The sequence below is a fragment of the Haliotis rufescens genome, unplaced genomic scaffold (assembly GCF_023055435.1).
Source record: "Haliotis rufescens isolate VD_foot unplaced genomic scaffold, xgHalRufe1.0.p SCAF_38, whole genome shotgun sequence".
Taxonomy (NCBI): Eukaryota; Metazoa; Mollusca; class Gastropoda; order Lepetellida; family Haliotidae; genus Haliotis; species Haliotis rufescens.
In genome coordinates this window covers 1,215,465-1,359,643 of record NW_025964090.1, presented here as the reverse complement: position 1 = coordinate 1,359,643, position 144,179 = coordinate 1,215,465, and the positions used below count along the sequence as shown (strand labels likewise).

Sequence of the window (144,179 nt, the reverse complement as noted above, 5' to 3'; positions counted from 1 at the left end):
TATTTTTCCGTGTAATGTTTTTGTAATTTAAGAGTTTCACTGTTATCCTCATAAGTGTATTATATATATTATTTTCTTCAGTCAATTTTCGATTAAATACAAATTACCCTATAAACATGTTACATGGATTATATAAAGTTGTTACAGACCCATGGACTAACTAGGTTTATTACATGTCACAAAATTGAACTCCTGATAACTATTGAAGTGGCAATAAATTCGGTGTCGTGCCTGGTTAGCGAAAATCCAATTTTCCCTAGTATCAGTAAAGCGAAAACCCAAGTTGGGGTATTTGTCCTACGAAAGCGAGAAATGAGTAATTGCTATAAAAACACCGGATTACCGTAGCTTAGATTAGCGCCCGTGCTGTTCAAACAGAGGAGAGGAGAGGAGAGGATTGTATCAGTGTGTAGATTAATGATGTCATTCACGTCCCTGTCATTTTTAATGTAAAATGTAAAATACGCCAAGTTTACTCGGGTTCTGCCATTTCCAGACTACTCCACCGCTATCTTCCCAAAAGATCCTACATTGAAAACAGTGAGCAACATTTATTGTACATATCTTTAAGTAGCTCAGAAATACTTAATCTTTGCATCGAAACTGCCATCTTGATGTATTATTCCGTATTGTATGACATTGGATATGTGCTCCTGTACCGCCGCTGGTAGTTTAACTTTTGAGAAATAAATTAAATTTGGTTTGCACCCAATCATGCACGTTATTACACAGCGCCAAGTGATCAGAGCGGAACGTATTACATGCTATTTACGCACCCGGATGCTCAAAATCACAATACAATGCTAGTATCCAATATTTGTGTTCCAGGGAGTGAATACAAAATAGACGAGGGCCAAGCAAGCTCTACAGACACTGGTTTTCTTTGATCTAAAAGAGGAGGGCATTCAGCTGTCGGGGGTATCTATAGGTCAGTGGGTGATTGACAGCTTGTAATTTGTGATTAATTGTTACCAGCTGGGATAGACACGACACACTTTCCAACTATGGGGAACAGTAAATAAATAGCTAAAGAATATGAGCAGGCTGGTTATCATCGAACTTAGCGGGGCTAGTAGACGACTCAGCAGTCTAAGATGTATTGTTTTATTTGTATGGTATGTTGTTTAACGCCACACTCAGCAATATTCCAGCTATTTGACGACGGTCTAAGATGTATTGAAAAAAACACAGTTAATTCTCAAGCTTATCTAATGCTAATTAAACAATTTATCATATATTCCATTGTGAATTTTTATATGCACCTGTCTCATTCTTTGCAGGTAATATAATGCAGGAACGGCCTGTCATGTAGCACTCAATCTTAAGTTAACGATCTCACTTTCTTATTAAAGGCTACAGTGTGGAATGTTAATTTATTGTGACTAAGGCTAATCCCTTACTTCTAAATTTCAAGATCTAAATTACTAGTTTTTTAAGGTGATGTACTATATGTGAGTGGGTTAGTGACTGTGAATGTGTATATATGCGGATGTCTCTGGTGTGTGTGTGTTCGTGGTTTGTCTATGGATGTACATACACATGTTTATCATATAATGGGTAGGTTTCTCGGCAGGATAAAGCCAACGGATAAAAACGATATCCGTTGGGGTCATATGCGGATAAAGATGCAAATATCAAAGGTCAAGTAGGGACTACTTTTACTGTTTATAAACAAACATGGCGTCGCCCTTGTCATTCGGCGATCGAGTCAGAATTAACCATCGGGAATATGGATAAACTACAGGGATAATTGCTATCATTATCAAAAGAACAGTCTAATATCCTGAAAATATGTGTCTAACTGTGACGTGGCTAAGGCATTTTATAAATTTCGAAACAATTTGGCGAGGGCACGAGGCCTAGCCAAGCGGGATCAGTAGCCATATCTGTGCTTGTAGACCTCTGCGGCTTGAAACCTCCTCCACAAATTAAAATAGTTGGATTTGGCGGAAATATGTTTGAATTGTTACCTTGTTTCGTTTTGTCGCTGTGTGTACATCTGACTACACTTCTTATTGTAATGACAGGACAGACCGACTGTCAACAACGTCTGACCGTGGCCGTGACGTCTCATAGACTAGGGTTAGAGTAGCTTCCCTTTGACAAAGGGCAGTTACTCTAGCGGACAGACCGATGGATTGCCGCGAAAGGCAATTAAAAACAATTGTTGTTTGCGTATATGCTGCTTCGCCACTGTATAAAAAACAGATTTCAGTTGGAACTATATTGGCTACTGTCACTGTCCGACTGACACATCACTTACCCTGTGACGTAATAAATATTAATGCGCGCATTCCAGGAAAACTCGCAATGTTTTGGTAATGTTTGTGAGAGACGGAAAGCGATTTTGAAGCACAGAATTAATGGGAATAAACACTATGTATTTAGCTCGCCAAGGCTCGCTAAATACAATGTTTATTCCTAATGCAGGATATTTACCATCCCCAAACACACTCGCGTGATAACCTCTATATATATATGTGACAGTGTGTGAATATGTATTTTGTTCATTTGGTACTTCTACTTGTGGTAGATACTTGTTTGTAAATTTGTCTGTGTTATGTGTTCATAGTGACACATAACTTCCTAAACTGCTAACATATGTAATTTGTGAATTCTGGTGGGACGATAAATTAATATCTAATTTAGTAAACATTAAATAAATGCATTTTCCCACACGCAAGAAAAACATAGAATTCTCCGTTCGTTTTCGATATTTGAGTTTGCATAAAAGAGGCGAGTAATACAATACCAAACGAGCCTCTGTGTAATACCATGTTTTATGAACCTCGAGAAACATTGAGTTGATACCAAACTGTTCACTCGTTTCCTAAAAATGGTACGACACGGGAGGTCATTTACTATTCTATATATGCACGAAATGAGCGATAATGTTGTTCTCTCATCTATTGTAATCACATACAATATATCTCATTCAATATCGTGAAGACCCGTGAAGATCCGGGGTAGACTAGGTCTTCAGCAACCCATGCTTGCCGTAAAAGGCGACTATGCTTGTCGCAAGAGGCGACTAACGGGATCGGGTGGTCAGGCTCGCTGACTTGGTGGATGCATGTCATCGTATCCCCATTGACTGGGTCGATGCTCATGACATCAATCACTGGGTTGTCTGGTCCAGACTCGATTTTTTACAGACCGCCGTCATATAGCTGGAATATTGCTGAGTGTGGAGTTAAACAACAAACAAACAATATCTTGAAACTGCCAATGCAAGCATGAACTCAATTACTGTGCAAATACAACAGTTCATTTTGAATGAGTAAGTTATCATTCCAATACCATGATGTGCCCACTGATATCCTCATTATGTTGACAAACAGTCTGATTTTTAACAACTATCAGTTGCGACGTATTATATGATTACTTTGTATAACATTGGGTCAGTGTTAATGTTTTGGGTTGCATACTGTTCACTTTGATTGTTACTGGATTCTTCTTTGCGCAATAACCAGAGTATCGCACTATAGTGATTGAATATTTGTTGTAAATTTAAGCAAGTTTTGTGAAACTGTAGATAAGGAAACACAAAACAACAATTTGCATTTACTGAAGTAAAAAAAAATATCAACAACATCTTAATCTATGTACAGGTATTAGTATTCATATTCCCCTTGTTAATAATTTGTATTTGTAACATTTTATTTATTTTCTTGCGTCTGTTGTACAATACATTAACAGACGTGGTTTGTTGACTTTGCAATCACCTTCGACTGCTAATCCGCTGTGTGCATTTGACCATAATGTCAACTCACATTCCAAGGAAGGCGCCAGGAAAACTACCAGACGTCTCAATCGCTTACCTGTCAATATCATTGCAAGGAGAGCACGTACCTCAGCTAACAGTGCGGAGTACTAATTAAACATTCACGTAATGTTACACGCCACTATATCAGGGTTTTTTTAAACTGTATATATAGTCAGACTAGTGTAAACAGCATAAATATTCACGTGAATACATTATCAGGTACATATGTATATCCGACCAGGGCTGATAGCTTGCAAGGGTCCAATAATGAACCTGCCTTTCCTTGAATGAGGATGATAACATTATGGGACACTAGGTCACGAGAAGGTTGTATCGCAGTTGTACATGGGAGAGTACAGATGGTACTTTGTTGTCAAAGTATGAATGGATCACGTTCTGATCACGCTGTGATACATGTAGTTCCAAGACACGTGAACAGCCAGTGATAGTGAAGGTCATAGTATCCCATAATAGAAACGATAAAACCTCGTGACCATTTTTATAATAGTATTAATGTTGCTTGTATTATTATAATTAAGTGATTAATATAGGAATCAATCAAGCTGGACCACATCAAAGTAATCTCCTAACGACTGTAGTTGGGACATGGGTGGCCCAGTCGTCTAGGGTGCTGCAATTCGCTGTGCAGAGTTACGGCCCTTTGGTGTTACAGGAACCTATGATCAGAATTCGAATCCCGGAGTATATTTCTGGATTTGTCAGCACTAACCTGGTAAACGTCCAACAGCGTAGAGGTCAAAGACCTGCATCATTTCGGGCTTTCCTCCTACATAAAGCCGACATCCTTAAATGGTGACACATAAATAGGGTGCTTAAATAGTGCCATATAAATAGGGTGCTTAAATAGTGCCACATAAATAGGGTGCTTAAATAGTAACACATAACTAGGGTGCTTAAATAGTGACACATAAATAGGTTGCTTAAATAGTGACACATAAATAGGGTGCTTAAATAGTGACACATAAATAGGGTGCTTAAATGGTGACATATAAATGAACCATTCTTCTTGTTCTTTTTGTTCATTTTCAAGATGCAGTGTATAACTTCCTAAACTGCTAACATATGTAATTTGTGAATTCTGGTGGGACGATAAATTAATATCTAATTTAGTAAACATTAAATAAATGCATTTTCCCACACGCAAGAAAAACATAGAATTCTCCGTTCGTTTTCGATATTTGAGTTTGCATAAAAGAGGCGAGTAATACAATACCAAACGAGCCTCTGTGTAATACCATGTTTTATGAACCTCGCGAAACATTGAGTTGATACCAAACTGTTCACTCGTTTCCTAAAAATGGTACGACACGGGAGGTCATTTACTATTCTATATATGCACGAAATGAGCGATAATGTTGTTCTCTCATCTATTGTAATCACATACAATATATCTCATTCAATATCGTGAAGACCCGTGAAGATCCGGGGTAGACTAGGTCTTCAGCAACCCATGCTTGCCGTAAAAGGCGACTATGCTTGTCGCAAGAGGCGACTAACGGGATCGGGTGGTCAGGCTCGCTGACTTGGTGGATGCATGTCATCGTATCCCCATTGACTGGGTCGATGCTCATGACATCAATCACTGGGTTGTCTGGTCCAGACTCGATTTTTTACAGACCGCCGTCATATAGCTGGAATATTGCTGAGTGTGGAGTTAAACAACAAACAAACAATATCTTGAAACTGCCAATGCAAGCATGAACTCAATTACTGTGCAAATACAACAGTTCATTTTGAATGAGTAAGTTATCATTCCAATACCATGATGTGCCCACTGATATCCTCATTATGTTGACAAACAGTCTGATTTTTAACAACTATCAGTTGCGACGTATTATATGATTACTTTGTATAACATTGGGTCAGTGTTAATGTTTTGGGTTGCATACTGTTCACTTTGATTGTTACTGGATTCTTCTTTGCGCAATAACCAGAGTATCGCACTATAGTGATTGAATATTTGTTGTAAATTTAAGCAAGTTTTGTGAAACTGTAGATAAGGAAACACAAAACAACAATTTGCATTTACTGAAGTAAAAAAAAATATCAACAACATCTTAATCTATGTACAGGTATTAGTATTCATATTCCCCTTGTTAATAATTTGTATTTGTAACATTTTATTTATTTTCTTGCGTCTGTTGTACAATACATTAACAGACGTGGTTTGTTGACTTTGCAATCACCTTCGACTGCTAATCCGCTGTGTGCATTTGACCATAATGTCAACTCACATTCCAAGGAAGGCGCCAGGAAAACTACCAGACGTCTCAATCGCTTACCTGTCAATATCATTGCAAGGAGAGCACGTACCTCAGCTAACAGTGCGGAGTACTAATTAAACATTCACGTAATGTTACACGCCACTATATCAGGGTTTTTTTAAACTGTATATATAGTCAGACTAGTGTAAACAGCATAAATATTCACGTGAATACATTATCAGGTACATATGTATATCCGACCAGGGCTGATAGCTTGCAAGGGTCCAATAATGAACCTGCCTTTCCTTGAATGAGGATGATAACATTATGGGACACTAGGTCACGAGAAGGTTGTATCGCAGTTGTAAATGGGAGAGTACAGATGGTACTTTGTTGTCAAAGTATGAATGGATCACGTTCTGATCACGCTGTGATACATGTAGTTCCAAGACACGTGAACAGCCAGTGATAGTGAAGGTCATAGTATCCCATAATAGAAACGATAAAACCTCGTGACCATTTTTATAATAGTATTAATGTTGCTTGTATTATTATAATTAAGTGATTAATATAGGAATCAATCAAGCTGGACCACATCAAAGTAATCTCCTAACGACTGTAGTTGGGACATGGGTGGCCCAGTCGTCTAGGGTGCTGCAATTCGCTGTGCAGAGTTACGGCCCTTTGGTGTTACAGGAACCTATGATCAGAATTCGAATCCCGGAGTATATTTCTGGATTTGTCAGCACTAACCTGGTAAACGTCCAACAGCGTAGAGGTCAAAGACCTGCATCATTTCGGGCTTTCCTCCTACATAAAGCCGACATCCTTAAATGGTGACACATAAATAGGGTGCTTAAATAGTGCCATATAAATAGGGTGCTTAAATAGTGCCACATAAATAGGGTGCTTAAATAGTAACACATAACTAGGGTGCTTAAATAGTGACACATAAATAGGTTGCTTAAATAGTGACACATAAATAGGGTGCTTAAATAGTGACACATAAATAGGGTGCTTAAATGGTGACATATAAATGAACCATTCTTCTTGTTCTTTTTGTTCATTTTCAAGATGCAGTGTATAACTTCCTAAACTGCTAACATATGTAATTTGTGAATTCTGGTGGGACGATAAATTAATATCTAATTTAGTAAACATTAAATAAATGCATTTTCCCACACGCAAGAAAAACATAGAATTCTCCGTTCGTTTTCGATATTTGAGTTTGCATAAAAGAGGCGAGTAATACAATACCAAACGAGCCTCTGTGTAATACCATGTTTTATGAACCTCGCGAAACATTGAGTTGATACCAAACTGTTCACTCGTTTCCTAAAAATGGTACGACACGGGAGGTCATTTACTATTCTATATATGCACGAAATGAGCGATAATGTTGTTCTCTCATCTATTGTAATCACATACAATATATCTCATTCAATATCGTGAAGACCCGTGAAGATCCGGGGTAGACTAGGTCTTCAGCAACCCATGCTTGCCGTAAAAGGCGACTATGCTTGTCGCAAGAGGCGACTAACGGGATCGGGTGGTCAGGCTCGCTGACTTGGTGGATGCATGTCATCGTATCCCCATTGACTGGGTCGATGCTCATGACATCAATCACTGGGTTGTCTGGTCCAGACTCGATTTTTTACAGACCGCCGTCATATAGCTGGAATATTGCTGAGTGTGGAGTTAAACAACAAACAAACAATATCTTGAAACTGCCAATGCAAGCATGAACTCAATTACTGTGCAAATACAACAGTTCATTTTGAATGAGTAAGTTATCATTCCAATACCATGATGTGCCCACTGATATCCTCATTATGTTGACAAACAGTCTGATTTTTAACAACTATCAGTTGCGACGTATTATATGATTACTTTGTATAACATTGGGTCAGTGTTAATGTTTTGGGTTGCATACTGTTCACTTTGATTGTTACTGGATTCTTCTTTGCGCAATAACCAGAGTATCGCACTATAGTGATTGAATATTTGTTGTAAATTTAAGCAAGTTTTGTGAAACTGTAGATAAGGAAACACAAAACAACAATTTGCATTTACTGAAGTAAAAAAAAATATCAACAACATCTTAATCTATGTACAGGTATTAGTATTCATATTCCCCTTGTTAATAATTTGTATTTGTAACATTTTATTTATTTTCTTGCGTCTGTTGTACAATACATTAACAGACGTGGTTTGTTGACTTTGCAATCACCTTCGACTGCTAATCCGCTGTGTGCATTTGACCATAATGTCAACTCACATTCCAAGGAAGGCGCCAGGAAAACTACCAGACGTCTCAATCGCTTACCTGTCAATATCATTGCAAGGAGAGCACGTACCTCAGCTAACAGTGCGGAGTACTAATTAAACATTCACGTAATGTTACACGCCACTATATCAGGGTTTTTTTAAACTGTATATATAGTCAGACTAGTGTAAACAGCATAAATATTCACGTGAATACATTATCAGGTACATATGTATATCCGACCAGGGCTGATAGCTTGCAAGGGTCCAATAATGAACCTGCCTTTCCTTGAATGAGGATGATAACATTATGGGACACTAGGTCACGAGAAGGTTGTATCGCAGTTGTACATGGGAGAGTACAGATGGTACTTTGTTGTCAAAGTATGAATGGATCACGTTCTGATCACGCTGTGATACATGTAGTTCCAAGACACGTGAACAGCCAGTGATAGTGAAGGTCATAGTATCCCATAATAGAAACGATAAAACCTCGTGACCATTTTTATAATAGTATTAATGTTGCTTGTATTATTATAATTAAGTGATTAATATAGGAATCAATCAAGCTGGACCACATCAAAGTAATCTCCTAACGACTGTAGTTGGGACATGGGTGGCCCAGTCGTCTAGGGTGCTGCAATTCGCTGTGCAGAGTTACGGCCCTTTGGTGTTACAGGAACCTATGATCAGAATTCGAATCCCGGAGTATATTTCTGGATTTGTCAGCACTAACCTGGTAAACGTCCAACAGCGTAGAGGTCAAAGACCTGCATCATTTCGGGCTTTCCTCCTACATAAAGCCGACATCCTTAAATGGTGACACATAAATAGGGTGCTTAAATAGTGCCATATAAATAGGGTGCTTAAATAGTGCCACATAAATAGGGTGCTTAAATAGTAACACATAACTAGGGTGCTTAAATAGTGACACATAAATAGGTTGCTTAAATAGTGACACATAAATAGGGTGCTTAAATAGTGACACATAAATAGGGTGCTTAAATGGTGACATATAAATGAACCATTCTTCTTGTTCTTTTTGTTCATTTTCAAGATGCAGTGTATAACTTCCTAAACTGCTAACATATGTAATTTGTGAATTCTGGTGGGACGATAAATTAATATCTAATTTAGTAAACATTAAATAAATGCATTTTCCCACACGCAAGAAAAACATAGAATTCTCCGTTCGTTTTCGATATTTGAGTTTGCATAAAAGAGGCGAGTAATACAATACCAAACGAGCCTCTGTGTAATACCATGTTTTATGAACCTCGCGAAACATTGAGTTGATACCAAACTGTTCACTCGTTTCCTAAAAATGGTACGACACGGGAGGTCATTTACTATTCTATATATGCACGAAATGAGCGATAATGTTGTTCTCTCATCTATTGTAATCACATACAATATATCTCATTCAATATCGTGAAGACCCGTGAAGATCCGGGGTAGACTAGGTCTTCAGCAACCCACGCTTGCCATAAAAGGCGACTATGCATGTCGCAAAAGGCGACTAACGGGATCGGGTGGTCAGGCTCGCTGACTTGGTGAATGCATGTCATCGTATCCCCATTGACTGGGTCGATGCTCGTGACATCAATCACTGGGTTGTCTGGTCCAGACTCGATTTTTTACAGACCGCCGTCATATAGCTGGAATATTGCTGAGTGTGGAGTTAAACAACAAACAAACAATATCTTGAAACTGCCAATGCAAGCATGAACTCAATTACTGTGCAAATACAACAGTTCATTTTGAATGAGTGAGTTATCATTCCAATACCATGATGTGCCCACTGATATCCTCATTATGTTGACAAACAGTCTGATTTTTAACAACTATCAGTTGCGACGTATTATATGATTACTTTGTATAACATTGGGTCAGTGTTAATGTTTTGGGTTGCATACTGTTCACTTTGATTGTTACTGGATTCTTCTTTGCGCAATAACCAGAGTATCGCACTATAGTGATTAAATATTTGTTGTAAATGTTTTGTGAAACTGTAGATAGGGAAACACAAAACAACAACTTGCATTTACATAAGTCAAAAAAATATCAACAACATCTTAATCTATGTACAGGTATTAGTATTCATATTCCCCTTGTTAATAATTTGTATTTGTAACATTTTATTTATTTTCTTGCGTCTGTTGTACAATACATTTACAGACGTGGTTTGTTGACTTTGCAATCACCTTCGACTGCTAATCCGCTGTGTGCATTTGACCATAATGTCAACTCACATTCCAAGGAAGGCGCCAGGAAAACTACCAGACGTCTCAATCGCTTACCTGTCAATATCATTGCAAGGAGAGCACGTACCTCAGCTAACAGTGCGGAGTACTAATTAAACATTCAAGTAATGTTACACGCCACTATATCATTTTTTTTTGAAACTGTATATATAGTCAGACTAGTGCAAACAGCATAAATATTCACGTGAGTACGTTATCAGGTACATATGTATATCCGACCAGGGCTGATAGCTTGCAAGGGTCCAATAATGAACCTGCCTTTCCTTGAATGATGATGATAACATCATGGGTCACTAGGTCACGAGAAGGTTGTATCGCAGTTGTACATGGGAGAGTACAGATGGTACTTTGTTGTCAAAGTATGAATGGATCACGTTCTGATCACGCTGTGATACATGTAGTTCCAAGACACGTGAACAGCCAGTGATAGTGAAGGTCATAGTATCCCATAATAGAAACGATAAAACCTCGTGACCATTTTTATAATAGTATTAATGTTGCTTGTATTATTATAATTAAGTGATTAATATAGGAATCAATCAAGCTGGACCACATCAAAGTAATCTCCTAACGACTGTAGTTGGGACATGGGTGGCCCAGTCGTCTAGGGTGCTGCAATTCGCTGTGCAGAGTTACGGCCCTTTGGTGTTACAGGAACCTATGATCAGAATTCGAATCCCGGAGTATATTTCTGGATTTGTCAGCACTAACCTGGTAAACGTCCAACAGCGTAGAGGTCAAAGACCTGCATCATTTCGGGCTTTCCTCCTACATAAAGCCGACATCCCTCCATATAACTGAATTATTGTTCAAACCAGCCTTAAATTCAACTCGCTCTCTCGCTCACTCATTCGCTGCATTCACCCAACCACTCACTCAGTCACTCACCCAATCCACTCACTCACTCTTACGTAAACAACCATTACAACTATTTGGTGCTAGAGTGTGGTGTCTAGCCGGGAGAGCCACATTTCAGAAATGGCTATTGCCGGTAGAGCCACATTATACAATCACGCAACCATAACCATTGCCGCGAGAGCCACAATTTGGGCTATCTATTTTCGAAATGTGGCTTTGCCGGCCTGTAACCTAGAGTGTGGTCCGCGTTTATTATTTCTTGTTTATTGCGTTTTCCTTCATCGGACGCAATGAGAGATCAATTCATAAACTGGTTCCCTGATCTAAGCGTTGTGATGCGAAACGACGGAACTCAGCTTAGATCAGTTCATAAATTACTGCATCCAGTTAATGTGATGTTTAATTACCCTTGACGTCATGCCTGTATTAGCATATGAGTGAGTGATCATGCATACTAATGATGCACCGAGTGTAGTTGATGGGATGCTTACTCTAGCGTACAACCAATGGTGAATTACCCATGTACATCCAAACATCATTCCCTTTTTCGATGTGGGCCTTGGGGTTTGATTATCTGCTAGTTAAATTTTATGATATATCAGTCTATTAATTAAAATTTTAATTTACCACATAATGGTTAATCTTTACAAAACAAATAGCCCCACAGAAGTAATGTCTCAGTTGTATATTTCGCGCTAATTACAATGTCTAGAACTAGGCAGAAATTGGGCGTTTGGATGTTGAGGTGAGGTGAGGTGAAATGGGGTTTAACGTCGCATCCAAGATTATTGCACTTATATAGCGACGTGCATGTACGTGTGTGTGTTTGTGTGGCTGCTTGTACTAGTCCGGACTGATGCCGATTTATAGTGCTAGCTCACTGAGATACCATGCCGCAGTTTAACATGAATACCCCACTCAGACACAGTATACTGACTCCGAGCCGACCAGTCCTTGTTTTAGCCCCTTAATGCTGAGCGCTTGACAGGGTAAAAACAAGTACCATCTTTAAACGTCTTTTGGTATGACGCGGCCGCGGATCGAACCCCGGACCTTCCGCTCTCCGGGCGGACGCTCTACCACTAGACCACGGAGGCGGTCGTTTGGAAGTTGAGTAAGCCCCACCCACCCATTCCCTTAAAGATAGCCATAGAGTCGTTACACAACTCTTGAACTTCTAAATACAGTAAAGTACGGTTATAACGAACTCAAAGGGACTACTAATTTTAGTTCGTTATAACCGTTGTTCGTTATAAGCATATATACAATATAACAACAGCATATAGTCGGGACCAAAAATGTCAGTTCGTTATATCCGTCAGTTCGTTATAAGCGTGTTCGTTATAACCGTAGTTTACTGTACACTACAATGGAATTCTGTATCTGCACACGTCACTGGTACAACATCTTGACTGAATATTTCTGACAAAACAAACAATATATCTAGCTGTTTTTTTATTTGTTTGTATTAAGTATTTGAAAGTCATTTAGAAGTGATACACATAAGGAAGAGAATTTATAAATGTCACCTTTATTATGAGGAACACAACGTTTCGGAGTATATACTTACTCCATCCTCAGATGAATAACCATTATTCGTTTATTTGTTTGTATTGATTAGGAATGTAATGATCAAAACAATATTTCTGAAAAAGCTTGCTTTGAACGAGTAACACACGACAGCCACCATTTAATACTTACTTTACCGATGTGTCCCTTGCACAAGGGAAAATTAAAATACATTCAAATTTTGTATATTTGGTATTTCCAAAAATACACAATTTTGTATATTTGGTATGTCCAAAAATATACAATTTTGTATATTTGATATATCCAAAAATATACAATTTTGTATATTTGGTATTTTCAATAATATACGATTTTATATATTCGATATGTCCAAAAATTTACAATTTTGTATATTTGGTATTTCCAAAAATACACAATTTTGTATATTTGGTATGTCCAAAAATATACAATTTTGTATATTTGATATATCCAAAAATAAACAATTTTGTATATTTGGTATTTCCAATAATATACAACTTTATATATTTGATATGTCCAAAAATATATAATTTTGTATATTTGGTATTTCCAAAAATGTACAGTTTTGTATATTTGGTATATCCAAAGGATATCCAAGGGTTGTATGTATGGATAGATTTTACCATTGCTGTATTCAGTTTCTTTTTACTTCAGTAAGGATTTCTTTTGTTTCATACAGTATGTGGTTGATATTGAAAATATCCCATATGGTTATGTACCGGACAGTATTCTTGTGTATGTGACAGTAATATTTAGTACTATTTTCATTATTACAACTATGTTTGGAGGGTTATTAAATAATTTGTTTTAATTTATGTTGACAGCATTTTACAGAATGATGAAATAGAGCATTTGAGATGCCTTTTGTAACAGAAAGATCAATAATAATAATAATATATATAATATGTACATCAGCTATTTTTTCACAAATAAGATGTATGCATACAATTAGTTCAGAGTACTTTTGTACAATGACGATAAAATAAATATAATAACATGAATACCGTTTTTTTCACAAATATGAATATATACAATCTATGAATATTTCACATTTTTAAAATTAAGCAATATATAATGTAAAATCAAACAGAGGCAATTTCATTTAAAGCATCACATACATGTATCCGTCCCTGGGCAACAAATATCACATCTTTCTTTTCACATATTCCGAGTACATGTATCTTTATGAATTTACACTTGATACGTCATTGTCAGTATACATTGTCGTATGCCAGGCTTCAACTGCTTTACCAGTTTTCAGTGGAACTTCAATTAATAACAAATGACCGCATCCACAACAACAATGCGCGACTACGAAGAAAGAAACAATTTAAAACCCTTTTCTTATTTTCTACCTTTCTGAATTTTTTATTTGTCTTTTTTGTTACCTAATGTGTCATTTATCAAGTTATCTAACTCCCGTATTACAAATGCAACATGAATATCAACATTTTGAATAAATTTTGGCTGTTTTATGAACCCATGTAAATTATTCTTTGTATGGTGTTTAATGTTACTTCAAAATTATTCTTTCTTTTATATACCTTTTCACTATCACCTTGTTTCATAAGTAACCCTGGGCCCCGTTGGCAGACGCTTACCTCCCAACCATCTTTATCAGTACGGGATAACAAGAGAATAGCTTTTTCAGAGTTACGACACGATGATTGCAAAAATAAATAAAAAATCCATAAATTAAAATTATACAAGGAAACATATATGGGAAACGCTTTGTTTGATTAAATACCTATTTTATTATAAAATGTGGTGTTCTGGAGAGGAGGCGAGCAACTCAATGTGACTGGATGAACGTGTGGAACTTGAATGGATAAACGTTTGTTTCTGGAGCGGTATTTACCTATCCAGATTCATTTACTGAATAAAAATATGTTTAAATCATGAACAATTCCCCACTCACAGCAGGACATCTCCTAACATTTTTGTTTTGTTTTTGTAAGAATTAATAAGATGAAGTGTGGTTGGGGACTTTGGGGATATTAGAAATGAATATAGACCGCCATGTTGTCTGACTGTAGATTTTAACAATTACCGGGTGTGACCATGTTGAGAGGTCTTCATTCGGGTTTCTGATTTTGACAATTACTCAAACGGATTACTGAGTATTGGGGATATGTGTTACAGTTTGTTATCAGAGGAGATTTGTAGTGAACACTAATACAATGTAGATATGATATCTATATATTTCTTACCCTTTCTTTCTCTGGAACTGTTATCCTCATAAATGTATTATATGTATTATTTTTTCAGTCAGTTTTCGATGAAATGCGAATTACCTTAAAATATGTTACATGGATTATATAAAGTTGTTACAGACCCATGGACTGACTAGGTTTATTAAATGTCATAAAATTGAACTCCTGATAACTATTGAAGTGGCAATACATTCTCCAACTAAGACCCGTCACAAAGGTAAAGCTACAGTAATCATGAGTCATTATTATTATTACTGCATAATGTAAATATCAGCTATTAAACAATGTATGAAGCTTCAAGATTGTCTTGTCTGTTTAACCTTCTTTTGGGTCAGTTTATTATTTTAGAGGTAACACAGCACTTGACTTATGTGCAGTCAGCTGTAAATTTGTTTTGATAAGGGTGTAGGCGAAATGAGGTGTAGGCGAAATGAGGACAGGCCGTCACAAAGGAACGGGCCGTTTGGGTTTGTGCTCAGGAACGGTGTTACACAATTTGTGTATTCACGAAATAACAACAAACTATTCGCGTAGTCCTTTGACATAAATGTACCTGTAAAAAGATAATAGGTTATCCTGTCCAAACGCTGTAGGATTGATGCATGCGTACTTGGTATAAATCTGAACTACAATTCGTTCTTACATAAATCACAACTCATCATTTACAATTGCATCAGTGTGTAGATTAATGATGTAATTCACGTCCCTGTCATTTTTAAAGTAAAATGTAAAATACGCCAAGTTTACTCGGGTTCTGCCATTTCCAGACTACTCCACCGCTATCTTCCCAAAAGATCCTACATTGAAAACAGTCAGCAACATTTATTGTACATATCTTTAAGTAGCTCAGAAATACTTAATCTTTGCATCGAAACTGCCATCTTGATGTATTATTCCGTATTGTATGACATTGGATATGTGCTCCTGTACCACCGCTGGTAGTTTAATTTCTGAGAAATAAATTGAATTGGGTTTGCACCCAATCATGCACGTTATTACACAGCGTCAAGTGATCAGAGCGGAACGTATTACATGCTATTTACGCACCCGGATGCTCAAAATCACAATACAATGCTAGTATCCAATATTTATGTTCCAGGGAGTGAATACAAAATAGACGAGGGCCAAGCAAGCTCTACAGACACTGGTTTTCTTTGATCTAAAAGAGGAGGGCATTCAGCTGTCGGGGGTATCTATAGGTCAGTGGGTGATTGGCAGCTTGTAATTTGTGATTAATTGTTACCAGCTGGGATAGACACGACACACTTTCCAACAATGGGGAACAGTAAATAAATAGCTAAAGAATATGAGCAGGCTGGTTATCATCGAACTTTGCATCGAAACTGCCATCTTGATGTATTATTCCGTATTGTATGACATTGGATATGTGCTCCTGTACCGCCGCTGGTAGTTTAATGTGTGAGAAATAAATTGAATTGGGTTGCACCCAATCATGCGCGTTATTACACAGCTTCAAGTGTTCAGAGCGGAACGTATTACATGCTATTTACGCACCCGGCTGCTCAAAATCACAATACAATGCCAGTATCCAATATTTGTGTTCCAGGGAATGAATACCAAATAGACGAGGACCAAGCCAGTATATCAAGGTGTGTCAGCTTAACGTGGGAGGAAAGTGATGCAGGTCTCAGACGTTTACCACTTCGGTGAAACCCACGAGCACGGGTATGGTCCTGACAAACCTAGAATCATAATCGGGGCGAACCGGGATTCGAACCCACAATCATAGGTTTCTGGCGTGCCCAAGGGACGCAACTCTACACAGCGAATCGCGGCGCCTTAGCCGAGTGAGACATCTCCTGTCCGTTGTTTCTTTGCACTGTTAATCTTGACATGTTGTTGAACTGTCACTGTTCGATTGACGCAGATGCCAGGCAATGAAAAACCCTGCACTTTAATACCGTTCATATTGCTGCTGCACGTGCAGTACGTGCAGCTCCATGCCCCTTTGTTAATGCACTTTGTGCGGGGGGGTTTCCGAATCGTACGTGTTTCCCGACTAATGGCTTGCATGTCCTTGTTGTGATCATTTTGATCAGGGAAATTTGTCACTGACACTATAACACATTAAACCTCTTCGTTTTGCACCTCTTGGTCCGCTAACTTTGCTTGTATGACCAAATATATCCGTTTTGTGTTTCTTTGTTTTGAAGAGTATAAAATCCCTTTTAAGTTTCGAGAAAGTGCAAAGGTGTGGGATGGTGTTTCTGAAAACATTAACAAAATCGAATCGCAGTTGGTTAATCAAGGCTATATAAATGCTACCATTGATTTATTTTAAACACGCTTGTACTCTAAACTTGAAACTTCTGGTTGCTCAGCGAGTAGCAGGGGTAATAAGTCTAAAGGTAATCGTTTTTTAAACCCTACCGGTCCGACTCTGTCACTGATCCCGAGAAGGGTTGGCTGTGCTGTAAATCTCCATTTAAAAAAGAATATTTGAAACAAAAGTATCTGGCGGAACGTAAAGCATTTGACAAGTTGTACCGTCAATGTAAACATTCATACCGCTTATCTAATCAGCAACATTTGTCAGATAAGCATAGCAACATCAATAGCCGTGAATTTTGGAAATTCATTGGCAAAATTGGTATGGCCATCGACCTTCGTGATCCAATCCCATGTGAGCTAACTCAGAATGGAGTCGTTTTCACGGACAAAGTCAGTGTTAATAAGTGGAATTCTGACTATAGTTCTTCATATAATGTTGACACAATGGGGTCGTTTGATGTATAATAAACAGAAGATAACTGCTGACATGGATAATGGTTGAATCTCTTCCCTTAGATACATACAGTATCAATTTACCAGGTTCGCGTGTTGAAGTAATGTACTCAATTAAGAGCGCAAAAAAAGGTAAGGCCGTCCGTTTACATTTTATCCCAGCCGAAATCCTTGAAAATAATTTCTGTACAGATAGTTTGTTAATAAATCTAACATGTGTCCTCAAATCTGGAGACGGAGTGTTATTTCCCCAGGATCTGGTCCACGTGACCCCTTGGGATTAGGTGGTATTTCACTGATATCGATATCTTGATATATTGAACCTCAGGTTTACTAAATGGCTTGATTCTGGTGATATTTTAAATGATGAGCAGAATGCTTTCCGAAGGAAACGTAGCACCGTAGAACATATTTATAATTTATATTCATTTATCAATAACAGAAAATTGCAGAAGCGTTCAACCTGTTAAATGTATGTTAAATCGACGTTATGAAAGCTTCGATAAGGTTAATCGATATTGTCTCTGGTATAAACTCATGAGACTTGCCATAAATGGACTTTTTGTTATCCTGCAGTTCACTCATCGTATGAGAACAAGTCCTGTATTTCTGTAAATGTAAGCTTCAATTTCCCCATCTCTAGTGGTGTAAAGCAAGGTGGTGTCTTATCACCCGCATTGTTTTCTCTATTTATCAATGAATTGGGTCATGAAATATATCGCTGTGGTATCGATTTTGTTGGAACCATGCTTAGTTAACTTCTGCACGCTGATGGCATAGCTCTAATCGCAGAGGACGAACACTGCCTTCGAAAATGCTAAACTGTGTTGCCAAAACGGTGTGCTTGGTGACGATTTCAAAATATTGTCGAACTTTTAAAAAAAATGCATTATAGCCTACCTTCTGTTGCCAAAATCGACTTTATATTCAGGTGTGGTGGTGATAATCTAGAGTTTGCTTCATCTTATAAAACCTTGGGATTTGAGTACAGGAACACTGAGATTTGAAATTCACGGCAAAAGAAATAGTTAAATCGGTTGGGAGTGCTCTCAGTAAATTTACATCTCTCGGTGGAGAATTATTTTGGTTGTCTCCTCAACTAAAGGAAGGACTGAAATTATCCGTTTTTTGGATAACTTTAAATATTGTTTCAAACAACAGAATCATAAGTATTGTCCGATCTTGGTCATTACGTATCCAAAAGTCATGAGAAAACTTTGTCGTCAAAACATTTCATCTACTACATTTCATCAGTCCATGACGTTTATAACATTTCAGACGAGCAGACACCTCCGCTGTCACAGGCCACACCGAGGACCCATTCTGACACAAGGACCGTCTTCAGTGGGCAACACAACACCAGCATTGGCGCCACCAGCAATGGAGAAGGGTCCTCTTCTCAGACGAGAGCCGTTACTGTATCTCAACAGCAGATGGCAGAGAGGGAGTCTGGCGACGCCGTGGGATACGTTGTTCGGATGCTTGTGTTTTTGAGAGAGACTCGTGGGGTGGTCCGAGCAGCATGGTGTGGGGTGGAATTGGTCTTGAACAGAGTGTCGGCCCTGTGGTCTTCCAGAACATCGGTCCAGGGAGAGGCAATGGTGTCACAGCAGCTCGGTACATTGATCAAGTCTTGAGACCACACGTCATACCTCATTTGGCACGTCGCCACAACCACGAGTTTCAGCATGATAACGCCCATGCCCTCACTGCGAGAGCACCAAGAGACTTTCTCCAGCAGAATGGCATCAGAACCATGCAGTGGCCTGCCCTCAGTTCCGATTTAAATCCCATTGAGCACCTGTGGGACGAGATTCAAAGACGGCTGAATGACGTCCGACCAAGGCCGACAACTGCAGCTGAACTGCGTCAGGCGTTCCTCAGAGTGGGGCTCAAGTGCCTATGGCCTTCATCAACTGCCTCATCCATTCCATGTATCGACGTTGCACGGCAGTCATCAATGACATGTGATGCCATTTTCTCAGAGACTAGTGTTGTGTTTCACTTTAAGTACATTTGACACTTTAATTTCAACCTTTTTTTATCTCTTTAATATGTCTCAAAGTATGTTTACAGTGTTTGGACAAATAAGGTTTCTCATATATCTATCCATGGTGACGTTTCTTTTGCGGTTCAGTATATTTTCCTACCTCACACAAATCTGGCTTTGCTGAGTATATTTTTTTATAACGTCTTGGTGATGGTCGTGAATTCCCATTATAATGTTTATCACACGTGTTGTGCCTACCAGGTGTAGGAATACCACACTTAGGAACTGAGTGGTCAGGCACAGAGTCCGGTGTATCTGAACCATTAACAAGGGTTGACGCTGTAACAACTTTGAAGTCAGTGAAACTGTGAAGGTTTTCGTGTGTTGTTATAATATAATCAACCACGGATCGTCCAATTTTAACGTAAGTAAAATCTTGATCACCAATCCGCGCGTTCAACATAGTTACCATGGCTACGGTCAACAAGGTTATCCACAAGACGGCCACCATATCTGTTTTCAGCAGAAAGGTCAATCACCTCGCGGTCAACTCCTTCAGTGTGGTCTCTCTCAGTTTTGTTTGTTTGTTTGTTTGTTGGTTGGTTGTTTGTTTAACGCCGCACTCAGCAATATTCCAGCTATATGACGGCGGTCTGTAAATAATCGACTCTGGACCAGACAATCCAGTGATTGACAACATGAGCATCGATCCACCCAATTGGGATCGATGACATGCATCAACCAAGTCAGCGAGCCTGACCACCCAAAGCCGTTAGTCGCCTCTTACGACAAGCATAGTCGCCTTTTACGGCAAGCATGGGATCTTCACGGGATCTCTCTCAGTACCAACACGGGCGCTAAAGTCCCAGCATATGCACGTAATTCCATAGCGACGTTTCGGTATAGATCTTGATACCGCTGCCGAGAAAGGTATAAGGATCTATACCGAAACGTCGTCTTTACAGTAATTAAAGAAGTTGTAATGATCCATAAATTGTGTCAACTTTGTCATCCGTCAGCTTCTAAATAATGCCTAAGGCGCCGCGATTCGCTATGTAGAGTTGCGTCCCTTTGGCGCGCCAGAAACCTATGATTGTGGGTTCGAATCCCGGTTCGCCCCGATTATGTTACTAGGTTTGTCAGCACCATACCCGTGCTCTAGGGTTTCACCGAAGTGGTAAACGTCTGATACCTGCATCACTTGGGGCTTTCCTCCCACATTAAGCTGACACGCCGTGATATAACTGGAATACTGTTAAAAGCGGCGTTAAACCCAACTCACTCACTCACTCACTCACTCTAAAATGTCAACACAAAACTGTTTTATAAAAGAGTTCTTAAAAAAAGAACCTACTCCACCAGAGCCACGTTTGCCCTCGGATCGACATGGAATTCCTTATTTGGTGAGGTGAGGTGAAATTGGGTTTAACGTCGCGTCCAAGATTATTGCACTTATATAGCGACGTGCATGCACGTGTATGTGTGTGTGTGGCTGCTTGTACTAGTCCGGACTGATGCCGATTTATAGTGCTAGCTCACTGAGATACCATGCCGCAGTTTAACATGAATACCCCACTCAGACACAGTATACTGACTCCGAGCCGACCAGTCCTTGTTTTAGCCCCTTAATGCCGAGCGCCAGACCGGGTAACAACAAGTACCATCTTTTAACGTCTTTTTGTATGACGCGGCCCGGGATCGAACCCTTGACCTTCCGCTCTCCGGGCGGACGCTCTACCACTAGACCACGGAGGCGGTCTCCTTATTTGACTTGTACCGGGTGAACTATTGACTTGCCTTGGGACATGTGCCATCGGTGGGACAGGACACGCTCACTTTTTCGCGAATACCTGGTATAATCACTATATGAGAGTGATTCATAAATTGTTATCGTACTGTACATTGGACACTGCTTTAAGGAGAGTATTCGTAATGATCATAAGAAGAATTTGTCGCTACTGCTTTATAAGGCTGGGACGGGTAACTCGGGTACTCGTGTCGGGTGGGTCCTGAGTAGGACCCGGATACCCATAGGACTACCCGGACCCGTGGTTAGTCACGTGATATATTCTTAATGACAAAAATTATCTAAAATTCTATGGTTACACTATAAGTCACTAATGTTCCCATTTCTTTCTGACAATGCACCCATTCTATCTTACTTTTATATGTTTAAGTAAAGATAAAACTTCATGCAGTAAACTTCAGTGTATGCATGACCAGATCGTTTTACACGTATATATAAATACATTTTGCCAGGGCTAAGGTCAAACGTTTCCAAATCGGACAGCTTGTACCTATCTCTAAATATATACAGACCGCCTCCGTGGTCTTGTGGTAGAGCGTCCGCCCGGAGAGCGGAAGGTCCGGGGTTCGATCCCGGGCCGCGTCATACAAAAAGACGTTAAAAGATGGTACTTGTTGTTACCCTGTCTGGCGCTCGGCATTAAGGGGCTAAAACAAGGACTGGTCGGCTCGGAGTCAGTATACTGTGTCTGAGTGGGGTATTCATGTTAAACTGTGGCATGGTATCTCAGTGAGCTAGCACTATAAATCGGCATCAGTCCGGACTAGTACAAGCAGCCACACACACACATACACGTGCATGCACGTCGCTATATAAGTGCAATAATCTTGGACGCGACGTTAAACCCAATTTCACCTCACCTCACCTCACATATATACAGCGGGTACCCGGGTAGGGTCGGGTAATAGGGTGGTGGGTACCCGGGTAGAGTCGGGTAGTAGGGTGGAAATAGGTAGTAGATTTGGACTCGTACCAGCCGTACTACTTTATACATAGTTTGGGCTTAATCTGTATCAGGTCATGTACAATTTTTTATTGTGACATCTTATATTACAGTCTTGTCATGTATGTCAACAATGTGCAGCTTTGTTTATTTGGTTTGCATGTTTGCTTGCTCGTCTGTTTCTCATAAACAAGTGGCGGAGTTTTATGTCAAGGTTTATCTGCTTCGCATGACCTGCATACAGACGTGGATTTCCCCCACGTTCCTATCACTGCGTATAGTGTAAGTGATAAGATAAGACAACATTTTATATACTAGAGGAACAATGACTGGTCGACTCGGAGTGCACTAGCACTTTAAAACTGGTCTAAGACTGAAACGTAAAAGTAGCCATACACACACGTGCATGCATGCACGTCGCTATGCGAGGGAAATAACGTTAGATCATTTCATTGGACAAGAGCGTCCACTTGTTTTTAAATACCTCTCGGAAGACCCATCTACGAGGGGTGTCACAAAAGTTTTAAGGCTAGCATACTTAGAACTGAAATATTGTCCTGAGCTTCGCTATGTAAGCGCAATAATCTCGAATCCCACGCTTTACCTCATTTCACCTGATCTCGCCTCAACCCACCTCACCTCACCTCCATGTCTACGGTGGCCCGGTATGATTTATCACATATTTGTTGGACAAATCGTGTTAATTTGCAAAAGGTTACGATAACAGGAAGTGAAATATCAAAATATTGAAAAACAGACTCCATGTCCCTTATGGGCCACCGTACATGTCAGTTATACTTCTGATACAAGGTCAAATCCTGGCCAGTATACCTGCCCTCCACATCAGCAACCAAACATTGCAACATGACTGGTTTGAACCAGAACTTTGTCCTGATGGACTAGATCACCACGTCGATGTTCGCGCGGGCTTCTCTTTGATTAACGCCTGTAATCTTTTGTTTGTTCGGATGTTCAATATTCCATTTGACGGCGGCCTGAAACAGTGGAGCCTGGATCTGACTGACCAGTGATCGATAATATCAGTGTGGGCAACGATCAACGCAGTCGGACTACGATGAGAGGAAAAAAACAAGTCACGGATTGGTTGGTTAGTTGGTAGTTTAACTCAGCAATATTCCAGCTCTATGACGGTGGTCTGTAAATAATCGAGTCTGGACCAAACAATCCAGTGATTGATATCATGCGCATCGATCCACGCAATTGGGATCGATGACATGTATCAACCAAGCCAGCGAGCCTGACTGCCCGATCCCGTTAGTCGCCTTTTACGACAAGCAAAGTCACCTTTTACGGCAAGCATGGGTTGCTGAAGACCTATTCTAACCCGGATCTTCACGGGTCCCAAGTCACGGAGCCCCCTGACAACCCAATCCAGTAAGTCGCCTCTTATGACCGGCTCAGGTTGCCGGAGAACAAGTCTCATCCTGGATCCCAGCGGAGCCCAATCTTTTCAAAAAGATGACAAGGTCGTCACCATTCATAGTTGTTCTGTGGTGGTCGGGTAGCCTAGTGGTTAAAGCGTTCGCTCGTCACGCCGAAGATCCGGGTTCGATTCCCTGGAATATTGCTAAAAGCGGCGTAAAACCTCACTCACTCATAGTTGTTCCCCATCGTAAATAATCGATGAGTACTGTAGTACGCCTTTGCTGTCCAAAGAGAAGAGAAGGAGGCCATTCATCGTTCTTAGTGGACTTGGTTGCTTTAACGTCTTGTTTTGGGGAAACCCTTAGTTGTTTGTTGGTTTGTTGTTTAACGCCGCATTCAGCAATATTCCAGCTATATGACGGCGGTGTGTAAATAATCGTCTGGCCCATACAACCCAGTGATTAATGTCATGAGCATTAATCCACGCAATTGGGATCGATGACATGCATTAACCAGTTCAGCGAGCCTGACCACCCGATCCCTTTACCCTTAGTGTTTCAATTCAATGGATTCATGTTTCCTCTTGAGATCGTAGTGATGGACCCAGATCCCCCCTCCTGTCATCACCCTAAAACGAAATCTTCAGGGTTGCGATTATATCTGGTCGATAGGTAGTGATCAGTGTAGCCATAGGGCACAAACCTTTGACATATGGACATGTTCATGGAAGGTTCTTTCGATTCACCCATACTAGAAGTCCGTGGTCTCCTGGGGTATAAGGCGCCTATTGTTCAATACCCGGTTGTTGACGGCATCAATGTTTTCGTTTTATGACGCTAGTGGTGGGTCGACCAAAGCGGGGCCATCTTCCAAACTCACTCTCTCACGCTGAAACTTCTTCATTGTGGCATTGTGCATTAATAGTGTGGGTGATTGACTGTCTAAGGTAAACGTGATCTGTACTCACTTTGTCCATTTCAATGCTAAGGAGTAGTGAACCTCGGAGTCAATTATCAGAAAGTCACGGGACTGAAGTACGCAAAATTGTGACAGATGCTACCACAGACACAGGTCAAAGCTAAAATATGTCACAAGTAAGTATAACAACCCAGATAAACCGGGCTAAAAACATTCTGATTTCTGATAAACGGAAGATCAATAGGAGGTCACATTCCAACACATTACATTACAAGCACCGAACACCTTCTGGTTCAATACGCAAGGGGCTATACTGGTTTCTAGTGCCTATTCTGTCTGGGAACTGCTACAGAGTGTCTGTCTCAATATGTAGATTTAATAACCATACAAGGCTTTCGAAAATACATGTATGTTCATATTCGTAACATATGAGAGACAAAGTGCTTTCTTTACCCGAAAATCCTAAATCAAGAAGAATCAGTGGGACATGCTTGTGTATTTCCGGGGTAGAATAGGTCTTCAGAACCAATGCTTGTCGTAAAAGACGACTAACGGGATCGGGTCAGGCTCGCTGACTTGGTTGATGCATGTCCCAATTGCGTGGATCGATGCGCATGATATTAATCACCTGATTGTCTAGTCCAGACTCGATTACTTACAGACCGCCGTCATATAGCTGGAATATTGCTGAGTGCGGCGTTAAACACAAACGAACAATAGAACGCCTTGAGTGCGGCGTTAAACAACAAACCAGCCAACCAAGAGAGATCGATTATTCTTTTTGTATAATTTTTCCACTCTTATGAAGATGTTATAACCATGAGAATACTCCAGCTGGTGTACTTAATCTACGTGCAATAAACTACAGCCACTAAGCAATATACAGTTGCTATTTTATTTATGTTTAATATTAATGATTCAGATGATTGATGAACACATACCTGTGATGTAGAATGTATAGATTTATAGATTTGTCCTGAACGATTATGATTACTGTCTGTCAAAAATATTTACGTGTTGATAAGTTTGCTCAGGTGAATTCGATCGCCTTTACGGAGGCTCATTGATTATCTTATAGGCCAAGAAACAATTTTTAAAGCTAACTGTACGATCTTTGAAAAAATTGATTGATAAATATGTTTTCAGAGATCAAGCAGTAGTCAACAAACTTAGTTCAAACGTCTTTTAAACTAAAACTTTTCTAAAATATAGTTACCAAGCAATTGTGCCCCCCTTCTTCACTGTTGTACTTTACACATGGAGTGAGTGAGTGAGTGAGTTGGGTTTAACGCCGCTTTTAACATCATTCCAGTTATATCACGGCGTGTCAGCTTAATGTGGTAGGAAAACCCGAAGTGATGCAGGTATCGGACGTTTACCACTTCGGTGAAACCCACGAGCACGGTGCTGAGAAACCTAGAAACATAATCGGGGCGAACCCACAATCATAGGTTTCTGGCGTGCCCAAGGGACGCAACTCTGCACAGCGACTAGCGGCGCCTTAGACGACAGGGCAACCCCCTGGCCCCCTTTAAACACGGAAATACCGACTGTAAATGTTCGGTCCCAGAAGGGGGCGCTTATAAAGACTGTACTTACAAACTGGTCTAGGAATTGGCCAGGGGGCTCCTTGTGGAGCTTAATGGGGCGCTTAATATGTACGAGATTCAACTCAAAAATGTGCTTAGCATATTCTACACTGTAAAGACAATAACACCGCATTATTTTCATAATATATATTATAACAGTAAAATTCTCATACATTCCTTGTTTAAACAACAAAGCCATTGTCAAGGCAGTCAGCTGACAGTGGGTTCTCAGGTTAACATATGCAAAAGAACTAAAAAGGTACTCCGGCCTCTCCTTAAATTCACCTGTCACCAAAAACACAATCCAGCATACCAGCTCCAACAGGTTTTATCTCGTAAATTCAAGCACAGACCGTCTCCAACAGGACACAAGCATCAACCGGGGAAATCCAGTTTAGACCAGCTCCAGTAGGCCATCACATGATTCAATCCAGTTTATACCCAATCTCATTCAAATCAGATCTATTACTCCGATACGATACCACTCTGTGACCGCCGTCATATAGCTGGAATATTGCTAAATGCGGCGTTGAACAACCTCTTTGTAAGCAGATTTGTGGAGACCTTCAGAGGACGTCGCGTCGTGTAAACTTTCTAATCAGCGACGAGGCTTTTAAATTATCGGTACGAGTGCACGAAGCAATGAGACAAGCATATCTGATTTCTGTATCAAGAAATTGAGATAGAAACCAATCGGAGTACCTTCGGCATACTTGTGTCTTGTATGGGTTTTCTGTTATTAAAATCTATATGACCGAAACGAGGTGGTAGAGAAATGAAACCAAATCGTTTAAGAAAGCTGACCTCTGATTGTCTCAAGAACCCACGCATCCTTCATGTAGATTGGGCAGTCCAAGTTCGCTCAGGGTTCATACGACTTCGATAGAGGTGTCGTCAGATCATGAGGCAGAGAAGTATCGTTTTGGAGTAAAAGAACTGACTTCAATTAGATTGGCTTACATCAGCGCGAACAAGAAACAAATCAGAAGGTCTTGACTGACTGAGTTGGGTTTTTAACGCCGCTTTTAACAGTATTCCAGTTATATCACGGCGTGTCAGCTTAATGTGGGAGGAAAGCCCGAAGTGATGCAGGTCTCAGACCTTTACCACTTCGGTGAAACCCACGAGCACGGGTATGGTGCTGACAAACCTAGAAACATAATCGGGGCGAACCGGGATTCGAACCCACAATCATAGGTTTCTGGCGTGCCCAAGGGACGCAACTCTGCACAGCGAATCTCGGCGCCTTAGACGACTGGGCCACCCATGCCCCCTTCAGAAGGTCTTGACTGAACTAGTTCTCTTGCTTGTTGCATTAGAACGTGGGCCCCATCAGTGAGGGTAAATTCCATTTTTGCCAGAGAAAACTAGATTACAGTACTAGCCTGAAGGTTGGAGTCTATTATTTCCCGTCGGAACAAGCTTAATATTTAACCTTCATACTGCATTTTACAAACTTCATGAATTCAAAACATGTCGGAATGGAAGTAAAAACATTGTGTGAACGTTTGGTACATGAAAACGTTTCAAGAAGTAATAATCTTGAAACAAATTGGAATAAGCTGATCACAATGTCGCACTTATGACATGGATCGTAGTTCATTCGGGATATTGAAAGGTTTCTCTCTAAATGAAAAAATGAAAATCAGGTCTTATTCCAAACTGACGGATTTGTTTTTGTAGCCTTACGTGATTGCATACTGGCAATCAGTCAACAAACCAGACATAACCAAAGGTTTGTTCAACAATTTGCTTTTTGGAAGCAGCTACAAACGGTGTAAAACATACCCATCACATTTAATCGGTTTCCTTTCGTATGTTTGGGAAAAATCAATTCAAGGGCAGGTATTTCCTCCCTCTTGATTACCCTGGCATAACATATTTAAAGAGAATCCACAGTAAAACTAATTGCATGCATGGAAAACAGTGGCAGTATGTTAACAAGATGATCCGATGTAAGGAAGGGAAATACCATGATGTCCACTTCCAATGTAAGTGAAGAGAAGCGACAGTTTCACATTGACCTTATGAGCATAATAATGCCTAGCTACCAAATCGTAGCTCTGTACTACTCCACTCTTAATCTTCCAACATCCACTGCTCGCTAATACATAGCTACGATTCACGCCTTCATAACGTTGACATCGGCCTTCACATGTTCCGTTAGAGTGCAACTTACATAATATCGTATATACAGTTCATACCCCCTTGTTCCCAAACATTTACCTTAACCATAATTTCCATGACATTACATAACTTGCACTTTAACAGAGTTAATGAAGACCTTTGCAAAATCAGCATCGGACCTTACTATAGCGTTAGGGAGGCGTGAATCGTAATTATGTATCAGCGACCAGTGGAAGTCAAATAGCAAAACCAGAACAGTACATAGCTATGAATTGGCAGCTAGCATAATGCAAAGATGGCGTATGTATTGTCTATGTTTCAACCACTGCTGTCCCTCAAGTCATGGTGACCTAGTCTGATGTCTGTCAAGTCTTTGGTGACCTAGTCTGAATGTCTGTCAAGTCATGGGTGACCAAGTCTGATGTCCGTCAAGTCATGGGAAGCCAAGTCTGATGTCTGTCAAGTCATGGGCGATCTACTCTGATGTCTGTCAAGTCATGAGTGACCTAGTCTGATGTCCATAAAGTCTTGGGTGACCTTGTCTGATGTCCGTCAAGTCACGGGTTACCAAGTCTGATGTCCGTCAAGTTATGAGTGACCTAGTCTGATGTCTCTCAAGTCTTGGGCGATCTAGTCTGATGTCCGTCAAGTCACAGGTAACAGAGTCTGATGTCGGTCAAGTCATGGGCGATCTAGTCTGATGTCCGTCAAGTCACGGGTTACAGAATCTGATGTCCCTCAAGTGACGGATTACCGACTCTGATGTCCGTCAAGTCACTGGTTACCGAGTCTGATGTCCGTCGAGTCACGGGTTACCAAGTCTGATGTCTGTCAAGTTATGGGTGACCTAGTCTGCTGTCTCTCAGGTCTTGGATGACCAAGTCAGAGGTCCGTCAAGCCTTGGGTAACCGAGTCTGCTGTCCCTCAGGTCTTGGGTGACCAAGTCAGAAGTCCTTCAGGTCATGGTTGACCTAGTCTGATGTCCCTCAGGTCATAGGTGAAAAGTCTGATGTCCCTCAAGTCTTAAGTGATCTAGTCTTATGTCCATAAGGTCACAGGTGACTGACTGATGTCCGTCAAGTAATGGATGAACTGATCTGATGTCCCTCATGTCTTTGGTTACCGAGTCTAATGTCCATCAAGTTATGGGTGACCAAGTCTGATGTCTGTCAAGTCATGGGTTACCGAGTCTGATGTCTGTCAAGTTATGGATGACCAAGTCTGATGTTCCTCATGTCTTGGGTGACCAAGTCTGATGTCCGTCAAGTCTCGGGTGACCAAGTCTGATGTCTGTCAAGTTATGGGTGACTGACTGATGTCTGTAAAGTCATGGGTTACCGAGTCTGATGTCGGTCAAGTTATGGGTGACCAAGTCTGATGTCCCTCATGTCTTGGGTAACCAAGTCTGATGTCCGTCAAGTCTCGGGTGACCAAGTCTGATGTCTGTCAAGTTATAGGTGACTCACTGATGTCCATCAAGTATTGGGTGACCGAGTCTGATGTCCACCAAGTCATGGGTCACCGAGTCTGATGTCTGTCAGGCCTTGGGTTACCGAGTCTGATGTCCATCAAGTCATGGGTGACCAAGTCTGATGTCTGTCAAGTCTTGGGCGATCTAGTCTGATGTCCGTCAAGCCTTGGGTTACTGAGTCTGATGTCCGTCAAGTTGTGGGTCACCGAGTCTGATGTCTGTCAAGTCATGGTTGACTGACTGATGTCTGTCAAGTCATGGGTGACCAGGTCTGATGACCCTTAGTTATGGGGGACTGAACTGTTCTATCATCAAATGTCATTTATGAAGGCTAGATAATAAGCAATTGTAATTTTGAAAGTTTGCCCCCTTCCTTTTCATTGAGATTGATAATACCCTTTTATATTTCTGAATACTCAACTTTATTGTGTTAATTGTACTGAGCATTATGGGTGTTCACATACAAAATTATATAGTCATATCTACCTTCAAACAGAATATGCCACAGATCTGAGAATCTGACATGAACCAGAGTCCTACCATGTAGCTGATTTCATGCATATATCAAAGGGTTTATGAAAATTATTAGAAGCTCTCTCCACCTTCCCATCACCATCCAGAGAAAATCCAATGAAGTACAGAGATGTCTTGGTAAGATAACACTTTTATCATCATAGAAAAATAGGTCATTCATGTAACTGATCAGTAAGAAAGCACATCACCAAGAAACTTACAGAAAAGAAAATGGGACAAAGGATATGTCTTGCTCTTAAAAATGGATGTTACCACAAATGACTTTTTGGTATCCGCAAAGGAGGTAGGATAAGGGCCTGTTTGGTACACAAGAAATGTCAAATTTAAAGTTGTTTAATACTTTGAAGTATTGGCATGAAAAATATCAGACAATTCAAACAACTGACCACTAGCCTTTCTTCCTTATTGCACTTGCAAATTTTGGACTTCTGACATGGTCCAATACACCATTATAGCCAAAATGAGTGAAAAAGGCACTTCAAATGTATGAACAAGTCCTTGACCCAAAACCTTTTACCATATGTTTGTAATGTTTTCATGTACATCTATGAAAATCAACTAGGGTCAAAGACTTGCTCATTTGTAAACATTAGAAAAACGCTTCATTAAAACCTCTGAAATCAGACTTTTTAACACATTTTATCCTTACTTATGCAATTAGTGTTGTCGTAAGTCTCTAACATGCAATTGTTGAAATGTACAAAGTTTAGGTCTCATCCATTAAAAACTTTCTGAAAACATTAATCACATTTTACAAACTGTTGTTCAATTCTTAAATTATGCATACACTGTGGGTCAAAGAGGGTCTCATCCTGCCTTTGTCCTTTGACACATGATAAATCGCTACACATGCCATTTATTACACCCCTTTTAACACCAAGGGGCATCGTTGAACGCATATTGGTACCATAATGACAAAAGACCTGTGAAGATCCGTGGTAGAATAGGTCTTCAGCAACCCATGCTTGCCGTAAAAGGCAACTATGCTTGTCGTAAGAGGCGATAACGGGGTCGGGTGGTCAGGCTTGCTGACTTGGTTAATGCAGGTCATCGATCCCAATTGCGTGGATCGATACTCATGCTATCAATCACTGGATTGTCTGGTCCAGACTCGATTATTTACAGACCGCCGTCACATAGCTGCAATATTGCTGAGTGCGGCGTTAAACAACAAACCAACCAACCATAATGAAAAAGAATGGAAATTGATTTTAACTCACAGAAACACCAGAACAGAAAAAAGCTTGACAGATCAGGCACATCTATGTACAGTATGAGTAAGGGAATACGGCTTTTATGCCACTTCTACCAATAATCAAGCCATATCAGATTGCAAGGGACATCGGATGGACTGCATACATTGTATCCAGCTGGGGAACCAAACCTGGGTTTTAAGTGTGATGAGCCAGCACCTTATCCACTTGGCTACCCGACATTCCTTCATGTGCAAGGCTGCATTAATACTTGTGTAACAAATGGCATGTGTATCTACTTGGAAACAACCCGTTCAGAGCATGAACTAGTCTGTCATACAGACCCTGAAATAAAAATATCAAAGATTCCCATGCTAGTCTATTATGGTTTGGCAAGTCTAGATTATTTTCAGTTAACATAATTCTCAGTGCTCTTTTCAGTTATATATTAAAACACAATGTAACACAATTTATGTTTAATGTTTCCATTTCAAAGACTTAATGTTGCTCGAAGCATGAGGAAACATATTTATCGTTTACTTGACACTACTGGAATCCTCTCATCGATAACCTCCACCAACAGATTCTTCTGCCAAGGTGATACTGGGTATAGCCAATACTGTCCATTAATCCAAAGATTTGGATAATTTCTTCTATTTAATAATAATAATCAATTTTCATTTTCTAAGACAAAACAAATGATACATTTGTGTATTAAAACTTGCAAGACAGAAAATTTGACCAAGTATACTTTAAGAAGGTTGAGCACTTTGTAGACATTTACCCAAGCATTAATATTATGAGAAGTTTCAGTCATAATTTCTTCCTCCTAAGTTTCAAAGTAGGATGAAAAGCAAGTGCATGTTCAGCGTAAGATTACACATGTCAAAATTAGGGGAAATGATTATGAAATATTTTGCAGTGAGATGCTGCCTTTCATTGCTGATTCCTTGAGCAACAACAACGAGGATGCTGATTGGCTGTTTCTTTACTTGCTGTCTGCATGCCCATTGGTTGTTCCCAAAATCACTGAGAGAGAGGATCTGAAAATATATATCATATCTTATAGAATATAATAGTAACTGTGTCATGAATTCATTACCTATACAATAGCTAGCAGAATAGTTCTTGCAATAAATAAATAAATAAATAATTAAACAAACAAACAAATAAATAAATACATAAACATTACCATACAAAGAGTTAAAATCATTCAGGGAAAAGTATATACCAAAGTATATATCTCTAGTAAACTATCCTTAGTAGCTCTGTTCTTAGCATCTGTTACCTCAACCAAATATTAATATGACCAATGAGATTATGTTTCGAGGATCACCTCATCTGTGTTTTGATTGGTTGATACTTGTTAAATGACCAATTAGAATGTGTAATGCGCTTATAATTAGGAGATAAATATTATTTGTTGTTTAAAGGAGAGCTCCTGATATCCTCCATTATCCAGTGTCTACCTAGTAATAAAAATCAGCGTCCAATCATATTACACTTGTGGGTCACATGAGAGACGTGGAGATTGTGATGTCACTTCAGAAACAAAGTTATGCCAACATATGGGTCTAGGGTATCCATCACAATAAACACACTGGATAATAGTCAATATTACGGTCAGCGAGTTAACCTGCAATTCTAACTATTGCTAATCACAGGACACAGGACATGGGACACGGGACATTGGACACGGGACACGGGACACGGGACATGGGACATGGGACACAGGACACGGGACACAGGACATGGGACACGGGACACGGGACACGGGACATGGGACACGAGACACAGGACACGGGACACCGGACACGGGACACAGGACACGGGACATGGGACACAGGACACGGGACATGGGACGGGACACTGGACACGGGACATGGGACACAGGACATGGGACACGGGACACGGGACACAGGACATGGGACATGGGACATGGGACACGGAACCTACTGTCAGTAACCAGCTGGAACTCATGGAATGTAGAGTTTGTTTGTTTGTTTGTTTGTTTGTTTGTTTGTTTGTTTGTTGTTTAATGCCGCACTCAGCAATAATACAGCTATATGATGGCAGTTTGTAAGTAATCGAGTCTGGACCAGACAATCCAGTGATTGACCTCATGAGCATCGATCCACACAATTGGGATACGACGACATGCATCAACCTATCAGTGAGACTAACCCCCCGATCCCATTAGTTGTGTCTTACGACAAGCCTTTTATGGCAAGCATGGGTTGCTGAAGACCTATTCTACCCCGGATTTTCATGGGTTGTAGAGTTTGTGTACTTATTGAGATGTAGGCATGATATACAGAACTGTGGCTACTTATGCATTCTGTCCATTAGAGTGTCCTTGTCACCTGATCACAAAAAGGAGAAGACAATGAGAACACAGAATGGGTTCTTGGCTGTACCTTGCATCTTTTATCTGGTTTCTGATTCTTTCCCGCATGGCTTCTGTGTTGGCCTTCTTCTCCTTCTGCTCCAGGTCAGCGATAGTGGCCCGGTACCCCGTCACGTTGTGGATCACCTGCACATGTTTGTCTCCGGCGGAGAGCAAGAACTTGCTGCCCACATCAAACCCTATCTGGGATATTGCGTCTGAAAGAATGGAGTGAGTGAGTGAGTTGGGTTTAACGCCACTTTTAACATTATTCCAGTTATATCACGGTGTGTCAGCTTAATGTGGGAGGAAAGCCCGAAGTGATGCAGGTCTCAGACGTTTACCACTTCGGTGAAACCCATGAGCACGGGTATGGTGCTGACAAACCTAGAAACATAATCCATCTCAACATGAGGTGGTATGACAGTTTTAACGTTCACAACCTGGAATCTTTGGCAACATTGTCAACAACAAAACCAGGTAGGAGACAGACAGGTGGATTTAAACCACCCACCTCTGACAACAGTTCCAACCTGCTACTGTTACTGCCAACACTATCCATGGGCTCCGTAGGATATCAACACAGACAGTTAGATGCTGTTTACGACGTAATGGCATCGTTGCTTGGAGACCAGCAAGACGGCCAATTTTTACTAATAATCATCGTCAAATTCGTTTACAGTGGTGCAGACAACGTTTAGGCTGGAGCTAATCAGTGATAACAGGTGATGTTTACAGACGAATCTCCGTTTCACATCCACCGTTTTGATGGAAGTATTCGAGTGTACAGATGTCGTGGTGAACGTTATGTCAATAGGAGGTGAGGTGAGGTGAAATGGGATTTTACGTCGCGTCCAAGATTATTGCACTTATATAGCGACGTGCATGCACGTGAATGTGTGTGTGTGGCTGCTTGTACTAGTCCGAACTGATGCCGATTTATAGTGCTAGCTCACTGAGATACCATGCCGCAGTTTAACATGAATACCCCACTCAGACACGGTATACTGACTCCGAGCCGACCAGTCCTTGTTTTAGCCCCTTAATGCCAAGCGCCAGACAGGGTAACAACAAGGACCATCTTTTAACGTCTTTTGGTATGACGCAGTCGGGGATCTAACCCCGGACCTTCCGCTCTCCGGGCGGACGCTCTACCACTAGACCACAGAGGCGGTCAGGAGGGAGATCGGTTCAATGGGGGAAGTGTTATGGTATGGGGAGGGATAACAGCACCATTGTGATGATTACAGTTGGTGGTTATTGCTGGAAATCTCAATGCCCAACGGTACAGAGATGTGATAATGCAGCCTGTGGTACTTCCCTTCCTTCACCAACATGACCCAGCATTAGAAACTGGTACTAGTCCTGAAGTCCTTGTCAAACTGCCTAATATTTAAGGTATCATAAGGAGGAGTAGAAATTTGCCATTTTTAAGGGTTTTGCTATATGTTATCATTATAAGAACTGGTCGACTAAAAATGTTAGTTTCTACCATTGTGACCCTGGCGGGATGTTCCAGCATGGCAACTCCAGACCTTGTACAGCAGACCTTTGTACAGAAGACCATTAATGTTCTACCATGGCCTGCTTGCTCCCCCAATCTGTCACCCATCAAGCATGTCTGGGACGAGATGGAACAAAATCTTCGACATTTACCCCATACACCAGATACACTGCAGGAGTTAAGGAACACACTTGTGCTCATCTGGAATGCCATTCCTCTAGATTAAGGTCATTTCAAGGAGACACAGGTGCCATGCCAGCATTCAAGCTCTTTGGGCCCCACCTTGTACTTACTTGTGAAATTATAATTATGTTCTTCATCTTTGTGACGTCATTGTGCTTTGAGTGGCCTCTTGCCATTAACATTTTCAGTTGTGACTCATGTCTCTTGCTTGTCTGAATAAATGATTTCTACAATGCCTCAACACATGCAGATATTTTTTATATTATCATAAAACACTTCACAGGTTCTTTGGTTTCTGAGTGAGTGTGAGTGAGTGTGAGTGAGTGAGTTTTGGCTTTACACCGCTTTTAGCAATATTCCAGCAATATCACGGCAGGGGACACCAGAAATGGGCTTCACACCCTTTTGTTTCTGAGTATAGAATCAATCAATGGTCTTAATAGTTATAGTGAACACTTTAACCACTCATTGGTGTCATTGTGTCATTCAAGCATAGTTTGAGTTACCCACCTGCATGGACATTTTCAAAATATTCTTCTTCTTTTCCTGAGACTGTGCTGCATATAGAGATTGACAGATCACCAGCAATGGCAACAGACCGACCATCTGGCGACAGTGTTATCAAATGGAGGCTGGGATGACTGAGCTTGCCAGTGTATAACAGCTTGGGATCCTGGTCAAACTCGTATCGCACTAAAACAGATTTTAAATACAATAAGCATATTTCACAATCTCAGCATGAGTGAGTGAGTTGGGTTTAACGCCGCTTTTAACAGTATTCCAGTTATATCACGGCGTATCAGCTTAATGTGGGAGGAAAACCTGAAGTGATGCAGGTCTCAGGCTTTTATAACTTCCTTGAAACCCATGAGCACAGGTATGGTGCTGACAAACTGGGATTCGAACCCACAATTATAGGTTTCTGGCGTGCCCAAGGGATGCAACTGTGCAGTGCGAATCGCGGCGCCTTAGATGACTGGGCCAACCATGCCCCCATATCTCAGCATGAGTAACAAATCATTCAGACCAGCATAGTTGACCACTTAGAACCTGTACAATCTCATCTGAGTATGCATTAATTTGCTTTTGATTACACATTGCCCACAACAGATCACTATCTCCCATACACATGGAAGTGAATGAATAAGACTGGTATTGTGATATGTCATAGTCACCAATATCACAGCTTTATCCCAGGGTCCTGCAATGTGTAATGGGACCTGGGATAGACAAACCAAAGGCTTTCCTTGTGTCTTGTTTAATGCTGCACTCAGCAATATTCCAGCTACATGATGGCAGTCTGTCAATAATCAAGTCGGCACAAGACAATTCAGTAATTGATATTATGAACAGCGATCCACGTCCAGGGTACGGTAAGATGCCATCTATGAAGTTACCAATTCTGACAACCCAATCCATTTGGTTGCCTCTAAGGACCATCTTCCGGAGGCAAGAGAGTTAACTGACTATAAAAGTCCAGTTTCCACCCTTGCCAAACTAGGCTGGAATTCCTGGGCTTGATCGTAGCGCCACCAATGGCTTCTACAAGTTATGTCCCTTCTAAGCTACCAATCAGTTTCCACTTCTTGTATCACTTGCATTTGCTTCAAACATATGATGACGCGCAGTCAGGACGATCTGATAGATAATCAAGATTTGTATTGTGATGAAACTGGTCTTACATCGCGAAATGCATCAAATCAAGTGAGCACTTTGAGTAAAAACATGAAAAGATTTGGAAAATATCTGTTGACAATGAGTTGACGGTGCACATGCTTTGCAAATCCTGCAATCGACCGAAATCTGCACGACAGTTTATGAACCGGATTTCGATTTCGATTCGCAATGTTGATTGCACTATGCATACACTCGTTAGTCCAGCCAATATGTAACTCCATAATGCCAGCCTAGTTCGGCAAAGGTGGAAACTGGACTTTTATAGTTAGTCAACTCTCTTGCCTCCTGCTCAGGACCAGCATAGGTTGCCGGGGACCAGCTCTACCTTGGAATAACAGTGGGGAGCAAAACCAATGGTCAAACTAAGCTAATTACAACTTGTAACCGAAAGCGAAATGTCAAATTTATCCGGTTAAATCAACAGATAACCTAGCTCTACATTGAAAACACAGTAAGTTTATCTCCATTCTACCATGACAAAATAAAACACGAACTCTTTCGCTCATTGTGACGTAAAATATAAGAGATTACTTTGTAGATTTCTATTGTGTTTTCTGCACAAATGTATTGCCATACATCCTTTGTATATTATAGAAACAAAAACATAACATTTTGTAGTCCATAATTGTACATATAATTATTTAAATATGCCTACTGACAATGAATGTAAAAGAAGTACTATTCTAAAAATATAAGCTTTCACGGTGATGCGGCCATCAAATCGGCTGTATCAATCAGAGGGGGTTTACCAGTATTGTGATTTGAACCCTCTGACTGACCAATCAAAATCAAGTATTTTCCAAATTCATGGTAAAATCCATGTTTGGGTTACCATGGTTACAGTGAGGTGTTCATTAACTCGTAATTCAAGAAGGTTGTGTTTCTTACCATCAGTATCCCAAAACTTCCAAGTACCATCTTTAGACACTGAAGCCATCCTGGAAATAAACAAGAACATCTCACCTTATGTTTCAGTTAATTACAACAATACACATGCCAAGGTGAGGTGAGGTGAGGTGAGGTGAGGTGAGGTGAGGTGGGGTGGGGTGGGGTGGGGTGGGGTGGGGTGGGGTGGGGTGGGGTGGGGTGGGGTGGGGTGAGGTGAGGTGAGGTGAGGTGAGGTGAGGTGAGGTGAGGTGAGGTGAGGTGAGGTGGTACATATAAGAGTGCATGCATGTTTCTGTGCGTGTGGCCGTTCTACTAGTCCGGAATAATGCTGGTTTTATAGTGCTAGTCCACCTTAGACATGATGCCACAAGTTAACACGGACACCCTACTCAGACACAGCATACTGACTACACCACGGAGGCAGTGACATGTCAAGATCGGTCCCCAAAGTAGTACTATAATAGAAATACTACTTGGAGATTCAGGATTTGTATCACATCATCAAACAACACACAATTTGCTTTGAAATTACTTTGTACATCATATATTCAATGCAGTCGTGGTAAAATGCATTATGGATTGTTATTCAAAATGAATCAAGAAACCTCTTCCACTTACCGACTAGAATCATTTGAGAATGAAAAGCTATGGACACCTGCGCCATGACCTTTCAACTCGTAAGCTCTCTTGACTTCTTTAAATGTTCCAGATTTGTCAAAGAGCACCTCCCATACTTTGACATCAGGGGTGAAGCCTACAAAACAAGCCCAGCCAACCATGTTTAGCACATTCCACTGTATATCATTCAATACCGTAGACTAACAATGTTCTAGATTAATAGATTGATCAGACCAAGTTTGTCACTAATCAAACATTTCTACGTGTAATTTGACTCACCATTCACAGGCTATTGCCATTTACGACACTAGGCGGTGTTTCAAATTGTTTTTTATTTCACTGCTTAGAACCAGCTTCCTGGTGTAAGTCTCACAGTTGTAATCTATTACAGCAGCGTTCGAAATATCTGCCTGCCCGACCGTCCGAGATGGGTTGATTTCAACTCGGGCTGTCAGATTTTCAAATCCCCCTGTCGGACAGTCGGGTTATATTTCATAGGTGAAAATATTCTAAATATTTCCCGATGATAAGCATTAATTCAAATGTAAAGATGAATGATAAAATGTAACCAAAAAGAAACCCTGTTAGCTTTTAGACAACCTAACATTTAGCGATGCACTTATGCTACAAGCAATCAGTTTTCATATTTTTAATTAAATTATCCTGAGAAACATATGATTATAGTGGGCAGGCAGGTTTTGGTCAGGGCTGGCAAGTATTTCAGCTAGCCAGTCCTGTGGTCTGGCTGAAATTTTTGGGAGTTTCATACCCTGATTACAGGCTAGGGTATCTGTGCCCTACCTTCCAACCATGGGATAAATGAATAGAGTGAGAAAGGATAAATCTTAAAATTTGGAAATTTTCCAATATATTGTATATATAAACTTTGTTCAAGCACGTTTCCAGGATTGAAAAAGAAAGAGGAAAAAATTATAGTGTGAGAAAGGATAAGTTTAAAAATCTACATTGTTACAAACTACAAACTATGCCATGGTTTGAAAATAAAGGGACATAACTCAAACTTCCCATACAGGGCACCATTCCACAAAGCGATCTTAGCCCTACGACTATCGTAATGAGTGAGTGAGTGAGTTGGGTTTAACGCCGCTTTAAACAGTATTCCAGTTATATCACGGCGTGTCAGCTTAATGTGGGAGGAAAGCCCGAAGTGATGCAGGTCTCAGATGTTTACCACTTCAGTGAAACCCACAAGCACGGGTATGGTGCTGACAAACCTAGAAACATAATCGGGGCAAACCGGGATTCGAACCCACAATCATAGGTTTCTGGTGTGCCCAAGGGACGAAACTCTGCACAGCGAATTGCGGCGCCTTAGACGACTGGGCCACCCGTACCCCCTACGACTACCGTAAGCCAGTGTTTTAAGTTTGGACATAGTGTAAATTGAAGGGGGGTATCCTAGTTGTGAAATTGTTTCTACATCTTTGCATTGGTACAATGTGTGAAGCCCAATACAGTGTGTGTGATATGCCTAGAATAAATGCAAATACAGAGGACCTCTGTCACTCACTCACTCACATTCAATAAATAAATAGACATTTGGTCATATGACTTACCTGATGATCCAACAAACCTCCCACAAGGAGATACAGCACCAAATGAATTGGACATCTGGTGTGTGTCTATTCTAGATAACACTTCTCCTGCAACACACAAACACAGGAAAATTCAATCAGCGACAACATGTTTTCATCGAACATCCATGTGTCATCTACATAACTAAATATGCTAAACATGTAGCAATACACAACTGTAATCATTGGATTAATCAATATTTTGGTTGTTGCAAAATACATTTCTCAAATTAGACACTTTGAGTAATTTTATTACCGTATTCGACGTAATAAGCGCCCCGCTGTAATAAGCGCCCACGGCGATATTTGCTAATATATTGGAAAGTGAACAACCCCAATTAGCACCCACGGCAATATTTGCTAATATATTGGCAAGTGAACAATCCCAATTAGCACCCCTTCCAATTGATCAATGTACACAAGACTTATTTATTCGTGTATAATACGCACTCGTGTGTTATATGCACCCTTAATCATGGGCAATTAAATTCTGAAAAAATATATCTGTCGTATATAAACAGTTCAAACCGTTAGCATAAACCACAAAATTTATCTTTCAACTCTGTTTTTCCCACCAATAATATTCTAATAAGAGCCCCCTATTTTTAATTTTGAGAGCGCCCTGGGTGCTTATTACGTCCAATACGGTAATTTTGAATGATTATTCCTATGATTACATCCTTTTCAAACACTTTTATCATACAAAGGTTATTGTTACTCCAGTGTTTTATTAATGTGAAGCAATATATGCTTAGTCTCAAACGAAGCTCAAACTGTTTGCCTAACAACAAAATCTATCTTTGCCCAGGTGTTCTGCTTGTTCTGTGTGAAATGTGTTTATGTTTTGTTTGTTTGTTGTTTAAAGCCGCACTCAGCAATATTCCAGCTATATGACAACAGTCTGTAAATAATCAAGTCTCGACAAGACAATCCAGTGATTGATATCATGAGCTTTTGGTTGGTTGGTTTGTTGTTTTACGCCGCACTCAGCAATATTACAGCTATATGACGGCGGTCTGTAAAATAATTGAGTCTGGACCAGGCAATCCAGTGATTGATATCATGAGCATCGATCCACGCAATTGGGATTGATGACATGCATCAACCAAGTCAGCGAGCCTGACCACCCGATCCCGTTAGTCGCCTTTTACGACAAGCGTAGTTGCCTTTTATGGCAAACATGGGTTGCTGAAGACCTATTCTACGCCGGATCTTCACGGGTCGATATCATGAGCATTGACCCACGCAATTGGGATACAATGACATGACAAGTTAGCGAGCTTGACCACCCAATCCCGTTAGTCGCCCCTAAGACAAGCATAGTTGAATTCCAGCAACATCTTGTTGAGAGAATAAGATAAACCCTCACCTTTTAGGTTGTATATAATTATAGTCGTGTCCCTGTGACAAGTCATGATGAACTTGCCATTAGAAGCGATGCCGATACAGAGGATCTCAACACTGTGGTGCTGTAACATACATTTAGAATAACGCTATTCACAAATAGTTTCCATTCAAATATTTGTGTTCATGCAACAATATTCTTTGGTGCATAATCATGTGGATAGTAAAATCTTGGGTAGAAATTAGCAGGTCCCCTTAGCGATGATGATGATCTCAACATTGTGGTGCTGTAACATACATTTAGAATAACGCTATTCACAAATAGTTTTCATTCAAATATTTGTACACATGCAACAATATTCTTTGGTGCATAATCATGTGAACAGGGTAGAAATTAGCAGGTCCTGTTAGCCCAAGCCAATGCTGGTCGAATTTCAAACAAATCAGAAGGTGTTCTTGTATGTCAGGGAAACTAAAGTTTAAATATTTCAAGTGTGCCACAGTGTATGCCCTTTGGAATTAAGTATATCCATCTTTGAGGTGAGGTGAGGTGAGGTGAAATGGGGTTTAACGTCGCGTCCAAGATTATTGCATTTATATAGCGACGTGCATGTACGTGTGTGTGTTTGTGTGGCTGCTTGTACTAGTCCGGACTGATGCCGATTTATAGTGCTAGCTCACTGAGATAACATGCCGCAGTTTAACATGAATACCCCAATAAGACACAGTATACTGACTCCGAGCCGACCAGTCCTTGTTTCAGCCCCTAAATGCCAAGCACCAGACAGGGTAACAAGTACCATCTTTTAACGTCTTTTGGTATGACGCAGCCGGGGATCAAACCCCGGACCTTCCGCTCTACCACTAGACCACGAAGGCAGTCTATCCATCTTTGAACATGTGAATGTCACATCATCATGATAATAATCAGTTGAAAAAGTGAAAGTTTGCCCTCTTCCACTTCACTGAGAATGGAAATTAATACCCCTTTCAATTTCTGAATCCCTTGTTTGTTTTCGTGGAGCTCCTTGGCAACATTATTCAGGATCATGCTGTAATGTATAATGGGCCGGTGGCCCTTTTACTACACAAACTGTCTCTCTCCCGAGGGAACTCACCTGGGGGAAGTCCATGGCACCTTGTATGGTGACGCTAGAGCCATCCTCCTTCTTCCCCAGTCGAAATATTCGGATGATGTTAGCGTTGCCCAGACTCGCGACAATTGCCCTGAAAAGAAGACACATAGCCATTTTGTTACTGCTGTGATATCAGTCGCATTAAAATCAGATCTTTTACTCCCATAGATTACTTCTGCATGAAGATCTGACAAACTCTCCACAAGAGGTTACATCAGGTAAAAAGGTGACTATGCTTGTCATAAGAGGCGACTAATGGGATTAGGTGGTCGGGCTCACTGACTTGGTTGATGCATGTCATCGATCCCAATTGCGTGGATCGATGCTCATGATATCAATCACTGGATTGTCTGGTCCAGACTCAATTATTTACAGACTGCCGTGATATAGCTAGAATAATGCTGAGTGCGGCGTTAAACAACAAGCAAACAAACAAACAAAAAAAACATCAGGTGAACGTTTAAATGAGAGTCAGTCAAGGTTTCTAAAGGAGCAAGTGTAGCATTCAAAGCAGCATATCCCATTTAGGTATCTCAAGAGCCAACAGTAACAGGCAGTTCTGAATGCAACATTAATCAGGTGACATTATAATGTTGTGAATATTTCATAAACACTGTCATTTATTAGCACCATGGCCTCTACATTCAAAAGGGTGCACTGATATTGTATTCTACCATGACACTGAAGAACACTTGAATCTGATTGGTTAAAAAGAGGTGTCCTTTTTGCTACAGATACCCCTTTTAAATATATTGAGCCTTTTCACACAAAAGCCGTGAGTATTAATATATCGATAGCCTACATATCTATTCATAAAAAATGGCTGACAATCTTTCACGCATAGAAACTGTAAAACGTATCGATATTTCCTCTAATGGGTCTCTAATACAAGCGATTTTTATAATATTTACAAGGTGCTGGGTTCCAAATAAAAATAATAATATCGATGACATAGTTGTCGAAAGAATGGAGGGTGTAGTAGTCTGAACATCTGAAAGTTTAGGTGTAGTAACGGGGTCAAACTGTGTGAAGACATTTGCAGTCAAAACATTGTCAGAGACCACATTGTCAACAACTGATAGTGAGTGAGTGTGTTTGATTTTACGCCGCTTTTAGCAATATTCCAGCAATATCAAGGCGGGGGACATCAGAAATGGGCTTCACACATTGTACCCATGTCGGGAATCGAACCCGGGTCTTAGGCGTGACGAGCGAACGCTTTAACCACTAGGCTACCCGTCAGCAACTGATAAGAAGACACCTGAGAGTCTGAGGTAGCGTCAAGAGGACGAGACATGACAGTAGATTTCTTAGCCAACTTAGACTTCTTGTCAGAGATAGATGGTTCACCATTCCTCGGTGACACTTATGAAGGTAAAGCTAAAAAGCAGAGTCTAACAACTTTCTATGGCACTCAGCGCACCAGGACGTTAAGGTACACTGGCTACGACAGTCACATCGCAGTGTATGGGGGTAGAGTACGTGCATCGGCACCGTGTACACGCCGGATGTAGCTTGACCTGTTTTCCTATGCAGTACATGGAAGTCCAAGAAACAAAGCAAAAAAAAACCCCAAACAAATGTTTTTTCTAAGATCTAAAGTGGGCAGATATACACAAGTGATCGGGTCATGTAAGGTTACCGTGCATAACTGATCCAGTTATTGGTCAGTGTGTGACCTTAGGGATGCTGGGGGGTGTTTGGGTGATGTGTTTTTTTGTTTTAGAAACTGGAAACATGGTTCAATCATGTTTCCGCATAGGACTGAAAAAGAAAGAAGATAAGAAAGATAAGATAAAGTTAAAAATAAAGTCATTTTCAGTAGATATTTTTTGTTCACTTTTCTTTTTGATTAGTCATCAGAATCCAGGGTCTTTTTTAAAAGTCTTGCCTTGAAAAAGTTATCCTCAGGACAGTCAAATGAACCATGGATTGTACCACAACATTACATCACAATATATGACATTACCACAGGCATCACATCATATCACATTTGAATTATATGTCTGTCACAATGATAAGTTCTACTGTTAGACCCGAGGCAAGAGAGTTAACTGACTTTATAAGTCCAGTTTCCACCCTTGCCGAACTAAGCTGAAATTATGAATAAGACCATCTGCCCCAGATGAGTTCTACTGCAAGACCTGAATCCTTTATATTCACAAATCATAAAGGTTGATGTCCTGTGTACCCTAAACTGATAAAGGTACAAGAACATAGGACCATCATGCATCATGCTGTACAATCATCATCAGTACCTCGAGTCTGGGCTGAAGGCAAGTTTGGTGGCATGATCGAGTTCTACACTTCCTCTGATGAATCTGAAACAGTTAACACAACACCATGAACTCTGGACAAAACAACAACACAAGGTAAGCTGAGAAACAATAAACCAGTGGTTTCTATGGACAGGATGTTTATGATGCATGATGGATTACCGTTTGCTCAATAGGATATAGCGATGCTCTCGCAACCATACCTTTACATCCCAATATATGATAGCTACGTGATAAATCACAAAGACAATAAAGAACGAGGCATGGTTTATTTCCCGATAAAACATTGTTCTATCATGATGTCATTTCTGGAGATTTGAATATGCGCTCGCAACTTGATGACATCATATATTGGACAACGCTACTTTTGGAGGGAAGCGTCTAGGAAGTTGTTCACCAAAGAAGTAGCTGGGCTACCCCGCTGCACCCCTCATGGTTTATTCTCCCTGCAGTGTTTTATTATATGATAAACAATTACCACTTGTCTTTTATTTCTTAAATAAAGTTCTGTCATTCTTCCTCTAGTTCAAGCTGACATAATTCAATCATTGATATATAGAATTTCAAAATCAACTCAATCTCATTAAAATCAGATCTTAGTTCTCGCTACCGTTAAACAAAGATCTGAGGACATCCCATTAGGGGTCACGTTAAAACGACCTTTCATCCGACCAATCAAGGCATCGCTTACCAGATCATGAAAGTGACAGTCAGAATGTGATTTCAAATTAGCAGCCTCGAAAACTTTAACACGGGGTGTTCCGAACGATAGTTACGGGTTTAACGACTGGATCCATACAATCTAGACCATCTATTTGCCATTCCAGAATGTTCTTTTGTTCAGGTTTCAAATTTTTAATCGAGAATTTGTCAAAATATGTTTCGAAGCGTAGTCGCCAATTTGAAATTAGTGCCGTAAAGCACGAGAAAGCTGCCTTCTGATTGGCTAATGTCTACTTCTTGTCAGCCCTTCCATTGGTCGGTCAAAATTCGCGCAAGGTCGGTCTGACATGACCCGTAATGGGATGTCCTCAGATCTTTGTTTAGCAATAGCAAGAACTAAGATCGGATTTTAATGAGATTGAATTCAACTCAGACAATGCCATTCTAACCCTGATTACACAGTGTATTAAATATCTCCATTCTACTTTAAATACTTTAAATAGATCCATTTGCCACTATAGCTTCATTCTGAGTCTAGATGGAATAACATGATGCTTAAAATAGCTGTCCAATCAAATGACCCTGTTTCTTCATGATTGAGTGAGTTGGGTTTTAATGCCGCTTTTAACAGTATTCCAGTTACATCACGGCGTGTCAGCTTAATGTGGGAGGAAAGCCTGAAGTGATGCAGGTCTCAGATGTTTACCACTTTGGTGAAACCCAAAAGCACAGGTATGGTGCTGACAAACCTAGAAACAGACCAGACAATCCAGTGATTAATATCATGAGCATCGATCCACGCAATTGGGATTGATGACATGTGATTAACATGGAGACATAATACACTGGAAAATTGAGGTTATGCCATTTTTAAAAAAAAATTGCAATTGTTTTTCAATAATCACTGTAATGAAAAATACAACCATAAAATACAAAATGTCAGGGTTTTTTAAAGGGTATCACTTGTCTATGACATGTACGAATGTACAAATATTTTGTTCCTGTTTTATAAAATGAACCAACAAAATATCTTAATTATGCTATACTCACTTATGTTCTTTCTGTAGAAATTCCTTCACGCTCCATAGCATGAGAGATCTATCTGAAAACAACATTAAGACAGTAACCATAGTAACCAACACAAACAACATATTGTTGTTGCCTCTGACCAAGGTGATCAATGGTAACGATCAGGTCGAATGAATTATGATTTCTTGGTTCATCTCAGCCCAACAGAATCTCAGCCAGCTCTGGCAGGAAATATCCATTTACGAACTAGCTTGCTGCTGGGGGAGAGGCTGCAGCTGTAAACCTAAAGTAACTGTAAATATTGCTTCTGTTTGTTTTTGTCTTCAAATTAAGGTGAACACCTGAACACCTCATGGTTGTTAAGTGAGTGAGTGAGTGAGTGAGGTTTAACGCCGCTTTTAACAGTATTCCAGTTACATCACGGCGTGTCAGATTAATGTGGGAGGAAAGCCTGAAGTGATGCAGGTCTCAGACGTTTACCACTTCGGTGAAACCCACGAGCACGGGTATGATGCTGACAAACATAGAAACATAATCGGGGTGAACCAGGATTCGAACCCACAATCATAGGTTTCTGGCGTGCCCAAGGGACGCAACTCTGCACAGCGAATCGCGGCGCCTTAGACGACTTGGCCACATGGTTGTTAAGAACAGAACAACCATCAGACCAAGCTTTCTTTGAGGGGGGTAGGATTTTCATAGTGAAAAATTTAATTGCTCGGTCGGGAAAATAAACAATGCATTGTACAGGATTTTGGTAATCATCTTATGGTTTGATTTTAATTGACAGGTTATGAAATTTGTTTTTAAATTTTGGCCTAGTTATGGCCCTTATAAATATGTATTTTATAGGGTAAAAATATAATTTATACTTATCCTGACTCATACTAATTGCTTATCTCATTTCTTTCCGAAAAGGTAGTTGAAATTCCTGTGTTGTGTTTGCAAGAACAGAAAAAACATCTCATCCGAACGCACCCCTCAGCTGTGCAGCCGCCAAAACACCAAACAAGAATTTTAGATATCTGAAGAATTCTGATGCAAAATCTGAACAATTTTATCAAGAATTTGAAGAAATTTGTGCTGAAACTTCTGGAACTGGTGCTAAAACACGTAAACTCTGAGTTAACATAATAAAGTTGCAGCGAAATTGAATTACCTTCGGCACATGTCAAGACATATTTTCCATTAGGGCTGAAATCGAAGGCAAGTATTGGGCTCCCATGTCCCTTCAGCGTGCCTGCCAGCCACTGATGAGTGAAGGCTGGGTGGGCTGCCTTCTTTCCTTTCAAAATGACTTTTGTCTTCTTTGAACTTTTTTCATTGGTCTTTTCAGTCCTCTTGGGTTCTTCTGATTGTTCTGAAACATGCCAAACTCTCTTTTATACATTTCTTTTCGCAGACTTAATTTGGTACAAATAATTCATCACTGATCTTTATCCACTTAATAATATACTCATTGTATTAATCACCCTGCTTCAATAAGTTGGTTGGTTGGTTGTTTTACGCCGCACTCAGCAATATTCCAGCTCTATGATGGCGGTCTGTAAATAATCAAGTCTGGAAAAGACAATCCAGTGAATAATATCATGAGCATCGATCCACGAAATTGGGATTGATGACATGCATCAACCAAGTCAGCAAGCCTGACCACCCGATCCTGTTAGTCGCCTTTTACGACAAGCATAGTCGCTTTTTACGGCAAGTATGGGTTGCTGAAGACCTATTCAACCCCGGAATCTCATTCGGTCAGTGACTCGGTCAGTAACTCTTCTGTCTGATTGTCATGATCATTGCACAATCACAGTGAAAGCATGTGATAAAAGGCATTTTCTAAATATTATTATCAAATATCAAGAGTTAACCAACAAACTTTGGTTTTGCGATAGTGATATTCACCTGTGCGTATTACTGAATTTATATACTATTTTATAAATAATAAAATTACCTAAAAAGTTAGGGTGGATTAAATGTCACTTTACCAGTTTACAAGTTGCATGTACTCTCTTCAAGCTCTGATAATTATTTAGCAGCAGTACTCTCACAAAAACATAAAGTAATCAAACTGATGCCATGGATACTGACGCCAATCGTTTACGAGTTAACGTTGTATGGTGCTGATGTATTACAGTATGAGGCCTATATAGGCATTCATTTAATCAGCTGTTTATGGAATCAGTCCCCTCCATCTACATGATCAATTGCAACATTTCATTTACCGGTTTCTAAAATAAATCTCTAACCTTGTTCTTCTTCCTTCTGTTCCTTTCTTCCGATGCCGCATAAGAGAATAAACAAGAGAACGACGGCGCCTACGGCCGCTGTCACAGCGATTACCGGTACTGAAGAGGTTTCGTCTGCCATGTTGATTTCCGACGTGCTGAGTTGGACGTGTGCAAGTGCGTGGATGGTTCGTCATTTGTGATTGGTTTCTTCAATTGTAAAGAAAAGTAACGCCGATTTTTATTGGTCAATCGGAATAACATTCAGTGAGTGTTTCAAAATGTTGGAATGAGTAAAACGAAAACCTAAACTCTATAGGTTATTTATTTATTTTAAAAATGTGATTTAGAACCTTCCTGGTAATATTCATATTTTATATTCAAATACATTATAACATTATAAAATTGATAGACAAATACTATTTTTTAGCTATTTTGTTGTTTTTAAATAAAGATCATGTTTCATCAACGAGTTCTGAATCTGAAGTTCTTATCGACAACATATTTAGCTATGAGCAGTTACTCCCCTTCGACAGTTCTAATACGCTAATAACGTTAGATGTTTGATATTTAGGTCAAGTGGTAAATAGAACGGCGTGGCGTTGCATAAAGTTTATTTCCTGACTAGATTGTCAGCAGTTTTTTGAAGTTTTGTTATTCCTGACTGTTGTGTCTGTTTACAATCATGTCTAGTTCAATGATTACAGATAGTTTTAAGCAGACAAAGAGAATAGGACGACAGGTAAAGAAAGAAGACAAGGAAGCAGGTAACACTAACAGTTTTTCTGAGTTAGTTGTCATTTTTCAGTAAATTAGTCCGCATATCCATGGTAACCATGAATGGCATGACGGAAATTAATGTAATGTTAAAGACAATGTACCACACTGTTCAGTGACGTTTTGAAGGTTGATCTACATTCTTACAAATGTACGGTAACTGACATTAATTTTCGAAACAATATTTTGTGAAGACTTAAAAAATTATTCCAGTTACATATGGAACTTTTCTTGTTTGAAACGAAACCTATTGATTGACTGAAGAAAATCTCCCCCTATTTTCAACCAAGGGATCTCCCAAAATCAATACTGAGAGTCATCAGGACTCATAAATAGGATGACCCAGGGATTTGACTTGTATTATTTTGAAATGCTATTATCTCATATTATGTTCAATTGTGATAATGTGCAATCAAAGACGTGTATACGTTTTTGGTGCAATTAATCAATATTTATCGTGCACATTGAAAATTTATGGAAATATATATATACATATATCGTGCCCCAGAAATAGAGAATCTGGGTATACTCATTAACTGCACTTCACTTGAGCCTGATGGAGCCTTGATGATGTTTATACTATTTTTCACTAGGGAGAGGTGGCGTTAAGACACAGCAACAGATAGACCTTGAACTTCTACAACAGTTTGACCTTACATTGGAGTTTGGTCCTTGCAGTGGTAAGAACTTGGCATGGTTGTAGTTCATTGAGTGGCAGTCGGGTAGCCTAGTGGTTAAAGCGTTCGCTCGTCAAGCCAAAGACCCGGGTTTCGATTCCCGACATTGGTGCAATGTGTGAAGCCCATTTCTGGTGTCCCCCGCCATGATATTGCTAGAATATTGCTAAAAGCGGATAAAACCATACTCACTCATTTAGTTAATAGAAATCAGTGTTTCTGGTGGCATTTTCTTATGTTGAAAAAGGAAGAGTAAAATAGTGTAAACACTATAATTTGAAGACATCGCCAGACCAAAATAAACACAAATTTAAGTTAATATCCCCCGAAATATCAGCAACGTTGTCTTAACTGTTTGAAAATAGGGTACGCAAAGATATTTAAAAATGACATATAATGACACCAAGCTCAGCAACAGTAGATTTGGAACTACCAAAATCACTCTTGGCACCATCGCCTTTGGTTATCTCTGTGTCATTATCTTGTCAACCAATCACAGATAACGTCTTCTGACCCGCCATCTTAAAATAATGTCAAGTATGCATTCGGAAAATATCGCTCCTTTACGACAATGTTCTTGAAGCTAGTGATGAATGTTGAGGTAACAAAGAACATCAAAACATCACTGTCGCGGTGTATTTTTTTTTTTTGCTGACATTGTGTGCTATTTTTAGAAGGCAAGATTTACAATAAAAAGGTACAGAAAACTAACACGTCAGCATTTGAAACAGTGTGTTTTAATGTTTACAGTGATTCACAGTAAATGATATGCATTTTTCAATGGAAACTTCTGCCAGACACAGGGACCATCAATCCTCAAATTTGACGGTCCCAGTTATATTTTACCGGTCAATATCCGTTATATACCGGAGAATGGAAACACTGGAATTAATTATGTTTTTCAAGTGTGCCACGGGGCACTCAATAACGACGTTAAGATGTGCCCTATTTACCATTTATCCTTTTTAACTTATTTTTATAAGTGAATTAGTATGTAGGATCGACCTACTGAAATTTGTTAGAACTTGATGTTTGATCTCAATGAAACAAGAGATAACTGTGTTGTGTTGCTACTCGTAACTGGATTTTGTTGCTACTCATATGTCCTCCTTAACATGATATGTCAACTCTTTCTCTCATGGCCGACAGGAATAACGAGGATGGAGAGGTGGGCCCGAGCTGAGAAGCATGGACTGAATCCTCCTCCAGAAGTAAAAGATTTGTTGGAACAACACCCACATGATGAAGAATACACGCAGTGGTAAGATGAGTTGTCTCCCTTATCAAGGTTCTGCATGGGGCGCATGTTCTATGATCTGATTAATATGGGTGTGCGATTTATATTTCACGAGGGATTTATATATAATTGCAAACTAAGTTCCCTTAGCGTGCAAACAGGGAAACACCTGGTTTCAAATTAACATTGCATTCAATGCAATCGTGTAAATCTAAGCACTAAAGGCTTTTCAGTCTTTAGCACAGGTTCAAGTCACTGTGCACCTCTGTGTCCATGAGGCGTCACAGAAAACTGTATGGTCATGGGTTTGAACCCAATATGGTCCTGATTATGTTTCTAGGCTTGTCAGCACCGTACCCATACTCATGAGTTACTAGCAGGAAGGTTAAATATCTGATTTTGACATGATTGACAGGAGTAATATTTCATGCTGACTGAGGAGTCACGGAGGGGTTGGTTATTTTTGAGTAATCATTATGTGAAAGAATTGAATAGCGAATCCATGTGTGCAATGTAAACATTGTTTTTTTAGGCAACAAGATACTTGGCTAAAACAATAATCTTTTGTGTTTCAGTTTGTGGAAGGATTACAGCATTTGAGCCAGATCCTCACCCCAAATAGCAGTTTAATCATGGTTACAGCATTTTGACATCTACCATATTGTTCCCATGGTTACATGTTGTGTTCTCAACCATATTGTTCCCATGGTTACATGTTATATCATTAACCATATTGTTCCCATGGTTACATGTTGTGTTCTCAACCATATTGTTCCCATGGTTACATGTTATATCAATAACCATATTGTACCCATGGTTACATGTTATATCAATAACCATATTGTACCCATGGTTACATGATATTAATCACTGGATTGTCTGTTTCAGACTCGATTATTTACAGACCGCCGTCATATAGCTGGAATATTGCTGAGTGCGGCGTTAAACAACAAACCAAACCAAAACCAAACCATGGTTACATGTTATATCATCAACCATATTGTTTCCATTATTATGTGTTTTATCAACAACTTTTATGCCATTGTTGCAGTTACTGCAAAATTTCATATCTATTTATCCTAGAAGAAAGATTTTTACTGTCATTTCAGCATATTATTCTCACCTAAGGGATTATTGTCATAATCATAGCTTTATTTAAAAATCTTGGATTTTTCTACCTGTAAACATGTCAGAAAGCATGAGTGCATGATTTTATTAACCACAAATTTCATTTATTTTGCCTGATTATCATGATTGTATCAGAAACAATAAGAATATTTTTTATCAAGTGTCTATTTACTCAACATGGCTGTTTTCTAAACGTAAACATATTCACAAGCACCAGGAAAAAATCCAAGGTAATTGTGAAATTTGCCTTGTACCAAGACATACAGAGTCCCTTCATGTGGTTGTGTCAAGCTCCAGAGCCAACGGGGACATAGGGCCAAGTCGTCTAAGGCGCCGCGATTCGCTGTGCAGAGTTTCATCCCTTGGACACACCAGAAACCTATGATTGTGGGTTCAAATCCCGGTTCGCCCCGATTATGTTTGTGAGCACCATACCCATGCTCGTGGGTTTCACCGAAGTGGTAAACGTCTGAGACCTGCATCACTTCAGGCTTTCCTCCCACATTAAGCTGACATGCAGTATAACTGGAATACTGTTAAAAGCGACGTTAAATCCAACTCACTCACTCACTCCAGAGCCAACAGCGTCAAATTGCAAATGGAACTTTTGTATTAGTTCTTCAATCTTCAATATCTTCAACAAAACTGATAATACAGAAAACAACGTTTATGATGAATATGCTTACAACCAACTGATGAATATAACAAAACAAACTTATTTTTTAGTTCTGGCCATTTGCTGTATATATGCTGTATATATATGCTTATAACCAACTACGTAAAAACTAAAATATGTTGTCCCTTTGAGTTTCTCTCAGTTTACTGTAGATTGATTAAATTAATGGTCACATTATTTGTCTGATAAGTTTGCTTAGCTGAATTGCATTAAGTTATTAATTTATTTTATGAAGAGAAATTGCATGTATTTGTTTTAGTTTTAGTTTATTGGTGTTAAATCTTAAATTTATGTGATATTTCTGTTTTGTGCCATTTATTTTGTTATGTTAATGTTATGCTAATTGATAATGTTTTATTACTGTTGTATGCATAGATAAGTTCTCTCCAGATAATGATATAGGATTTATATACCATGGTATGTAGCATCTTCCCAAGGCAAGGGAGTTAACTGACTGTAAAAGTCCAGTTTCCACCCTTGCCAAACTAGGCTGGAATTACGAAGTTATGTTTTGGCTGGACTACTGAGTCAAGGCATAATCCAATCAAATACTAGTAACAAAATTCGTAAACAACATGGATTTCAACACGCAGATTTCGGTCAAGTGCAGGTTTGCAAAGCATGTGTTCCGTCAACTGGGCATCAAAAGATATTTTCCAAATCGTTTCATGTTTTTAATCAAGGTGTCTTGACTGGGTGCCACCATGTTTGTTTGAAGCAATGCAAGTGATATGAGAAGTGGAATCTTATTGGTTAATAGGGAGTGACATAGAAGGGCGAACTCGTAAATAGCCATTGGTGGCACTCCGATCGAGCCCAGAAATTCCAGTCTTGTTTGGAAAGGGTGGAAACTGGACTTTTACAATCAGTTAACTCCCTTTCCTCAGGAAGATGGGTATGAAGAAAAGTATGTTGGCTGTTTTCGGTTGAAAGATTGTTGCATACCTGTGTTTGTGTCATATTGTAACAATATATATATAGTGTATCTCAGTTTTCTGTTTCATTATTTATAGATGAAGCAATAAATGTGAGTATCTGATGTTTCCTGTTTGTTTGTTTTTACATAATAAGAGGCAATTATGTTAATAATTGGGAGCCCAGTTGTCTAAGGTTGTCTATTTTATATATATACCAAGCAAAAACAGTTAAGCAAAACTCGGTTTTTATAAACACACACATTCAATATTGATATTAGCAATTAGTCATGGGAAACACTGTTATCTTGTTATCAAAAGTTTTCTGTCTACATTTGTAATAAGGTTCATTCTGGATAAATGAGTGTTTCACATGCAACCCATGACACAAAAGTCGTGTGAATACACATGGAATTAATTGTGTCTCTAAAACATTGAGACGACCAAGTCTTTGAAAGGCATTTAGAAGTGATACACATAAGAATGAGAATTTATGGATGTCAACTTCTTCATTATGAGGAACACAACGTTTCGGAGGACTGGCTTACTCCTTTATCAGGGGCGGTCGGGTAGCCTAATGGTTAAAGCATTCGCTCGTCATACCGAAGACCCGGGTTTGATTCCCGACATGGGTACAATGTGTGAAGCCCATTTCTGGTGTCCCCCGCCGTAATATTGCTAGATACATGTATTGCTAAAAGCGGCGTAAAACCATACTCACTCACTCACTCCTTTATCACACCTGATCATCATCAGTTAGCATTTACTCTGCAATATTGTGTATAATAATATAGAAGTTGACATCCATAATTCTCCTCTTCTTGAGACAACTGTCAGAAGTTTGAATTCAGAAAAAATGCTACTCAGATAGAGCACCAACATGGTATGCCTGTACACCAACATCACAAGGCAAAGGGAAGTTGCAAACTGGACAAAATGTCTGTAGTGAGTGAGTGAGTATGGTTTTACGCCGCTTTTAGCAATATTCCAGCAATATCACGGTGGGGGACACCAGAAATGGGCTTCACACATTGTACCCATGTCGGGAATCAAACCCAGGTCTTCGGCGTGACGAGCGCACGCTTTAACCACTAGGCTACCCGACCGCCCCCAAAATGTCTGTAAACCTGCTGGACACTTTTAATGTGCATAACTGCACCATATCGCGTCTTGGGACAAAGTGTACAGCATACTTTTCAAGTTGCCAACAGACCATGCTCCAGTCTGTGCACTCAGCAGTATTCCAGCTATATGACAGCGGTCTGTAAATAATCTTGTCTGAACCAGACAATCCAGTGATTGATATCATAAGCATCAATCCACGCAATTGGGATCGATGACATTCATCAACCAAGTAAGCGAGTCTGACCACCTGGGTTGCTGAAGACCATGCTCCAGTAGACCATGTGCAACAACCCAACATGAAAATGGTTACGAGGTGGGGCCATCACAATGTAACAGGCCCCATGTTTGGCCAGAGGTTTGCTGGAGGCTACTGTAACCAACACCAGTGCACAAACTGTCCATTAGATTTTGCAGTATTTTACATGCCCCTCGTTCTGTCGTAAAACATTCCAATCTCATTAAAGGGGGCACAGGTGGCCTAGTCGTCTAAGGCGCCGCGATTCGCTGTGCAGAGTTGCGTCCCTTGGGCACGCCAGAAACCTATGATTGTGGGTTCGAATCCCGGTTTGCCCTGATTATGTTTCTAGGTTTGTCAGCACCATACCTGTGCTCGGGGGTTTCACCGAAGTGGTAAACGTCTGAGACCTGCATCACTTCGGGCTTTCCTCCCACATTAAGCTGACACGCCGTGATATAACTGGAATACTGTTAAAAGCGGCGTTAAACCCAACTCACTCACTCACTCAATCTCATTAAAATCAGATCTCAGTTCTCGCTATTGCTGAGGACATCCTATCATGGGTCACGTCAGAAGGACCTTTCATCTAACCAATCAGAACATCGCTTATCAGATCATGAAAGTGACAGTTGGAATGGGAATTTTGATCGTGCAACCTCGAAAGAACACAGGGTGTTCTGAATGACAGTTATGGGCTTTATGTCTGTACTCATACAATCTAGACCATCTATTAGCCATTCCAAAATGTTATTTTGTTCAGTTATTATTTTTTTAATCGAGTATATGTCAATATATGTTTCGAAGCGTAGTCACAGTTTAAAAATCCTGACGTAAAGCTCGATTAAGCTGCCTTCTGATTGGCTATTGTCGACTTCTTAATTGTCATTCCATTGGTCAGTCAAAGTTTCCCGAAAGTTCAGACTGACGTGACCTGTAATAGGATGTCCTCAGATCTTAGTTTAGCGGTGGCGAGAACTAAGATCTGATTTTAAAGAGATTGTAAAACATTCTACACAGTATGTAAATAAAAAAATTGTTTTAAAATATAACAGTGTCTGATATTAGGCTTGAAAGTCAAGGGATCTGTGTCCTTGTAAAAAAATGATAATTAGGGGTTCCCAGGATTTTGGTACATGGCAGCAAACCTAAAAGACTCCCCTTAATTTAAAACACTGTGTAATGTTCACAGGTTAGCCAATCATCTAAAAGGTGCATTCAGTTCACAGTGCTGAGTTGCATCCCTTATGCATGCCAGGATCTAAGGCTGGGACGGGTAACTTGGGTACTCGGGTCGGGCGGGTCCTGACTAGGACCCGGGTACCCATAGGACTACCTGGACCCGTGGTTAGTCACGTGATATATTGTTTAATGACAAAAATTATCTAAAACTCTATGGTTACACTATAAGTCACTAATGTTCCCATTTCTTTCTGACAATGCACCCATTCCTTCTGACTTTTATATGTTTGAATAAAGATAAAACTTCAGTGTATGCATGACCAGATCGTTTTAAACGTCCATCTAAATACATTTTGCCAGGGCTAAGGTCAAACTTTTCCATATCGGACAGTTTGTACCTATCTCTACATATCTACAGCGGGTTCCCGGGTAGGGTCAGGTAATAAGTTGGAGGGTGCCCGGGTAGTATATTTGGACTCGTCCCAGCCCTACCAGGATCCTATAGTTGTTGGTTTGAATCCGAGATTCCTCCTACCGTATTCGACTAGTAAGCGCCCGGGGCGCTCTCAAAATTAGAAATAAGGGGCTTTAATTTTAATATAATTTTGGTGAGAAAAAAAACAGAGTTGAAAGATTGTAAATTTCATAGTTTCTGCTGACAGCCTGAAATGATACAAAAGAAAAGTATGTGCGTATTATACACGACAGATATAGTTTCCAGAATTTAATTGCCCATAATTAAGGGTGCATATAAAACACGAGTGCGTATTATACACGAATAAATAAGTCTTGTGTACATTGATCAATCAGAAGGGGTGCTAACTGGGGTTGTTCACTAGCCAATATATCAGCAAATATCGCCGTGGGCGCTCATTAGAGCGGGGCGCTTATTACGTCGAATACGGTAATTATGATCCTTAGGTTATCAGCACATCGCAATCATGTGAGTTTCAGAGTGGTAAATGTCTAAGATCTAAACCACTTTGGACTTTACTCCCACATGACTCTTACCAGACGTGATATGACTGAAATATTGTTCAAAGTATTAAGCCAAACTTACAAATTAATAAGATGCTGTTCCATTAGCCCAAAGGCTGATACGGGGGTGGGGTTTCAGAGTGTAAGCATTACTCCATGTCATCATGTAAGATATAGAATTCATGAAGCCTGGTCATTAATATTGGGACTTCAGAATGTACCTTATATTAGGGTGAATAGGGTGAGTGAGTGAGTTTGGTTTTACGCCGCTTTTAGCAATATTCCAGCAATATCACGGCAGGGGACACCAGAAATGTGCCTCACACATTGTACCCATGTCAGGATTCGAACCCGAGTCTTCGGCGTGACGAGCAAACGCTTTAACCACTAGGCTACCCGACCGCCCCATTAGGTGAATAGAGGGGAAATAGGGCTTAACATTGCATCCAAGACACATTTTACAGATTCCGAGCCAGCCAGTCCTTGCTTTATCCCGTTAACCCGAGCACAGGGCGGGGTAACCGCTAGTAACATCTTTTACCACTCGGCTAAAGGGTCAAACCACCGACCAAACACTCTCCAGGCAGACAGATGCTGTATCTACACCACAGGGGTGATCTTACAGAGTCATTTGAACATTATGCTATTCAGATCTTGACCTAAATACTGACAAAAGACAACTGAGATGGATTGTACAGATTTATTATTAATATCGTATGGACATATTTATGCAAATTTTCTTACAATTGCATATTATTCAATATTTACAATATTCACACATGTACAAATTACAAAGTATAATACCATTAAAAATAAGTCGCACTGTCATTTTGATTTCAATTTAAGAGTTCAATTTCTTGGCTCCATAAGATGCCTTAACATTCTTTTCTAAATGTTTGAGACAGCCCTTAGATGTAGGGTAAGTATGCAATCTTACTCATCCTTAAATTTGACATACTAAGATCCCATACTAAAGACATTTCTTTGTTATGATAAAGATGATCAAGAATGTTCTTTGCTAAAAGAATATAAAAAAGCACATCCAAAACAACTAAAATATACAGTAGCATGAAATAACAAAACTTCTTTACAAAAATAAAGCAGCAGTATTCTTGATCATTTTGCAAGATGACTCAGTTCTCAAACAAATATAATTTTCATCATAATCTGAAAAAAACAAAGATTACATGTAATTGTATTAATTAGGGTTGCAACGAATACACTATGAGGCGAATAAAATTCGTATCACGAATATTGGGAAACGAATACGAATATTATTCACGAATACAATAACAAGTCAGCAGTTGATGTATTGTTTGTTATGTTCAGTGAAGCAATAACAACAAAATATTTGACATGGTTTGTTCATTATTAATATATTATAAATTTCTATACTGCACTTATCCAGGTGCTAGTATCTGCTCAAATGCTACCATGACCAGTGACCACATTACTGTCAAATTAAATAGTATAAGAGTGTTGTCTTTTGAAGAAATCTATGCATATAATATGTTCTTATGGATATTTTTATGTAAATGCACATGATTGCATGTTCATAAATATTCGATTCTAGTGGCCAGGAATAACGAATTCAATTCATGAATCGATACAGTTCGATTCACGGAAAACATGAGTGAATCGTAACAGCCCTAGTATTAATAGTAAAAAATGTGTTCATTTCACTAATTTATACATTTAGATAAAATTCTAATCCACAAATGCAAATGAACAGCCTTGTTACATGATACTGTATCAGGAAGATACTGTAAACGCTTACCAGTAATCACATACCATGATTGACATCAACAACAGCTGGCAGAAACATGACTTCTCCCAGTGAAATTGACAGTATTTATCACAGACATTTGAAATTGATATGAAATGTACATGATGAAATCTACATCGTCTATTCAGTAACTGGGATCACTGACATCTGTTTTCTTCTTTCCCAGGACATCTCCTTCCCATTTGGACAGCTGCTCAATAAACCCACGATTCGGTCGGATCGTTGAGCAACACTCCTTTATGTGGCTATAGGCTTCCTGTGATAAAATTAAATTTTGAATATATCAAAAGATTATTGAAGCGTCACAATTGCATTGCAAAATCCAAAGCCAACATACTTGATTATACATTTTGTATGACAAATACCATTTGATAACATTGCTACCACTGCATTTTTAGCCTTAACTTACAATTAGTCACAAGGACCTGTAGCTCACTTGACTAATGAAAAAGGAACGATTTGAACAACTTAAGATGGCTTCATAAGAACTTATTAAGAGGGAACCTGCATGCCAAATTTCATCTTTTTCAGCCAGTGAGTATCAGAGGAGAAAATATTTAAGAGCATGGTAAAAGCGCATCTGTTAACTGCAAAGGTAAATGTCGGAGTGCTGGGGTCACAGGGTGATGTACAGTGCTCGCGTTAACGCAGAAACCTGCGTTTTACACCCATTAAAATCATATAAACACGCAAAAAATATTTTGCATGCGTGTTTTGCACGGACAGATTGTGATATACTTAATTTTGTATTAACACCATAAAATAAAAAACTATTCAAAGCTGATAGCCTGCTCACGATGTTCAGACGAAAATAAATCAAAACCTGGAAATTCCCATTGCTAAAAATAGAGTGTGGCCAGATGGGGCTTTGAATCGCGTCCTTTATATTTCCATATATGGTCTTTGGGCAACGGAATAACTAATCTCAGACACAGGATGTCATTCGTTACTATCGATGGAATTCCCCGGAAGTCGTTCGTTTCATTCAATCAGAGCCCAGCTTACAAGTAATAGTCGGTAATACGAACGATCATAAACAGAGCGACAGAAGAAAACTTCCACACATGGGCATGTGCTAACAACAGTCATATTTATTTATTAATGATTGAACGTTCATTATATCAAAACTGGACCGTAAGTTAAAGCTTGGTCATAATTATTAGCTGTACTAGTACTGATTTTATTGAAATAAAAACTTCACACGTGAAATATTTGAATTGAAAATTATTATTTAATTTCTGCACGCACTGTACAAAAAACCTACCGCAAACACTGGATGTACCTTTAAGTTAAGTAGTTGGTCACCAGAAAGAAACCCCTAATGGTAGTGATGTAGAGCCATAGCCCTTGCATCGACGGACAAAGCAATAGCACTCTTAGCTTTGACCAGTTAAGAGGTAACTGGCACGTCAGTCAAATTGGCCAAAACACTGGCCTGACGTCTGTGGACAGTTTGGGCCTGTTTGAACTTGTTTTGCTATTTTTACGAAGGTGAAGGATGGTTAACCTTTGCCTGAACCATCCTACTGACAGCCTCTCCTAATGTTGCTCAAACAATGTCTTTGTCTTTCAATCAGGTGAGCTACTTATAACCGTCTAGTCAAATTACAATCATGAGCAAAGAGAGTCTGTACAAACCAAAGCTTAAATGGCTACAGAGCTCCAGATAAGCTGCGTATCTGCGTGAAATACGCATAAAAAATGCGGAAATACGCAGTAAAATAAAATCCAAGTGTATCAAATACGCAACGAACATTACAGATACGCTTCAAAAATAAAACTTGTGCGTATCATCAAAATATTGTGAAGTAACCCTGCGTATTCGATTAGCAAATCAGCAACTTATTTTGAAATTATAAACGGGCATTCCGTCAACCTTGCCAAACTCCACGATGACAGTTACATCATGATCATTTGCCATCACACTTTCTTGTGGAAGTATCGTGGTATTTTTGAGTCCTATACAGCTCTCGAACCCACACGACACCAGTTTGCAAGGACTAGATGAATAGTGTTTTTAAATATTTAACTTAAATACCCACATGTGTAAAAACTAGTAGGTAACAGAAATTTGAATACCCAGATAGAATTACTGATACCCAATGATTTTAAAATGCATGGGTAAAATACCCACAACACCAAAAGCTTATCTGGAGCTCTGGGCTAAACTACTCAATTGTGCTGATGTTCTTCAGGATGAACAGAAATTATCAAGTACAGATCAGATTTTATATATTACTTTTAACCAACCTTAAGCGTCCACTTGAAATGATGCATGAGATAGGCAATGATGACTGTGGCACTTCTACTGATACCCAGCAGAGAAAATACCAGTATAGCTTTCTGATCCTGTCTCTGAGTATCTGAGGATATGAAACAAAGACTTTTGTTATGTGTGAAATGATGAAATATTGCATTTATCTGAAAATATATATTTGAAATCTCACTTGAGTGAAATAACATGTATGCACCAACAACTTTCAGTCAAACTCAATGACATAGTGGTTGACTGTAATAGTAATAAAATACATATAAATAATAATAAAACATTTGTTACTTTTTGTCAAATAACATGAGTGAGTGAGTGAGTGAGTTTGGTTTTACGCTGCTTTTAGCAATATTCCAGCAATATCACGGCGGGGGAAACCAGAAATGGGCTTCACACATTGTATCCATGTCGGGAATCGAACCTGGTTCTTCGGCGTGACAAGCGATTGCTTTAACCACTAGGCTACCAGCCCCCCCCCCAACAGTATCTACTTGTCCAGATAATACTTATCCATCTTAGCTAATTCCAGCCTTTTCTTCCCAAACAACTTGTCATATGATTACACTGGTTCACAGCCAAAAGGATAAAGAAAACCGGCTGAACAAAACTGAGCCGGTCTCACTAATACCCTCGACCTCGTAACCCCCCATGTGATGCCTTAATGTTTGAGACGGTTTCTCTTAAAAAGCACAATATTATAACAAAGTAATGGCATGATTATAAGATGCACTGGTGCATCATAAGCAAAATTATGATATAGTACACTTGACATGAAAAATGTTTAGCAATATTTTCTCCGAAAATCCACTTATTGAAATCTAACTTTGCACTACACGTCTCCTCGGTAGAGAAACAGGCTCCACTTTGGAAAAGAATTCATGAAGAAGTGTTCAACTCATATGTCACATAAATTTTGAAGTAATATAAACAGTCTAAGTTCGAAACATGTACAAAATCATATTTTCTAAAAAATCCACATATTAAAATCAAATTTTGCACTGCACCTCTTCTATTAGCATGGGAACTCTTTCCTTAATTCTAAAAGAATCCATGCAGTAGTTTTCAAGTTATAGCTCACACAAATGTTTAAGTAAATAAATTCTAAGTTAAAAAAGGAAAAATAGCTTTACTTTTTCAGAAAATCCAAATATTGAAGTCAAACTTCACACTGTACCTCTTCTATTGGTGTAGAATGTGTTGACTAGGGCTGGGACGGGTAACTCGGGTACCCGGGACGGGTGGGTCCTGAGTAGGACCCGGATACCCACAGGACTACCCGGACCCACGGTTAGTCATGTGAGATATTGTTTTATGACAAAAATTAACTATGTAACTACATGGTTACACGACAATTTTAAGTCTCTAATGTTCGCATTTCTTCATGACTTTGAACACGTTCCTTCTGACTTGATGTATGTTTGAACAAAGCTAAAACTTCAGTCAACTACAGTGAATGCATGACCACATCGTTGTATACGTGTCTCTAAATACATTTTGTACTGTCAAACTATTCCAAATCGGACATTTGGTACCTTTCTCTTGACACCAACAGCGAGTACCAGGGTAGGATCGGATAATAGGGCTGTGGGTACCCGGGTAGTAAATTTGGACTTGTCCCAGTCCCAGTCCCAGTCCCAGTGTTTACCAAGTTTGAAAAGAATCTATGCAGTAGTTTACATTACAAAATAAACATGATCAGCGAATTATTCACTGATGGATATACTGTATAGACTGTATAGACAGACTGATGCGAATTTCAATCTGCAGACCAAGACTGAAGGACTTTGACCCTAGACCGACGCTACGACGATGGAAGGGCAAACGAAACAGACATTTATACAGTGGCAACGTATCGATAGCCAAGATATTGAAACCCACCTGTCGATAGATGATGCAGGAAAAGTATGGCATTGTTATTATTAATATTTATATTTATGCATGTAAATAAAATACAAACAACATGTATATCGGTGTTTTTATTGTTTATATATTATGAATACATGTAACTTTTGAAAGGTCTTACTAAAATACGCTAGGGGGCGATTGGGATTTTAAATTTTCCGGACCCCTGCTGTATACATCAAATAACAATCAGTGTGTGTGAGGCATTGTACCATATGTGCAAATAGACTGATCAGCCTGTGAGTGCGCCATCTGTCACCACATTCATACAACACTGTCATCCATGCAAAATCATCTTAATGGCTCAGACATGATAGGGACAACATCTGGCTATCAGTCTTTTAAGTTACCGTATTCGACATAATAAGCACCCAGGGCGCTCTCAAAATTAGAATTAAAATTAAAATTAGGGGGCTCTTATTAGAATATTATTTTGGTGAAAAACAACAGAGATGAAAGATCGTAAATTTTGTGGTTTTTGCTGACAGACTGAAATGTTTATATACGACGGATGTATTTTTCCAGAATTTAATTTCCCATGATTAAGGATGCATATAACACACATTGTTTATACACGATTAAATAAGTCTTGTGTACATTGATCAATTGGAAGGGGTGCTAATTGGGATTGTTCACTAGCCAATATATTATTAGCAAATATCGCCGTGGGTGCTTATTAGAGAGGGGCGCTTATTACGTCGAATAAGGTAATTGAAGTGTATGCGAGTTGACTGTAGTCAAATTCAGTGATGCTCTGACAATGGATTAAAGCCAATTTATCTGGCTACTCTAGCCAATTGTTGCAGAAAAAATATTTGGACATTAAATTTACATGCAAAATCTTTATCCTTTGATCCTTTGTTGATTAATAAATAATTAACGCATTTATCACCAAAATTTCTCCACTCAAGTATTTACAGTTAGGAAATAAGATTCCAAGCATGGTAAAAAGGTTCTTCAAAATACATTTCTGGAACAGAGAAAATCTACAAATGTGTTTGTAAGTACTTCAGAGCTCCAGATAAGCTTTTGGTGTTGTGGGTATTTTACCCATGCATCTTAAAATCATTGGGTATCAGTAATTCTATCCGGGTATTCAAATTTTTCTGTTACCCACTAGTTTTTACACATGTGGGTATTTAAGTTAAATATTTAAAAACACAATTCATCTAGTCCCTGCAAACTGGTGTCGTGTGGGTTTGAGTGCTTTATAGGACTCAAAAATACCACGATACTTCCACAAGAAAATATGATGGCAAATGATCATGATGTAACTGTCATCGTGGAGTTTGGCAAGGTTGACGGAATGCCCGTTTATAATTTCAAAAAATGTTACTGATTTGCTAATCGAATACGCAGGGTTACTCCACAATATTTTGATGATACGCACAAGTTTTATTTTTGTAGCGTATCTGTAATGTTCGTTGCGTATTTGATACGCTTGGATTTTATTTTACTGCATATTTCTGCATTTCTGATGCGTATTTTAGGCAGATACGCAGCTAATCTGGAGCTCTGGTACTTTCTCTGCTGTTTCCTCAAGGTTCAGAAAACAGAATATATCGCCATGCATATCGTCTTGATATCATTACCTTCCACATGGTTCTATTGACAGATGTTGATATAGTTGGACAGTTGAATGTATTTTCAATTATATTAAGGCTGGGAAGAGTTTAAATTTACTACCCGGGTACCCGACCCCCTATTAACCAACACTACCCGGGTACCCACTCTAGGTCTCAAGTTAGGTACAAAATGTTCAAATGGGAAGTTTTTTTACTGGCAAAAAGTATTTATAAGTAGTATAAAACGATCTGATCGTGCCTATACTGAAGTTGACTGAAGCTTTGTCTTTACTAAAACATATAAAATTCAAAAGGAATGTGTGCACAGTCAGAAAGAAATGCGAACATTAGCGACTTGTACTTATAAAATGTAACCATAAAATTTTATTGTTAATGTCACAAAAAAATATATCACATGATTCCTGTGGGTACCCAGGTCCTACTCAGTACCCACCCGATTTGAGTACCTGAGTTACCCGTCCCAGCCCTAAATGATATAATAAACATGGTACCGGTAGCTGCAACACCATCGGGGTAAAAAAAATAATGAGCATCGATCTACACAGTTGGGATATGATGACATGTATCAACCAAGTCAGTGAACCTGACCACCCGATCCATTTAGTCACCTCTAATAACAAGCATAGGTTGCCGTAGACCTTTATTCTTACCCAGAATCCCCACAGGTGCCGATCGATGATAGATTGTTTGCAACAAACCATTTATGACTAATGAATGCTCCAAAATCCCAACCGATTGCCAGCCAACACTAACAGATCTGTTCTATACTTACCAATAAAGGCACAGGCTGTTGCAAACTGGCTATAGAGATCAGCGTTATTTCTATCCTCTGCCTGTATGTGCAGCAAGTTGGGTCCGGGGTCTGGGAAACTGACAACAGAGTTAATACATGTCACATCTGCACTGACAAATAGACACCTTAAAACTAATTATGGCACAAAGTCAATCTCATTAAAATCAGATCTTAGTTCTCGCTACTGCTAAACAATGATCTGAGGACACCCAATTACGGGTCACGTCAGACCGACCTTGCGCGAACTTTGACCGACCAATGGAATGACTGACAAGAAGTCGATCAGAAGGCAGCTTTCTTGTTCTTAACGGCACTAATTTCAAAATGGCGCCTATGCTTCGAAACATATTTTGACAAATTCTCGATTTATAATTTAAAACCTGAACAAAAGAACATTCTGGAATGGCGAATAGATGGTCTAGATTGTGTGGATTCAGTCGTTTCAGTCAATTCAGATTGGTCAAATGATCAAGTGTATTTTTTACCAGAATAGAAATGTCAGTGATATGTTACATGCAATCTATAATTCTGATAAATCTGATGATTTAAAAGTCATACCGTATTTGACGTAATAAGCAACCCGCTCTAATAAGCGCCCAAGGTGATATTTGCTAATATATTGGCTAGTAAACAATCCCAATTAGCACCCCTTCCGATTGATCAATGTACATAAGACTTATTTATTCGGTATAATACGCACTCATGTTTTATATGCACCCTTAATTATGGGCAATTAAATTCTTGAAAAATATATCTGTCGTGTATAATACGTACAGACTGTTACTTGGTGTCATTTCAGGCTGTTAGCATAAACAATAAAATTTACAATCTTACAACTAATTTTGAGAGCGCGGCGCTTATTATGTCGAATACAGTATTTCTTTAGCGTCCCCCAAGACACACATTGCACATGTTTTGCATCCATTCTCAATTCGTATGTGTATACAATGAAATATGTTGTCTCCAGTAAAACCCAGCAACAATCAGCCGTTTTTTAGTAAATGTCAACGGTAACAAAATCAATCACTTCCTCTACTTTTTCTAACATGCATGCATCCATGCATCCCATCCATCCACGCATACATCCAAGCATCCATCCACACATACATCCATGCATCCCATCCATCCACACATACATCCAAGCATACATATCCTTACAAAGTCTCAGATTCAACACAGCAGTTGATGTGGCCCTTGATTTTCAGATCCTTCTGTATGTACGCTGCATTGCCCTGCCTCCAGTTGCCCAGATACAGGACGCCCTGGATGATCTCTGTGGGGTAGGGCTTCAGCTCATCCAACTCCTGACACAGAGAAATGTACATTGTATAGGAACATTGAAATTAACAGGAAATGTTGAACAGTATCAGAATCCCACAAAAAATATTTTTGAAAGGCTGAGAAAGTGTATGTAAAGAGATGACCATATTTTCATATTTAGTTTTGAAAAAAGCATTCCTGAGCTGCAGTATTTTCATTTTTGTATTTTTTTCCCAGTCAGTTTTACTTCTTGTTTTTCAGATTTTCTTGATTAATATGCCAGATCCAGGAGGCAAATTAATTTCAAAATTACATGTATCAGGGTTGATCTGAGGTTACCGTATTCGACGTAATAAGCACCCAGGGTGCTCTCAGAATAGAAATAGGGGGCTCTTATTAGAATATTATTTTGGTGAGAAAAAAAACAGAGTTGAAAGATAAATTTTGTGGTTTATGCTGACAACCTGAAATGTTTATATACGAGAGATACATTTAATTGCCAATTTAATTGCCAATAATTAAGAGTGCAGATAACTCACAAGTGCATATTATACGCGAATAAGTAAGTGTTTTATACATTGATCAATCAGAAGGGGTGCTAATAGGTATTGTTCACTAGCCAATATTTTAGCAAATATCGCCATGGGCGCTTATTAGAGTGGGGCGCTTATTACGACGAATACGGTATTTCCTAAAAATAAAATATAGGTTCGGAAAGAAAGTACCGGTACAAAAAAAAATAATTCTAATCTGAATATGTCAATTCATCAATGATTCTCCCTTACATTCTATTGTAAAACATAACCTGAACCCATTCACTACCATAGCTTCAACTTGAAAGTAACATCACATCTCTATCTCTGTTATATCTAACATAGCAAAGAATTGTTCTTGTATTATAGGCATGAAAATACATATTTAGATAATTAAGGGAAGTTAAATCAATAAGTCATAGAAATAAGAGGGAATGTATACCAGATATTATAACAAGAATTGGCACCATCTTAGAGTGTGGGGACACACTCTTCGTCAGAACGAGGGTTGTATTATAGGCATGAAATAATGGTATAACAGTAATTATAAAAGTAACCCCCTTTTTAACCCCCGGAATCTGGACTATTCCCCCTCAAAACCATATATGAACCCAAGGGCAATTTCCTCTACGTTTCCTCTCCCAATCTATTTTGTCTCTGGCAACCTGCACATTCCCTTGCTATGTTACTTTTATTGTTTTGCTCTAGTACTCCGACCCTCGACCCACTACTGTCACCCCTGGTTATTAGTGGCCCAGTATGTTTCCTGTGCTCTTCAACTCCAACATCGACTGCCCTCAATATATCTTCCCATGTGTTATACCTATATCTTACTGTTTTAGCCCCTCATATTGCCTACTTTTATAATTACTGTAGCTGTCTTAATGAGTTGCTAATTACCATTATTTCATGCCTACGGTATAATACGACCCCCGTTCTGACGAAGAGTGTGTCCCCACACTCTAAGATGGTGCCAATTCTTGTTTTAATATCTGGTATACATTCCCTCTTATTTTTATGACATTGATTTAACTTCCCTTTAATAATCTAAATATGTATTACACTTTCATGCCTATAATACGTGTTCATGAGCTTGAAACATATCTACATTCCAATAGCTGCTTGTACAAGTGAGCCCACAATGTATTTCATGTTTACAATAAATCAGGTTATTGATGATGTTTTCCTAGTAACAATACAGCACATGCAAGTCCTAATGGTACCTGGCTGCATATTACTCTGATCTTCCAAAGCAAATATTCAGCAATTTCAATATAGAGTTCTATACTAATATCGCCACCTGATTTGATTGATGCATGTCATCATATCCCAATTGCGTACGTTGATGCTCATTATGTCAATCACTGGTTTGTCTGGTTGAGATTTGATTATTTACAGATCATCATCAAATAGCTTTAATATTGGTGTGGGTGAGTGAGTGAGTTGGGTTTAACACCTCTTTTAACAGTATTCCAGTTATATCACAGCGTGTCAGCTTAATGTGAGGAAAGCTCTAAATGATGCAAGTCTCAGACGTTTACCACTTTGGTGAAACCCACGAGGACAGGTATGGTGCTGACAAACCTAGAAACATAATCGAACTCACAATCATAGGTTTCTGGCGTGCCCAAGGGACGCAACTCTGCACAGAGAATCGCGGTGCCTTAGACGACTGGGACACCCGTGCCCCCTAATATTGGTGTGGTGTGGTGTGTGAAATAACAAACCAACAACTATTCAACAAACAATAAAATAACATTGGAGAAAGAGGAAATGAAAAGAAAGTCAAGAGTTGTCTCCCTATATTCTCCCAAACTCACCCTAGGCATAAACAGTATCTTCTGTGTCCTGAGGAATGGGTACAAAGCAGAAAATTCCTCATAGCCTCCTAAAAATAAACAAAACATAGGATTGAGATGAATAAAATATATGTTTCAGTTAGTCAAGAAGATAATGTATTATGTCATGAGAAATTATGAGAACAACTATTTCTCACCTTTCAAAATTTTGACTGGATTTCTGCTGCCATATTCCCAAAGCAACCGAGCACACTCCACAGCAGGGCCTGAGGACAAAGCATGATGGGAATCTTAGTAAAATCTAAATACTTGTATACATTTGTATACTTATCCTGTATCACTCCTTTATGCATTTACTGCTATATCTTGACAGAAATACGAAGCTGTGTGAGGTCGAGCTGAAGAGGAAGTTGTTCCAACTAGTTGTGTGGCTAATACTATCACACAGCGCCCACATGACCGCGGATGTGATGACATCATGTATCTTCACATTACTGCTTGATCGTAACATCTGAAGACATCATGGGGATGCAGCTCTGTGACAGGTGGGTAACTTTAGATGAAGTAATGCAGGATAAGTATACAAATGTAATAAATATTTAGATTTTACTAAACATTTTTACTTATCCTGCATTACTCCTTATTGCATCTAAATCGGACAGTACAGTACGGCCCAGGTAAAAAAACAGTAATAGAAAAGAGTGAAAGCTAAAGCCTAGAACTAACCTATCGAGCTAATGCTTGCGACATGAAAAGCCTTCTTGTCTTGGATGCAAGGACCAGGGAGTTCGAAAAGCCAGCTCCGGACTGCTGGAGAAATTAATATTGTTTATCATCACGAAGCAATTTGAGAACCGTGTTCAGATCCCATGAAAGAGGCCTTGTGATCCTCTAGTCTGAAGGAAAGCAGCAAAGCTTGGAGTTCCAGAGTGAGTGAGTTAGTATGGTTTTATGCAGCTTTTAGCAATATTGCAGCAATATCACGGCGGGGGACTCCAGAAATGGGCTTCACACATCGTACCCATGTTGGGAATCGAACCTAGGACTTAGGCGTGACAAGCGAACGCTTTTACCACTAGGCTACCCGACCGCCCCTGGAGTTCCAGAAGATCGCAAAATGACAAAGACCGAGTTGAGGGCCCCCCAGGTAGGTAGTAATGGTGCTGCCCTTGAGGTGTCATTAGCTGCATGAAAACAGAAGACATTCGGACAAGAATTGGGGACACACAGTTGGATCCTGACGCTTCTCCTTACAAAATGACTCAAGGAATCACCACTTGTTATAAAATCCCTGGGTAGAAGGTCTGTGTGCCATGGCTATGGCTTTAGCTGCTCTAGCCAAATAGCCCTTGGCGCCTAATGCCCTTTGAAGATGTACCAGAGGTGCAGATGAAACATGCTTGGCGACGGTATGGTAAACTGCTGTGTAGATGTATTGGAAGGTTCTGCCACCCTGGTAGTTCATTCAAGTGGGTCATTTGTGACCAAGTCCTTGAGATACATAGACCAGTCCATTGCTGGCTACCATGGCATTATCAAAATCAGAGTGAGGCTCTGGGTTGCTTTGATCTTTTTGAAGAACCCTGGGAAGAAACATAGGTGGAAGAAAAACGTACCGTCTTAGGCCTTCCCAAGGGATGCTGACAGCATCTATAGTCCAGGCCTGTGGATCCGGAACAAGAGAAATGTAAGTCCTCAGGAAGTTCTGGCTGGTAGCAAACAGGTCCATGTTTGGGTAGCTGAGATGTTGACAAACCAGGTTGAAGAGTTTCCACTCTGTAGGGGTCACCTTGTCTGGTCTGGATAGAGCATCCGCAAGGATGTTCTGGCAACCTGGGATGTGCTGGATGAGAAATTGCAAGTCCAGTCGATCTACCAGATGGAAGAACCAGAATGAGAGTGTGTCGTCCCCTGGTTGCACAGACACCAAACCACCATGATATTGTCTGTTGACATGGCTAGCTAGGCATTCTTGAGACGATTCTGCCAGTGAAATATTGCCAGAATGAGGGCTTCCAGTTCTTAGTTGTTTATGCGCCAATCGTTTGACCACAGTCCTGAAGCAATCTGGTCCTCCAGATGAGCGCCCAAACCCTGAAGAGAGGCACCTACAAACATGCAAGAGCTAGACACCTCCTAGCACATTCAACTCCACCATCCACCAACGAGATGTGGTTTGAGGTGAGACGGTAGGATGATGGAGACTGACTGCTCCTGGTGCCTGATGAACGGAGCTAGGAACTGCTGAATTGGGCGCACATGTGAGCGTCCTCTGGATTCAGATCCTGCACCGAAGTGAGGTGAGGTGAGGTGAAACGGGGTTTTACGTCGCGTCCAAGATTATTTCACTTATATAGCGACATGCATGTATGTGTGTGTGTTTGTGTGGCTGCTTGTACTAGTCCGGACTGATGCCGATTTATAGTGCTAGATCACTAACATGAATATCCCACTCAGACACAGTATACTGACTCCGAGCCGACCAGTCCTAGTTTTAGCCCCTTAATGCCGAGCGCCAGACAGGGTAACAACAAGTATTATCTTTTAACGTCTTTTGGTATGACGCGGCCGGGGATCAAACCCCGGACCTTCCGCTCTCCGGGAAGACGCTCTACCACTAGACCAAGGAGGTGAATCACCAAAGTGATTTTCTTTGCCAGTGGTGAAGTGTATGGGGTTGTTACAGAGCTGGAAGCAGATGGCGCCGTATCTTGTGCCATCTGTCCCTCAAGCAGTTAAGTGGTGCTGGTCAGTCTTGAACAGGTCTCCTATAAAATGGAGCGTGAAGAGTGAAGTGAACTCCGACTTCAGCTCATTGACAATCCACTTCAGCTGATGGATAAGGCGCCTGGTGAAATCTGGGTGTAGGATGAGAGTCACAGAGTCCTGGTGGTTCAGTAGGCAATCGTTGATATACAACTCAATCTCATTAAAATCAGACCTTAGTTCTCGCTACCGCTAAACAAAGATCTGAGGACACCACATTCGAGGTCACGTCAGAACGACCATTCATCCGACCAATCAGAGCGTTGCTTACAAGATCATGAAAGTGACACTTGGAATGTGATTTCTAATCATGCATCCTCGAAAACTTTAACACGGGTGTTCCGAACGATAGTTACGGGTTTAACGACTGAATACATACAATCTAGACCATCTATTAGCGATTCCAGAATGTTCTTTTGTTCAGGTTTCAAATTTTTAATCGAGAATTTGTCAAAATATGTTTCGAAGCGTTGTCACCAATTTGGAAATAGTGGCGTAAAACATGAGAAAGCTGCCTTCTGATTGGTCCTTCCATTGGTCGGTCAAAGTTCGCACAAGGTTGGTCTGACTTGACCCGTAATGGGATGTCCTCAGATCTTTGTTTAGCGGTAGAGAGAACTAAGATCTGATTTTAATGAGATTGTACACAACTTGAACTGGATGTTCCTCGGGTGTAGGTAGGTGACCACTTCCTTGGTGATTCATGTAAATAGTCACAGGGCCATAGAAATGCCAAAATGGGAGCTCTTCCCATTGGTAGTAGATACCATTGAAGAGGGACCTGACGAATAACCTGTTGCTGGGGTGGATAGGCAGGCATCTTGCACGTCAAATCTGATCATTTTAATTGTTGGTGTTGATTCTGGTCCTAAGCAGCCTCAACGTTATCATGCAGAAATATGGCAGGCTTACTAGATAATGCTTGTTGAATATTGACAGATTGTGAATCATCCATAGCTTGTCCGAGTCCTTCTTTGGAACAAGGAATATGGGAGAGTAGAAGCCTGGCTTATTGGAACAACAATACAGTGACAAGTAGGCACCATCAAGTGCAATATATTAATGCAATGGGAAAAAAAAAAGGTAAGACATGACATCACAAACCATAGGACTGATGTAAATCACAAATGAAACGTTGAATTGAACAACAAGCAAGGATGCCAATATATTGCTGGAGCTTTTATTCAAACATGACTAGTCAGTCTGAGTGACAAGCAGTACCGTGAAGATACTTGACATCATCACTTTCGTGGTCACGTGGGTGCTGTGCGATGGTATTAGCCATACAACTAGTTGGAACAACATCTTTTTCAGCTGGACTTCACAAAGCTTCATCTTTCTATCAACAAATAGCAGTAAATGTATTAAGGAGTAATGCAGGATCAGTTTAAAAATAATCCAAATATTATTAAATCAACATAAATTCCAAGCAAAATAAATTTTCTTAACATGTTCTAATATACTTCATTCATTCTGAGGCAGTGATAGATATTGGCTTTGTTTGTTTGTTTGTTGTTTAACGCCGCACTCAGCAATATTCCAGCTATATGACGGCAGTCTGTAAATAATCGAGTCTGGACCAGACAATCCAGTGATTGACATCATGAGCATTGATCCACACAATTGGGATCGATGACATGCATCAACCAAGTCAGCGAGCTTGACCACCGATCCGATTAGTTGCCTCTTACGACATGCATAGTCGCTTGTTACGGCAAGCATGGGTTGCTGAAGACCTATTCTACCCCGGATCTTCACGGGTCAAATATTGGCACTAGTCCCATAGTCCTTGCCAAACTGCCCAATAGTTAAGGTATCATAAGGACAAGTAGAAATTTACAATTTATAAGGGTTTTACCATATGTTATCATTATAAGGACTAGAGGACTAAAAATGTTAGTTTCTATCACTGCTGAAAGACCACCCATACATAGGTCATGCCTTTGCATCTTTCTGAAAACTATCCACTTTTTGTTTTCAGAAAATAAGCCTTCAGCTTGTAATGACTAAAATAAAGACAATAAAGGCAGACACAGACTTTATGCTGTCATGAAACTGATGCAGCAAGCCTACGATGAATATGCGTGAAATCATTATTGTTGAAACAGAGCTCCCTTGGTACTTTTACACCAAAGAGTATACATTTTTTTAACATTCTGCATATAATGCTGTTTCTGGTGACACTGAATTGCTCTCTGTGCGCTGTCCCAACTCACAACAATATACATGTCTAAATAAGCGAGATAAGCGCAGTCAATTTCATGTAAATAAAGATTTGTAAAGAAAAAACAGGTATGCGGATTGAAGAGAATACATTGGGTAATTACGCCATGTTTTTATAAGATTTTGTCATTGAAAATCTTCATGTGTTTTGCTACTAAAAGGTAATAATGTAAGGGGGATTTATTTTGCGTACTTTATGCAATTACTCATCTAATCTGGAGCTCTGTTGCAATGAGCAAAATTTCAGATAATCCTATAAACAGAATACCGTATTCGACGTAATAAGCGCCCCGCTCTAATAAGTGCCCACGGCGATATTTGCTAATATATTGGCTAGTGAACAATCCCAATTAGCACCCCTTCCGACTGATCAATGTACAAAAGACTTATTTATCCGTGTATAATATTCACTTGTGGGTTATATGCACCCTCAATTATGGGCAATTAAATTCTGGAAAAATATATCTGTCGTATAAAAACATTTCAGGCTGTCAGCATAAACCACAGAATTTATCTTTCAACTCTGTTTTTTTGCACCAAAATAATATTTTAATAAGAGCCCCCTATTTCTAATTTTGAGAGCGCCCAGGGTGCTTATTACGTCGAATACGGTACCTGTAATTAATCTAGTCTTGGTAGGCAAACCAGTGGCTGATAGCATGAGCAATTATTTATGCTGTATTGGTATGATAGGACTCAATCAACATTCTGACCACGCAATCCTCATTTGAGTTGACTGTGGACCGCCTCCGTGGTCTAGTGGTAGAGCGTCTGCCCAGAGAGCAGAAGGTCCGGGGTTCGATCCCTGGCCGCGTCATACAAAAAAACGTTAAAAGATGGTACTTGTTGTTACCCTGTCTGGCGCTCAGCATTAAGGGGCTAAAACAAGGACTGGTCGGCTCGGAGTCAGTATACTGTGTCTGAGTGGGGTATTCAGCGTTAGAAATTGGCACTAGTCCTGTAGTCCTTACCAAACTGCCCAATAGTAAAGGTATCCTAAGGACTAGTAGAAATTGGCCCATTTTAAGGGTTTTGCTATATGTTATCATTATAAGGATTAGTGGACAAAAACTGTTAGTTTCTAACCCTGGGTATTCATGTTAAACTGCGGCATGGTATCTCAGTGAGCTAGCACTATAAATCGGCATCAGTCCGAACTAGTACAAGCAGCCACACAAACACACACACGTACATGCACGTTGCTATATAAGTGCAATAATCTTGGACGCGACGTTAAACCCCATTTCACCTCACCCACCTAGTTGACTGTGTAAACATGGATACTTGGTACTGATCGTCATGGGCTTTTCATGTATTTTAATGCAGTATGTAAATAGAACTAACCTTCATCCTTGAATGATGCGGAGTTACTGTCATACACAACAATGTTCTGTTTACATTCCAATTCAGCATCATACGGTATAACGTAATCATCGTCTTCATTCTGAAACAGACAATTTCATTTGTAACAGACAATACATATATGTATATTTCAGATGAAACAGATGCTGACAGTACACATATATATTTCAGTTGAACTAGACAATACACATGTATATTTCAGTTGTAATAGACAACACACATATGTATATTTCAGTTGTAACAGACTGTACTTGTATATTTCAGTTGTAAAAGACAGTACACATGTATGTACTTTAGTTTTAACAGACAATACACACATTTATATTTCATATGGTACAGAAGATGATGTTGTCATGTTTCCTGGAAGATATGTTGCATTGTATAGATTTACTACTGATAATCAGATTGCTCTTTCAAACCAATAGCAATCAGTTTTGAAATTTAATAAATTCCCAGGACTAGCTGTAACAGTCAATATATATGTGGTATACATTAATCTAAACATGGGCACTCCATAGGGCTGAAACGATATCCAGGGACACCGATGATCGCAATTCACTCCATACGATACAGTGCGCGATTTGTCAGGTGCTGTATCTTGATTATTCACGATACGTTTTTTTAATAAACTTTTATCACAGAAACGTTTTGAATGTTGTTTAAATGAATTTCAAATTCAAATCAAGTCATAAAAACGTAGGGACAATTTAATTTTCGCTACACACACATACGTCTTCGAAAATACAGCGGCTATGCTAGCTTTGTATATCAGTAGCAGTTCAAGCTTTCTGATTGGCTGAGCGGTCTCTAACTAGAACATGTCGGAAAAAGCAGACGCTCGTCCTTTGCTTGAGAAACCACCGGGGTCTTACTGTGAAAATGTTACTGGTACTTATCTGGTCCATGTAGGACTGTTACTTTTGTGTTTGCTGGCCATTACATGGGAATGGCAGATGATTCATTAAGTTAAAATACTCATTACAGTATATATTTTATGACTCATGAACATTCATTCACTTTCATTTCATTTTTCATTTTAATAAACTAAGCTTTAATTCATTTATCTCTTGTCTTCTCTTGTCACTATGTGTATCATAGCGTATCTAGATACGTATCAAATCGTGATGTAAGTATCGAGATACGTATTGTATCGTGACCTAGGTGTATTGTTGCAGCCCTAGCACTCCATGTTTCAGAAATCTACTGTACAACAGAGTATGCTAAGGAAGCAGTTAAAAAAAGATGTCACATAAAACCAATATTTCTTTTTGTGGTTTGCGAGATACCCCAACACTAGCCATGAAACTTGTGAAAATCAACAGATTTATCAGAAAAAAACAACACAGAAATCATGATAGTACCCTTGCATATTAAGGTATGAATGTTATATAACTGAGAGTAGTGTGAAAACAGCCTATGTGACAGTAACAATAACTGACAAATTATGTTTAATGCATGATTAAATATATTAGTTACAGATTTTAATATATATAAAATGTTCAGAATTCACAATTTGCCATGAATAAGCTGGAATCCAATTGGTATTTTTAATATGGTCGGTGTGTAAAAAGGAAAGGTTGGTCGGTAGGCATGACTATTGGGGTTATGACTGACTATTGGGATTATTTTCAACACTGAAATTGCATTGCAATATCAGCCCACATTATTGCAATAGTATTGCGATGGGTGTCAAGTACTGCAATAGGTAAATCATTTTCATTATCTTAACTAAGTATAGGGGTATAGGGGTGTAGGGGGTTTGGCACGTAGAGGTTTGGCACGTAGGGGTTTGGCATGTAGGGGTTTGGCACGTAGGGGTTTGGCATGTAGGGGTTTGTCACGTAGGGGTTTTTGGAGGCAATCCTAACTTCATGTGTAGTAATTTAATATTATTATTCATAGATTGACATCAATATAGAGTAAACACAATTATTACCTTTGGTGCTTTTTTGGCTGTAACCACATGACTTTCATTATATTCATGACGTTTTCTTGAATCTAGAAAGTAAAGAATTTAGTCATAGCTTTGTAACCATGGTTACATAATTGATGTGTACAAGTCAAAAACTCTAGAACTGCAACAGTAAACAAATTATACATGTAACATACATTAAAACACATGCACATTCTGCACCCATAATTTTTTAGTCTACTAGCCTGTACTGAAAATGATGCTAACACCCATGTTTGCACTAGTAGCCTTCCCAAGACATGACAGCATAGGTTTCGAATGAAGATGACTACATTGCATTTAACCTTCCGGCATATTATCCCATATAATGCAAGTATCACTATGTGCATACATATAATGCATAAGACCTTTGAAAAATAAGAATTCATATTCACTCCCCACATCCACACACCTATGAAATACGTAAGTTATACAATCTCGGTCTGCAATCGATCATTTTAAGGTTGGAACCCTTCTTCAAAATCAAATAGGCTATTTTTTGTATACTGTCATAATCAATTGTGACAATAGTGACAATGAAAAATGTCTAAAGATATAAAGCAGGGTTCTGAGGGCAAGCGCATCAAATCACACCAAAGTTCAAACTAAGTATACACATCATGTTTAGCAGATGGTTAGATAAATCACATCTCATTGTATTTACCTATCAGTAAAAGATAATTAGGATCACTCAAACATGAGAAAACAGTTGATTGTTGTAGCATATTGTACAAATCAGACGGTTCCATAAATTCCAACCCCTCCATTGTGAAATCTGTACACAGGGGTAAAAACGATATCCAAAATTCCCTTGGATAGCAGATGACACTTCTTGCGTTGATGCTTCACCAATGTTGTAAACAAATGTTCATCCGCCAAAGAAAATATATCACTCTTTGTGTTTTAAAAGCTTCGGATAAAACACTAACTTTCACAGTAGTAATGGGCAGTGTCTGAACTCAGTAGAGCAGAGTTGCATTGTATCCAATCCCCAATGTGGAATTGCAAATGTTGTACATTTGCTGTAAGACGCGTTGCCATGTGCGGATGAACACAATCATATACTCTGTCATGCGTATTACATTTTCCCCCAACTTCCTGTCATACGCCATATTGACGAGGCCTCAAGACCTAAGAAGATGTTTTCTCGGCTCGCACGTCAACCTCTGATTATCAGCATTGCCAAGAATGCTTTTTCAACGAGTGCAAAGGTTCGGAATAGATATTTTATAGTATTCTTTTCGTGATTGCAGTTAATTCTAATAGACATGCTTCCAATTTCACGTTTGCACACCTCAACAAGTGCCCGGTGCCCATGTGGCCCGGATTTGTGACATTGTGTAAGTCGATGCAAGATCGAAGTTCTATACCAGCTTCGTTGCTACACAGATCAACCAGCATAAAATTGTTATGCTGAATCGAGCCTATTTTGCCTGCTGTCCTATCGCGGACATGTCTGAAGAGTGGGATATAGGTCTCAAGTGAAGTATCAATCACGTTATCTGTGCATGGCCAAAGTATTTTCAAGGGCATTGCTCCGATGTGCATGAAATGTTTTGTTTTAGCTTCTTACGATGTTGCACAATTAGATAACTTGAAATGTCAACATTAAATGTACTGAAATAATCATTCTCTATTTCATATTTCACATTTGTATAACGTATACATATAAAATATTTCCTTGATCAAGTAGCTGTCAATGTTTTAAGCATTATCTCTTTAACAGTTTTGTCATATAGATTATTGTGCTAATTATAAAGCTACTGGTCACCAACCAGTTATTGACATTTTTTCATGTGATTTCTGACATTCTGTGTACAAACTGTGATAATTGATCGTAGGCGATAACTGATCTCTACCCAGTTTGAAATATCAGTGAATACAGGTGAAGGGGTCCATGACATAGCACATCTAACAGCAATATTCCAGCTAAATGATGGCCAGTAGCTGAAGGGGCTCTGATATCTTTATAAGTCTCGGGATACAGGATGCTGCTTTTGTTACTGTTTTTGCCCATGGATGCCTGGATGATGTTCCAGAAGTCTTGACAAGTTTGCGACCTGTGGTGCACATTTTTTGCTTTTATTTACAGTATAGTAAAGAAAAACATTTTTTTATCTTGGGATTTATGAGGAAATGTACACACCATTGGGGGTTGCATCGGTTATGTTGACAAAGTTTTAATAAGTGCCTTCAATGATAGTCTTTGATTTTCGTTTACACTATTTTGACTTGCAACACAAACTAATGATTTCACCTGAGCATTGCTTATCATATCATGTGTATATGTGTAAAATCTTCGGTTATTTTTACAAACTGACTAAAATATGTGACCATTTATTTTATTATGATATCAAATTCCAAACATTGTTTAATTTCATCATCCAGCGACTGAAAATGATGTGATTAAAAGTAAAGTCAGTGTATGTTTTTAGGCTTCTAATCTTAACATTGATTAGTCTTATGTTTTTAAGCCCTTTGGGGCATTTTGTAAATTACCTAAGTGAATCACATTTTACACATTGACAGTAACAAGTACATACCTAAAAATGAAAAGGCTTGTGAAAACAACAACTTGGTGTTGTCTGTCTTGCATCTTCCCAATGATAACGCATATGAACTGGAATCCCTCTGTCTCGTACTACAGCAAATAAATAAAAATAAATGCAAATATGGTTAATTACAACCGACAATAGTTATATCTATAATATTAGGCACTTACTTGTTCAAGGAATGTATTGGTCAATATTCACTTAAAGTAACAATATCCCATAAATCTGCAGCTGTAGGGTTGTAGTCAAAATGTCCTCATGTCAGAACAGCCCCACACTCCAAGTAAAAGACACTAAAGTCATAACAACCACCGGAAAGTCGAAATACCGGTAATAAATGAATTTAACAATTTACTTATTTGTTTTTAATGTCAATCTGCTTCTTATCACATGATGTCATACTTAAATACCTCTCATTAATTGATTGTAGTCACTCCAGTTTGATAATGATGTAAGAATCTACATAGAAATGTCATTAAATGCAATAAACCAGAAGTTATCCATAAAGTTGTATGTTTTCCTATTTACTCATCAACTTCTAGAATGCCAATCAAACAGTTAATCTGACTGGTGTTGCCACTAACACTAATACCACTATGCATGTAATCATGATTAGTGATGATAATAGTCATAAACTTCGCATCAAGAGAATGACGGCAAATACAGAGGTGTAGGGTTATACCATAAAACGGGGCGGTCGGGTAGCCTAGTGGTTAAAGCGTTCGCTCGTCACGCCGAAGACCCGGGTTCGATTCCCGACATGGGTACAATGTGTGAAGCCCATTTCTGGTGTCCCCCGCCGTGATATTGCTGGGATATTGCTAAAAGCGGCGTAAAACCAAACTCACTCACTCACTCACTATACCATAAAACAAGGATGATGACAAGGGAATACATTGTTGTATTATATCCAGTAATTGATAGTATACAATAACCATGCAATGGCCAAATGGATGCATAACTAAATATTTCGCTATGGAACATCCATTTCATTCATCTTATCCATGCAATCCGAAATCCGAAAATGCTTTCACTGCGAGGATACTATCAGGTCTCAACATGGCCTCAACTGAAATGCTGCTTCATTTATGCATTACCACAGTGATTACCGTATTCAACATATTAAGCACCCTCTCAAATTTAGAAATAGGGGGCTCTTATTAGAATATTATTTTGACGGGGAAAAACAGAGTTAAAAGATAAATTTTGTGGTTTATGCTGACAGCCTGAAATGTTAATATACGACAGATATATTTTTCCAGAATTTATTTGCCCATAATTAAGGGTGCATATTACACACGAGTGCGTATAATACATGAATAAATAAGTCTTGAGTACATTGATCAATTGGAAGGGGTGCTAATTGGGTTTGTTCACTAGCCAATATATTTGCAAATATCGCAGTGGGCGCTTATTATGTCGAATACAGTAATCAGAATTCAATCTGTACTAGTATTTGTTTTCCTGTTATTGTTTTACAGTTTGTTATTTACAAACACATTTATAATGTTAGCGAACAGCCTGGTGGAAGCCAGAGCCTAGTGCCCCGTTAAAGATTTGAGACAACATCGACCAGTACCCCCCTGTCATATGTGCTTAATATCAAACACTGCACATCATGCATATTGACCTCGTCTTGCCATGTGTCCTTAACTTTCGTGATGTTTTATTATTAAATATTATTTATTACTTATGTATTAGCATTACTAAAGTTATTGGTGTAGATATACTGGATTTGTTGACGTGTTAAATAAATAAATGGATATGCATATTATTTAGCATTGTTTGTTTCAGACCGACGCAAAAGTTGCAGTTCTTGGGGCCAGTGGTGGCATTGGTCAGCCACTGTCACTGCTCTTAAAGGAGTCTCCACTTGTTACTCAGCTATCATTGTATGATATTGCTCATACTCCTGGAGTAGCAGCTGATCTAAGTCACATCGAGACAAAAGCTAAAGTTAAAGGCTTCCTTGGGCCAGATCAACTCAAGGAATGTGTGAGTGGTGCCCAACTGGTGCTCATTCCTGCTGGAGTTCCAAGGAAACCAGGTAAAGTTATGTTTTAGATTACTTTAAGGAAATGTGTTTATGAAGCAGTTATCTGACCCTTGTGGTTATGAAGGGTTGTCAAAATGATGTTTTCTTTTAAATCCAATGTTATAACAAAGACGAGAGACAAGAGTTATAATTATGTGTGGCTTAATTCATCATTTTTCCAGGAATGACAAGAGATGACCTCTTCAACACAAATGCTTCCATTGTTAGAGACTTGGCTGAAGTTTGTGCCCAAGTTTGTCCAAAAGCAATCATGGGAATCGTCACAAATCCTGTGAGTTTTTAGATGCGTAACTTCATCTAATTAATCAATGGCACTGTCATGAACATGGAGACTTTTAGTTTTAAGGTTTTCTTGTCAGTCACTTAAAAGAGGTTATTATAATTGAGTGTTTTACATATTTAATGGCCATGAAAGTCCATGTTAGAATTAGGACTTCAGCAACCTATGCACATGATGCATGTCGTAAGAGGCGGGTAATTGAACCGTTTGGTCAGGCTCACTGACTTTGTGTTGCATGCCATCATTTCCCAATTGCATGGGTCAATATTCATGATATCAATCACTGAAATGTCTGGTCAAGATTCAATTATTTACAGACAGCTGTCATAAAGCTGGAAGTGCAGCGTTAAACATCAAACAGACATATTTGGTCCTTTGTTTTTACGTAAAACTATTAACATGATTAAACAATGTTCATTTGAAAATTCAAGTTATGAAAAATACAGTTAATCTCACATTTGGTCATGTCTATAATGTTTAATGATCAGCACATTGACTTGATTTGCAAATTTAGTTTTTCTTAAATTTTTAGTTTAAATCTCGGGAATCTTGTATACTAAGTCTTGTGATGGTCTGACAGGATGTTTCTTTGCCATTATGTTAGTTTTGGTTCACTATTTGGTTCAATATTACAATAATAACATGGCCAAATAACACAATAGATCAAAAACATTGTGATATGGTCTTTTATCATCATAATCGTGAGTATCATATAAATTTGTATAATCTTAGAAGGACAGACCTCGTCAACAAACACAATATTCATTCAAGCCTAGATTAATTAACATAGTTAGCATGTTGAGAATTGAAATATAATTTGAGTGAAAAGGCTGCCAGTGATCCCTGCAACAAGCTGCCCTTGTCAAAAACAACAGCAAACTTCTCAAACTAGTGTTGGTAATCATGGTCAAAGGCTTAACAGGTAGCAGTTTTGTAATTAGTTCCTGCCAAACCATAATAGTCATTTATTGGCTATTTTCTAAGCATTGTAATATGTCAAAAGATATTTTTTGAAATTTGAAGATCTCATTCATAAGCGACCTGTGAAGATCCGGGGTAGAATAGGTCTTCAGCAACCCATGCTTGCCGTAAAAGGTGACTTTGCTTGTCATAAAAGGCGACTAACGGGATTGGGTGGTCATGCTCGCTGACTTGGTTGATGCATGTCATCAATCCCAATTGCATGGATCGATGCTCATGATATCAATCACTGGATTGTCTGGTCCAGACTCGATTATTTACAGACCACCGTCATATAGCTGGAATATTGCTAAGTGCGGCGTAAAACAACAAACAAACAAACAAATCATTCATAAGCACGATCAGTGAAAATGCTAAGCTTGTTTGGTTGCAAATTTATGATAAATGTACTTATGTGTGATTGATTACAGATGTGAGCATTCATAAGGAATGATTGGTAACTTTAAGTAATAAAAAGTATTAATGAATGGCTTTTTTTCTCCACACAAAAATATATTGATAATGCCACTTACAATTGCTCATTGAATTGTCAGGTAATAACTGATGAAATATCCATTAGCACATATGAAGCATGTCATTGTTTACTCATACACTGGTAATGAAACTCTTGATAGCTCCAACCCATAGAGATTCCGGGTTGGAATAGGTCGCTAGCAAACCTATACTGGTGATAAGAGGTGTCTTAATGGATTGAGTGGCCGGTGCAGTACCCCAAATGCTCATCATTTCAATCACTGGATTGTCTGGTCCAGACTCAGTTCTTTGCAGGTCACTATGATAAAGCTGGAATATTGATGTTTGGAGCATTAGGGGGCACGGGTGGCCCAGTCGTCGAAGGAGCCGTGATTCGCTGTGCAGAGTTGGGCACGCCAGAAACCTATGATTGTGGGTACGAATCCCGGTTCGCCCCGATTATGTTTCTAGGTTTGTCAGCATCATACCCGTGCTCGTGGGTTTCACCTAGGTGGTAAACATCTGAGACCTGCATCACTTCGGGCTTTCCTCCTACATTAAGCTGACACACCGTGATGTAACTGGAATACTGTTAAAAGCGGCGTTAAATCCAACTCACTCACTGTGTGGAGCATTCAACAAGGACAAATGATGGAATACAGGCCTATTTATTTAATGTCTATTTTAGGGCCTTGGCAAGTACAGGTAACATGGGTAAAACATGTATACATGTGTCAAGACTGCTGCAAGTTCTGTAGAGCAATTACCATGATTACATTTATCTCCAATTCTGAAGTTGCTCTTTTCTTGTTTCAGGTTAACTCTACCGTACCTATTGTATCTGAAGTATTTAAGAGGAGAGGAGTATACGACCCTAATAGAATTTTCGGTGTTACAACTCTTGATGTTGTCCGAGCAAATACATTCATTGCAGAAGCAAAGGTAAGATAACTGCTATAGTCTGTTGTTCCATTACATATAATGAGTTACATAGCATCAGCGATCAGTGTCAGATATTTTCTCTTGTAGTGTGATATGGGCTGATGCAAAGAAGAAGAAATCCCTGATCCTAATCCTGATCTTTTTTGAAGATACCCTTGTGGGAAATTTAGGTTGGCATATGTCCCAAGCACCCCATGTTTCATTGCTTGTTGTAGAGATAACTATATTTTGGATTGGGTTATAATGCATGGTCTGACGGATTGTGTGCCATTGTCACCACGGAGTGTTGCTCATGCCATCAACCACTGGTTTTCCTGGCTCATGCTGGATTGTTTAAATGTTGCCATGGTATTCCTTGAGTGTTGACGAACGCGCTGTCTCCTGTGTTAAAACATTTGGTTCAGATGCATTTTTCACAGGCAGCTGTGATGTTTGTGAATAGTGCTGACTTTGCAAACAAGAACATATTTCAGGACTTTCTGGTCACACAAAATGCTATTGTGGATACTAGAGAATTTTCACTTTTTGATGTTCTTCAATATTACTAAATGCGTGAAGCTGCTAATTAACATGGGAATAGTGTTTTCTATGTTGATAACTATTTTCTGGTGATGTCTCACCATTATGAATACAGGAAGTGCTAATTTGGAATATTTATATATGTCTATTTTAGGGTCTTGATGTGGCAAAAGTGAACGTCCCTGTCATTGGCGGCCATGCTGGAGCAACCATCATCCCAATCATCTCACAGTGCACTCCCCCAGTGTCTTTCCCTGCAGTAAGAACCTTGTTTGACATATTTATGTGTCCCTGACATATTTATTACGGGTTTTTTTACATAGCCTTGTTTCCCCTGCCATGATGTTGCTTGAATATTGCTAAAAGCGGTGTAAAGCCATACTCACTCACATAGCCTTGTTGAAATGAGTCATGACTCACTGCATTTTTAGACAGGTCATTTTCTGAATTTTCTAATTTTCTTTAAACTAATACACTTGAGACATTTGTCACAAAAACTGTGTATTATTGATTTAAAGTATGGTGCTTCTTATCAGCATTGTGTGATTCAGTCATACCCTGTTTTATTGCACAGAAACTACTATCCCCAGATGGTACAGGTTACATTTTTAAACAACTAGCAGAGTTGCAGTCAGTATTTTGTAAAACAAAATGTTGTAAATTCTCAGTCTGGAGTTAGATTTCCTTAGCAATATTGCTTCATTTATGACCTCGCCGCGAATAGCTGCAAAATTGCTGATGCGGCGTTAAGCAATATTCATTCATTCATTCATTTATGACCGGGGCGGTCGGGTAGCCTTGTGGTTAAAGCGTTCGCTCGTCACGCTGAAGACCCGGGGTTCGATTCCTGACATGGGTACAATGTGTGAAGCCCATTTCTGCTGTCCCCCGCCATGATGTTGCTGGAATATTGCTAAAAGCGGCGTAAAGCCATACTCACTCACTCACTCATTTATGACCCATATCAAAAACTTTGGGGAATATTTCGACTTGATACCATGTTATGTGTCTGTGACTGGCTCCATGACCTGGATAGAGCATCTGATGGGAGAGCGTAAGGTCGGTGGTTCGATCCCCTGGCTGTTCCTTGCCAAAAAGGTTTTAAAACATAGAACTTGTTACCCTGACTGGTGCACGGCATGAAGGGGATATAACTGGTCGGCTAGGAGTTAGTATACTTTGTCTGAGTGGAGTATTTATGATAAACTGTGGCATGGTATCTCAGTGGACTAGCACAATAAAATATTGCTGTTGTCTAAATGGTTCTTTAATATTCTGCCTGTCTGTCAGACTGTCCACTAAAGAAGGCCTCAGCCATGAAAAACGTCTTTTAAATATCTGATGACCTTGGTATTGACTTTCTTTTTCTTTATAGGAAGAGCGTAACAAAATGACAACGAGAATTCAGAATGCAGGAACTGAAGTTGTGGAAGCTAAAGCTGGAGCTGTGAGTTTATGATTTGTTTATCATAAATTCAGGACATCATGCAGGCACACTGTCTGATAGGAAAGGGTTATTCCTTTTCATATGGGTCAGTGTTGGACATAGTAGGTCAGTGTTGGACATAGTAGGTCAGCGTTGGGTTGATACTGTGGGTCAACATTACTGTTAGCTGTTAGCTAATTGTGTCAGTGTTAAACAGTGTGGATAAGTCGTGCTGGACTGTGGGAGTCAGTGTTGAGACAGTGGGGGTCAGTGTTGAGACAGTGGGGGTCAGTGTTGGACTTTTGGACAGTGGGGGTTACTATTATACAATGGGGGTGGTCAGTGTTGTACAATAGAGGTCACTGTTGAACTTTTAGACAGTGGGGATCAGTGTTGGGACAGTGGGGGTCACTGTTGTACAATGGGGGTCACTGTCGGACTTTTGGACAGTGGGGGACAGTCTTGGGACAATGGGGGTCACTTTTGGACTTTTGGACAGTGGGGATCAGTGTTGGACTTTTGGACAGTGGGGATCAGTGTTGGGACAGTGGGGGTCACTGTTGGACTTTTGGACAGTGGGGATACGTGTTGGGACAGTGGGGGTCAGTGTTGGACTTTTGGACAGTGGGGGTCAGTGTTGGGACAGTGGGGGTCACTGTTGGACTTTTGGACAGTGGGGATACGTGTTGGGACAGTGGGGGGTCAGTGTTGGGACAGTGGGGGTCACTGTTGGACTTTTGGACAGTGGGGATACATGTTTGGACAGTGGGGATCATTGTTGGGACAGTGGGGGTCACTGTTGGACTCTTGGACAGTGGGGGTCAGTCTTGGGACAGTGGGTGTCAGTGTTGGACTTTTGGACAGTGGGGATCAGTTTTGGGACAGCGGGGATCAGTGTTGGGACAGTGGGGGGTCAGTGTTGGGACAGTGGGGGTCACTGTTGGACTTTTGGACAGTGGGGATACGTGTTTGGACAGTGGGGATCATTGTTGGACTCTTGGACAGTGGGGGTCAGTCTTGGGACAGTGGGTGTCAGTGTTGGACTTTTGGACAGTGGGGATCAGTTTTGGGACAGCGGGGATCAGTGTTGGGACAGTGGGGGTCTCTGTTGTACAATGGGGCCCAGTGCTGGACTTTCGGGGTCAGTGTTGGACAATGGGTGATCAATGGAAGTAAGTGTTAACATTGGTTTTTTAGGTGCATGCTGTTAACAGGTGTAGGCTGAGGTTTTAAGGCTGAGTTTCTGAAAATTTGCTGAATAGAAATTAGATCTTTTCTGTACTTGTGTCGCTTAAAATGTGATGCTTTTCTTCTTGCAGGGATCAGCCACCTTGTCTATGGCGTATGCTGCAGCTCAGTTTGGGTTCTCGGTGCTGGAGGCTCTAGGTGGTATGGAGGGCAAGGTGGAGTGTGCCTACATTCGATCAGACGAGACAGAAGCCAAATACTTTGCAACACCAATTTTGCTAGGGGTAAGTATTGTTAAAATAGTCAAAAGGACTAGTTTTGGTGGCTTTGCGGTTAAGACATTCACCAAAATTCCAAGTATGATTCACCATGTAGGTGAAATCAGGTTAAGAGATTTTTGTGTTTTCAAGCTGATTTATTTCCTTATTGAAATATAAGGAAAGGATTTTGCTGAAAAGAAAATCAAAACAAAATGATGGTTAGGGTATTGTATTGTAAATCAAACGTAGTATTTTATTAATTTTGATTAGTACTTTCTGACATTGCCACATTTATAGCATAGGCTAATCAAGAACATTTAACTGGTAGAGCGTTATCATTGCACTTCAGTGTTAATTTCCATGCAACATATTCTAGCTGAAATTCTCAGGAAATATGTATATATGTTTCTTGCAGAAAGAAGGCGTAGAGAAGAACCTTGGAATGGGCAAATTGTTGGAGTATGAAATTGGTCTTCTTAAGGCAGCTCTGCCAGAACTACAAGCCAGCATACAGAAGGGAGAGGACTTTGTGCTCAAGGGGTAGAAACCCGGTGTGCTTAAACAAGACAATACTGCCTGTCTACTCAGTCTATTCTGAAGGTTGGAATTAAGGGTTGTCTGTACAATTTGAGATGCTCTTATTATGTATCCAGACAAGAATGTACCTAAATTTTATTATTTGTTGGCTGTGTGCATAAACGAGCATTTTACATAAACGTCCATCCAGAATAGTTTGAGTTGTGTGGTCGAGATATCATCTTGGTTCGTGTAATCAAAGTGAAGTATCGGGTTCGTCATTTAGTGCATAATCATATGCAGTGGAACAGACGACATCGAGTAATGCTTGTGAAGTGTTTCGATGTGGAGGCCTGACGGGGGCATTTGCCTAGTGCAAGTGCCATACATTACTTTCCCAACATGTTTTGTAGGTGTGGACTTACTTGTCGCTCTTCGTCAGCATCAATAGTGCTATTTCCCATCCTGTATGTGAGAGACTCAGACTTGTTGATATGTAGTCATTGCTGGTTTATTAAAGAATAATATATACAGATTGTTTGGATTTGTTGATGTGACTATTTTCAATGTGGCCAGGACTAAGATCAGTTGGAGGAAATAAATGTGTTCTACAGGTAAATGAAAGTCAACAAAGATCTCACTTTTTGATGTACCCACTTTTACAAACTGGTGGCCCGGTTATTAGCCCATGTGGAGAGTTTGTGATCGGGTCGTTAGACTCAAACTGACTTGGTTGATCATCTTACCCTGATGGCGTGGATCCTTGTTCACAATATCAATCAATGGATTGTCTGGTCCAGACTCGATATTTACAGGCTGCCATTTAGCTGGAATATTGTGGAATGCTAGTTGAACAAAGCGAGCATGCAGGCACACACGCACATGTGATAGACAAGGAGAAATGCCATATCATGCCCTCCGTGTCAGACAATGATTTGTTTCCACCAGAATGCATCAGCCACAGTGATCTGTAGTTGTGACATTTAGGTATTGTGAGCTATATGGTTGATGTTCCTGTTAATGATATTGTGGAGTAGACAAACCAGTGGTTTATGTTATGAGCAACGTCCTGCATTGTCATGAGTACCTTGAATCGCGACCCGTGAAGATTCCGAGGTAGAATAGGTCTTCAGCAACCCATGCTTTCCGTAAAAGGTGACTATGCTTGTCGTAAAAGGCGACTAACGGGATCGGATGGTCAGGCTCGCTGACTTGGTTGATGCATGTCATCGATCCCATATGCGTGGATCAATGCTCATGATATTAATCACTGGATTGTCTGGTCCAGACTCGATTATTTACAGACCGCCGCGTATAGCTGGAATATTGCTGAGTGCGGCGTTAAACAACAAACCAACCAACCTTGAATCGCAGTGGAACAAGTCACCTAGCCTACCACGATGTATGCATGTATGGGTGCTGGAGAAAATGACCCCAGGCAGTTTGGAGAAAAAGGCCACAATTAAACTTAGTTTATACACAGTATACCAGATAGAGATGGAAACTGTGTGACATTGGGACAGACCATGGATGACCACCTGACGGAAACAAATAACCACCCAGAATAGCCTATCAATAAATGTACTAAATGTCTAAACAATAAATAAACTAAATCACTACAGATTTGTGTTAGTTTTGTTTCTCCAAAATTTGGGGCCAATTTCTCCTAACTGTCTGGGTTCATTTTCTCAAAAGATGTGGTATACTCGCCTTAGACAGAATCTTTGGTTATCTACCGGGGAATTCCTACTGGGGAAAATGAGTGTGATACCATCTGATCCTGTAGCCTAGAAGCTTATTTCATTAGTGGTACTCCTAGAAGCAGGGGATAATACTGTACAACCAGGAACTTAGATAATTCTATCAACAATACGGATAAATCGTTTGGTATGCCCGCAGTTATACTTCTTACATGATAACCATTCACATATACAATTAGTTAACATATCATTTTGAGATGTTCATTTTTAATATATTTCATCACAACGTTCACTACTGGAGTACCAGAATTTGTTCCTTGCCATGCGAACCTGGAAAGACATGATACTGTCAACCACCCATATGTCCATACATAAATATTTGTAAAACGCCTTGGTGTATGTTGAATGTTGCTGATAAAATGGCAAATCTCATTCTGTTCTGGTGCTAATATAGGCCATTTTTTCAGTTTCAAAATGGGTACACTATTTGCACTCGCTAGACACTTGAAAGATCGCTGCATGAAAAGAAGTTATAAATGATAGACTGGACTCCTTCAAAAACATGCATCTGGAACAGATTGAACAGTACTAAATAAAGTTTGATAGTCCCGTAGATTATTAAAATGTCCCAATAAGCATGTACTACTCAAGAGAAGTTACAGAACACCCGATTCTTTAACATTACATTAGTTGAACTGTCAATTACCAATGAACTCGAGCAGCAGTAATAGTAGTTCCATTTGCCAAACTCATCACTTAGACTCATACTGATGAAAAGAGTGGTAACATGGAGTATAATAGTTTGAAGACATGACAACAGATAGCTTATTTCATGGTGAAAATCCTTTTGATTGATCAGGAAATTATTTTCTTTTTAACCTTGTCTTGGGCAACTTGTCAAACTTGTTTGTCATTGCGTTACCTAGTCGGGGATCCATACGACATTACGTTGTATATAAAGTGGTGAAAATATTGAAAATAATACAACATATGGTCATTCGTCTGAACACCGTTTTATCATAACACATTTCTTAACAAAAAACATAACTGCAGAGGAGCCCTAAAAGCGGTATGGTGTAACCACTCAAGGAAGTCAGTATCTGGCGTGACCACCATTTGCATTGATAAAGGCGAGACAGCGGCGGTGTATGGAAGGTTCGTGTCCTGTCGTTGGCATAGTTCCATCTCATCCCAGACTTGTTTTATGGAGGAGAGTTTAGGAGAAAATGCCGGGCATGGCAGAACAGCAATATTAAGCTGTCTAATAATAAATGATACCCCACTTGCAACGTGTAGGTGGGCATTATCCTACTGCATCCCTCCATTTGAACAAAGGGGAGAACATGATCTCGAGCGATGTCGTCACGGTAGCGTACGCCATTCAAACATGAGTTGTGTTTTCCCATGAGCTGTGATGCCAGCCCAAACCATAACACTTCCGAGCCTAGACTGATTACTTTGGGTAACGCAAGCGACGCTTAAACGTTGTCCTGGACGCCTCTAGACCCTTGCCCGACTGTCAGAGCTGCCCAGATGAAACCTGAGCTCAGGTCTGAACGTTATGCACTCCCAGTCTTGTATTCTGAACCTCAAATTCTGTCTACGTCAAGCTAGGTGTGCCTGGCGGTGACGTGCAAGCAAATTGGGCGTATCGATGGTTGGTTGGTTGTTTTACACCGCACTTAGCAATGTTCCAGCTATTTGACGGCGGTCTGTAAATAATTGAGTCTGGACCAGACAATCCCGTGATTGATATCATGAGCATCGGTCCACGCAATTGGGATCGAGGAGATGCTTCAACCAAGTCAGCGAGGCGTATCGATGGACACCGGGGTCGGCTGTTGTCCCTCAACCGGTTGCGTAAGGTTTTGCCAGTAATTGGTCTCAACCCAGGAACTCATGTGGTAGTTTGGTATCGATTCCGTATATTCACCAACCGAATATGATTGTCTTGTTGACTTGACGTCACACATGGACGACCGGCCTGTGGTAAGTCATGAGTGTTGCAACCCGTGATGATACGGCAACCCATGCTTGCCGCGTAAAAGGCGACTAAGCTTGTAGTAAGAGGCGACTAACGGGATCGGTGGTCAGGCTCGCTGACTTGGTCGATTCATGTCAACAATCCCAATTGCGTGGATCGATGCTCATGATAGCAATCACTGGATTGTCTTGTCCTGACTAGATTATTTCCAGACCTCCGTCATATAGCTGGAATAATGTGTAAAACAACAATCAAACCAAACCATCAAATCATGAGTGTTGCCCTGCTGGTGAGAGATGGTATTGTGTTTCGTTTAACATGTCTGGCAACTTCCCTTTGTGCCATCCCTGCTTGCAGCAAACCCACGGTGCGTATACGTTGATTTTCAGCGAGCCTTGCCATATTTTTGCGTATGCTTCAATTATGGTTAAACCCTGGTTTTTTTATGAACACCTGATAGCTAAACTTCATTGTATGCTGTTCACATTAAATAACGACGTCTTTTCGTGCTCTCCACAAACACGTAAACATCCGAACTGTGCGTCATGCATGAACATGAATCATGAACATGCACGTGAAAATTGTGAATCTAACCTGAAACTCGACATGAATATGTATATATTGAAAGATGCATTATTTAATTTAAGAATAAATGTAAATTTATTGAACTTTATATGAAGCACAGTTGCTTTTTTTCCGCTAGCATACTCTCAGAATTGAGAACAGTCTCACTTTTACATCCTTCGAAGACCCGTGAAGACCCGGGCTAGAATTGTCCGTCGGCAACACATGCTTGTCGTAAGAGGCGAATAACGGGAACGGGTGGTCAGGCTCGCTGACGTGGTTGATGCATGTCATGGTGTCCCAATTGCGTAGATCGATGCTCACGATGTCAATCCATGGATTGTCTGGTCCAGACTCGATTGTTTACAGACCGCTGGAACATGTCTGAAAACAACCAACCATCCAAACAAAACACCCAGTTGCCTCAACATACAGAAAGGTGGTCATTAAAACGAAATATCTCTACAGCAAACAGTCCTCGGATCAAACATGCCTCTGCAGTTCGGTCATGTCCAAATGTCCTTAGAAGCATCTGTGAAAACGTGTGCAAAGTTAAAATACTTCTCAGAAATTAATGATTCCATAGAAACAACATTAACAATATTAAAAGAAAAAAACATCAAAACTATATTTATACATACTTTTATTGACCAAAGAATTTATATCTGTACAGGTTCCAAGTTTGAAATGGCACCAACTTGGACAGAGGGAACACATGCAGAATTAAGTCCCTTGGCCATCATAGGATCCGCTGATGGTTGTATAAGTTCCTCAAAGCTTTAAACCAAATCTAACACAATCACTGAGTCGCCCACCTTATTTTCATAACTCCAATGGCAGGTCTCGTGTTTAATCCTCGAATTGTTGGAAGTCGTTCTTCTCATACTCGATAGGGGGCACGGGTGGCCCAGTCGTCTAAGGCGCCGCGATTCGCTGTGCAGTGTTGCGTCCCTTGGGCACGCCAGAAACCTATGATTGTGGGTTCGAATGCCGGTTCGCCCCGATTATGTTTCTAGGTTTGTCAGCACCATACCCGTGCTCGTGGGTTTCACCGAATTGGTAAACGTCTGAGACCTGCATCACTTCGGGCTTTCCTCCCACATTAAGCTGACACGCCTTGATATAACTGGAATATTGTTAAAAGCGGCGTTAAACCCAGCTCACTCACTCACTCATACTCGATCATTCTCGACAACGAGTGCCCTTATACACATCGACCTAAGTGCTACGACTATCGTTAGTGGTTGCTTTGGAAATTCTCTTAACGTCACGAGTGAGTAAGATGGCTTTAAACCGCTTGAACAGTATTCCATTTTTTTCACGGCGTGTCAGCTTGGTGTGGGAGGAAGGCCCGAAGTAATGCAGGTCTTAGACGTTTACCACTTTGGTGAAACCCACGAGCACGGGTATGGTGCTGTTAAACCTAGAAACGTGATCGTGTCGAATCGCTTAATGTCACGAAGTGGCCATGCAATCGATTATCCAGTGTATTATACTACATGTATTATATTGTGAAGGATACTACCATGATCGTTTTGAGTCCGATTCAAACAGCACCACGCCAAATATAGCCAGTCAATCACTTAAGCAAGCATAGGATTTTTACTGCCGTCCTTGATAGGACCATTCCCGATTACAATTTGTCCAAATTCTGATTAAGATCATGTGACTCGTGGCGGGAAATTCACATATTTGATAGCCGAATTCGTCCCGATTCTCCCGCTCTCAATCAGAATCTGATTTGATTTGTATCTTCCGCATGGTAAAAAACGACCGAATCTGTCCCGACAGCGTCCCGATTTTCCCGAATGCGATCCGACAGAGATCAGACAGTGACGGACAGTGAACCGACAAAGACGGTTCGCATTCGGCAAGATCTGGACGCTATCTGGACTCAATCGACAAGAAACGGCAATGAACAATTTCTCCAAACCATGCCCTATCATCACGACAGCGTCCCGATCCACAGGACACCGTCCAGACAACACAGGACATTGTTACAATTTGGTCCGATACAGCAGAATCTGTCGCGACATAGTCACGATTGTAATCCGACTAGACAAAATCGGCTTTGTTTCCCGAATGTTACGGGACGCACCATACTGCCAGAAGTGCTTGGCCGACCTCTCTGGACCTTTCCCGATCCGTAGGACTCTGTTACGAACGTATACGACTGCGTTCAGACAATGATAGGACGTTCCAGTTCATTGAAGATAGTAATCCGACTTTTACACTTTTCGTGTCGTAGCGCTGTCTGATCTCAAACGGGAGCCATAATCGGCACTGTGTGAACGCAACCTTACGGCAAACATGGGTTGCTGAAGGCCTATTCGCGAACAGTATCTTCACAGTCTGCAGTGAGTCTTCTGATACGACCAAGATGTAACGCTCTGCTGCCACTCAATCTCATTAAAACCAGATCTTAGTTCCCGCTAAACAAAGACCTGAGGACATCCCATTACGGGTCACGTCAGACCAACCTTGCGCGAACTTTGACCGACCAATGGAATGACCAATCAGAAGGCAGCCTTCTCGTGCTTTACGGCACAAATTTCAAATTGGCGTAAGCGACGCACTGATTGGTCGGATGAAAGGTCGTTCTGACGTGACCCCTAATGGGATGTCTTCAGATCTTTGTTTAGCGGTAGCGAGAATTAATGATTTTAATGAGATTGTGCTCCCACTCCTGGTGAAATTGTAGCTTCTCTGAATAAAAGAAATTATCATCCAAAACTGGTTCCTACAGGAGATATCGCTTGTGTGAGATCAAGCGATATCTACATTGTATATATCGCTGCAATGAAATTGCATCACAATGCTTTGCAGACCATTGTGACATCATTGGTTACCATGACATCACAATCAACACTAATGGCTCTGCTACTGAAGCTGTTAGCAGTACTTTTTACACTGAAGACACTGCTAATTACTGTCTACAAATTGAAAAAGTTGGAAGAATGATGTTGGATGATAAATAAAATCTCACCCTCGTGTCTTTTGATACTCGTTGATATATTTGATATCCAAAGACACTCGGGTGAGATTCTCTATTTATCATCCAAAACAGGCTCACACAGGAGATATCGCTTGGGTGAGATCAAGCGATATCTACATTGTATATATCGCTGCCATGAAATTCCATCACAATGCTTTGCTGACCATTGTGACATCACTGGTTACCATGACATCACAATCAAATGACATCACAAATGGCTCTGCTACTGAAGCTGTAATCAGAACCTTTTACACTTAGTCACTGCTTATTACTGTCTACAAACTAAAAATGTTGGAAGAATGATGTTGGATGATAAATAAAATCTCCCCTCGTGTCTTTTGACATCAAATCAAATAAACACTAGATTTGATATCAAAAGACGCACGGGTGAGATTCTGTATTTCTTCAGGATATTGGAGTTAGATAGCTGGCTTCTTGGAGTACAATATTGATATAGGTGCAAAAGTATTTGAAAAACCATATTGTATAATATGGGTAAAAAGATGATGGCAGTTTGACTTGTTACGATAACTTACCATTAGATTTGATGGTATATGTACCGACCGGATTCGGTTATAAATTTGTATACTCTGTTTATAATAGTAAAAAAATGGCTTAAGCTAAAAAGAAATACATTATATGATTACATTGTTTTAACGAATGCCCCAGAGGTTGAGCATTTATCACCATACCCATCATCAGAGAATATATGAATATGCAGTGATATCGGCCTTAGGCGTTTACCACTTTGGTGAAACCTACTAGCACGGGTATTATGCTGACAAACCAAAACACATTATCAGTACAAATGTGGGATTCGAACTCTCGGTCACGAACGGCATATCTAAGGGACGCAACTCTGCACAATGAAGCACTACGCCTTTGACGGTTAGAACTGTATTAGATGTGGCCTTGCGTTCAACTGAATAAACAAATTACTATTCAGGTGAAAACATGGCGACATTGTGCTATTATGAGAATGGAAGAGATTTGAACATTCACGAGCACAGTCCATCACAGGTTGAGTCCATCAACACACGAAATAACGGTATTTGTTTAGAGTTGCCTCCCCTAACACGTTCTTTCGTGCCAGAGAAATGTGTTCAAAATGAAAATGGCGTCTAAAAACGAAGTTGTAAGGATAACATTCAAAGAATTACACGAAATCGTCCAAAATTCACCCAAAGGTGAGATTATGTGTATTTGTTAACGAGTAGCCCGAACTAAGTTATGGTTACAATACTTTTACTTTTATGGGTACGACGAGAAAGCGGACACGAAATTTGACACTTACAGTTAGAAGTTCATCAAAATTCCTAATTTTGATTCCTTGTGGGTATTGATTAGACAGTACTTGTATGTCCAAAACTCTCAACTGTTTTGCAAGCATTTGTAACACATTGATAGAGATTAATATTGATTAGTTAAATGCTTTCAGATTCAGTTAACTGTAAATATATACACCTGAGAAAACTTTAGAACCACCAGTAGTCTGGTCTGGTCTGGTCTTTCCCTTCTCTGATCCATTATCCTGTTTACGGGAATGTAAATGTTCGTGTTCAATCAGGAAATGAAAATCCCAATCATATTTATCCAGATCGTTTAATGTGATGAAGTAGTGCATGTTCGTAATCATTTTATAAGCTAATTAATTTCACTTTCAAGTTAATCAAAGAACAAACGAACACATTATATTTATGATAACTCTTCCTTGGTAAAGTACAGATTTTAGTACTTTTTTTATTGAGTCCCATCCTGGCACCATATCACCAGCACACAAAGTCAGTGATCTAACCCACTCAGTCAATATACACTTATCAGAGGGGTACACAAAGTACAACATCCAGACTACCAGCTGTCAGACTTTCATTTTGTGGAAGTCTCGGTGGCTGAGTGGGTTAGATAGCTGACTTTGTGTGCTGGCGATTTGGTACATCCCATTGGACTCGCAGTGTAAACTATTTGCCTCCATTTTTAATATTTCAAATTATGTGTATATGACACAAAGATTTGAGATTTGTTTCTATGTTATTAGGGTAATCATTAGCTATTGATTAGTAACCATCAATTTGAAGTGGCAAACAAATGACTAGTGTGTTTAAATTTGAACAGGGTTAGACACAGCTGCGAGTCTGTTAGTCTGAAACTAGTGCAAAAACAGCTTGTACAAAATGAGCTATGGCCTAGTCGGGTATGACGACCCCTGATTGAATCAAACTTACAAGGACTTCCAACTTGCCCAAGCCTACCCACAGTTTATATTACATCTTTACTGGTGAACAGCTACTGACTTCAAAGTTCAAATTAATGCAGGATCTCTGCAATTTCAGTTGGACACAGGCTAAAAGAGCGTGATCCTGATAAATGATTAGTGATGGGAATTGGCCTTTAATTTCGTATTGAATAATGATTCATGTACTGTAATACATACCACAATTTATTGCATGTGTTCTTCAGAGCTCCAGATAAGCTGCGTATCTGCGTAAAATACGCATCAGAAATGCAGAAATGCGCAGTAAAATAAAATCCAAGCATATCAAATACGCAACGAACATTACAGATACGCTACAAAAATAAAACTTGTGTGTATCATCAAAATATTGTGAAGTAACCCTGCGTGTTCGATTAGCAAATCAGCAACTTATTTTGAAATTATAAACGGGCATTCCATCAACATTGCCAAACTCCACGATGACAGTTACATCATGATCATTTGCCATCACACTTTCTTGTGGAAGTATCGTGGTATTTTTTAGTCCTATAAAGCTCTCGAACCCACATGACACCAGTTTGCAGGGACTAGATGAATAGTGTTTTTAAATATTTAACTTAAATACCCACATGTGTAAAAACTAGTGGGTAACAGAAATTTGAATACTCAGATAGAATTACTGATACCCAATGATTTTAAAATGCATGGGTAAAATACCCACAACACCAAAAGCTTATCTGGAGCTCTGGTTCTTTCATCCGCAATTTGTTGTACACCTGAATGAAAAAAACTTTCCCTGCACACTATTTACAACTTTGTATTTTGTTGGATGTTCCTATGGTTACAACACATACTTAGTAAATACATTATATGCAGAAAACTGTTCGCAAATAGTTTCGCTTTTTTGATGACAGGAAACAGTTGCTAATTTCAATTCAATTTGTCATTTAGGTACAATTTTCAGCAAGATGAAGATATGTATAATTTTGAAAAGCGCAATGTTGTTTATTGTCTATTTTCACTGTCTCAAGAATTGAAGTTTCTTCAAAATGTAAATAAGTTCTTGTCATGTTTTTAAAATGTTATCAGGTTAGTATGAATAAAAAACAAATATCAACATTAGTGAAATTGTTTGTTTATGACTATTGCAGGAGAGCAACCCGAGAAGTCTTCAGATATTCAGAAAAAAGCTCAAGCTCGACGACGCCCTCCAATACAATTATATCAGCCAGGTGTCTCTCGGTTGAGTAAAACAAAAATATCCAAAGAACTTGCCAACCAGGAAAGAAAAAACAGTGTCTCCGATGGAGAGAACTGGGATTTAGATTTAGAGCAGCAGGACACAGAGGAAAGTGGAAGAGGCAGCAAGGAGAGCAGTGTTGAACCTGAGGTCAATGGGGTCACACCTGGAGGTCATGCAGATGCAGAAGCATCCAATCAAAATGGGACAGAAGTAGTTGAAGGTGGTTCTCAAAAGCGGACTCCTAAGAAGTCCTATAAAAGGATGGATAATCGCAGACGAGGGAAAAGACCTGATATTCAGATATACGTTCCAAAGGGACGTTTGATGGAACAGGACACTAGAAGGGGAGATGGTTGCAATAGTCCTGATTCGGTTTCACAGCCTGAGTATGAATCAGAAAGTCCATATTCCACCCTAGGTAGAAGCTCAGAAAGAGGTTATCAGAGTCACAGAAGAGGATCAGATGTTACTAGTCCCACCTCCCCATTACCCCCTAGTCCCAGGTCTCCCTCCCAAAGGAAAGTAGACCTTCGTTTTGGTTTACGCAACATGCAAGTGACTGTTGTTAATGAGCCAGGTGAGGAAGATAAACCCGTTGAAATGTCTAGAGAATCTGGGAAGGAAAATGTGAAAGAAAGTTATAAAGATAACATCGCGAGAGAACGGGCTAAAGAGAGACAAGAACTTTTGAGCACTCTGAGAGCTGCTCGAGCTAATTCTGAAACTTTAGACTCGCCAGAGCTTTCACGAAGACTTAACAAACCGTCAAGGTTGTCTCTATCCAGGCAGAACTCACTTGCAGATACTCAGTCGGAAAACGAAAACTATCCTGACACAAATGACAGTGAAATGAAGGAAAATGTATACAAATCCAGAACGTCAGGATCTCGGGGTGGGGGGAAGAGGGGAGGCAAACGTCACTCGTTCTCGGCAATGCGCAGGCAGAGAACTGGCAGCTTCAGTAGTGACGTGAGTGCCAGCAGTGATGTAAGTCTGGAGGAGGAGTTCCAACAGGAGCCGAAACCTCTGGACTGGGTGCAGGAGATGGAGCAGGAGTTGGCCAGGCAGGTGCAGGATGAAGCCCAGAGACTCAATGACTACCTCGAGAGTTGTGTCGCGGGTTACCCAGGAGATATGGATCAGGCAGCACCTCCAGAACCCAAACCCAAATATGAAAAAGCCCATCCTGAAAAGGGATCCATAGCAAAGGACGTGATACGATCTCAGGAATTCCGTGGCCGCAGGAAGGAGAGGAGACGTAGGCCTTCTGGAACGGAGAGTCGAGAGTCAAGTGTTCACAGTAATTATCAGGATGAGGATCCCTGGGCGCCAAGGATCAGACCAGCACGGCGTCATAAAAAACGGCATTCATCAGCTGGATCAAGAGGGAAGAAGGATAAGATGGATAATTTTAGTGATGTTGGGACCGATGGAAGCAGGAGAAGGAGGCATGACAGTCATGGCGGCAGCTCGAAGGAAGGGGGAAGGAGAGATTTCTATGAAAGGAGGCATAATTCTCATGAGCTTGACATTGGGTCAAAGCGGGAGGGATTTAGGCGGGGCAGGCATGACAGCTATGGTGAATCTCCCAGAGACAATGTTAATATCAAGGTTACTTTGGATAGGAATCAGAGACAAGTTAAAGTGTCTGGTGAGCAGACTCGATCCGAGTCCGACATGTCCAGTTCTCAACATGCACATTCTGGTGGACTGCTCCATCTCCCAGGGCATCAGGCCAAGCAGCAAGAACATTATCAGGAAGAGCAAACAGATGCTGGCATGATGGCAAGTCATCATATGAAGAACAGAGATCAGACTCTGGATCAAAGCAGGAAAATGCTTTTTGATCCAAGGAATCCAAACAAGCCAATTGTAATCACCAACTCAAAAATCAAAGGTCCGGATAAACGTGAGATGGCTTCATCACCACAGGAATCAAATCGCAGCACCCCACCAACTACTATGCCTCAGCAGCATCCACCCCCACAACCACCCCAGCCCCACCCTCAACAGTACTATCAAGACTACCGTCAGGGATTCACTTACCCAGAGATGCCGTACCCTGGCCCAGCATATGGTGGCATGCCACCACACCCGGCAGCTATGTTTGGTTACCCTCAGTTTCCATTCAAAGAGTGTGGCCTCTACACTGATGACACCTACACTAGAGACCCCTATTATCATGGGTGGGTAGTCTATACTAGAGCCCATGTATGTGAGGAAGCTTGTAAGAGGTGTCTTGATGATCATACCACAACGGTGTGGGACGTTGCTCATATTTGTCATATCAATCAATGGTTTGTCTGGTCCTGACTTGATTATTTACAGGCGGTCGTGATATTGCTGAAATATTGCAGACTGTGGCATTAAGCAAGAAACACACTACAATCTATACATGAAATTTTATGAATAAAAATAAAAAATTAGAAGTGTAACACCTTCAAATCCTCTATACACACATGTACACAAATTATGATTGTGATGGATGTTAATTGAACTGATTGGGGACAGGTAGAATCTATTCCATGGAATAGCACCATCCTCTGGAACACTTTGTCCAGACCATATATTAAACAAGTATTGATGAAAGATGATTCAGAGTAAAAACTATTCAAAATGGTTTATATTAAGTAGGTCAAAAGTCGTCTTGTCTGGCTAGAATTAGTGGGAGACATTCGGGACTATAGGCCAGACTATATTTATGCACAGTAACTGTTTTGCCTGGCTTTAGAACTTGACCTAGAGTTTAATAAGTTCTGTAACCATATAGAAGGTATAAGCGGCTTTGTAAATGTGGCATTAGCATGATCTTTCATTATGTAATTAGTGAAGGAATGCTATGTTTATCTGAAGATATATGCTTGATATCACACTCGATTGAAACAAATGATATAGGAAGAAAAGACAATTATCATTTAATATATTCCTTAAACATTTAGAAACTAATGTATTTTTTTACTAGTCCACAAAGATGATCTGCTACAGAGTTGCCCTCTACCTAATGGTGGGGGGCATGGGTGGCCCAGTCGTCTAAGGCGCCCGAATCGCTGTGCAGAGTTGCGTCCCTTGGGTACGCCAGAAACCTATGATTGTGGGTTCGAATCCCGGTTCTCCCTGATCATGTTTCTAGGTTTGTCAGCACCATACCCGTGCTCGTTGGTTTCACCGAAGTGGTAAACGTCTGTGACCTGCATCACTTTGGGCTTTCCTCCAACATTAAGCTGACACGCAGTGATATAACTGGAATACTGTTAAAAGCGGCATAAAACCCAACTCACTCACTCACTCACTCTAACTAATGGTAAAAGAAGTAGTTCACAAGGAAATGTCACTAGTTCTTCCTGCATATTACTAGTCTCAGACTAGCCGACATGTTCATTTTGAATCCAGAAAAGAGTAAATATTGTGACATTTCCTATACATGATACAGATACATAACAGCAGGGAATTAATTCTTGTGAATTTCACCCAAATGTTCTATGTTATGGTTATATGACATTAAATATGATGTGTATCTCAAAATGTTACCTCCAGTGGCTACGATCCTGACCAGGTAATTGGAGGCCGGTCGAAGTCCCAATGTCGAGCCATGTCCGAGCAGCTACTCCGTGATACCCAGCCACTGGACAATCAACTCAACAACCTCCTGTCTCGCAGAATCTCGGGTGATGATGGGTGGAGGAGAATCACCAAACTCAGGTACAGATAACAGAGAATCTCCCCGTATTTACTCACAAATTATCATTCACATTACTTTTTGATAGTTTTCTTTTCAGTTTTTGGTATGTTTTTACTCCCTTGGGTCCAGATTATTGAGTATTTTTACACCAATGATTAGACTTTTAATGACTCGTCACACGTTCCACGGCAACCTACACGAAAGCCTCCCTTACCAGAGTATCCTTAATGGCTCCGCTGGACTATCCTTCAGGCCTAATTCTTCGCTGGATTGCCTCCTCCTGTGTCATCCAATCAACATGAGACTAGAGCCGTCCCCTCTACCATGGCCACTGCACCCTATCTGCCATTGTGGATGTTGTCGATCCAGTCTTAGGATGCCTCAATTCCGCGGCGGGGCATGGGTGGCCCAGTCCTCTAAGGTGTCGCGATTCGCTGTGCAGAGTTGCATCCCTTTAACATTCAAGAAACCTATAATTGTGGGTTCCAATCCTGACGATTATGTTTCTAGGTTTGTCAGCACCATACCTGTGCTCGTGGGTTTCACCGAAGTGGTAAACATCTGAGACCTGCATCACTTCGGGCTTTCCTCCCACATTAAGCTGACACGCCGTGATATAACTGGTATATTGTTAAAAGCGGCGTTAAACCCAACTCACTCACTCACTCACTCACTCACTCACTCACTCACTCACTCACTCACTCACTCACTCACTCACTCACTCACTCACTCACTCACTCACTCACTCACTCACTCACTCACTCACTCACTCACTCACTCACTCACTCACTCACTCACTCACTCACAATTCCACGGCCATCCATCGAACTGATTGCCTGGAGTCCCTTTCCGGATTGGTTATAAGTTGTACACTAAATAGATCTCTATTCAAAGTTAAGAAGACGTTTCTGAAACACGTTATACCCAATTTCATGATGTTTCATCCGACTAGCTTGAAAGGGTCATATCGCCTGTTGTGTTGTTTTTACCCAGTCACATGCACAGGATTACAGTGTGTGACCCAGTTATACAATGGTGATGATAGGATGTGTTCGAGTGAAATATTTTTAGAAGCTGGAAACTTTGTTCAAGCACGTTTCCATATAAGGATAGAAAGAAGAAGGAAGAAATGCATAGTGTGAGATAGGCTATGTATATTGTGTACAACTTGTGTATAATTTACAAAAATTCTAAGACTGTGTGTAACTGCATATAGTGCCCAAGGTTAACACACAAAAAAGCATTAAGAAACTTTGTTGAACTTTGTGTACCCTTTGCATATGTGATAATTTAACTTCATTACTACATCTGACATTGTGGGATGACAATGTTTCAGAGATGAACTACGTAGTCGTTACGAGCAGATCATTTTCCTGGATGCGGATGTCTCCAACAAGCATGGTGTAGAGCAGCTGCTGTGGAAGTCGGTGTACTACCAGGTGATCGAGGTGTTCCGGCGTCACCTGGGGGAGGATGAAGAGGGGGACTTCAAGGACAAGCTCCATACTGTCCTCAATGAAGTAAGACATGTTTGATGCTTATAGGCAATGTTTTTGGTCATTAGGAGGATAAGACATCTGCAGCAGCATTGAAATCTGTTGCTGCAAGTGAAAGTATTAATCCATGACAGTGGGGTATGATGACATACTAGCTCAGCCAGGGCTTGTTCCATGAAGCTATCTTTGGGCTTGTTTTCCGGCCTTATTTCTTAACTTGAAATATCCTACTTGAGCATGTCAACTTGACTTCAGAATGCTTCATCCATTACTCTTACAAGATCTGTCTCACTGATACATCTGTCTCCCTGAAATTGATGATAATTTGTTCCACAGGGTACCGAGTTTTTCCAGAACCTTCTTCAGAAGCTGCAGTCTACATACAGTTTCAACATTGATGTGTTCTTGGATGTGAACAACCCTCCTGGCGACAACATCAGTCGATCGGTCAAACTGGCCCTTCTCAGCGTCCAGAGGACCTACATCTTCCTGGGAGACATTGCCCGATATCGGGAACAGGCAAATGAAACCACAAACTATGGGAGAGCTCGGAAGTGAGTCAGTCTTATTGTACTCAGTGATGTCAACCAGTCTTTTAGTACTTTCAAAATGGAAATGCAGTAACACTGGCATCATCAATATTCCAGCTATATCATGTCGGTCTGTGAATAATCAAATCTGGACCAGACGATCCAGTGATTGGCATAATAATCTGCGTGTTTGGGATGCTATGACATGCATCAATCAAGTCAGCGAGCCTGACCACCCAATCCTGTTACCTGTCTCTTACGACAAGCATTGGGTTTACCAAAAGTGAAAAACACATTTTCAGGAGTCATTGACTTTTTTTGGTATATATTTTAGCTAAAATTGAAAAATAAGATATTTTTTCATTGTTAGTTTGTTCTTTCACTTTAAGTTGTTTTGATAGATGGATTTGTTTCACATATGATATAATGAGGGACAAACATCTACATCTGTGTTCTTTTCTTATTTTTCAGTTGGTACATGAAAGCACAGCAGATTGCTCCTAAAAATGGAAGACCTTATAACCAACTTGCAATTCTAGCCATGTATACGGTAAGGGTGCAGTCACTCTCTGTAGAGATAGGCATGGTGGGAGTCGGTGTTGATCAAACACTGTCAGTGCTTTCAGCTGCTTATTTTGTATGGATAGATTTGAGATTAGAATGTACAGTCAAGTCTCGTTAATCCGACACTCGGCTTTATCCGACACAAATGATGGGAACCGATTGATTCAGCGCTATTTAGTCCCGTTAATCCGACATTCTCGCACTCCGACTCCGACACACCTAATTTGCAACGAATTACCGAAATCACTCATTAATCAGTCTCGTTAATCCGACACAGTGGTCAGCGTGCTCCGTGGTCATCTGCCCGCGAGTACACAACCCCGTGTTTTGACACGCACTGGCTGCAGAGATTAACTTTAACAATTAACACTAGATGCCGGGATCATAAAGAATTTCAAGCTTTACTATAAGAAACAAATGAAATTACACCTCGACAATGTTGATGCTGAAGAACCACCAGCCCTAGATGTCAAGCGAACAGGGGACTTTGAGAAATGTGCCTTCAAAATGTGAGAAACAGAAAACACTGACAGACTATTTTAAGTAGATGAAGCAAGTTGTTAAGACAGTAGCACTTGCATTTACACGAGGAAACACACGGTTATTATCTATCGTGAAGATGTCCGATTTTCGATCACAAATCACTTAATTTCGTTAATCCGACATACTCGTTAATCCGACACAATCATGTGCAACCAACGATGTCGGATTAACGAGACTTGACTGTAATTAATGTTCAAACAGTTTTCAGTCATCATGAATACTTCACAGGTTTGTAGACACAATGTTACTCCAAAAAGTTTGAAAATGTGCAGTCGCCATTTTAACCAAAGACACAAGCAATGGCCTAACCCAGCTAGAGTGAGTGAGTGAGTGAGTTTGATTTTACGCCGCTTTTAGCAATATTCCAGCAATATCACTGCGGGGGACACCAGAAATGGGCTTCACACATTGTACCCATGTCGGGAATCGAACCCGGGTCTTTAGCGTGACGAGCGAATGCTTTAACCACCAGGCTACCTGACCGCCCTAACCCAGCTAGAGGGAGCCATCAAGTGCTCATAACAAGGAGCACTCAGCTTCCATATTGCACAAATGGCAGTGCTTCTTGCTTGACATGTGTGACATTGGTGTTGCCTTGTGGCTGCCTGCTCTTTGATATGATTAAATGTCAGGCAGTGCTAGGGTTTATACAGAATTGATGCACGGAGTAGGGTTCATTTGACTTTCCATAAGTTATAAACATCCTCATATTTTTTAAATGTTTTATTTCAAAAGATGATTGAATTTATATTTTTAGGAACCCAGAAACCAATCTCATTGAAATCAGATCTTTTATTCCTATAACAATACCTCTCTGTATGAACATCTAAGGGCACCTCCAAAGGAGGTCTCCTGAACATTCCAATTGGCCAATCAATGACTTCTCCAATCAAGGATTTTTGTTATTCGTGTGGGTTTTCATTTGTGCAAATCAAAATTTCATGGTGTGAAAAAATGAAGCTGAATTATTTTTGAAAGCTGACATCTGATTGGCTTTAGAACCCCCCCCCCCCCCCCCCCCCCATCCTTCATTCATGGGCAGTCAAAGTTGGCTGAGGATTTATCTGACGCGACCTATGGAGGTGTCGTCAGAACTTCATGCAGAAAGTATCATATCCAAGTAATACATCAGACCCGTGAAGATTCCGGGGTAGAATAGGTCTTCAGCAACCCATGCTTTCCGTAAAAGGTGACCATGCTTGTCGTAAAAGGCGACTAACGGGATCGGGTGGTCAGGCTCGCTGACTTGGTTGATGCATGTCATCGATCCCAATTGCGTGGATCGATGCTCATGATATTAATCACTGGATTGTCTGTTCCAGACTCGATTATTTACAGACCGCCGTCATATAGTTGGAATATTGCTGAGAGCGGCGTTAAACAACAAACCAACAACCAAGTAATACATCTGATTTAAATGATTGCCAAGAAACCACACAGCCCAAAAGGTTAAAACTGAGGATTTGTAGCTGAACAAAGGAAAGTGTTACTCTGACTTAGGACTTATATTTCCTGTGTGTTTTTCAGAGGAGGAAGCTTGATGCTGTGTACTACTACATGAGGAGTCTGGCGGCCAGCAACCCCTTCCTCACAGCTAGGGAGAGTCTCATGTCAGTCTTTGAAGATGTCAGGAAAAAGGTGATGCCTGTTGCGTTGTCATATTTCAGGGGCACAGTTTGTTGAGTGTCAGTTTGTTGATAAACTTTCTGTTTCAGATTTAGAGCGTGTACGTGTTTCCATGCATCAAAATGAAACATGTCTTGTTAGGAAACATATTCTATCATCAAAGGGAAATGAATAATTAATTTCAAAATGTCATCCCATTTTGTCACTTCCATTGTCAAAACTTCATAGGTTTCGTTTGAACGATGTTTTTCCGTGACTAAATAAGACCATTTTGCAGAATAGTCATTTTGCAGAATAGTTGCTATTTTTATCCAACTGATCATGACACGACCTGTATCCAGGGAAAGTGCTCAGGTTACATCATACAATAGCAGTATTTCTCATGCAGCATGTGCTATAGCATAGTGTTTCTCTGCTCTCCTCATTGCTTTAATAGTTAAAGCGTTCACTCGCCCCCCCGCAGACCCGGGTTCGATTCCCGACATGGGTACAATGAGTGAAGCCCATTTCTGGTTTCCCGCACCGTGATATTGCTGGAATATTGCTAAAAGCTTCAATATGAGGCAGAACTAAGTTCATGCATGGAGTATAAGTCTTTCCTTCCATTAGCTGACTAATAAATACAACTTGGTTGTATGTATTCAGGGGTGATGGAGATACGTTGTACATACAAACTGGTAAAGTATTGACGATGTGTAATTTCTAGATACAGCAACTGTGACATAAAAAGATTCACAACTTTATTGTTTTTTAAAGAAATGAATCGAACTTATTCGGGACACATAGAAATATACTGTATATGTTTTGCATTTATGAAGATATATACATTAAAAGCAGATTTCCTGAAAGTGTATACACCATGTTTTAGATTTATTTCTCTATAAATTCAAAAACATGTTGATATTGTCAATTCTTATAAGTCATAAATAGTAACCTCACAGACTGCTTATTTAATCATTGACACAAACAAAGACAGCATTACGAAATCAGTGACCTTTTTCAGCAACACAAGCCTTGGCAATTATCAGCCAATCATGAAACAGCAGTCTGCTTGTGGGGTTGTGATTATTTTATTTATTTTATTGAAACCTAACTGCAAATAAATTGCTTGATTAGCTAATCAAATGCCACGCAATGTCTGTAAACCATATTTTATAAATATACAGGTTTCATGGTTATTCTAACTCCTGATAGATAAAGCCAGTGTAAGAGACTGTTTATGTGTTATTGTGACAGGCTGAAGCTACAGAACAGAAGAGATTGGCCGACAAGGAAAAACTGAAGAAGTTGAAACAGAGGAGACAGCAAGACGGCCCCCGGGTTGAGATCTGGGTGTCTCATGATGGCAAGAGTGTGGAGGATAAGGTTGATGAGACGCATGAAGAAGACCTCACTAATCTTTCTGCTATAGAGGTAAAATATCACGGTTGCGATTTGTCATTGATGTTTGGTCATGGTGGGTTTGTTCCAATCGATCAGTCATTGATAATAATTAAGCTCCCTGTAAGTGGGGCAATCTCATTAAAATCAGACCTCAGTTCTCGCTACCGCTAAACAAAGATCTGAGGACATCCCATTAGGGGTCACGTCAGAACGACCTTTCATCCGACCAATCAGAGCATCGCTTACCAGATTATGAAAGTGACAGTCGGAATGTGATTTCTGATCATGCAGCCTCGAAAACTTTAACTCTGAACGATAGTTACGGGTTTAACGACTGAATCCATACAATCTAGACCATCTATCAGCCATTACAGAATGTTCTTTTGTTCAGGTTTCAAATTTGTAATCGAGAATTTGTCAAAATATGTTCCGAAGCGTAGTCGCCAATTTGAAATTAGGGCCGTAAAGCACGAGAAAGCTGCCTTCTGATTGGTCATTCCATTGGTCGGTCAAAGTTCGCACAAGGTCGGTCTGACATGACCCGTAATGGGATGTCCTCAGATCTTTGTTTAGCGGTAGCGAGAACTAAGATCTGATTTTAATGAGATTGGTGAGTGGGGCTGCGTAATGTGTTTGCTCCAATTTCAGCTCCATTTGGTTTTCTCAGCCATGTGCTAATTTATATTTCCTGTATACCCCATGGGTAATTTTTCTGCCATACGATTGGATTACCTTGAAGGTCAAGGTCTCTTAGTATGAACTATCCATAAAGAAAATATGCACATGAAAACTTATAAGTGTTTATGAATGGATTTGTATGAAACTTATTATACATGATCTCCAAGGCTGGGATTGATAGTGGGGTCAAGGTCTGTAGAGGTCAAATTATCATAACATGGTTCAGATTGACTCTCAATAATTAATTCAGTGCCTGCCATATGTCATGGTTGTGTCAAATGTCAAGGTCAGTTTATTGGTCATTCAATCCTGTAATGACATGTCAATAATTTATTTCATTCGGAAAGCAAAAATAGCTTGAGTATTGATGATTGAAATTATACAAAACTTATACATGATCTCTGAGACAGGGTGATTAGAGGTCATATTATGGAGCATGGTTCATAATTCATGAAATGTCAGATTAATTCATGAAATGTCAGATTAATTCATGAAATGTCAGATCAATTCATGAAATATCAAAGGTTTTTGCAATCAGATAACTCAACATGTATTATATGTCATGCTTGTGTCCAATGTCAAGGTCACTTTGAAGGTCATACACTCATTGTTAGTATGGTATGGAGACTTCTTATTTGTAGTTGGGCGGTCGGGTAGCATGGTGGTTAAAGCGTTTGCTTGTCATGCCGAAGACCCAGGTTCAATTCCCGACATGGGTACAATGTGTGAAGCCCATTTCTGGTGTCCCAGCCGTGATATTGCTGGAATATTGCTAAAATCGGTGTAAAACCATACTCACTCACTCTTATTTGTAGTTTGCCACAAGTTTTGCTCTTGCGTGTGATTGAAGGTCAAGGTAACTCAGTAGGAAATAGATGTCAATAAAAATATGTTTACACAATATTCTTTAGCATTTATAATTGGAAATTGGAAACTTTATTTACATGATCTTAGGCAGTTCATGGTTGAGATTGCAGGTCAAGGTTATTGAAACAGAAGTGCTTATAACTTTATTATTGAGACATAGAAGTTTTACTGCATTGAATATGTGTAAGGTCAAGTGTCACTTCATATGATAAAGTCAAAATGGTTCATGATGCATGCATCTGTATGCATTCAGGAAAAGCTTGGGATGGATGGGTCATGCTAACACTTTCTACATGTCATAGTTTGCTGTTTTAGCAATCTCATTAAAATTAGATCTCAGTTCTCACTACCGCTAAACAAAGATCCGAGGACATCCCATTAGGGGTCACGTCAGAACGACCTTTCATCCGACCAATCAGAGCGTCGCTTACCAGATCATGAAAGTGACAGTTGGAATGTGATTTCTAATCATGCAGCCTCGAAAACTTTAAAACAGGGTATTCCGAACGATAGTTACGGGCTTAACGACTGAATCTATACAATCTAGACCATATATTAGCCATTCCAAAATGTTCTTTTGTTCAGGTTTCAAATTTTTAAGCAAGAATGTGTCAAAATATGTTTTGAAGCGAAGTCGCCAATTTGAAATTAGTGCCGTAAAGCACGAGAAAGCTGCCTTCTGATTGGCTAATGTCGACTTCTTGTCAGTAATTCCATCGGTCGGTCAGAGTTTGCGAAAGGTGGGTCTGACGTGACCCGTAATGGGATGTCCTCAGATCTTTGTTTAGCGGCAGCGAGAACTAAGATCTGATTTTAATGAGATTGCTGTTTTAGTTGTTTGCATTAACTATACATGCCCACCTGTATGCAAATCTCACATATGAACACTACTAAGATGGGCCGTGACAAAATGTATATTGAAAAACATACCTACTCTTACTCCTTTTTATGATGAATAAGAAATTGAAATACTTCCCACCCACTTTTTACCTGAGAAGTATTTTCAATTATATTTCATTTTATTTTTCAGCTCAACAAGCGGTTTGTGCTTAGTTTCCTTAATGTGCATGGGAAACTCTTCACTAAGATAGGGTAAGTTCTTCTGGGAACGTCATAAAGGATGTGCAACTGACAATGTGATGTAGCGGTGTACTCTAAATTATACATACTGCCAAGATGCTGTCAAGAAGTTCAGGTCATATATATTCAATTTCATACTAGAACGCCCCAAACATCCGATATCAAACTACCGTATTTCCTCTATTTGACGCTACGCCGTCTGTTAATTTCGCGAGAACCCTTGACTTGGCGTGTATTAGGGCCCTGGCTGGTATTAGAGACGCAGCGTGTATTAGAGGAAATATAGATATGTTTTACGGTTCATATGGGGGTGATCCATCCGCAGCCATTTTCTATGAATCGATATGTAGGCTATCTGTGTATTCATATGCACATCTTTTGTGAAAAGACTTAATATATTTGAAAGGGGTTTCCGTAGCAAAAAGGAAACCTGTTTTTAACCAATCAGAATCAAGCATTCATCAATTTCATGGTAGAATTTCATACAACAGAGACCACATCTGGGGCCTGGTGGTAGAGCGTCTGCCCCAAGAGCAGAATGTCGGGTTTCAATCCCTGGCTGTGTCATACCTAAAGATGTTTAAAGATGGTACTTGTTTTTACCCTGCCTGGTCCTCAGCATTACAGGGCTAAAACAAGGACTGATCGGCTTGGAGTCGGTATACTTTGTATGAGTTGGGTATACATGTTAAACTGTGACTTGGTATCTCAGTGGGCAAGCCCTAGAAAATCGGCAGTAGTCTAAGACTAGTACAAGCAGCCGCACACATGCACATCACTATACACAAGTACAATGATCTTGAACATGACATTAAACCTCATATTGCTTCACCTCAAACAAGAAATGAATGAATTCCCATTTTACTCATGAAAAAAGTGATCGTGTTTTGTACATTTTTTTTTTTTTTAAATGACATTGCTACATTATCCAAGGGGATTTCTGGGGAGAATATATTATATAGGTACCCAGCAAGCTATGCTTGTCATAAGAAGTGACTAAATGGATCAGGTGGTCAGGCTCTATGACTTGATGCTGATGACGTCAGTGACCGGATTGTCTGCTTCAGACTTTTTTATTTAAAGACCGCCGTCATATGACTGGAAGATTGCTGAGTGTGATGCGAAACAACAAACAAACAAACAAGCATTACTACATTCTACCCTCATTTAACTTCACCGTGATCACTGCACATTGGAAATTGCTAAATGCTGTTTCTTTCTTCCAACTGCTCATTATTCTACGCTCCACCTTTTATTATTAACGTTTACTTGTAAAGGTTTTGCTCATTGCTCACACGATCAACCACCAGTTTATATCATCCCTGCTCTGTTACTTCATGAGCCATGCCATAGTATTGCTGTTTCTGTAAACACATTCTCTCACTCACTGAGGGGCAGTCGGGTAGCCTAGTGGTTAAAGTGTTCGCTCGTCACGCCGAAGACCCGGGTTCGATTCCCGACATGGGTACAATGTGTGAAGCCCATTTCTGGTGTCCCCCGCAGTGATATTGCTGGAATATTGCTACAAGCGGCGTAAAACCATACTCACTCACTCACTCACTCTCACTCACTGGTTGTGTTTTCAGTATGGAGACATTCCCGGAAGGCAGCTGTCTGATGTTGCGAGAGTTTGAAGCTCTCCTGCAGAACTCCCCGGTAGTCATCAGCAGCAACAGGCTGATACAGCTGATGGCCATCAATATGTTTGCTGTGGAAAACACAGCTCTGAAGGGTAGGCTGAACAGCAGTTGGTGGGATGTTGAAGATGAATTATGTGTTTTGGACAGTTCTTAAAATTATTAAAGTAAATATGACATCAAACTATGATATTATTCACTCACAACTGTATCATGTTATTTGAAATTGTAATTGCTATGTTCGCTGTGCAGAGTTGCGTCCCTTGGGCACGCCAGAAGCCTATGATTGTGGGTTCGAATCCCGGTTCGCCCTGATTATGTTTCTAGGTTTGTCAGCACCATGCCCGTGCTTGTGGGTTTCACCGAAGTGGTAAACGTCCAAGACCTGCATCACTTCAGGCTTTCCTCCCACATTAAGCTGACATGCTGTGATATAACTGGAATACTGTTAAAAGCGGCGTTAAACCCAACTCACTCACTCACTGTAATTGCTATGTACACACACAATAAGTTGCCAATCAAAAAAGTTACTTGTTTCTACTTAGAATATTTAGGAAGATCCTTCGTGTTGTTTTCTGTACTATTGCTGACTGTGGTGTTAACTAGGGGTGACTATTGGTCTGAAAATCACTATTGCGACAACTATCAATATTGAAAGAAACTATTGCGATAACTATTGCTATTGCAAGCAACTATTGCGATAAATATCTCAGTTTATCATTTTAGATGGATTTTCGAGTTGAATTAAACCTTGGAACTGAAGTTTCCTTTGAATATGTTAACCATAACAACAAATATAAAGTAAAGTTTGAGATATGACTCATTTGTTTTTTCTTTACCCTAATAATTTAAGAAAAAGAAACTTCCACACTACCATGTGTAAATTACTACCACTCATGATCAAAAGAAGGACAAATTTGAACAGCATTGCATGTATTTTATTGAAACTGTAAAACTATGGTAAACATACAATCGGAACTATCGATATTCCTAACTGAAATCGATACTATTGATCGGAAACTGATTAACAATCGATTTATTGACTTTAAGTGCTTACCAATAGCAATATATCGATATTTCGATTTATCGTGACACCCCTAGTGTTAACCTATACTCAACCACTTGGTAATTGTTTTGGCCAAGAATGTAATATGTCTGACTCTTCTTCCATTCCCAGATGAAAGTCTTGGAGAGACGTGCCGGTCACTGCTTCAGGAACATGCTGTCCAGCTGGGTCTGGACATGTTTGGGCTGCTGATCAAGAACTGTTCTGATCTCCTGACCTCCCACCTCAGGTCCACAGACTACCCCGCCCAGCTGCTGAATGAGGACCTGCACCAGCTTGTCCCGGGTGTCAAGTCCTGGTCTGACTGGATGATGTGTCATCCTGCTCTGTGGAACCCCCCACCATCACTCCGGCCTCCAGACCTCGGGTACGTCCCAGACAAGTAGCCAGCTTGTGCTATGGCAGTAGTGGCCCTGTCAATTAGGAAATGGGGTTTAGCATCGCTGGCTTTTGAAACTGCCAGTCCCAGTGGACTGGCAACTCTAAAAATGACCAGTCCCCTCAAATTAGAAGCTGTAGTTTCAATGAAGACAGTTTTCATAAATGGATTTCTTTTATCATTTTAATGTGATATTTGGGACAGTTCTAGTACCCTTATCAAGTCACTAGTCAACAATCAGCAGCTCAGTTGGCATTTGAAAGGCTGACCCTAAGGTCACACAAACACAAAACAGGGGTGAAACTGATCGTAACTCCCATGCTTTCATATAGGCTTGCAGTTGTTGCACTAATACGATTGCTTTGTTTCATGGGGTCCTGAGGGGCGGTCAGGTAGCCTAGTGGTTAAAGCGTTCGCTCGTCACGCCGAAGACCCGGGTTCCATTCCCAACATTGGTACAATGTGTGAAACCCATTTCTGGTGTCCCCCTGCCGTGATATTGCTAGAATATTGCTAAAAGCGACGTAAAACCATACTCACTCACTCACTCACTCACTCACTCATGGGGTCCTAACTGCTTCATGCTTTGTACAGCGATGATGTTGGTCATGGGATCAACCACTGGTTTGCCTTCCAGGGCCCTGTGACACCACAGATCTCTATAATATATCTGACAACCTCATTCACTGACAGATCTCTGTGTGATTTTGTTCTTTTCTGGTTTGTTCTAGGCTTGACATTGATGTGTGGAAGGGGATGTCGGACCTGTGTAACGTGCTCACAGGGCTGGACACGTCACATGTCAAAATCTACAGAGACAGGCGGGAAAGTAAGTCGGGGTCACTGTTTGATAGAATTGGCTAGACCAACTTTTAACATATTTTCTAGGAATGTAAGTTTAGATAAGATATTAATAAAGGTTTACACTTTTCCTATCTCACACTATGCTTGATCAAGTTTCCAGCTGCTAAAAACATTCCCCAGAACACATCCCAGCATCACCATGGTCACGCACCGAACAACAGTGGAGACGTGTTTGTCAGTCTAGATTTCCAACATACTATTTCCACCTCAGATCCACATGTGCGTTGCTGTGATTGTCGCGGCAGGTGCAGCCTTGACGCATGCTGTTCCAAATGTAAACACCTTTCTTGTCTACTTACACAAGTGTGATCGGTGCGAAATGGACCTGATGGAAAAGAAAGAAAATCCAAGGCTTCGCCATCACCTACAGTTGCGTCTACTGTCTCCACAAAGAAGACCAGCAAAACATCTGTTCCCGTGCTGTTCCTATGGAATCCTCTTTGCCTGTGCTCTCCATGGCAAAAGACACTGTCTCTGACAGTTTTTTAACGGACGAAGTTGCTGCTAAGTCAGGGACTTCTACGCCAACGACATCGGTCGCATGGTCCTTTCCATCGCTCCCTCCATTGCTACTACGTCTAATGCTGATCCTTCTACCGCTCCCTCGCAGGTTGTCCTACTCGGACAATTGTTCCTCCTCTCCTACAGGCGTACATGATCAACCCTCGACGGCGCCGACCCAGCTTTAGTCCTTAATTGGATCGCCTAGCAGCTCCAACTTAGTTTGCAGCACTTCTAATGAGGATCAGTTAACGGCTTTAGCAGTCCCTTCAGCAAACTCTTTACACATTACTCTTCCTCATCGACCGGTACTGCTTGATGTCTCTACCAACCTTGATTCGGCCTTCGCGTCATTCCATCGTCTATGGGATCATCTCCAGTCTCAACAGTTTATATTGGAGGAGGATGCGACCCACGGCATGTCCTCGACTGTTGATGGGGATATCTCCACACTCTGACCCAAGCGTTCCTTTACTACTTCTACAGTGGATGATCGGGAATTGATGCATCTTGATTCAACGATTCGACAAACGCTCCTTTTGATTTCCACCATCCTGTCCGTGACAGAGGCCCTTTCATCTTCACTGTCTCACAGATCTCAAGATGATGCCTATGTTCATGGTTCGGTCCTCCTGATCCAAGACAAAATTACTGCGATCCTCGACCTCATCTCTCAGCATGCAGGTTCTGTCACGTCCCTCCATGTAGGGGAGTTCTCCAGCGTTGTCTCTAGGACGACCAGTTTAAAGCCCGCATATACCAGCTCCACTGGTCCTCTCGGAGTCTTATTGCAGACCGCATCCAGGAAGTGGCTCAAGACGTATAAAGAGACACTTATCTGCAGGTTTCTTCAACGGCAACATTTGTAGGATCGAGAGAAGAAGGGCCTCCTGCAACGACGTTCGTGCCCACTGAATGGTATCTATGTGAGCTGCTCAACTCCTGTTCCAGTTCCTTTCATGGCTATGGCAAAGGCCGTAAAAATGCTATCGAAAACCTCAGTCCGGTTCCCATAACTCCCAGGTTCTACTGGCCCATTTTTCTCACTCTAAAGAAGGACAGTCTAAAGCTTCTACTCATCTTCAACATAAAGACCTTCAACATGTTGTACCTAGAAGAACCTCCACACTTCTGCATGACACGTGCTCATCCATACGATTATTCGTTTGGTACCTCAACAAGATGGGATCCACCACGTCGATGTCACTCCTGTCGCTCTTAGTCGACTACTTCCAGTTGATTGACATGCTACATTCTGCCGGGGCTGGGGTGGGGGCTCCAATGTGATTGCAACAGGCCGTCCCCAATGGAATGGTCTCTTTACCCGTAGATCTTTTGGTGCATCTGCCAACTATATCCGTTCCCAGAGGTCAATAGGTTTGCAACCAGATTCAACACACAGTTCTCCTGGTTCGTGTCTTCCATCCCCAACCCTCAGGCTTGGTACCGCGATGCCCTGGCATCCGACCTTCTTCCACTTCGAGACAGCCTTCTTCTGCAGCCTCACCTCCATTTGCTTCATCCGTCCCTTGAAACACTCCTTATTTTTGTTTGGCGCATAGATCCCTTGGCTATTCCAAGAGGGTAGCAAAGACCATTACTCTTCTACCAAACACCTTGATGACCGCAAGTGGATGGCTTTTGAGGCTTGTTGTCGCACTTGTGACATATCCACTCCCTCTGCTACTTTGCCTCAACAGATAGCCGATTATCATCATCACCTCCGATATACGCGGAAGCTCAAGGTATCTACTCTGGCCATGTATCTTTCTACGATCACCTCTGTCATCGCTACTACCACGTTATCGAAGGTTTCTACCACTGCTGAACCTCAATCTTTCATTCAGTCCTACAAGTTAGCAGACCAGTCATCCCAGTTTCGGCCTCTCGCTTTGGATCTTAATGTCATCCTTCGCCAAGACCATTTTTTTTTTACTGGCCCTTGCGACTACTGCACATATTAGCGAGATCCATGCTTTGGATGTCAACCCAGTCAGTAGCACGCAGTGTCCCTAACCTTTATTCCGCTAACCCCTGCCTTGAGTGTGTGTTGTCGGGTACTGATTCAAAGATCCTCTTATGGATATTGTCCATTGTTCCTCTTCTCGTCTCAGCACGCTTCAATCCCTTGGGTGTGATTGATAGCCTTGACGAAGCATTAAAAGAGATGACGAGCAGTCACACTATATTGTCCTTTGGCGATATTGCTGCTTCCTGTCTTGTAAAGTCGATTGACTGGTGCCCTGTTCCAGATCGCTTGTAAGTCACATGCTGTGTCGCTTGTTTCTTAACCATAAGCGGTCGTTCATATAACAATTTCACACGTTTCGCATGTTATACCCGATCCCATTCTGTTACGTCCGATTAGCATATCGGGATCATTTCACCAATTGTTGGTGTGTTTTTCCTGTGCACAAGTTCTTGTCGTTTAGGACACTTGGCAGTATTTTATTTGGTTTATTTATTTCACTGTTTAGAACCAGCTTCCTTGTGTAAGTCTCACTGTTGTAGCCTTGACAGGCTAGGGTATCTGTGCCTACCTTCGAACTGGGGATAAATGCATATTGTGAGATAGGATAAGTGTAAAAAAATTGAAATTTTCCAATAAATATTATATTAATATACTTATCCTATCTCACAAGCTAAACGCCCACCCGACCATCCCCGCATCTTAGCTCCTCTAGCCTGTTAGCTCTGAAGAAAGGGAATGATGTGGTAGAGATAGACACGTGATCAGGTGATGTAAGGTGGCTATGCACGGGATTACGTACGTGACCCAGTTGTTGAGGGCATGACCATGGTGATGCTGTGATGTGTTCTTGTGAATTGCTTTTGTTCAAGCACGTTTCAACATAAGATCAAAGAAGAATGCATCGTGTGAGATAGGATAAATAGATAAATATACAATTTATGGGAAACTTTCTAATAATGGTAGTAGTAGTAGTAGTAGTAGTAGTAGTAGTAGTAGTAGTAGTAGTAGTAGTAGTCAGTAAATTAAGGATATTTTTGAAGTTTCAAGTCATGATAGTACTGTGGTTTGTGGTAGTCATTTTGTTTTCCTTTGAAATGATGTTGAAAGATAAATCAACACTATAGTAGGGGGTTGAAATAAGCACACATTGAATTATTTCATCACAGTATTTATGATTTTTACAAATCAGCATGAAATGCTTATATATGGTTCATGTGGCTTTATGATTGCTTCAGGCTGTGAACCCATCGTCCTGAGTGAGGATGCGATGATGGCTGGCTTCATCCCAATGTTGAGTTCACTGGTGGAGAGCTGCTACATACATGCAACCACAGATAAGGTAGGCTGCCTGTAGGACATAGTGTACAAGTAACATGATGTTTGTCAGTGCAGGACACCAAACCCACCCTGTTGCTTTAAAAGCCGACTAATTTATGGATCAGGATGCTGTTGTACAAACGATCTTAGCGCTAAGGTGATCGTAACTCCCATACCTTAACATAGACTTACGACTGTCATAATGCTGAGGTTGTTTTGTACAACGGCATCCAGGTGCTAACAATGAGCAATGATGAGTGACCTAGCTCATTATCAATCAGTCAGTCATTCTATTTTGGTAATGAGGCCTTAGGTCCTGATACAGTTGATAACAAATATCATATGAACATTGAGTACTACAGGATGTGAAGTTAGTTCCAGTGTGACCTGGCTCCTTGTTAGCTTACCCAATAACATTATTCTTACAATGAAGCATTGGCTTGTTTGTTCAAGACTGAAATACTTTACAGGCTGTGTGATATGACTGAGAAATTTGCATCTGAAAACAACAGGTTACCTTACCATTAAATATCACCAAAAATGACTTGACTTTAAGTCTGCATATTATAGTCTGGCCATCTTCTAAAGATACTCATTTGTACGCCTATTCATCTGACATCTGAGGTAACAATTGAGAGGTAACATTATGAAGGAGTATGAAAATATAACTAATGATATTTTGTAATTGAGATACCGATGGCAGTAATTAATGCAGGTATTACAGGTAACATGGTTTTGTTTTTACCCGTACCATTATATTTTTCCAGGAAGTTGCCAAGGATTGCCTAAGACTAGAAAAGCTCCGCCTGTTTGGAGAATACCTATGTGGTATTGAGCCACCCATGCTCTCCTACAATGTTGAAACAAAGCTGTACTTCTCAGTTGCCTTGGCTACCTCAGTCAGTGAAGAAAAAGACAGAAAAAGAGGCACTAATTCCTCAGACGTAAGTGTAGTGGGCCATTTACATTCTCCATATTCACATTCCATCCAGCGTTTCATATTTTCGGTGTTTATGTGAGATAAGTCTGTACAAGTTAGAGATAATATTTACCTACATTAGCTAAGGATTTTCGTATCACTTACATCTATCAATCAGTAAAAACTGAGCTGAAGATTTTTCCCATTAGATCAAGTTGCGTGCATCTATTTTCTTGATCCTGCTCCTTAGAATGTGTCTTGAATATGCATTCCTGTGGACAAGGTGGTATATAGCTGTTCTTGGAATAAGACAGTGCACTTGTGGCAGTAATTGATGGATCATGTGTATGAAATGCCTGGGGGTTATAGGTCGAAGATGAACAGAACCTCACCCCTTGGAGGTTCAATCCCCAGGTTCACACTGATGATGTTTCTTGTAGTCAGCTTCATACCCATGGGTTTCACCAAAGTGGTACTTGTCTAAGTCCTGCATCACTTCAGGCATTCCTCCCACATCAAGTTGACAGGTTGTGATAGAACTAAAATATTCTTTAAAGCAACATTAAACCAAACTTACTCACTTTGAAGATTTTGTTGTTCTCAGTCCATTCTGACTGACCCGCGAAGATCCGGGGTAGAATAGGTCTTCAGCAACCCATACTTGCCGTAAAAGGCAACTATGCTTGTCGTAAAAGGCGACTAACGGGATCGGCTGGTCAGGCTCACTGACTTGGTTGATGCATGTCATCGCATCCCAATTGCATGGATCAATGCTCATGATGTCAATCACTGGATTGTCTGTTCCAGACTCGATTATTTACAGTCCGCCGTCATATAACTGGAATATTGCTGAGTGCAGCGTTAAACAACAACCAAACCAAACCAAACCAAGCCAAACCAAACCAAACCATTCTGATTCTATCCATATTTATTTTTCATTTCATAACATGGGCAACCTCATTAAATAGGTCCGCAGCACTCTATTGCTTGTAGAAAGAACAGTCTGTGCCTAAAGCTTTCGAGTCTACAAGCCCAACTTTGCTCTGAAGCATCTTTTTTCAGATTTTAGTGTTATATATACCATTATTAGCTGAGCTGTCTAGACAGAACAGAAGTTTACAAGACCATGTCTTTGGACTAGTGGCTAATGTCTCAGACTAAAGCGGTGACTAACTAGGGTTGATGTGTGTCATCATACCCTGATGGCATGGGACAGACTAGATTATGTACAGGCTGCAATCTGAAGGAATATACCTGTAGTTGGAATATTGCTGACTGTGGCTCAAATCAACAATCAAATACTACCCGGTACAATGCTCTCTTCAAGGGAGTTTGTCTTTGCTTTCTATAAAGAAAAACAAAAAATTAATCAAAAGATTTTAGATATCACCTTCAAATACACAGTTAAGAAATCATCACAAAATGCAACCTAATCTGAAGACTATTTCGAAAACAATACCTCATTTTGGACATTTTATCATAGTAGTATTTCATAAATGTTTTATCAGAGTTTATTTTTTTCAGTCTGATGATGTGATAATTGAGAGTGAAGATGAGGCTGATGTTGAGAGTGGTGAGGAGGATCATGTCCGCCATCTGAAGGCCCGCAGACAGGAGCTGCAGAAGAAGAAGGATGAACAGACCAGGCACCAGGAGAACGTCCAGGTAGGGATACATCTTAACTGACCCGTGAAGATCCGGGGTAGAATAGGTCTTCAGCAACCCATGCTTGCCGTAAAAGGCGTATATGCTTGTCGTAAAAGGCAACCAACGGGATCGGGTCGTCAGGCTCGCTGACTTGGTTGATGCATGTCATCGATCCCAATTGTGTGGTTCGATGCTCATGATATTAATCACTGGATTGTCTGGTCCAGACTCAATTTTTTACAGACTGCCGTCATATAGATGGAATATTGCTGAGTGCGGCATAAAACAACAAACAAACCAAAACATCTTAACTTATGTAGTCTCATGTACTCTTATGGGGCACCATTGGCGGGGGATATGAGTATTTCATGCTTGTTATTCCTTGGTTTGTCAGCACCATACCTCTGAGGTAATGCAGACACACCATACTGATCCAAGTGGCACTAATAAATACTCACTGATCATATTTGAATCTATGACCATAATTAAATACACTGACATATTAAACATGGTGAACACCTGCTTTTCAGGCAATACTTGATGAGAATCGTCATCGTCGAATTGAACTTGAAATCCATCCTATCTTCCTCATCCCGGACACCAACTGCTTCATCGACCATCTGCCAGGACTGAAAAGAATCCTCAACTCCCACAAATACACCCTGGTTGTCCCCCTTGTTGGTAAGTGCAAGTTTAACAAGGTTGAATCGTCACCAGTGATTGTGTTGATTCGCCGTGATTGTGTTGATTTGCCTCTGATTGTGTACAGCCATTTGTCAGTGACACTTGACACTGGAGATTTCTCAGCTCACTATACATGTCACTAATTAGTGGTAGATATGCTTGTCGGTGATCAGATATCAGTTTGCTGTATCTGTAAGTTCTCTGTAGAGAGTTTGTTATGTACGTAAATTTTTTATGATAATGTATAGGAGATAAATAGGGGATTTTTTAACAGTACGTTGTATTCGTTTGTTCACTCTATCCGTGTTCGTTATATCCGTGTTCTACTTTATATGTATTTGAGAAGGGTATAGCCGTTGTATAGAAGCAAAATAGCTTATTGGTTTATTATACCCTGCCCAACAAAGTTGGCCGGGGATATAGAAACGGGCTCCATCTGTCCTTACGTCCGTCTGTCTGTCACGTTTCGTTTCCGGAGCATAACTCATAAACTGTTCAATATATTTTCATCAAACTTTGCAGGTCTGTCAGGTACATGCTGAACTGGTGCCTTTTGCTATGTAGAAATTTTAGAAAAAAATTTTTTTTTACGTTTCCATGGCAGCAAGATGGTTCCAAACTCTTCTTTTTTTAACAATTTCTATGACAAGTTCCACCTCGGTTAAAAAAGGTTAGGGTTTGTTTAGATTTAATTATGTCATAAATTCTGCAACAGGGGCGGGGGATATAGCCACGTTAGTGGCAAACTCTTGTGTATTTTAGGGAGGTGACAGCATTTATCTAGTAGAAGTAAAATAGGTCATCCATAATATGTTTCTGTTCTTGTTTAAAGTCATCAATGAGCTAGACGGCCTAGCCAAAGGAAGCCGTGAAGGCCAGTATGAGACAGCAGAGCATGCTGGGATAGTCAAGTCAAGGTCTCAGCAAGCCATCATTTTCCTTGAGGAAGAATTCGAAAGGAAGAATTCCCATATACGAGCTCAGACTTCCAAAGGTTCCATATTGGAGACAATATCATTCAGGAGTGAAGAGACAGATGCAACAGTATGTATTGGCTGTTTCTGTAAGGGATTATTTGATAGTTGCCTGTACATGGTTACCTGTACATACACTATTCCTATACAACTGGGAATGCCTGATAGCATAAGAACTTTCCTCCCACTGTCTTCCTATACCCCTGACCTAAAAGTGTTTGCTAAACACGTTTAATAACTATTGGAGAGGTGCAGTGCGAAGTTTGATTTCAATATTTGGATTTTCTGAAAAAATACGGCTTTTTTTCATTTTTCAACTTGGAATATTTTACTTCAACATTTGTGCGAGCTATAACTTGAAAACCATTTTTATGGACTCTTTTCCAATTGGGGGTACAGTTGTTTTCAATATTTGTTTTTTCTGAAAATATACAGCTATTTTACATTTTATTTTTTTTGCTTGGTATTTTTTTACTCAACATTTGTGCAACCTATAACTTAAAAAACTACTTCATGGATTCTTTTCCAATTGGGGGTACAGTTTCTATACCAATAGGAGAGGTGCAGTGCAAAGTTTGTTTTAGATAAATGGATTTTCTTTTGTTTTGTTTTGAACATAGAAGTCAATGTATGTTGGAGTCAAAGCTGTGGGTATTAGTGAGTCATGCTCACTTTTTGTTACTCATGTCAACATTTTTCAATGATGAAACTGGTGATTAGGATTTCTGTTGACTGATCTTCATTCAAGATGTTGAAACCGTTGTTATTTCCAGGGCAACAATGATGACTTGATCTTGTCCTGCTGTCTTCATTATTGTAAAGATAAGGCCAGAGACTTCATGCCAAAGAGTAGAGGTAAGTCACATAGTGTATCTCATTCAGTAAATGGACCCATGAAGATTCGGGGTAGAATAGGTCTTCAGCAACCCATGCTTGCCGTAAAAGGTGACAATGCTTGTCGTAAAAGGCGACTAACGAGATCGGGTGGTCAGGCTCGCTGACTTGGTTGATGCATGTCACCATATCCCAATTGGGTCGATCGATGCTCATAAAGTCAATCACTGGATTGTCTTGTCCAGACTCGATTATTTACAGACCGCCGTCATATAGCTGGAATATTGCCGAGTGCGGCATTAAATAACAAACAAACAAACAAAAACAAACATTCAATAAATGACAGTATTGAAATTATGGTTTGTTTTCTTTCTTTGTTAAGTGATCATGATAGAGTAAACAAAAACCCAATTATCAATAATATCATTAACAAACTGGACCTGGGAGAACAAATTTTCCTTTCATATCCAAAAGAAAAAGGGGGCAGTCAGGTAGCCTAGTGGTTAAAGCTTTCGCTCGTAACGCCGAAGACCCTGGTTCGATTCCCGACATGGGTACAATGTGTGAAGCCTATTTCTGGTGTCCCCCGCTGTGATATTGCTGGAATATTGCTAAAAGCGGCGTAAAACCATACTCACTCAAAAGAAAAAGTGTGCACTGAAATTTAAACTGGAAACAAACTATATAGTGCCATATGAGGCATTAAACTCTTAAAATTATTAATTGCCGTGATAAGTGTATATATAGAGAATCTCACCTGAGTGTCTTTTGATATCAAATATATCAACACGAGTTGATAAAAGTGGAAAAAATCGGAGGCTTGCCGAGGATTTTTGCCACTTTTATCAATGAGTATTGATATATTTGATATCAAAAGACATGAGGGTGAGATTTTATTTATCATCCAACATCATTCTTCCAACTTTTTCAAATTGTAGACAGTAATTAGCAGTGTCTTCAGTGTAAAAAGTACTGCTAACAGCTTCAGTAGCAGACCATTAGTGATGTCATTTGATTGTGATGTCATGGTAACCAGTGACGTCACAATGGTCTGCAAAGCATTGTGATGTAATTTCATTGCAGCGATATCCACAGTGTAGATATCGCTTGATCTAATCCAAGCGATATCTTCTGTGGGAGCTAGTTTTGGATGATAAATCATCTTCCCTCGTAGGGATTCAAGGTTAAAACCGATCCTCAGCAACTTATGCTTGTTGTAAGAGGCGACTGAATGGATTGCATTTCATTGAACCCTGAATCGTAGCTTATAGTATACAGATTGGTGTGTCTGATTCAGACTCGATTATGTACAGGCTACTCTCATAGCTAGAATATTCCTCTACACTTAAATGTCTTAGGCTAAAAAAAATATTCTTGGTTCTCAGGCACCGCCGCATCATCACAAGTTCCATTTAAAAAAAAAAAATCCTTAGATATTCCATGTCTTGAACACACGACTCCAACAGTAAAATGCTGCAATACTTAAAAACAATGCAATCCAATATAACATGGAGTTAGTTCCCTTTTCATGGGCACTGCTTTACTGTGCATCTCGTGTGTTATGGTTATAGAAGCAGTAGGAGTTTGTGTGCTTGTTTTGCTGTTTGCAAATTTGGTCAATGAAAACATTCAATTTGCTATACAACATCACTAGACATTGTGATGGTATTCAAATACAAATTCAGTGGTATCTGTGGACTGTATGTGGGACAATGTTTCATATCCAGAGGTTAAGATTTACAATTACATGTGTATTCGTCTCATAAACTAAGCGGGAAATTGATGCTAATTTATATACCACATAAGCACATCACTAGTGCATACAAAATCCCTACATTTGCAATAAAAACCTGTTTGTCTTCCGCAGAAAAAAATTACATCGCGAAGTCAGGGAAACAAACAGATTATAGCAATAATCTCCTTACAAAGGAAGCATGTTTTTTTCGGTGCCACTGTTTGCTGTGCAGAGTTGCGTTCTGTAGGCGTGTCAGAAACGTATGATCCTGTTTTTCAACCTCAGATTCACCCTTAGTTGTTTCTAGGTTTGTCAGCACCACATCCTTTATTATCGGTTTTTACTAAATTGGTAAACATCCAGATCTGCATCACCTCGGACCTTCTTCACACAACAAGCTGACATGGCATTATAGAACTGAAATACCAAACTCATAGATGGATGGATGGATGGATGGATGGATGGATGGATAGATAGATTCTCATGATAATCTTTCATTTCTTTCAGATGCGTCAGTCAGACTGTATCGGGATGTAGTACTTCTGACAGATGACAGGAACTTGTGTCTCAAGGCGCATACATCGAATGTCCCTGTCAAAGATGTGACATCCTTCAAAAGGTGGAGTAACATTACGTGATCAGTGGAGGATTTAGCTGGTCTAAATCTCATCTCTGCATCATGTCGGGAGCCACATCACCCGAAAAGATGGCGACCCGTCGCCCGACCCGACCTGACCTGACCTGACCTGACCTGACCTCTTCATGGCCAGTCTGTGCCTTCGTCCCTCGCTGTGTGTTATCGTTAGCTAGCAGAAGGCTGCGTACATGCATGATATCCTCTTGTCAAAAGTGGGTACAGAATCCAACCCCTCTGTGGAAGCAGGGTCTAGCCGACATTAGTTCACGTTCATGACAAGTTCCATTCACTTTGTGCTTTAGGTTCAAGAGTTTGCCAAGTTTGAAGTCTGCCAAATTAGATTTTTGTACCTGCCGAAGCATGTGGATTAATTCCTCACAGTGAAAACATGTTTCCTGCATGTTTACCGTAATGAAATTTGTTAACCATGTTTTTTTACAATGCTGATTGAATTCCAAATGGATTGTAGCTTATATGTTTGAGGATTTGCGCCAACAGATACAGCTTAATGCTGATCAAGGTTGTAATCGACATTTACCTCTAAACACTCAATGCGACATAATCTTGAAATACTGACATAACATCAGTCATGGTTCAAGTAAAACGGATGAAATGAAAAGTTTTAAGTTGTTATCAAATGATATGTAATATTGCTTGTATTAATACTTCAAGAGTAGTTTATGAGCATATTTGCATTGTCTATTATCAACTTCTGACGTGGATTGATGTGATTCGTAAGGCATAAACATTTGTTATGTTGCTGTTTACCCAAGTCAATCTAATTTATTGACCCAAATAGTTTCATTGACATTCCTATTAATACATGACAAATTAGACTTTTCAACACAGTTCACCTCAATGTTTGAGAAAAACGTTCATTACAAAATCTGTATAAAAAACTGGAACTAAATTTTTGTAGTATTTTTTCAAATAATTCTTATTTTGATCTAAAATACCAAAAGCTATGTAATCAGAATTGTAACTTAAGCAGGATGCAACGTGGCACTGGTCCGTTAGCCTGAGTCGGTTTGATCTATCCAGTGAAATCTAGTAGATCTAGTAATATTTCAGGCTTTGTAGGGGTGTCTTCATTCCGGCTAGTAAATGGTTCAGTTAAGGTGCATCCTAGTTTAGGTTTCCCCCATCTTCCCGAGGCAAGAGAGTTAACTGACTTTAAAAGTCCAGTTTCCACCCTTGCCGAACTTGGCTGGAATTCCTGGGCTCGATCATAGCGCCACCAGTGGCTATTACCAGTTATGTCTCTTCTAAGCCTCTCCTATAGACCAATCAGATTCCACCTTTCGTATCACTTGCATTTGCTTCAAACAAAATGGCAGCGCCAAGTAAGGACTATTTGCTTGATAATCAAGATCTACATTGTGATAAAACGGGTCTTACATAGCGAAATGGATCAGGTCACGTGAGCGCCTTGATTAAAAACATGAAAAGATTTTGAAAATATCTGTTGACGAGTTGGCGGTGCACATGCTTTGCAAATCCTGCAATCGACCGAAATCTGCATGACAGTTTACGAACCGGATTTCGATTACGTTGCACGATTTTCATTGGAATATGCATAAACTCGTCAGTCCAGCCAAATTGTAACTCCATAATACCAGCCTAGTTCGGCAAGGGTGGAAACTGGACTTTTATAGTCAGTTAACTCACTTGCCTCGGGAAGATGGGTTTCCCCTCAATACTGAGACATTGCCTACAAAAACAAGCTGTTATGTAATGTGATAGGTACATCTGTGATCTCATCAAGTGTGTTCAGGGCCATTTACTTAACATGCTTTAGGGAGTCTTAATAAAATGTACAATTTGACATGTAAATTTAAGAGAATACCTAAATTAAGGGTGATATTTGCGAGAGCCCAAATGTTACAGAATGTTCTGAGATGTGTGTTCAAAGGTGTGGAGTTACTAATCCTAGTCCGCTGTTGTCGATCTGCTTTCCGAGTATTCATTGCACCCCGTGTCTCTTTACTGTAACTGTTATTAATTGCTTGTGGGGAAGTATTGTTATGTCTTTTACTCATCAAACCAAAGACCCAGGTTCCATTCCCTGTATGGGTACAATGTGTGCTGCCTATTCTTAGTGATACGGCTGGAATATCGCCATCATCAGCATAAACCACTTTAACTAACTTAAGGGATGAACCATGGTTAATATACCCCCCAAATAATCTGAAATTATATTTGCATGCAGCCTCTAAAAGCCTTACGCACATATGTCTTTCCCCCCCTTATCCTTTTAGTCAATATTACATTGAGTTAAATAGACACTACCGAGGGCCGTCATACCTGTAACCATCCCTATGATCAAGAAAAATGGATATATTTTTTTGAGTGTTTCTAATTCTGGCGTTGCAGTTTCTCAGTGGAAGCTCTTATTCAGTTTGTTGGTTGAGTGGTCAAGGATTTCAAGGGAAATACTCAATTGACAGAGAATGTTCTCTAGCAGTCATAGCCTATGCCCCTGGACAGGTCTGAATGTATACAGTTCTCCCCTGGTATGTCTTCTCAGACTCTGTAATTAGATCCCTAGCTGGGGAAGTATTTTTGCCACAGTGATTGAAATATACTGTATACACTTACCTCAATCTCATCTAAAAATAAGACCTGATGCTCCAGTATGATTCCTCCTTGAAAACCTGACCATCCTCTGTCCTTAGGTTACATCAGGCATCTAAATTCTTGGTACAAGCGAGGCGGTCGGGTAGCCTAGTGGTTAAAGCGTTTCTCGTCACGCCGAAGACCCGGGTTCGATTCCCGACATGGGTACAATGTGTGAAGCCCATTTCTAGTGTCCTCTGCCGTGATATTGCTGGAATATTGCTAAAAGCGGAGTAAAACCATACTCACTCACTCACTTGGTACAAGCAAGCTCAGTATTCAGAGCACCATAGCAGACTTCTCTATTTCAAAAACGAACATGATCAGAAAATAAGAAAGGATGTGCTATTATATTGTTGTGGACATGTAATTCCATCTTTCCAAAAGGATGTACTATTGATAGTGTACTTGTGTTGTGTGTTGGTTTTCTATGGATTTGGTAAAGAAATGAACTTGAATCAGCTTAAGAAGCTGATAATTGATTGTGTTAAGAACCTAGACATATTTCATTTACTGAGCAGTCCAAGTTTTACTTGGAGGTCACTAGACATGACCTCTTCTGATGGGTTAGTCAGGTGTCAAAGAGAGGTATCGTATTGGAGGAAAGATCTTATATTAATGAGTCCGACACCAACCTGCAAAAGATTGGTATTGGACAAACTGATGCCATTTAGTGGGTAATTAACATGTACCCATGTGATTTAAGAACACCTTTTAGCTGTGCACCAGAAATGTTTGCCAAGGATGAATCCCTTTGTCCCTGAAGTTATTGAAATGATTGCGCCTGTAGCAATTGTTTTCATGATTTTAGGTTAACTTATGAAGTTTATACATTTGAATGCTGATACAAGTTCTGCAAGAAGTGACATTTAAGAGGTTTAGAAATAAAACAAAGAAAAGAAAATCCTGAACAAAAAGTGGCTGTTTGTTGTCATTCACTTTTAGAGAAACAATGTGGAGGATGAGAAAATTACTTTGTACTTTGTGAGAAATGAGGTCTTCATTTATGAATTCATGAAAATGTGTTTGTTCTACTGATATTTTGGTCTAAATAAATCTCATCAGACTCTATCATATTTTCAGTCCACTGACTTTTATGGACACCAAAATAAGATTCTTTGTAATATTACAATTATATGGAAGAATTACAAAAGCAAGCAGCAGAAGATGGAATACTCTGAACACTATGTGTGCAATGGAATACAAATTGCCTTCAATTCTTGTCGAATTAATTGTACCAATTTGTATTCTTTATTTTTTCAGTTTTTTCTCTATTTAACATGGAAAGCCCAACTGTTTATGTACCTGTTACTTTTGTGCCCATTTTTAGCATTTTCATCTGAAAGTATCTGTAAGTGGTGATAGAAATTGAAAAAGTTCAATCTTTTTCTACCTCCGTCTAGAGATCTTTTTCGGAAGAAATCTGTGATCGTCAAATGAAAGGGTTGTCTTAGAAGAAACATGTTGAGTAACAGATTGTTGTGTGTCTCATGCTTCATCATGACTCACTGTGTGACAACTTGTTCATTTGGAATAAATTTGTTACAATATTCACTTGGCTCTTTTTCTGAAAAAATTGTTTACAATCGTCAGTTGTGTTCCGTGAGTGAGTGAGTGAGTTTGGTTTTACGCCGCTTTTAGCAATATTCCAGCAATATCACGGCGGGGGACACCATAAATGGGCTTCACACAGTATACCCATGTCGGGATTCGAACCCGGGTCTTCGGCGTGACGAGCGAACGCTTTAACCACTAGGCTACCCGACCACCCCTTGTGTTCCAAGAAGGCATTTGAGGGAAGGATATGCTCCTCTTCACAAAATTGTTGTTTCTAACATGAATACATTTTTATGATGAAGCACAACTTCTACAATAATCCTAAAACATTCACAAATGTATTGAAGCCAAGTAAAACCAAACTGCACTTTTGGGGGTTCCAGCATGTCACAAGTAGATGCTTGTCAGAAGCTGAGGCTTGGTGGCTTATTGCGTGTCATTGTACCCCATTGGCATGAATCACTGCTCGCGCACATCTTCCACTGTATCACCTAAATGGGAGAATACAGAAACATATACTAAAAGGATCCTCCTTTTACATACAACCAGCTCCAGATGCAGCTAATACATATGAATTCAAGCAAAGCTTCCTGAACTACAAGAAACACATCTCTGATCCAGACTCCTCTGTCCGAGAGGCTGTCATTAATAAGTTGCCACACGTCGCCTTCATCAGTTTGGACCTTAGATTTTCAAACAAGTTTGTCATGCTGTATCATGACACTTAGTCTACAGATGATCTTATTCATACCAGCATATTCAACATTATCAGTTATGGTGACTTTAGTTGCCGTATTCGGTGAGCAGAAAAATATTGAGCGACGTGTCATTGTGTTTACTACTCAAAATGTAATATATCAGAAGTCGCTTAACATATTTTAAGCGGTTTGATCACCAAGATACTGCAGCTGAGAATCAAAGAATGAAAGTTATGCTTTATGTGTCAAACAAAATAGTGCCGCCATCCTCTAGCTCACCTGGATATGTGTAGTTAACAGCATAAATGTCAACAAAGACAGCAGCTAACAAAGTTGCAGTCAGTATTGATATATATAAAATTAAATACTGAGGGTAAAACTATTAACAGATATGAAACAAGTAACTAAATTTGCAAGAATGACTATATTTTACAATCCCAATCATTTCTGAACAAGATTGCAAATTTCAGCTTCATTCGCATGGATCACCTCCATGGTGTAGGGAATAGAGCGTCTCCTAGGTGACGGAAGGTTGGCGGTGTAATCCCCGGGTGCATCAAGCAAAAAGATGTTAAAAGATGGTACTTGTTACCCTGCCTGGCGCTCAAGGAAAACATTTTACACTCAATTGCCTTGGTTTCTTAATGTATTTATTGCAGTGCACATTGTTTTAGGGTATGCATGTAGGCTTGCATACCCATCACCAGGTCATATGACCACAGACCATGATAACCATAGAAAGTCCAGTAAATAAAAGAGAAAAGGTTAAAACTGCAAACTTGTAGCTTGCAGTCATAAATGTCCTGCGACAAGAAACAATAAGAAAACATTTGTAATTCTTTATTTTTTTACCATGCTGAGTCACAATATTTATAAAGCTGTGTGTACCATATACAAAGACTGACATCAAGCTTTAATACAGAACAAGTCATAAAGCTGTAGGGTATAGATGTAGTCATGCAAGGCTTAGGATTAAAAAAAGAGTAAATAAATGCCATTAGCACGTGTATGTCACTCATAACGATTCCTCTGGCCAAAACATGACAAGCAACAGCTTATATACTCGTGCACATACGAGTGTACTGTCAGAAAGTAGTAATAAATATTTTTTCAATACTATATTCCTACATTCAATTTAGGTCTCATATGAAATTAATATTGTGGTACAATTTTTGGATGAATTGTCCCAGCTCTATTACTGATATGAGTGAATGAATATGGTTTTACGCCGCTTTTAGCAATATTCCAGCAATATCACGGCGGGGGACACCAGAAATGGGCTTCACACATTGTACCCATGTCGGGATTCAAACCCAGGTCTTCGGCGTGACGAGCTAAGGCTTTAACCACTAGGCTACCCGACCGCCCCTATTACTGATATGAGACACTGTTGGCATGGTGCACATGGGTGGCTCTGAAGAGAAGGATTCATTACTGATGCCTGATTCTGGTTGTTTCAGCCTATTGAGTGTGTGGTATGTCAGTTTGGTTGGTTGGTTTGTTGTTTAACGCCGCAATCAGCAATATTCCAGCTATATGACGGTGGTCTGTAAATAATCGAGTCTGGACCAGACAATCAAGTGATTAATATCATGAGCATCGATCCACGCAATTTGGATCGATGACATGCATCAACCAAGTCAGCGAGCCTGACCACCTGATCCCGTTAGTCGCCTTTTACTGAGTATAATGCTGAGTGCCGTGTTAAACAACAAACCAACCAACCAGGTGCTGGCATTACTTTTTACATGCCCGGTCGCCTAAAAGGTTCAAAAGAGTTTGGCTGACTTTAGAGCTACATTTATAAGGCTTAACTTCACTGTGACAGCTCATGTGGCTTTGCAGGGTACTTGAATGAGCAAAGGCTTTCCCACACTCACTACATTCATAAGGCCTGACACCTCTGTGAGAAGTCATGTGCTTCTGCAGTTCAGCCGATCGTGTGAACACCAAGTCACACTCACTGCAATTATAAGTCTGAACATTAAAATGACTCTTCATATGTCTTTGCAGCTCAACAGATCTTGTAAATGCTTTCCCACACTGGCTACACTGGTGTGGCTTGACTCCGCTGTGATATTTCATGTGCAGCCTGAGGTTACCTGTTTCTGTAAAAGTTTTACCACACTGGCCACACTGATATGGCTTGACTCCGCTGTGATATTTCATGTGTATCAACAGGTAGCCCGATCTGGCAAACGCTTTTCCACATTCCTTACAAACATATGGTTTGAGGTCACTGTGACACTTCATGTGTCTCTGCAAGTCACATGACCGTGAGAATGTTTTCTCGCACTTGTTACATTGAAACGGCTTGACGTCACTGTGACAGCTCTTGTGCCTCTGCAGATGGCCTGATCGGGTAAATGCCCTCCCACACTCAGTACACTCATAAGGTCTGATGCCACTGTGAGATCTCTTGTGTGTAGTTAGTTGACTGGATGTTGCGAAAGCCTTCCCACACTCATTACACTGGTACGGCCGGACTCCAGTGTGACTTCTCATGTGTCTCTGCAAGTCACTCGATATTGTAAATGTTTTCCCACACTCCCCACATTCGTATGGCTTGACTCCACTGTGAGATCTCATGTGTGCCTGTAGGCTACTTGAATGCTTAAAAACCCTCCCACATTCACCACACTGATATGGCTTGACTCTTCTTTCATCCTCATCAGGTTTCTCGACATCACTTGTCGCCATAAATATTCTCTCACATTCAGCGTCTGTTTTGGTGTCTCGGTTACTTATCTGTAAGTCTCTTTCTTCCATGATAAAGTCATGCATGTGAACGATAACAGGTACAAAAATACCTTCTCTCAAGAATCATCTGCAGATGTTTTCAGAGGAACAGGCTACAACTGTCAAACTGACACAAATCTGAAAAGGAAAATTAAAATCTGATTTCTATTCTTTGGTCATATTGATCTTGCCATTACTAAATTGAACCACAACATTAATATTACAGCCAGTGCCATACAAACTTACCTGAAACCCTAACTTAGCAATCATCACGATATGGCTGAAATACTGCCGATGTGACGTTAAATCTTAACTCACTCACTCACAAACTTAGCAAAACAGTAATAATAGGCTGAAAATAGTCCCCATTCCAAATGTCCTCCTGATCACAAGGGGGCACTGGTGGCCCAGTCGTCTAAGGTGCTGCGATTCACTGTGCACAGTTGCGTCCCTTGGGCACGCCAGAAACCTATGATTGTGGGTTCGAATCCCGGTTCGCCTCGATTATGTTTCTAGGTTTTTCAGCACCATACCCATGCTCGTGGGTTTCACTGAAGTGGTAAACGTCTGAGACCTGCATCACTTCGGGCATCTTCCCGAGGCAAGAGAGTTAACTGACTTTAAAAGTCCAGTTTCCACCCTTGCCAAACTAGGCTGGAATTACTGGGCACGATCGTAGCGCCACCAGTGGCTATTACCAGTTATGTCCCTTTTAAGCCTCTCCTATGGGCCAATCAGATTCCACCTCTCTCATCACTTGCGTAAAAACGATGGCGCCGAGTCAGGACGATCTGATCGATAATCAAGATCTATATTATGATAAAACGGGTCTTACATAGCGAAATGCATAAAATCATGTGAGCATCTTGATTAAAAAAATGAAAAGATTTGGAATATATCTGCTGACAACGAGTTGGCGGTGCACATGCTTTGCAAATCCTGCAATCGACCGAAATCTGCACGACAGTTTACGAACCAGATTTCAATTTCGGAGCGCGATTTTGATTGGACTATGCATAGACTTGTTAGTCCAGCCAAAATGTAACTCCATAATACCAGCCTAGTTCGGCAAGGGTGGAAACTGGACTTTTATAGTCAGTTAACTCTCTTGCCTCGGGAAGATGCACTTCGGGCTTTCCTCCCACATTAAGCTGACACGCTGTGATATGACTGGAATACTGTTAAAAGCGGTGTTAAACCCAACTCACTCACTCACTCCTGATCACAATGTGTGCATGTAGACAAGGACCCTTTTTTCATGTTTTTCTGTTGCACATCAAAATCTCAAATGACTACAGATCACAACATTTGTACATTGAAATGCCTGATCTACATCATCGAAGTCAGAAGTCAGAGGCACCAGTATGTTGGAAATTGGACAAATGAGAGAAATGTCCTTAATGGGTGATCTGCAGGGCATTGAACCAATGTTTCAGTTTCACAGAGTATGAAACAGGTTTCCATAACGCCACTGTTGTATGCACGTCAATACAAACAGTACATAATCGGCTTTGTCAAGGATCTGAAGGTGTTAAATCCTAGACACCATGCATCTGCAGTAGGGCATTAATGATGGCTCAAACTATGGATGCATCATAACCGTCCAAGACTTGATGACAATACCTCAGTGTGAGTAAGGATTGGGTTTATGGATGAACAACTTCTTTATTTATCAATTAATGATTAAGAGCGACATTTCAGTGAAGGTTCTAACACCGTTATCAAGCAAGTGACCGTGTTACTACCCTTGCTCTTAATTATTAATTAATTAATAAAGAAGTTGTTCATCCATAAATCCTATCCTTACTTAGAACTCCAACTTCGAAATGCCTATCAAAGAAGAAATACATCAATGGTATTTAAAAAGTCAATACTTAATATTGATGTATGGTTGGTTTGTTGTTCCACGCAATTGGGATCGATGACATGTATCAACCAAGTCAGTGAGCCTGACCACCCGATCCCGTTAGTCACCTTTTACGACAAGCATAGTCGCCTTTTACTTTTTACGACCTATTCTACCCCGGAATATTCACGGGTCACTTAATATTGATGGGGTGCTATGCTATTGTATACTATATCAATAGAATTTATACAAAAATGAACAAAAATGCTGTTCATCATTTACTTTGCATTCGCTTTGGTCAACAACACACCATGCTGTGAGAGACACATGGAGCATTCATTCTGAAGTTCCTAAGTATATAGCATACAATGATTAGGCTTCCTTCCTTATTCCCTGACAAATTCCAAAACAATCCGATGGATCTAGGACTCGGCAGATGTGTAAAGCTTTGTCACCATGGCAAATAATGCAAGAAATTCCTGTTGGAGGATGGTACAGATCAAACTGTCACAATACTATGGTAACAGTTGTATCTATATTGCAATAGTATCACAATAACATTTTCTCAAAAATACTATTGCAAAAGTTAAAGTGCTCCCAATTGTCTCCCTTAATTAGCATACTATTGGCTTAGCAACAAAGGCTGAACCATCTGTACTGGGCTAAAGTCGACATCAGTTGGAAGGTACAGGAATGGTGCACCATTGTTGTTCAAGGACAGTGAGTGAGTGAGTGAGTGAGTGAGTTGGGTTTAACGCTGCTTTTAACAGTATTCCAGTCATATCACGGCATGTCAGCTTAATGTGGGAGGAAAGCCCCAAGTGATGCAGGTCTCAGACGTTTACCACTTCGGTGAAACCCATGAGCCTAGAAACATAATCGGGGCGAATCGGGATTCGAACCCACAATCATAGGTTTCTGGCATGCCCAAGGGATGCAACTCTGCACAGCGAATTGCGGCACCTTAGACGACTGGGCCAATCGTGCCCCCTATTCGCAACATGACTTCTGCAGCAATTGTGGAACACTTTGGTGTCTTCATTTGGCTTTGAAGTGTCTACCTTAATTACATCATTAAGCGTTTGGTCAGGTTAAGGTGCTTGAAAAAAGGTGAGGTTTGAATACATGTGACCACAGGACCTTGTAACAATAAAAATATTAAAAAGTCGCAAACAAATTCATTGACAAGGCCAAATCGTCTCTGATTTTTTTTGCGACTTTTTTATATTTTTACTGTTACATGGTCCTGTGGTGTGACGTGGGGATAATAATTTATCATCCAAAACTGACTCCCACCGGAGATATCGCTTGGGTGAGATCAAGCAATATCTATACTGTAGATATCGCTGCAATGAAATTGCATCACAATGCTTTGCAGACCATTGTGACGTCATTGGTTACCATGACGTGACAATCAAATGACATCACTAATAGCTCTGCTACTGAAGCTGTTAGCAGTACTTTTTACACTTAAGACACTCATTGATAAAAGTGGAAAAAATGCTCGGCAAGCCTCGCAATTTTTCCACTTTTATCAACTGGTGTCGATATATTTGATATAAAAAGACACTCGGGTGAGATTCTCTATGTAAACGAAGGGTGCAATGAACCAAGCCTTTTCCTTGAATAAACTTTTGTTCTGTTCTAATTCTGTTATACTAAAAATGGGAGTAGTGCACTTTACCGGGCGCACTTTTTCCGATCCAATTAGTGCTGTGGGGGCTCGAACACGCTTCGACGGCTCACCGGCTCTGCTAATTAATGCGTTAATTAGCCGACGCTCTACCACTGGACCACAGGCGCTATCACATGTAATCAGATCTCGTTTAACAGGTCATTAGAATCCCCATTGACATGCATGCGTAATTCAGTAAACAATGAATTGCGCATGCGTGTGACGTCACGGTCCGCTCTCCCATTCATCTTTTCTTGAAACCACACCCGCAATTGTTTATGTCAACATGACCCACCAATGGGATTAACTGGATTAACGCTTGAAAAGGTAAGAATTTATGGCTAACCCTTGCCCAAAGCAAGCTAACCCTAATGACCAAAAAGGGGTTTTGGATCGTAAAGACGTGTAAGTTTCCCTAAGACTGTAAACGGGCGTTGGATCGTAAAGACGTGTAAGTTTCCCTAGGACCGAAAAACGGGTGTTGGATCGTAAAGACGTGTAAGTTTCCCTAAGACCGAGAACGGGTGTTTGATTGTAAAGATGTGTAAGTTTCCCTAAGACCGAAAACGGGTGTTGGATCGTGAAGCGAGAGTCACCAGAGGCACGGTAACGGTATAAGGAGACAGCGGTGGCACTATAGCGCAGTACTTGAGCGGATGGTAGAGCTCGGGCTGTGCCCGGTAAACTGCATTGTTGCCCTAAAAATAACTGAAAGACATATGAGAGACGACACAAGAGAAGGGGGAGCTAAGCTTGTTAATATATGTTTTGTCAGTCACAGAGTGCTTCCCCCTATTTACTGCTAATTTAAGCTAGATCTACCCTGAGCAGATATTTTTCATTTTTGGGCTATATTTCAAGTTTGAGTTGATTAAGGGTTTTGTCTCCAGTATTATGGAGTTTAGACCTGTCCAGTATCAAGTGAGGGACGAGATTTAGTGAGTGTAGTCGAATCACTCCCCCTTACCACAAATACTTTCGTCGAACTGACTGTAGACGAAATTTACGGTAGTCGAAAGAAGGCTGCACCCCGCAGACTAGGCAAGGAGCCACGCGAGATCGGTAATGCGTAACTAAGCCATACCAAGTCGGAGCTTGCTAGCCTAAAGAACTGAGCCCGTTGAACTTCAGTTTTTGCCAAGGATAGAATCTATTGTCAAATAGTTCACTAGCATCCATTTAGACATTTTCGTCTCCCCAACAATAATGTTGCGCTGATTTAGTGATTGTGCAGTGCGATTTTATTGTAGAAACGTTTTTCATGTCTAGGCCTTGTGTTCGCTTCTTCACAGAAAACCCACCTTTCAAATTACTTTCAACATTTCACGTTCTGCTTCCCGATATTCTGCAGACTGCCTACATTTTTGCTCCATCACGGGTCAAGTGGACTCAGACCTAATAATCTTTGAGACCTGACATTGTATCGTTTGTTGTTCCGGATCGGATCGAACGAGTAATGACGAACGTCAAAGGGACACCACTCCACCAGCTTCAATGTCCAGAGGTTCTTCAGTCGTTCATTGCTTTGGGTGTAAGTTCAAACCCCGACAAATCAACTTTTACAAACGATTGTCTTCAAAAAGGACATAGTAATAAAACTAACATTACGCTATATCCGTTTTACTACGTACATACGTCTATAGGCCAAACGCATGTCCACAGACGTTGTTAGACATCCACTGAAAGGCGCAGTGTGTATATAGAGAATCTCACCCGGGTGTCTTTTGATATCAAATATATCAACACGAGTTGATAAAAGTGGAAAAATTCCGATGCTTGCCGAGGATTTTTGCCACTTTTGTCAAAGAGTTTTTCCAATTTGTTGACAGTAATTAGCAGTGTCTTCAGTGTAAAAAAGAACTGCTTACAGCTTCAGTAGGAGAGCCATTAGTGATGTCATTTGATTGTGACGTCACGGTAACCAGTGGCGTCACAATGGTCTGCAAAGCATTGTGATGTAATTTCATTGCAGCGATATCTACAGTGTAGATATCGCTTGATCTCATCCAAGCGATATCTCCTGTGGGAGCTATAGCCTACTAGTTTTGGATGATAAATAGAGATTACCACACGAGTGTCTGTCAGATACCATTGATCTTACAACGAGTTGTTTCAAAACGTATCTAACGAGCGAAAGCGAGTTAGATACGCTTTGTAACAACGAGTTGTAAGATCAATGGTATCTGACAGACACGAGTGCAGTAATCTGTTTCTTACACACCCTAAAATCGCACCTTTTTAGCATCGAACCGATGAATTTTGTCTCATGATTGCAGTAGCGCATTAATACATAATACCACTGTCATAAGTGACGTCATCCTATGTGCTGCTTACTACACATAAATAATGTGACCCTACACAAAAAGGTTTCCGTCCTATCTGTGGATTATCAAGGCGATGATGAAAATGCAAACTAGACAAAAACCAAGAACACGCTGGGTGCCAAGTTGAAAGTTTACACCTCAAAGAAATTACCAAATATGTACAACAATGTTTACTTCCGTATGACATCACTACCGGTGACCGACTTTTACAAAATGGCGTGTTCACTGACAACAGTACGCGGGATTTCCCAAGGAGATTTTCGTTGATTGAGGGATCGTATACACATAAATGTGTCACGTAAGTAATCAGAAACATTCTGACAATCTGCGTACTGTTATTTGTTTACCATGTTTTCCAATGTAACAAAGAGAATTTTAAATGCAGATAACTACCGTCATCGTTGTGCGTGATTTAGCGTCAGTCATGTCGTCACACAGGACGGAACTTTTACGGCTTCTGTTGAATTTACCACACCATTGTAATGTATATATGTGTAATTCCATAATTAGTGCAACGATACTCTTCCCATGAATATTCTCAATCGCGTGATCGAGCCAATGTATGCAACAATTAGACGAAAGTACCTCTTTAATGCTACAAAGTGTAAAATCTGAATTTTGCTTTGTTTACATTTCAACAAGTACAATTTTCCGAGCAGTTTTCGTTTCCATACCTAATTTATTTCGCATGATTTCATCTAGATAATTTGCATTGGTGACAAAGACCATTTATCCATTGTTTCGAAAATGTATGAGGAATTCAGGGATGCATGTATAGCAGCGGAGTTTGAAATATACCTGATCGAGTATAGGCGTCTCATAACTGGCATTTTGTAAACACAATCCAATATGGCGGAACGCTTCGGCGTTCGTGTATGCATATTTTCCAAAACATTCTAGACGATTCTAGGCTTATTAGCGACGTTTCAGAATTATCATTAGTGATTTGATACCCGTGATCGCTAATATGGTATTTTTCTACTTTAATTATTCGAGTAAATATCCGATATTTACATTTCTAAACACACAGTAAATATTTATATATAACGCCGTGAATTGTGATTTGGCGAGATTTACAATGTACCTAACTTTCAGTAATTTTGAATTGCCTAAAATGACAGTAAATGATAAACAGAAGGGGGAATTCAAAACTGTGCAGTGTTTGCGTGATGTATTTTGAATTTTATTCGATTTCGAAGTGAGGGTTAAAGAGAAGGGACATGTGTGTCGCTGTGGCAGCCAGGGGGTTTACACTCTGAAAACACGATAATGTTGACATAACAACAGATAATGTAACTGATAATAATAACAAACAAACTCGCAGACGAGGAAGAGTTTGTTTATTTTTATTATTAATTACACGGTCCTGTTTTTCAATACAGACGTAGGTGAACATTCGACTGAAGCACGAGCAACTTATGAATGACTTACACTCAGGAAAGTAGTCCGTCATCATCTGACCCTAGGTCATCACCATGGAGTAGCCAATCACGGGCCTGGAATTCGATCTCACACATATGTTTGATACCAGTTATCTCAAATGGGTTTCTCACCCACAGGTGTGTAAGAAATAGAGATTACTACACGAGTGTCTGTCAGATACCATTGATCTTATAACGAGTTGTTTCAAAACGTATCTAACGAGCGAAACCGATGAATTTTGTCTATTCTCATGATTGCAGTAGCGCATTAATACATGTAACACCATTGTCATAAGTGACGTCATCCTATGTGCTGCTTACAACTCACAAATAATGTGACCCTACACAAAAAGGTTTCCGTCCTATCTGTGGATTATCAAGGCGATGATGAAAATGCAAACTAGACAAAAACCAAGAACACGCTGGGTGCCAAGTTGAAAGTTTACACCTCAAAGAAATTACCAAATATGTACAACAATGTTTACTTCAGTATGACATCACTACCGGTGACCGACTTTTACAAAATGGCGTGTTCACTGACAACAGTACGCGGGATTTCCCAAGGAGATTTTCGTTGATTGAGGGATCGTATACACATAAATGTGTCACGTAAGTAATCAGAAACATTCTGACAATCTGCGTACTGTTATTTGTTTACCATGTTTTCCAATGTAACAAAGAGAATTTTAAATGCAGATAACTACCGTCATCGTTGTGCGTGATTTAGCGTCAGTCATGTCGTCACACAGGACGGAACTTTTACGGCTTCTGTTGAATTTACCACACCATTGTAATGTATATATGTGTAATTCCATAATTAGTGCAACGATACTCTTCCCATGAATATTCTCAATCGCGTGATCGAGCCAATGTATGCAACAATTAGACGAAAGTACCTCTTTAATGCTACAAAGTGTAAAATCTGAATTTTGCTTTGTTTACATTTCAACAAGTACAATTTTCCGAGCAGTTTTCGTTTCCATACCTAATTTATTTCGCATGATTTCATCTAGATAATTTGCATTGGTGACAAAGACCATTTATCCATTGTTTCGAAAATGTATGAGGAATTCAGGGATGCATGTATAGCAGCTGAGTTTGAAATATACCTGATCGAATATAGGCGTCTCATAATCGACATTTTGTAAACACAATCCAATATGGCGGAACGTACACTTCGGCGTTCGCGTGTGCATATTTTCCAAAACATTCTAAACTATTCTAGTCTTATCAGCGACGTTTCAGAGTTATCATTAGTGATTTGATAACCGTGATCGCTAATATGCTATTTTTCTACT

General features: G+C 40.1%; 6 protein-coding genes and 1 long non-coding RNA gene across 7 annotated transcripts; 4 read left to right on the top strand and 3 right to left on the bottom strand.

Annotated features, from left to right (window-relative positions):
- The first annotated feature begins 27,368 nt into the window (after nucleotides 1–27,368).
- On the top strand, nucleotides 27,369–27,976 carry LOC124120274. Its single transcript, XR_006858803.2, has 2 exons — nucleotides 27,369–27,506; nucleotides 27,800–27,976. It is a non-coding gene; the product is annotated as an uncharacterized LOC124120274 (long non-coding RNA).
- Nucleotides 27,977–31,712: 3,736 nt separating this feature from the next.
- LOC124120275 (transducin beta-like protein 2) lies at nucleotides 31,713–49,552 on the bottom strand. Its single transcript, XM_048381335.1, has 12 exons — nucleotides 49,385–49,552; nucleotides 48,301–48,501; nucleotides 47,163–47,214; nucleotides 45,432–45,494; nucleotides 43,156–43,264; nucleotides 42,063–42,162; nucleotides 40,676–40,762; nucleotides 39,099–39,234; nucleotides 38,481–38,530; nucleotides 36,426–36,608; nucleotides 34,260–34,446; nucleotides 31,713–32,885 (listed from the first exon to the last, which is right to left on the bottom strand). The coding sequence occupies exons 1-12, from the start codon at nucleotides 49,503–49,505 to the stop codon at nucleotides 32,831–32,833; spliced, it is 1,344 nt and encodes a 447-aa protein (XP_048237292.1). The 5' UTR covers nucleotides 49,506–49,552; the 3' UTR covers nucleotides 31,713–32,830.
- A 367-nt stretch (nucleotides 49,553–49,919) lies between these two features.
- Nucleotides 49,920–53,623, top strand: LOC124120272 (DNA polymerase delta subunit 4-like). The gene is made up of 4 exons (XM_046483054.2): nucleotides 49,920–50,130; nucleotides 50,734–50,820; nucleotides 51,967–52,078; nucleotides 52,630–53,623. The coding sequence occupies exons 1-4, from the start codon at nucleotides 50,049–50,051 to the stop codon at nucleotides 52,652–52,654; spliced, it is 306 nt and encodes a 101-aa protein (XP_046339010.2). The 5' UTR covers nucleotides 49,920–50,048; the 3' UTR covers nucleotides 52,655–53,623.
- A 6,151-nt stretch (nucleotides 53,624–59,774) lies between these two features.
- Nucleotides 59,775–79,571, bottom strand: LOC124120257 (serine/threonine/tyrosine-interacting-like protein 1). The gene is made up of 9 exons (XM_046483037.2): nucleotides 79,187–79,571; nucleotides 78,508–78,569; nucleotides 76,554–76,653; nucleotides 70,418–70,486; nucleotides 70,242–70,309; nucleotides 67,787–67,932; nucleotides 66,608–66,705; nucleotides 62,329–62,441; nucleotides 59,775–60,334 (listed from the first exon to the last, which is right to left on the bottom strand). Exons 1-9 carry the CDS (start codon nucleotides 79,287–79,289, stop codon nucleotides 60,203–60,205), a joined length of 891 nt encoding a protein of 296 aa, XP_046338993.1. The 5' UTR covers nucleotides 79,290–79,571; the 3' UTR covers nucleotides 59,775–60,202.
- A 13-nt stretch (nucleotides 79,572–79,584) lies between these two features.
- On the top strand, nucleotides 79,585–90,226 carry LOC124120256 (malate dehydrogenase, mitochondrial-like). Its single transcript, XM_046483036.2, has 8 exons — nucleotides 79,585–79,733; nucleotides 82,869–83,121; nucleotides 83,292–83,401; nucleotides 85,661–85,786; nucleotides 86,460–86,564; nucleotides 87,681–87,752; nucleotides 89,051–89,203; nucleotides 89,595–90,226. The coding sequence occupies exons 1-8, from the start codon at nucleotides 79,662–79,664 to the stop codon at nucleotides 89,721–89,723; spliced, it is 1,020 nt and encodes a 339-aa protein (XP_046338992.1). The 5' UTR covers nucleotides 79,585–79,661; the 3' UTR covers nucleotides 89,724–90,226.
- Nucleotides 90,227–98,015: 7,789 nt separating this feature from the next.
- Nucleotides 98,016–129,269, top strand: LOC124120263 (telomerase-binding protein EST1A-like). Its single transcript, XM_046483043.2, has 19 exons — nucleotides 98,016–98,125; nucleotides 100,302–102,579; nucleotides 103,928–104,092; nucleotides 105,409–105,592; nucleotides 105,905–106,122; nucleotides 106,570–106,648; nucleotides 108,733–108,843; nucleotides 110,068–110,244; nucleotides 112,790–112,851; nucleotides 114,426–114,571; nucleotides 115,654–115,909; nucleotides 116,653–116,750; nucleotides 120,494–120,597; nucleotides 121,343–121,519; nucleotides 123,019–123,159; nucleotides 123,672–123,822; nucleotides 124,658–124,869; nucleotides 125,573–125,654; nucleotides 127,876–129,269. The coding sequence occupies exons 1-19, from the start codon at nucleotides 98,047–98,049 to the stop codon at nucleotides 128,004–128,006; spliced, it is 4,851 nt and encodes a 1,616-aa protein (XP_046338999.2). The 5' UTR covers nucleotides 98,016–98,046; the 3' UTR covers nucleotides 128,007–129,269.
- Nucleotides 129,270–133,695: 4,426 nt separating this feature from the next.
- LOC124120260 (zinc finger protein 239-like) lies at nucleotides 133,696–140,652 on the bottom strand. Its single transcript, XM_046483040.2, has 2 exons — nucleotides 140,438–140,652; nucleotides 133,696–135,753 (listed from the first exon to the last, which is right to left on the bottom strand). Exon 2 carries the CDS (start codon nucleotides 135,658–135,660, stop codon nucleotides 134,614–134,616), a length of 1,047 nt encoding a protein of 348 aa, XP_046338996.2. The 5' UTR covers nucleotides 135,661–135,753; nucleotides 140,438–140,652; the 3' UTR covers nucleotides 133,696–134,613.
- Between the last annotated feature and the right edge of the window lie 3,527 nt (nucleotides 140,653–144,179).

Excerpts from the sequence above, each read along its gene's own strand:
- LOC124120275 (XM_048381335.1), bottom strand. The coding sequence starts at position 49,505 with ATGGCAGACGAAACCTCTTCAGTACCGGTAATCGCTGTGACAGCGGCC. Across the intron at positions 42,163-43,155 it reads GTGCCATGGACTTCCCCCAG|CACCACAGTGTTGAGATCCT; the intron begins GTGAGTTCCCTC and ends TGTATGTTACAG. Across the intron at positions 40,763-42,062 it reads AATTATATACAACCTAAAAG|GAGAAGTGTTATCTAGAATA; the intron begins GTGAGGGTTTAT and ends TGTGTGTTGCAG.
- LOC124120272 (XM_046483054.2), top strand. The coding sequence starts at position 50,049 with ATGTCTAGTTCAATGATTACAGATAGTTTTAAGCAGACAAAGAGAATA. Across the intron at positions 50,821-51,966 it reads GGAGTTTGGTCCTTGCAGTG|GAATAACGAGGATGGAGAGG; the intron begins GTAAGAACTTGG and ends CATGGCCGACAG. Across the intron at positions 52,079-52,629 it reads GATGAAGAATACACGCAGTG|TTTGTGGAAGGATTACAGCA; the intron begins GTAAGATGAGTT and ends TTTGTGTTTCAG.
- LOC124120257 (XM_046483037.2), bottom strand. The coding sequence starts at position 79,289 with ATGGAGGGGTTGGAATTTATGGAACCGTCTGATTTGTACAATATGCTA. Across the intron at positions 78,570-79,186 it reads TAATTATCTTTTACTGATAG|ATTCAAGAAAACGTCATGAA; the intron begins GTAAATACAATG and ends TTTACTTTCTAG. Across the intron at positions 70,487-76,553 it reads CGCATCATTCAAGGATGAAG|GCCCTGCTGTGGAGTGTGCT; the intron begins GTTAGTTCTATT and ends CTTTGTCCTCAG.
- LOC124120256 (XM_046483036.2), top strand. The coding sequence starts at position 79,662 with ATGTTTTCTCGGCTCGCACGTCAACCTCTGATTATCAGCATTGCCAAG. Across the intron at positions 86,565-87,680 it reads CCCCAGTGTCTTTCCCTGCA|GAAGAGCGTAACAAAATGAC; the intron begins GTAAGAACCTTG and ends TTTTCTTTATAG. Across the intron at positions 89,204-89,594 it reads CAACACCAATTTTGCTAGGG|AAAGAAGGCGTAGAGAAGAA; the intron begins GTAAGTATTGTT and ends TGTTTCTTGCAG.
- LOC124120263 (XM_046483043.2), top strand. The coding sequence starts at position 98,047 with ATGAAAATGGCGTCTAAAAACGAAGTTGTAAGGATAACATTCAAAGAA. Across the intron at positions 112,852-114,425 it reads AAACTCTTCACTAAGATAGG|TATGGAGACATTCCCGGAAG; the intron begins GTAAGTTCTTCT and ends TTGTGTTTTCAG. Across the intron at positions 124,870-125,572 it reads GTGAAGAGACAGATGCAACA|GGCAACAATGATGACTTGAT; the intron begins GTATGTATTGGC and ends TGTTATTTCCAG.
- LOC124120260 (XM_046483040.2), bottom strand. The coding sequence starts at position 135,660 with ATGCATGACTTTATCATGGAAGAAAGAGACTTACAGATAAGTAACCGA.